At 44.1% G+C, this 144,179-nt stretch overlaps 1 protein-coding gene across 4 annotated transcripts; it reads right to left on the bottom strand.

The window, feature by feature from the left end:
* Positions 1-27,617: 27,617 nt before the first annotated feature.
* On the bottom strand, positions 27,618-133,925 carry KMT2E (lysine methyltransferase 2E (inactive)). Of its 4 annotated transcripts, XM_060244701.1 has the most exons (26): positions 113,331-113,422; positions 112,310-112,351; positions 110,559-110,743; positions 109,454-109,568; positions 100,702-100,931; positions 99,723-99,803; positions 88,877-88,935; positions 85,352-85,524; positions 83,286-83,324; positions 75,271-75,483; positions 70,122-70,252; positions 68,235-68,352; positions 65,777-65,886; positions 64,561-64,825; positions 58,219-58,317; positions 50,495-50,659; positions 49,508-49,816; positions 40,730-40,984; positions 39,022-39,166; positions 35,808-36,061; positions 35,263-35,319; positions 34,539-35,108; positions 32,722-33,014; positions 31,530-31,618; positions 30,724-30,815; positions 27,618-29,851 (listed from the first exon to the last, which is right to left on the bottom strand). In XM_060244701.1, the coding sequence occupies exons 3-26, from the start codon at positions 110,627-110,629 to the stop codon at positions 28,358-28,360; spliced, it is 5,427 nt and encodes a 1,808-aa protein (XP_060100684.1). In that variant the 5' UTR covers positions 110,630-110,743; positions 112,310-112,351; positions 113,331-113,422; the 3' UTR covers positions 27,618-28,357. The 4 variants fall into 4 exon arrangements, with proteins under 4 accessions (XP_060100684.1, XP_060100685.1, XP_060100686.1 ...); XM_060244702.1 differs by lacking the exons at positions 112,310-112,351; positions 113,331-113,422 and adding an exon at positions 133,759-133,925; XM_060244703.1 differs by lacking the exons at positions 58,219-58,317; positions 112,310-112,351; positions 113,331-113,422 and adding an exon at positions 133,759-133,925.
* Between the last annotated feature and the right edge of the window lie 10,254 nt (positions 133,926-144,179).

Below are 144,179 nucleotides of genomic sequence, written 5' to 3'. Positions count from 1 at the left end.
CTCCTTGCCAGAGGCATAAACTACAGGCAGTAGGGGGCAGTGCTGCTCAAGCCCCCCAGGATTGTCCTGAGGGGGCAATGACAGGTAGCATTATGAAGCTGCTAAGTCTGTTTGGTTTTCAAGTTCAGTCAGTCAGTTCTGCTTGTCTTTGTAGCAACATAACAAGTTCCTAGGAGGCACAGGGCTGGTTTGGTTGGCAGTGGATAATACTGTCAGTGAAGAAACAGAAGGAGCATGGAAAAGGGAAGATTGAGTAATCTATCTAGCAATCAGGAGGGCTCAGTGATTGGACTGAAAAATACATTTCCAGTAGCCTGTAACAAAATGATGTACATTCAGCTAGATTTGAGTCCAGTAGCATTTTAAGAGTTTTGGGGGTATAAGCTTTTGAGAGTCAAAAGTTTCTTTGTTGGTGTCTGATGAAGGGAGCATTGACTCAAAATTTTATGCCCCCAAAATCTTGTTTGTCTGTAAGGTGCTACGGGACTCAAATCTAGCTTTACATACACCAGTGATACAGAACTAAAATATCGCTTTTCTATTGTAGTCCATCAGTTACCCTCTGAAAAAACAGGTTTCCTACCTGTAACTGATGATCTTCAAGTGGTCATCTGTGCATTCACACTCACGGGATGAAACGCCAGCACCGATCCCCGATAGATAACTCCAAAGTCCAGGATTTTTCACTACCCGACCCTGGTAGGCATGCACGACAGCCCCAGTGCTCATGCCCACCCAGTGGACGCGAATATCCCGCCAGTTCCTTCCTGCCGCCACCTATCAAGAGTACCATGCCCAGCAGCAGAGGGGAAGGAGGGTGGGCAGTGTGAATGCACAGATGACCACTCGAAGATCATCAGTTACAGGTAGGAAACCTGTTTATCTTCTTCATGGTCTCTGTGCTTCACACTCATGGGAGATTAGCAAGCTAGGCTTACCTGGAAGGGGGAGCTGGCGGTTATGCTAAAGTAGCGGCTTGAAGGACCAGGGTACCCAGCTGTGCTCTGCGACGCTTCAGGACATCCAGGGCATAATGTCACATGAAGACATGAGGAGATGCCCAGGTTGCAGCCAAGCAGATGTCCGCCGAGGAAGTACCCTTCAGAAACGCTGTGGACGTAGCCATAGCCCTAGTGCCATAGCCCATAACGCATGGAGTGGCCCTGGCAAGGGATGCTTCGCCAACAGGTAACAAAGTTTAATGGCTTCCGTGATCCACTTAGAAAGTCTCTGTGAAGAGATCTTGAGACCCAACCTAGGTGCCGCATAGGCGACAAATAGATTGGGATCCTTTCTGAACGGCTTGGTGCGATGCAGAAAAAACAACAACGCCCTCTTAACATCCAAGGCGCGCAGATGTCTCTCTTCCACTGAAGAAGGAGAAGGGTAAAAAGTAGCCAAAAAGACTTCCAAATTAAGGTGGAAACTAGACACCACCTTAGGGAGGAACGAGATGTCCGGGGCCAAGGACAATCCATCGTCCTGAAAAGAAATGTATGGAGCATCACATTGCAGAGCCACGAGCTCACCTGCCCTCCTGGCCGTAGTGACGGCCACTAAGAAGGCAGTCTTCCAGGCTAGAAGATGCAACAGGCAGGTACCCAAGGGTTCAAAAGGCTGCCTCGAGAGCCGGTCCAGGACAAGCGTCAGATCCCAAGCAGGAGGAGGAACCTTAGACGCGGGTGAAGCTGCAGAAGACCCTACAAAAAACGCTTTGTATGCTGGTGGGTAAAAACTGAAGCACCATCCACAGGGTCGTGATGAGCCGAGATGGCAGCGAGATATACTTGAACCGAAGAATGATTAAGTCCAGCATCAACAAGAGAAAGAAAAACTCAAACACAAGCTCAAGACCAGCAGAATGTACATTGATACCCTTGTTCTGCAGAAATGACAAGAACTTAGACCACTTTCCCGCATAGGAGCGGCAAGTTGACAACTTTCTACTGTTCAACATGACATGTTGCACTCTGTCAGAAAATTCTAGAAGCTGACCCTCCAAGTCATCAATTTGAGGTGAGGGATGTCGTGGTGAAACAGGTGGCCGCCTTGAGCCAAAAGGAGACCCGGTTCCGACGGAAACTTGCGGTGACACCCCCCTGCCATGGCTAGAAGGACAGGAAACCAAGTCTGTTGAGGCCACCAAGGAGCAACTAGGATACACTCCGGACTCTCTTGGACCAGTTTGTGAAGCACTCTGGTGAGAAGAGGCAAGGGTGGAAACAGGTAGAGGAACTTGTCCACCCACGGAAGCAGAAGACCGTCCCCTAGGGATCTTGGGTCTGTCCCTCCCCTGGAGCAGAACTGTTCGTACTTCTGATTGTTTGCTATGGCAAACACATCTATTCTGGGATGACCCCACTTCCAGAACAGAGGTTCGAGGTATCTCCAGTTCAACTCCCATTCGTGATGGGAGACCTCTCCCCTGCTCAGGGAGTCCGCTTGAACATTGAGCTCCCCAGGTAGGTGGGTGGCTACAATGAAAGTCTGAGAAGCTATGCAGATTTCCCAAAGCTGCATTGCCAACACACACAGCCTTCTGGACACAGTCCCCCCTTGATGATTTATATAACCGACAGCTGTTGTGTTGTCTGACACAGCTATGGTCTGACCGCTGATTAGGGATAGAAACGACCTCAAGATGAACTGCCATGAGCTCTAAAAAATTGATATGATGGTGGGCCATCAACGGGGACCATAGGCCGCCTATGCAGAGATCTCCGAGGTGTGCTCCCCATCCCCACAGCGAGGCATCCATTGTTACTGTGAGCGAGGGGAGAGAGAGAGATGAAATGGAGCTCCTCCGCAATGATTGGACTTCATTCTTCACCAATCCAGAGATTGAATGACCAGCGAAGGAACTTGTAGAATCTTGGACGGGAGAACTCTCACCGATTGTAATTCCTGATGAACCAGAGCTAGAGGACTCGCATCCTCAGCCTCACAAAGCGCAGAACATTGGTAGTAGCTGCCATGAGGCCCAAGAGACGTTGGATCTGCAGAACAAAAGCGCATCTCACCGCCTGAAGGAGTTGAACCAGGGAGATATATCCAATGCCCGGAAATCTGGAAGAAACGCCAGGTGCTGGGTGGTGTCCAAAATCGCTCCGATAAACTGAACTCTTTGTGCTGGGACCAGGTGAGATTTCTTCTCGATCACCAGAAGTCCTAGTCCACTCAAGAGGCTGAGAACCACCTGTAGATGCGCTCTGAGAGAAGCTTCGGACACAGCAACCACCAACATATCGTCTATGTAGGGAAAAAGAATGATACCCTGGAGCCAAAGGTAAGCCACCACAATAACCATGGTCTTTGTGAAGACCCTGGGGGCCGTAGAGAGCCCAAAAGGGAGCACCTGATATTGAAAATGGTGTGTCCCAATGGCAAACCAAAGAAACCTCCTGTGACTGGGAGGATGCTGATGTGGAAGTAGGCATCCTTCAAGTCTAGGGTAGCCATCCAATCTCGCTTGTTGATGAGTGGAAGGATGCTTTGTAGAGTCAGCATTCTGAACTTTTGATAAGCGATGAATTCGTTCAGGCCCCTCAGATCCATGATCGGACAAAGTCCACTGTCCCGCTTGGGAACAGTGAAGTACCTGGAGTAGAACCCCTGGCCCTTGAGATGATCGGTAATGGGTTCTATTGCTCGCTTGCTGAGCAGATTTTGAACTTCCTCCAGCAAAACCACTGTAGGGTGTGTGATCACCAATCTGGGATACAAAGGGGGCTGAACAAATTCTATCGCATAAGCCTCCTGTATGATGGACAAGACCCACTTATCAGTGGTAATCTGCTGCCACGCTTGCAAGAAACTGTGGGGGCGGGTGGGCCCAGAGGAAGGGGGGGTAAAGAAGGGGGATGCCAAAGTCAAAGTCCCTGCTTGGGATTCCTGCCAGCCTTAGACTTTCCCATAAGAGAGGAAAAAGAAGAAAACTTGGTTTTCCCTCTTGCAGTGAAGGAACTCTTAGCTTCATGCTGTCCCGTACGCAGCTTCCACGAACCCTCAGGGGATTTGGCATGGTAGGGCTTCTTAGGCCATTGTTTGGACCATGGGCGAGACTTGCCAGGGCGAGAGGAAGATGAAGGTACTCCCAAGTTACGAGACGTCTTGATACTCTTGTCCATTTCCTGTAGGACGCATCCATAGTGGAGCTGAATAGACCTTCACCTTCAAAAGGAAGATCCTCGATCCAGGATCTTGTATCTAACTGAAGAGCGGTGGACCGAAGCCAAGAGTGACAATGCAACATAATGGCCGAGGTAAGAGTTTTAGCTGCAGTGTCCACCATATGTTCGGAAGCATGCAGCTGTTGTTTTGCCAAGAGCATTCCCTCCACCTGAGCCTTTTTGGCCAAAGTGCGCTTATCCTCAGGCAGAGAAGCCAGGAGCGGTGAAAGCTGCTCCCATTGGGAATACTGGTATCTTGCTATGCAGGCAGAATAATTAGAAATTTTAATACCCAGAGTGCCCACAGAATAGAAGCGCCTGCCAAACATATAAATCCTCTTCCCCTCTTTATCTGGAGGTGAGGCGTGGGTCGTCTTAGCCTTAGAGGAGGATGACACTACTACAGAGTTGGGGCGTGGATGGTTGAAGAGGAACTCTGCGCCCTGTTCCTGGATCCTATACATGTGATCTATACACTTGGACGAGATAGGGGTTGTGGCAGGCTTGGACCAAGGATCTTTGATGGCTTGCAGGATGACCTTAGTAATGGGAAGGGCTACCGCTGTCAAAGTGTCCTTCTGCATGATGTCAAAGACTGTGTCGTCAATGACCGGTTGAGGATGGACCACAGGCAAAGACAAGGAATTCGCCATCCTTTTAATGAGTTCCCCATAGGACTTAAAATCTTCAGAAGGAGAGATTGGAAGGTCCTTGGCTATTATGGATTCTGGGGACGATCCCTCCTGCTGATGGCCCAAATGCTCTTCCCCATCGTCATCGGAGGTCGATGGTGAAGAAGATAACGCTCTCAGCCGATGGTAAACCTGGGGCCTCAATGACAATCCTAGCCAAGGAGGTTTTCTTGACGTTGGGACCACTGGAGTGTGCTGGCTTCCTGACCAACCTCGGGGTCGAAGTCGGCATCGATGACTCTTGGCAACCTGGTGGAGAGTGTGCCGAGACTCTGGAGTGGTGCGAAGCCTCCGAGTGCTAATCCCAATCGGGGTTCTGAGGAGGGTACCAAAGGTATGGAGAATAATAGATAGCCCCCAAATGGGTAAGCCCACGGTAGCGGATCCCGGTTGGGCAGAGGAGGAGGACGTCTAAAAGAGTCCAAAGGCTCCCCGAATCTCTTGGGCTGGATCAAGGGCATCTTCGGTGTCGAGCGGTCCCTCGGCTGTGAAACCTCTAAGTCTGGTGCCGAGCTAGGATCGCCGCCCTCCTTCAAGTCTGCTGACCGTTCTATAGGGTCGACCTCCTGGTCAGAGCCAGAGAGAGAAGTCTGCGGAACATCCGTCGGACCCGAAGAGGTCTTCGGTCAAATCGGTGAAGCGAGGATTTTCTCCGTAGGCTCCCCAGAAACGATCGCCGGGTCCTTCAGTGGCGGAGAAGGGGTCTGCCTGTCTTGGCGCCTCTTTTTCTCCTTTTGTTTCCTGAGCTCAGCAGAGTGTGAGTCCTGGGCCCATTTGGCCTTCTTGGCCGGGGTTGATGGTTCCTAATGGGATGTCGAGCCCGCACGCTTGTGGGGGCGGTCGGCTCCCTGGAATGGCTGGGTCGGTTGACTCAACAACGAGGCCAGAACCGATATCAATGCCAGGGTGGCCATCGAAGTGCTTGTCGACGCTGATGTCAACATCTGTGGCGCGAGAGCCGATTTTACCAGCGCTGTCGAAAGTCTCGTTGCTCGGTTTTTCCTAGTCTGCTTATAAATTTTGAGCAGTGATGGCAGGATTCCACCCGATGACCTTCCCCAAGGCACAGCAAAGAGAATGTCCATCCGGAGGAGGGATCTTGCTCCCACACTTAAGGCATCGCTTTAAAAAACCCCAACGCTTTTCCATAGACAGGGATGGCGGGAGAAGGGCGGGGGGAAAACCCCCGAAGGGGTGAAACAACTAACTAATAGTGTCTAATTATATATATAACAGGAACGATGAAAAAAACAAACAAGAGAAACCCGGAGAAGGAAAAAGGTAAATAACTACCAACCAGAGTGACAAAAAAACAAGTCTATCCGACGCAGCGGTAAAGAAGGAGCTTGTGGGATATTCGTGCCCACCTGGTGGGCATGTGCACTGGGGCTGTTGGACTCAAATCTAGCTTTACATACACCAGTACTACTGAACTCAAATCTAGCTGTTCTATTGTCGTCCATCAGTTACCCTCTGAAACTATCCGATGTAGGTGATGTGTCAAGAGAATTATGGCTCCCCTTCCCAGATGGGATACTAATACTTCCATTATTACTGTATCCTGGTAGGTCCTACTTTATAGAAAGAAATAGCCCCATTGCCATTTCATCTTTATCTATGGGTATAGGGGAGTGTTACCAAGATGCCCCTTCCTACCTAGCCGTGTGTTGTCTGCCCTGATTCCATTTTGACTAAATTCACCTTGGCAGCAATATTAGGAGCTAGCAATGCCTTGCTTTGCAGAAGATGAGGTCAAGGCTCTCCTCAGGCCTAAACCTTGGGCAGAAGGCTGATTCCCTGATGGGATATCTGCATGCCTACCCATGGCCATAGAGGCTTGCAAAGCCAGGCACCATTTCATCACCAAATACAAGTCTTCCTGAGTGTGAAATCTAATTACTATCAAGCAGCCAGGTGATGTGACTACCTTTTGCTGACCATCCCTGAATGTCTCCTAGGCAATCAGCCACTTCAGAGGCATGGAAGAAGCCTTCATCCTGCCTGGATACAATCTCCTTTGTCACCTTTCTTTTTGTTGTGGCATGAAAACATGGGGGAAGCTTCCCTCCTGCCAGCCCTTTTGTCTACCCTGCCTGGTTGCCATCTATTTTTGCCTTCTGTCTGGGAAGCCCCTCCTCCCCTTAACTTAGCGAGGGCCAGGAAATCCAGATTCTTATCCTAGACTCGCCCTGAATTCCTGGACGTTATTTATTTAGAATTCTTTTATGCTGTTCGCCAGCCGAAACTATGCAGTCTCATCCTTTCCACTTGCACAGACACAGTCAACTTTGCATTTCTTTCTCTGGGACTTTGGGACATTTACTCGCCACACAGGAGCACTCCTCTACTGTCCTACCATGTTTTCTTTGGAAGCTCTTCCTAAAAACTCTACTCTCAACCTGTGCAACACTGAAACAGACAGGAAGCTATCTCCTAGGACTTGCAATATTAGATTCTGCTGTCCTGAATCCTCCTTCAGCCAAACAAATGCGCCCATGTTTTCAGGGCAGGGTAGCTGAGAAGCCAGTATTTTTGATGCTGAGATGCATTTGGAGATTTACATTGAATATCCAATATGTCAGTTATGTAACTGTAAAGAGTATTGGTCTACTATATATATACTACACCCTGGGGTAGTCTTGAAGTAGCTTACCTCTTTTCTTTAAGGTTGGGGACAGAGAGTAGCACTGGGAGAGAGAACGTTAACTAGCTATCCCCTGGTTATGTGGGGTTCCACAGGGAGAAATCCTCTCTCCAATGTTGTTTAACATCTACTTGTGCTCTCTTGCCCAACTGGTGTGGAATTTTGGGCTGGGGTGTCACCAGTACGCCGACACCCAGCTTTATCTGTTGATGTGCAGCTGGCCGGGCACTGCCCAAACAAACTTGACTGAGTGTCAAGTCCTTGCCATGTGTTATGCTCTGCGAAATGCATTGCTCTGAGAAATGTATTGTGTATCAACCACTTGCTAGCCCCTTCCCGCATCTCGCTTTGCTACATTACTATCTGTGTAACTTGTTACTGAAGCGAGGCCAACCGAGACAGTCAAGGTCAGTTGCTGAATTAGTGAATTAGATAAAGACACCTGCATTTCCAAGAAGGGGGAGAAAGGAGTTAGGGCGCCAGTCGCCCACCAAAATCTCCCACCCTTAATTCCCGCTTCTGCTTGAATGTTATAACGGTTATGATAACATATATAAGGGGGCTGTGGGATGTGTGAATCAGTTTCTGCAAAACCCTGTTTTGCCTCCGCATGTATTGGTGAATAAACTCTGCCATTGTAAATGGACTGTGTGACTCACTGAACTCAAGGGGGTCTTGACACCGAGGGGCTGAAGGCTGCAGTGGGATAGGTGAGACAAAACCAGCTGAGACTGAAACCTGCTGAGGATAAATATAACCAATATAACAAATAACCAGTGCTTGCAAAGAGACAGTTAGAAAAGCTAAAGCTCAGTATAAGCTTAGGCTAGCAAGAGATGCTAAAAACAACAAAAAAGGGTTCTTTTCTTATGTTCAAAGTAAAAAAAAAAAAGGAGCAAGGACATGATAGGCCCATTGCAGGGACAGGAAAGTGAAATTGTAACAGGTAATGAAGAGAGCGCAGAACTGCTAAATTATTATTTTTCCTCAGTCTTCTTTTGTGAGGGAAACTGCTCCACATGGCAAAAACAGAACACATGATGAGGGGAGTTTTTAGCATAGGATTGGCATAGGGATAGTACATAAAACACCTAATTTATTTAAAGGAAACTAAGTCCTCAGGGCCAGACGAATTGCATCCAAGAGTACTAAATGAACTTGCAGATGTAATTTCTGAGCCTTTGTCCATTATTTTTGAGAGTTCTTGGAAAACAGGTGAGGTGCCATAGGGTTGGAGGCAAGGAAATGTTCTCCCCATCTTCAAGAAGGGGGGGGGGAAGGAGGATCCAGGTAATTACCAACCTGTCAGCTTGACATCCATACCTGGAAAAGTTTTAGAACAAATAGTCAGTCCTCAAGCATTTTGAAAGAATGGCTGTGATCACTAAGAGCATGGGCTTCTCAAGAACAAGTCATGTCAAACTTTTTTTTTTTTACAAAGTTACTACCTGGTGGATCAGGGGAATGCTGTAGACATAGTTTACCTTGATTTCGGTGAGGCTTTTTGATAAGGTTCCACATAACATTCTTGTTGACAAGTAGGTAAAATGTGATTTGGATCCAATTACTGTTAGATGGATCTAGGCCTCAGATTCAGTGGGAGCTCACAGGAGCACAGCTCCTGAACCTTTCTGAGAGTTCCACCTCCTCCTGAGAGTTCCACCTCCTTGTCCATTGAATAGTATGTGCAGCTGCATAACAATCCCTGGATGAGCTCCACCACCTCTTTTTCTACAAAACAACCCCTAGATGGATCTATAACTGGTTGACAAATCGCATCCAAAGAGTGCTTGTTGATAGTTCCTCATCTTCATGGAGAAGAGTGACAGGGGATCTGTCCTGGGGCCTGTTTTGTTCAACAACTTTATAAATGATGTGGATGAAGGAATAGTGGGAATGCTTATAAGATGATACTAAATTGGGAGGGTAGAATTCCGAGTCAGGATACAGGATGATCTTGACAAACTGGAAAACTGGGCCAAAACAAATACAATTAACAGGAATAAATGTAAAGTTCTGGGGGAGATTTGTCTCAACAGTAATATGTGTGAAAATGGTCTTTGGCCACTTACCATGAAGGGCCCTTCTCCTCTGAGGACAGGAGGACATTTTGCTTGGGTGTTTCCCACTATCCATTCAGGAAGGAAGGACAGATCTTCTAATGTCCTGTCTCCTGTGTGGGAACCACCTTTTTCCTCCAGTTCAGATATTCCGACAGCAGTAACTACTTTAACTGTATAAATCATGGATGGCCAACGATAGCTCTCCAGAAGTTTTTTGCCTACAACTCCCATCAGCCCCAGCCTTTGGCCATGCTGGCTGGGGCTGATGGGAGTTGTAGGCAAAAAACATCTGGAGAGCTACCGTTGGCCACCCCGGTATAAATATTGCTCAGAACAGAGTGAAGAATGACAGGAAGGAGAAACACTGAACAACATCTCCAGGAAACCTAATCTAACAGGCTATTCTGATGACTCAGGATGACCATCCCCGTGTCTTCAGAGAAGAGTCCTTCACAGTAAGTGGTCCTCTGAGGTGGAGGACATCTTGTGACCTCCCAGAGCAGTGTCCCTAAATTTTGGGTGTGGAGTCGTCAGTATTCAGAACATATTGCATTACCTGCCTGCCAAAAGAAGCCTCAGCAGAAGTAAACACATTCAGCATGTAATGCTTAATAAAAGTGGAAATGTGGCTGCCTTGCACACCTCTTTTGAGGCATGATGGGAAAGGACTGCATTATTGGCTGCACTTCTTCTCTAGTGGGCAGTGATGCCAGTAGGCACCAACAGATTAGAAGATCTATATGCTTCAGTTATGCAAGACCTAATGACTCTGCTTTTGGACAACTGCCTTATCCAAACTGGGTGAGGAAAAGTTAATGAAGAGAGCCTCTGGTTTCCTAAGGCCCTCAGTCCTAATCAGGTAAGCTTTGAGAGCTCACCTAACACTTAAGGTATGCCAAACTTTTTATTTCAGGTGCACTGGGTTGGGGCAAAACAAAGGTAAGACTAACTCTTGGAACTTACGGAACCGAGAGGCAACTTTAGGAGTGAATGCTAGATAAGTCCTTAGAATAACCCAATCCCTATGAAAAACGCATAAGCCTGACTGAATGGACAAGGCTCCTAATTCTGAGATCCTTCTAGCTGAGGTGATGGCTGTGAGAAAAAACAGGTTTCCTACCTGTAACTGATGATCTTCGAGTGGTCATCTGTGCAGTCACACTGATGGGATATAGGCGCCCGTGCCGATCTCGATCGGTATTCTTGAAAGCTGCGGATTTCCGCGCCCCAGGCCCAGTGCGCATGCGCAGAAGCCCCACCGCGCATGCTCACAGGGACCGGAGCGGACATCCCGCCAGTTCCTTCTGACCGCTGCGTAAGCCCTTATAGATGGACCGGCAGCGGAGGGGAAGGAGGGCGGGTAGTGTGACTGCACAGATGACCACTCGAAGATCATCAGTTACAGGTAGGAAACCTGTTTATCTTCTTCGTGGTCTCTGTGCATCACACTGATGGGAGATTAGCAAGCCAAAGTCCTACCTGGAGGAGGGTGCAACGGTCCATCAGCGAGAAACCTCTTGAAGCACCGCACGGCCCACTGATGAGCGTCTACGCCAGTTCAGGTCCAGCGCATAATGGTTGATAAACGTATGCGAGGAGGACCAAGTGGCAGCATCACAAATGTCTTTCAGTGGTATTCCTCTCATAAAGGCTGCCGAAGTAGCTAGGGCTCTCGTGGAATGAGCTCTAATCTGTCTTGGCAGAGGTTGCTTGTTCAACAGGTAGCACAGTTTTATAGTCTCGGTTAACCACTTAGAGATTCGCTGCGACGAAACTCTTACACCTTGCGATGTTGTGGAGTACGAGACAAAGAGTCTAGGGTCCCTTCGTCCAGGTCTCACTCTAAGCAAGTAGAATGAGAGAGCCCTTTTTACATCCAGTGTATGGAGTCTCCTTTCTGAGTCTGTACTTGGATTAGGAAAGTATGTGGGTAGGCATATTTCTGCATTCAGGTGAAAAGCAGACGTTACTTTCGGAAGAAATGTTACATCAGGACGTAAGCACACTCCTTCCGTACTGAATTTTAAATATGGGTCATCGCAGCGCAGCGCTGCCAGTTCACCAACCCTGCGAGCAGAGGTAACGGCCACTAAGAAGGCTGTTTTCCAGGACAGTAATTGCAAGGAACATGTCGCCATGGGTTCGAAGGGTTTTCCCGTTAATGCCCGTAGTACCGCTGGGAGGTCCCAAGCAGGGGCTGGGACTCGCACCGCAGGGTACAACTTGGCCAAGCCCTTTAAGAACCGTTTGGTATCAGGGTGTGAGAACACAGAGTGGCCTTCAAGTTGTTCATGGTTAGCCGATATGGCTGCTAAGTACACTCTCACAGATGACACCGTTAGTCCCCTGTCAAGGAGTGAGAGCAGAAAGTCCAGGACTAGTGGGAGGCCTGCTGTCTTGGGTTCCCTGTTAGTTTTGTTCACAAATTGGATAAACCTTGACCATTTATAATCATATGATTTTCTCGTGGATGATTTTCTACTATTCAACATAACGTCCCGGGCTCTATCGGACAATGTCGTCACACCAGCCTCCATGCCGTGAGTTTCAAGTGAGGCACGTCGTGGTGAATCACTCGTCCCTCGTGTGACAGTAGAAGGTCTGGGCTCATCGGAAATTGGTGGAACATTCCGCGAGACAGCCTCAGTATCGGAGAGAACCACTGCTGTCTGGGCCACCACGGTGTGATGAGAATCCCCTTGGGGTGTTCGAGTTGAATCTTGTGAATCACCCTCGTAATCAGTGGGATTGGTGGAAAGAGGTACACATGCAAGCGAGTCCATGGGATCAGTAACCCATCTCCCAACGACAGAGGGTCTGCACCCCCTCTGCAGCAAAAATTGTCGCATTTTGCGGTGTTGCGTGTGGCGAAGACATCCACTTCCGGTGTGCCCCACTTCTGGAACACCGGTAGGAGGAACTCCCAGTTGAGTTCCCACTCGTGGAGTGAGGCCCCTCCCCGACTGAGGTAATCCGCACAGGCATTCAGATTGCCCGGTAGGTGAGTGGCTACTAGGGTAACGTTCGACTCTCTGCAGATTTCCCAAATCTGTAGCGCTAGAAGGCATAACTTCCTTGAGACTGTGCCGCCTTGTCTGTTTACATAAGATAGGGCTGTGGTGTTGTCTGTCAAGATCGCTACCGTTCTCCCCACAATCTGGTGTCTGAATGAGAGAATGGCATGATGTATGGCCAGCAGCTCTAGGAAATTGATGTGGCAGTGCAGAAGGCCCTGAGGCCATCTGCCCCCCACACACATATCGTTCGCATGTGCTCCCCAGCCCCATAAGGATGCATCCGTCGTTATGGTGAATGTGGGAGTCTGCCTGTGAAATGGGGCTCCTTGGAGGAGGTTCTGCGTTTCCTGCCACCAGTATAGAGTCCAGATTACTGACGTTGGGACCGTCAGTTGGCGTGAGGGGAGGTCTGTCTGACAGTTGAACACGCGCAGAAACCATAACTGTAGCATTCGCATGTGGAATCTGGCGAATTTCAGTACTGCCGTGGTCGCTGCCATTAAGCCCAGGAGGCGTTGGACTTGGAACGCTGTGACTGTAGGGTTGACTAAGAACACATGTATTAGGGATTGGATATCCTCCGCTCTTTGTGCCGGGAGGAATGCCCTGCAAACTTGTGAGTCCAGAATGGCCCCTATGAATTGCACCCTCTGAGCGGGTTGCAGTGCCGATTTCTTTAGGTTGACCTGTAGGCCTAAGGTTTGCAGAAGGGTTAAGGTGACTTCTATGTGCTGTAGTAGTAGGGGTTTCGAACTCGCCACCAGCAGTCAATCGTCTATGTAAGGAAAGATGGTGATCCCTTGTAGACGTAGATGAGCTGCCACCACCACCATGGTCTTTGTAAAAACTCTCGGTGCCGTGGAGAGGCCAAAAGGCAAGGCTTTGTATTGGTAGTGGGAGTCTCCAACTGCAAACCTGAGGAACTTCCTGTAGTCGTGGTGTATAGTTACATGAAAGTAGGCATCTTGCAGGTCCAGTGTGGCCATCCAATCCCCTTGGTTCAGTAGGGGTAGGATGTTTTGTAGGGAGACCATTCTGAATTTCTGGTTTGGTATGAAATGGTTCAGGCCTCGTAGGTCCATAATGGGTCGAAGGCCTCCATCTTTTTTGGGGATGGTGAAATATCGGGAGTAAAAACCTTGTCCAATCTGGTTGACTGGCACCCGTTCTATTGCATCTTTCTCGAGCAAGGATTGAACCTCTGTCTGTAGTGTGAGGGACACCCTGGTGTGGATGATGGTGGGAACTGTAGGGTTTTCTCTGAATTCTATTTGATAACCCATCCGGATTATCGACAAGACCCATTTGTCCGTAGTGATTGTGGACCATGCCTGGAAATAAGGGAAAAGTCTGGTATGGTCCGGGTCCGAAGGGGAAGGGATAAAACAGGGGGAAGGGCAGTCAAAGACCCTGTTTGGACGGTCTACTCCCCTTTTGTCTGGATGACTGTGATGAAGTAGGTGAGTACTTCGTTTTGGGGTTGTACGGGGGTTTGGAGTAAGGTGTGGAGCCCTTGGGTCTCCATTGTTGTTCTGTAGGCTGTTTGGGGAACTGCTTCTTGTTCCACGGCTTGTTCCAGGAGCGTCTCCCTTGGGGCCTAGATGAGATGGGGACCCCCAAATTGCGTGACGTTTTAATACTTTTATCCATCTCCTGCAGTATGGTATCGGTATTGGAGCTGAATAATCCGCTTCCATCGAATGGGAGATCTTCGATGCAGGATTGTGTATCCTGCTGGAGCGCCGTGGATCGCAACCAAGAGTGACGTCTTAGGGTGATCGCTGAGGTAAGTGTCTTTGCTGCAATGTCACCTGCGTGTTTGGCAGAATTGATTTGCTGTTTTGCTAATGCAATGCCTTCCTTTTGGATTTTCTTCATTGCCTGTTTGGTTTGTTCTGACAGGTCTGGTAGAGCCGACAATTGGTCCCATAGGGCATATTGATAACGGCCCATACACGCTCCATAGTTTGCAACTTTGACTCCTAACGAACCTGCTGTGTAGAACTTTCTGCCTAGGTTGTCTAGTTTCTTCCCTTCTTTGTCTGGGGGAGAAGCATTTGTCTTTCTGGCCTTTGAGGACGATGCCACTACTACAGAGTTTGGTTTCGGGTGGGTAAATAAAAACTCTGCTGTGGATTCCTGGACTCGATACATATGGTCCAGCCTGCGGGAGCTTATTGGTGTTGAAGCTGGTTTGTCCCAGGACGATTTTGTGGTGTGGAGCATGACCGTTGTAAGCGGTAAGGCGATGGCCGTCGAGGTGTCTAGCTGGACGACATCGAACACGTTGTCGGTGACTACCGGCTCTGGTTGGACCGTCGGTAGCGACAGGGTGTGTGCCATCCGTCTAATTAGATCCCCATACGATTTCAAGTCCTCGGATGGGGATATGGGGAGCTCCTCGCCGACTTTACTTGATGGAGCCGGTTCCTCTGGGGAGGAGATGTCTTGGTCTTCCCGGGGAGAACCTTCCTCAGATCTGGGGGAGCCTTCTACAGAGCCCGAGTGCTCCGAGGAATGTTTGGGCGTCTCTGGAGCCTTTGGTGACTCAGGGGTCTTTCGACTCTCCGAACTTCGCCGTCGTGGGGAAGTCTTTTGTGTCCTTGGCGGTGTCGTGTCAGGTGGTTTTGACACCGACGCCGACGGAGTGTGCCTCGGCTTGTACGACGTCCGGGATCGTACCGATGCTTCAGACTGCTGGTCCCAATCCAGAGGTCTGGGTGTGAACCAGGGGAACATGGAGGGCATAGGGCACGACCCGTATAGGTATTGCCACTGCCGCTGATCCCATGACATTGGGGGCGGTGGTTTCCGAGGAGATCGATCACTGACGCGGGATCTCTCCTCTGAATCTCGGGATCGATGTCGACCCCGGGGACTACGCCAAGGGCTGGTTGAGTAGTCGCGCCCGCTGTCTTCTCTAGGTGTAGTGGGTCGATCCTTTTTGGGGCTTCGGTTCCGCCGATGATCGGGGCTGACCGATGGGTCTCGGGCCGGTGTTCGGGATTGAACAGTGTCCTCCACAATATGTATATCTGGTGGACTACCTTCTGCTCCCGATCGTTGCGATAGATCAAAGTCGCGGTCCGAGTCGGAAGATATGGCGATTTGCGTCGACATCGATGCCAATACCGGGGGGCTTGAACGGCGGCGAGGGGAAGCGAATAGCTTCAACGGTGGAACTCTCGCTGCCGATTCCGATGGCGATGTCGGGAGCGAAGTCGCGGACGACCGATGCTTATCCGACTTTTTCTTCTTCGCTTCCGGCTGAGGTCCCTTCTCCTCCCTTGGCCGTTTTGCAGGAGTGGAGGAGGCGGACCTTGATGCCGAGCCCGGCTTCGTGGGGCGATCGGCGTCGGGGGCGCTCTTGTCGGTGCCGAGCGACTCCGACGTTGACGGCTTGTGCTGCGCCGTCGACATCTTCTTAGGCGACAGAGCTTTTTCCATCAGTGCCGCCGCTAAACGTCCCGCGCGGTTTTTCTTCGTTTGGCGGGAAAACTTCGCGCAGTGAGCACACGCGTCAGGGATGTGTGTCTCTCCCAGGCAAAAAAGACAAAGAGCGTGCCCGTCTGGGGGAGCGATTTTGCTACCGCAGTTCCTGCACCTTTTGAAAAAGCCCCACCGCTTTTCCATGCGGGGGGGAGGGGGGGGGGAAAGGGCGGGAAGAGAGAACTGAGGAGAAAGTCCCGAAACAAAAATGTTTCTTTCCGCCCCTTAGTCTTTAAAAAGACTGTTGTGTGGACTAAGCCAAATAAAATATCTGATAAATCCAACAATAGCAACTTCCAAGAAAGGATTTCTACCGACCGTAGCGAGAGATCGACTGATCCAAGCGGCGGTCAGAAGAGAACTGGCGGGATGTCCGCTCCGGTCCCTGTGAGCATGCGCGGTGGGGCTTCTGCGCATGCGCACTGGGCCTGGGGCGCGGAAATCCGCAGCTTTCAAGAATACCGATCGAGATCGGCGCGGGCGCCTATATCCCATCAGTGTGATGCACAGAGACCACGAAGAAGATCAAGTGCTTTCATCCTTAGCTATTTGAGAGGAACCTCTGCAACTGGTTCAAAAGGAGGCTTGGGAAGGGCAGATAGCACTGTATTAAGCCTCCAAGTTGGAAACCTATGATTAGTGGGAGGATCCCTAACAGCAGTTCCACGAGAAACTAACATGGGGGATGCTGAGAGACAGGTTTACCTTTGTATCTAGGTAAGACAGTAGAGAGAGCCCCAGTTGGTGTCACAAGGTGGAGACCTTTAGACCATTAGATGAACCATCTTTTGGTAATTAACTTTTTATTTTTCAATATAATAAGAAACAATAATGCAATTAATAGTGCAATAAAACAAACAAGAGATAAACTTCGCGAAAAACATAATGGCTGAACTATGTGTGAAGGATTAAATAATGAACGAACAGCATTAATCAAGCAATATGAATTTCGAACTATACAGTAAGTGACAATTGTATATTTATAGAAATTAAAGAACAGCATTAATAGCAGAAGAAGGGATTTGCGCAGGGTCAGATATGATCCTGATGAAAAGTGCAGACCATGACCAGCACCAACAAAGAGGGAAATAAGATATATCAAGTAAAGAAAGTTTAACGATAGAGTAATTAGAGATATTTTGAGTTATATGGCTGGAGTTCGTGAGTTGCAACATGTTCCACAAATGGGAACCATTTTTCAATGAAGTGCAAACCATCTTGAAGAAAGTCCAGGATTGATGAAAGATGAAGATGTAGATGATTCACTTCTTTCCTCCTATACCAGCAAACAAAGATCTTCCATGTAGTGTTACAGATTCTGGTAGAACTCCTTCAAGATGCAAGGGTGGTGTTGGTGATGACAGACAAATAGCCCAATTTTGGGAGATTAGCTCTCTCAATGTCCATGCAGTCAAGTGTAGACGTTCTGGTTGAGGATGACAAATTAGACACTGAAGAAGCTTGTCCAGGGAGACAGGAAGTGGAAAGGGAAGGGTGATGGACAAGTCCTTGAGATCCAAGAACCAAGCATGGCAAGTCCAATGTGGCACCACCAGAATGAAATCTGCTTTGAGGATTCTGATCCTCCTGAGAAGCTTGGGGATAATCAGAAAGGGAAGGAAGACATATATCAGACTGGGGGGCTATTGGTGCTCTCCACTGATGGAAGAACCTTGAGAAAAATCTATTTACCTGTTTGTTGCAAGGGGAGGCAAAGAGTTCTACTGATGGAGTACCAAAACAATTCATGATTTCCTGGGAAATGATTGGGTTCAGGGACCATTCGCTCTCCTGTATCATCTGATGACTGAGTAAAGTCAATCTGAACATTCAGCTTCTCCTTGATGTGTTCCACGCCTCCAAAATTGCATGGTTTTCTGCCTAGGACAGGATGCAGGATGCCTCTCTGTGAAGTCTCAATGATGATAAACCCCCGTTTGTGCAAGTAAGACTTTGCTGTCGTGTTGTCCATCCTGATGAGCATGTAGTGATTTTGTAGCGCTGGACGAAAACATAACAGGGCTAAGGGAATGGCTCTCAACTCGAGGAGGTTGATAGGGAGCTGAGTTTCTAACAATGACCACTTCCCTTGTGTTAGTTGTTCCCCCAAAGTGGCCTCCCAACCAGACACTCACCATCTGTTTGCTTCTCTTCCACGACCCAGAATTTCTTTCCCTGGGATAGGTTGGAGCACTTTGGTCCACCAAAGCAGACCTTTCTGGATCTTGTAAGGAATCTATACAGAAATGTCCATGCATTGAGAGATCCACATCTGGTAGGGCCTGAGAAGTTGTTGAAGATCCCTGGAGTGAAACTTGCCCAGTGCACAGAGTCTATGGTTGAGATGAGAAAACCCATCAGTTTGGCAAGATGCATGAGCAAACACAGTCGGTTCCGAATTACTGGGAGAGCCAATTGCTGAATCCTGAATGTTTTGGCTGATGGGAGAAAGAGAGACTGCAACTTGGTGTAAATGATGACTCCCAGGCGTTTGATATGCTGAGATGGAATCAAGGAGCTCTTTGCTTTGTTCACCAGAAACCCAAAGTCCTCCGGACATTTGATGGTGAAGGCTGTGTTCTGAATTGCTTGAGATTTGGACTTGGCTCTGATTAGAAGATTGTCCAGATATGAACAAATACTCCCTGGGTTCTGAGCTCCATCACTACATTCACCAGGATCTTGGTAAAAACCCTGGGGGTTGAAGAAAGCCAGAAAAGGGCTTGAAACTGGTAGCGATGATCATCTATGCAGAATCTTAGTAAGTGTTCGTGACTTTGGCAGATTGGAACATGAAGGTAAGCCTCCATCAAATCTATCAATGTGAGAAACTCTTGAGGTCTGAGAGACTCCACAATGGATCTCAGTTTCCATCAAGAAACAATGACTCTTTATAAATTTGTTGACATATTTGAGATTCAGAATAGCTTGTTTTTCTTTGGGACAGTGAAGAATAGAGAATATACTCCATCTGTCTCTGGAACTTTCTCTATGAGCTGAATGCCCAATAAATGAGGAGTTTCCAAAGTCCTTTCTTGCTTCTTCAGATTTGTGAGAGAAGGAGAGGAAATGAAGCAATTGGATGGAACTCTGAAGAATTCTATGTAGTATCCAGTGGAGATGACAAATTTTGACCATGCATCTGCTGCTGACATAATCCATCTGTCTTGGAAGAGCAGCAGATGATTGCCCACTGGAATGGGCAGTGAGTCATCCCCTGGAAGATTTGTCATCTCTATCCCCTTTGTCCACTCTTCCCTGGCCCTGTTTCCAAATCTGGACTGGAAGAAGCCATGCTTGAAGGAGGATCTATTGTTTCCCCATGAGCTTTTGTAGCCCTTGAAACGAAATCCGGTAACAGAGTGCTGTGAACGAAAGGAACTAGATGCAAATAAGCCTTCGTCATTTCTCTTAAATGACGTTGGCATTGCTTTTTTCTTATCTCTAGTTTCTATTAGGATTTTATCTAAGGAATCCCCAAAGAAGCAACGACCCTGAAAGGTAGGTGGTGACAGTGGACTTAGATTGGTTATCTGCAGGCTAGGTGCTAAGCCACAGTGTGCGTCTTGCAGTCATACTGGAGATGGCCCTAGATGAGAATATTAAGGCATCCAGGATGGCCTCTGCAGAAAAGAAGGTTATTGTCTACTGGAAGCAACTGAATTACCTTTCTAGCCAAGACTATAGAGGCTCTAGAAACTAGGGAAATGGCAGCAATTGGCCCTAAACTACATGGCAATAGTCTTATGGGCCTTCTTGAGAGCAAACTCTGCTTTTTTACCTATGTTGTCTCTTATACTGCCATGACCCATCTTCAGACAGTAGCCTTGTCAACTGTAGAGCTGAAAGGGGGGCATCTTCTAATGGGACTTGAAGAAATTCATTAGTATAAAATAGAAGGGCATAGAGTTTCTTGAAAAAGCCCAGGAACTGTTGGTTAGCTAAGGGTTTTCCCCATTCAGCCCTAAGTTGGTTTTCAAAAAATTCAGGAAAGAGAAAGGCTTTTCCCATCTTTGAAGTTCTAGGGGGAAATTCCTTGCTTCCCTTGGGACATTTTTGACCTGGGGAGGGGACCTGAGGTTGCTCCTCTTCCAAGTGGGTCTCATGGAATTCCAGAGCTGACATTGTCTTACTTATGTGATACTGCAGGTCATCTGTTTTGAAAAACCTGGTCTCTTGTTGAGGCAATGCAAAAATCAATTCCTCATCTGATATAAACTCCCCTTTCTCCTTGCCATTTAAATCTGAAGCAGAAGAGGAGTCCACTTGGACATCATCTGACTTTCTAGGTTCTTTTTAGTTTTCAGGGGAGCTTTGTGTGCCACCTTGGTTAGCTAGTGAGAGGGCATTTTACTCATATGTTTGGGATCTGGTAAGTTAGGAGGAGAGGGGGATGATGCCTAACCTTAGATCTACTGTAGGCAAGCATGTAGCTATTAGGGGGTCTGGGGGGGGGCAGGCCGCTCTATTTAAACCTCCCCTTCCCTCTGTAGGACCCCTTTATTCTAATTTGGCAGCAGGACCCAAAGGGTTCTTTTCTTATGTTCAGAGTAAGAAAAAGAGCAAGCACACGGCAGTCCCATTGCGAAGGCAAGAAAGTGAAATTGTAACAGGTAATGAAGAGAGGGCGGAACTGCTCAATTCCTACTTTTCCTCAGTCTTCTCCTATGAGGGGAACGGTGCTCAACATGGGAAAAACAGAACATATAAGGAGGTTATGAAGTTCCAACCAGGATCAGCGTAGGTGTAGTACATAAACATCTAGTTTCTTTAAATGAAATGAAGTCCTCAGGGCCAGATGAATTGCATCCAAGAGTTCTAAAAGAGCTTGCAGATGAAATTTCTGAGCCTCTGCTATTATTTTTGAAATTTCTTGGAGAACAGGAGAGGTGCTGGAAGATTGGAGGCAGGCGAATGTTGTCCCCATCTTCAAGAAGGGGAAAAAAGAGGATCCGGGTAACTACCGACCTGTCAGCTTGACGTCTATACCTGGAAAAATTTTAGAACAAATCATCAAACAGTTGGTCCTGGAACATTTAGAAAGAATGGATGTGATTACTAAGAGCCAATATGGTTTTCTCAAGGACAAGTCATGTCAGACTAACCTGATCTCTTTTTTTGAGAAAGTGACTACCTTGCTGGATTGGGGGAATGCTGTAGACATCGTTTATCTTGATTTTAGTAAGGCTTTTGATAAGGTTCCACATACTATTCTTGTTGACAAGTGGGTAAAATATGGTTTGGATCCTGTTACCGTTAGGTGGATCTGTAACTGATTGACAGATCGCACTCAAAGAATGCTTGTGAATGGTTCCTCATCCTCTTGGAGAGGAGTGACAAGTAGAGTGCCTCAGGAATCTGTCCTGGGACCTGTTTTGTTCAACATCTTTATCAATTATTTGGATGAAGGAATTGAGGAAATGCTTATTAAATTTGCAGATGATACTAAATTGGGAGGGGTTGCAAACACAGAAGAAGACAGAAACAGGATACAGGATGACCTTGACAGGCCGGAAAACTGGGCTAAAACCAATAAAATGAATTTTAACGGGGATAAATGTAAAGCTCTGCATTTAGGTAGGGAAAATCCAATGCATGGTTATAGAATGGGGGAGACTTGTCTTAGCAGTAGTATGTGCGAAAAGGATCTAGGGGTCTTAGTGGATCATACCCTGAACATGAGTCAATAGTGTGATGCGGTGGCTAAAAAGGCAAATGCAATTTTGGGCTGTATCAACAGAAGTATAGTGTCCAGATCATGTGATGTGATGGTATCGCTTTACTCTGCTCTGGTAAGACCTCATCTGGAGTATTGTGTTCAGTTTTGGGCACCACATTTTAAGAAGGATATAGACAAGCTGGAACGGGTCCAGAGGAGGGGGACGAAGATGGTGAGGGGTCTGGAGACCAAGTCCTATGAAGAAAGGTTGAAGGAGCTGGGGATGTTTAGCCTGGAGAGGAGATGGCTGAGAGGTGATATGATCACTATCTTCAAGTACTTGAAGGGCTGTCATCTAGAGGATGGTGTGGAATTGTTTTCTGTGGCCCTGGAAGGTAGGACCAGAACGAATGGGTTGAAATTAAATCAAAGGGATTCCGGCTCAACATTAGGAAGAACTTTCTGACCGTTAAAGTGATTCCTCAGTGGAACAGGCTTTCTCGGGAGGTGGTGGGCTCTCCTTCCTTGGAGGTTTTTAAACAGAGGCTGGATGGCCATCTGACAGCAATGAAGATCTTGTGAATTTAGGGGGAAGTGTTTGTGAGTTTCCTGAATTGTGCAGGGGGTTGGACTAGATGACCCTAGAGGTCCCTTCCAACTCTGTGATTCTATGAAAAGGGAGGGAGAGTTCAAGAGAGAGCAACAAAAGCAAGGTAGCAGGAGAGAGCGACAGTGAGAGAAGGGGAGAATGAGAGAAAGACGTAACAGCAAGGGGTTGAGCAAGAGAGTGATAGCGAGAGAGAATGACAGCAAGAGAGAGAGAATGACAGTGACAGCGAGAAAGCGACAGCATGGGGGGAGAGAGTGATAGCAAGGGGCGAGCGAGAGAGAGTGACAGTGAACGGGAAAGAGAGAGCAACAGTGAGAGAGTGACGAGCGGGAGACTGAGAGAGCAAGAGTGAGAAACAGCAAGAGCAACAGCGAGGGGGAGAGCAAGAGAGTGACAGCGAGGGGGAGCGTGAGAGACTGAGAAAGAGCAACAGCAAGGAGGAGCAAGAGAATGACAGAGAAAGCAAGAAAAAGAGTGAGAGCACAGCAGCGAGAAAGAGAGTGGGAGAGAGCTCTGGGGCCCAGTGAGTTGACTACTGGAGGAAAGAAGGAGCCAAGCCCCATGGCCCCCCAAGCAAATTTTTTATCTCCTGGGCCTCTCCACCCAAATTTTTCTTGCTACGGGTTAGGTCTCCCTGAGAGCCTAAGGCAATGATCTCCCTTAAACAAAATCCTTAACAGCCTCCACCAAACCAGGAATTAGTTGAACTAACTCGGACCCAGTTGAACTAACTCCAGAGGCATTGGAAGCCTCAGAGGCTGAATCTAGATGGCACCTGACCTGCTCTGACGACAGATGAGTAGCCACTGAGGAAGAAGCATTAAAAGAGCTTGAAGCAGCCTCTATCAGTAACAGGGAGGCCTTGGGCTGCATGAGGGCTGGCACACTGTCTTGTCTGCCCTCTGCTGCTGCAGCTTTAGTTTCACTGTGGTTTTTAGGTTCACAATGCCATAGGTTGGAAGTGGCTACCTGAACAAGCCTTTCTACAGTTGTTGGCTCCCTGTGCTCCAGAGAATGGAGTTGAGATCCGAAGGGACACAGGTTCCCCTTCTGTAAGAAATCCGTCCAATTCCCCTGAAGTAATACATTGGTGAGAAGGGACTTTGCCTTAGCAAAGAAAATGGCCACCTCAAGAGCAGCGACCCTCCCCCCAACTGACTGAAAGTAAAGTGAAAGGAGAATTCAGCTAAGCTAAAACTAAGATAGATTAAGAAATAAGATAGGTTAGGAAAGAAAAAAAAATTAAAGAGTAAGAGGCAGGAAAAAAAGTGAAGAGGTGATTCCCACACAGGAGTCAGAAAGTGAGATTTGTCCTGCCTCCCTGAATGGATAGTGGGAGACACCCAAGCTAGATGTCCTCTGTCTCAGAGGGAGAAGGATCAGCAGTGTAATGTGGTCGCTAAAAAGGCAAATGTGATTTTGCGGTGTATCAGCAGAAGTCTAGTGTTCAGACCACGTGAAGTGATGTCGTTTTACTCTGCTCTGGTTAGACCTCACCTATTGTGATCGTTTCTGGGCACAATAAAAAGAATATAGACAAGCTGGAATACATCCAGAAGAGAGCAACAAAGATAGTGAGATGTCTGGAGACCAAGTTCTACAAGGAAAAGTTGAAGAAGCTGGGTATGTTTAGCCTGGAGAGGCAACGACTGAGAGGTACGATGATCACCGTCTTTAAAAACTTGAAGGGCTGCATATAGAGGATGGTGTGGAGTTGTTTGTTGTTGTCCCAGAAGGTCAGACTAGAATCAATGGGTTGAAATTTTCAGCTAAACATTAGGAAGAATTTCCTGACAGTTCTGGATTTAACCTTTAATGGCCTTAGTGGCCAGGGACTGATATACCTTTGGTACCACTTCTCTCAGTATGCTCCAGAAGAGCATTACGCTGTTGTAACAAGAACGTTCTAGTGGTTGCCAACTCAAGATAAATCCAGCTGTTCTCAACTAGGACTAGGGCCTTCTTGGCCTTGGCTCTCTCCTGGTGGAACTCTCTGCCTGAGAAAATCAGCGCCCTATGAGATCTGATACCTTTCTGTAGGGCTTGCAAAGCAGAGATGTTCCTCCAGGGATTTGATTGAGGACAGCAATGCTCCGGCCCTCTGATAACCCACCCCCCTCCTCTTTCTTTTATATCCTTGCCACCAGGGGGCAGATGGGTACAGTTTTTCCAATATCTAGATATTATATTGATCTACTGCTGATGTTTTTATTTTTAATGCTTTAATGTTATTTTAATTTTTATCACTCATTGTATGTGTCCTTGCTGTAAACTGCCAAGCTCTATTCTTAGGGAAGGAGCAGCGACCAGTAGAAATAACTAAGTAAATAAAATAGAGCAGTTCCTCATTGGAACAGGCTTTCTTGGGAGGCTGTGGACTCTCCTTTTTGGGAGGTTTTGAAAAAGAGGCTAAATGGCAGGCCCGTAGCTACGGGGAGGTCCGGGAGGCCAGGCCACTCTATGTAACCCGCCCCCCTGTAGGGCCCCTCCATTCCCAGACTATTTCCCCCCCCCCCCCCGTCCCCACACACGAGAGTACAAGAGAGAGCAAGACCAAGAGACCACGAGAGAGAGAGGAGGCAGCAATAGCAAAAGCGAGAGAGCAGGAGAGTGTGTGACAGCAAGAGTGACAGAGAGCGCATGAGAGAGAGCGACAGCGTCTTGTCCTAGATTCCCACCAGCAGACAAGGCAGCAGAGGTGAGCTTTGGAGGACTATAACCCCCTCCTTGAAGGCTGAAGGCAGTGAACTGTGCCCCAAGGGGAAAAGCTTAAGACAACTTTAAATTTAAATGTAGATAGGAAAGCTAGCTAGTTGTGTGTTTAAAAGGAACGGGAGCCTCCCTCCTTGTTGGTGCAGTAAAACAATGCCCTGATCCATCAGAATGTTTTCTGCCTTCAGCCTTGCAAATGAGACCTTCTGCAGAAGAGCTTCTCAGCAGCTTGCGTCTCTCTCCCCCTACACAGACACACACACACACTGTGGCAGAGGCTAGAGGCCTGTGAACGGCTCCCACCTCTTAATGCTTTTTGTGTACCATAAATGGGCTGAATAAAGTCTGCTTGAGCTACAGAGAGAGAGAGAGAGAAAGCACAAGAGAACGACAGCAAAAGCAAACAAGAGAGTGAGCAGGAGAGAGCGAGAGAGAGCGACAATGAGACCATGCGCGTGAGATCTGGGGCTGGGTGGCTGGCCACTGAAAGAAGCAGCCATGCACCCCATGCCCCCCCCTCCCAAAAAAAATATTTCTGGCTACGGGGCTGCTAGATGGCTATCTGACAGCAATGCTGATTCAGTGAACTTAGGCAGATGAGGAGGAGGAGCAGGAAGGGTTGCATTAGTGCTTAGTCCTCATGGCCCTTTCTTACATGCCCAGGGAAATGCCGATTGCCACTTTGGGGTCAGGCAGCAATTTCCTCCAGGCCACTTTAGCCAGGGATCCTGGAGGGTTTTGGGGTTTTTTGTTTGTTTTGCCATCTTCTATGCATGGAGCAGGGGTCACTGTGGGTGTGTGGGGAGAGGTATTTGTTAATGTTCTGCACTGTGCAGGGGGTTGGACTAGATGACCCTGCGGGTCCCTTCCAACTCTATGATTCTAAGTTCTGTGGCTGGGAAGAGGGGATCCAGGCTTATGATGCCAACACCTAGTTCATGACACTGTGCCCTTAAAACCAGCACTAACTGTCGAGAATTTGGATGTGATTCTGGATGCCTCCCAATCAATGGAGGCTCAGGTCACATTTTTCCAGCTATGCCAGGTCAGGCAACTGGCTCCCTACCTGTCTCACCTTGATCTAGGCACAGCAATCCACACAATGGTCTCCTCCATATTAGACTACTGTAACTTGCTGTACATAGGGCTGTCTTTGAAACCGATCTGGAAACTCCAGCCAGTACAGCTAAGAACTTATTGGTGCTCTGGCTCAAGAGATATCCAGCTGTCCTTGAACAGAGCCAGGGCATTTTCCACCCTGGTGGAACTCTCTGCCAAATATACCCTGCAGGATCTTACGCAGTTCCACAGGGCCTGTAAGATGCACCAACAACTCTCTACTCTGCCAGGCATTTGGTTAGGGATAGTGACAGTTCCATCTGTCTGGAACTCACGCCCCTTGCATCCCTCCTGTGGGGCAGTGGCACAAATATAAGTTCTGAGCGTTATCGATTTAGGCTTAGTCTTGCATTTTTACTGTATTTTTATTGATTTAATTATATATTTATTATATTCTACGGTTGTTCATTGCCTTTACAGGTACGCTGTGCAAACACTAGGTTGTTACCAACCCATGGGGTGACGTCACATCAGGATGTTTTCATGGCAGACTTTTACGGGGTGGTTTGCCATTGCCTTCCCCAGTCGTCTACACTTTACCCCCAGCAAGCTGGGGACTCGTTTTGCTGACCTCAGATCATGAGAAATTGGACTGCAGTACTGCAGCTTACCACTCTGTGCCACAGGCCCTCTCTTTACAGGGGAGGGCGGTTTAAAAATCCAATTTTAATAAATAAACAAGACTGGGGAGACAAGAGTTCAAATTCCTGTGTTGCCACAAAGCGTATTGTCTGACCTTGGGCCAGTGTCACAGTTTCAGCTTAGGGAAAGGGAGAGGGCAAGGAGTTATTTCCTTTCAACTGAAGGAATTCATTACATTTCTTCTCTTTAGAGTCCTCTTTCTCTGAGATCCAGATTATTACGAGTTTCAAACCACATGATTAATCATTGATGCTATTTTTTAAAAAAATATATAATTTCACATAATTTAATATAGATTACTAAATGTGGGCCTGGACCAGGTTCAGCCCCATGCCCACCTGGGAAACTGGGATGCCCATGGTCCTAGCATTTTGTGAAGAACCTTTCAGTGTCTTGAGTTTTTGGCACACCTTGCCTGTTCTCAAAATTCCTCAAATGCCCACAACTTCAGCAAGGTTGAGGTGCTCCTGAACTGGGACCATATTAAGTGAAATATCGCACATACAGCAGATCTACTCTCTACTTCAGTTTATCTCACACAGGGCAGGTGCCCTTCTCCCAGCATACTAGGTTCTGTTGCATCAGCGGATGAACAACCACCCTTGCAAAAGCAAGTATTTGTGGAATTTACTTCTTTAGGCCTTAGCTTTTCCTAATGCTGCAAGTCCAGGGGACCAAAATCACTTTAATTTCCAGTACATCATCTGTATCAATGAGGCAGAGGTTGAGAGCAGGGGTTTTAAGCACAGTATTATACTCATTTCAATTCCAGTTTTTTTAAATAGCAACTTCTCAAGACAGTTTGTTAAAACTGACATAATTGTGATTTATTAACATGAATTAAAATGCCCAACCAGTGCTGCAATGTGACAGTATATTAAAAAAATTAAAGTTCATATACTGTACTACTTCCACAAAGATCACACATTTTTGCAAAAGACTTGTATGTACAATACTATATCAAATGAGGAGCAGCGTTAAGCAGTTTTACACGCAAAAAGAAACAGTATTTACAGCACTTGTAGGAGACATTAGAAACAATCTATACATTAAATTACAATGTCTGCAAATAACTTGAAATAAGAGCCATGTCCACACCAAACTAGAAAAATCTGTATTGCATTTTCTATCTATATGCACACAAAAAACTGTTGACAGAAGATGAAAAAAACCTGTTAGTGCCATCACTAAGCTGTGTACTTATTATAATTACATATGTATAAAAAGTAAATATAGAAAACATTCACTAAATGAATTTAACGGCAACAATAAAAGTTAACGTTTCTGCAGCATCAAATCTGCTGCCAGAACAAACAGCTGGAATGTTCACGTACAAAGTAAAAATGCCTCATACTGGCTCAATGGGCACAGTGTCAGGAATTTTTCAAAGCAAAAATGGAAAAAATACGAGAGAGCGCGCACGCACTGGTGTTTGCTTTTATACAAAGTCATGTACAAGCTTTAAAAAGTACCTGGAACAGGTACATATGAAATATACAGTTTTTACATAACATTTTTAAAATGTTTAGAAGGGGTCCATTTTAATGCCACCCTGAACCATGATAATTATTCTGAAAAGTTGGTGGCACCTGCGCTCTGTGAATAGGTATTTGTCCAGGCACCGGAGATGCCTGCTGAGGTCCTTGCACCCCGTGAGGAAGGGAAACAGAGCCAGGATGAGGACAGAACCCTGACGCTGTTGGTGTTGGAATACTGTTTGGTCCTTGAGGCTGGAGGTGAGGACTCTGCCCTGGGAGTGGACCGTGGGGGCCTGTTCCAGCAGGCTGATGCTGAGGTCCAGGTCCCAATGGAGTATGGTGTGAAGGCTGTGATGGGTAGGAGGAGACCGTCGAGTGAGCACTGGAAGGAAAAAGTGTGGGACCCTGATGAGTTGGATGGTGCAATCCTTGTGCTGATGCCACGTGATGCCCAGAACCTAAAACACTGGAAGGTGGTGGAGGTGGTGGTGGAGGAGCTGAATTGACTACATGCTGGTGTTGTGCTTGCAAACCTTGGTGACCTGTTGTAGGGTGAGTAGGATGATGGTGAGGAAGGGGACCAGGAGGAGGAGGAGGGGGTGGCAGATGATGCCCAGCAGCTGGAGAATGGAGGTGTGACCCAGGAGCCACTGCTACAGCATGTACTGACCCTACAACGTGTGCTGCTGAATGCTGCTGATGAGAGCTTTGCTGCTGCACGAGATGTGGTCCAGGCACAGGAGGTGGTGGCGGTGGTGGAGGAGCAGCAACGGCTGGAGTCTGATGGTGAATACTAGGAGTCTGCGATGGCAAAAAATGCCCACTCGTTACATGGTGCCCTGAAACTGGCTGTTGACATGCTGTACCGGCAAGGGCTTGATTTGGTCCAGAGGGAAACACAGTTTGTTGGGGTGGTATGCTATTTTTTAACTGACTGTAGTTTTGAAAGTTTCCTGAGGGGGGCTGCTGGTTTTGATAATAAGTAGAGGAAGGAGGTGGGGGCGGGGGTGGGGGCGGAGCACTGGTGTTGAGATTTTGTTGGTGGAACTGATTGTAAGAGACAGAAGAGGTCTGGGAAAAGAGCGTCCCGCTGGGCGTCTGCTGCTGTGTGTTAGGCTGAAGGGTTGGCGTTGTTGGGTAAAAACTTCTGTGACAGTCTCTTTGAGATGTTCCAACTTGAGGTGATGGAGGATGATGAGACCGATATGGCGATCCTAATTGTTGTGAATGAGGCTTTGGTGAAAGGTAGCCATGCTGAACAGGTGTGTGAGGAGTACTGGCCTTGGGAGGGTTTTCTACATGAGCTGAAGGGGAACAATGCAGCTTCAATGGTGCAGAAGGCAGCTTTTGGGAGTGAGAGAGAGGCTCCGCTGTGCTACGCGAGTGGGCCTGGGCTGGGTGGTTTTTTGAAAGTGCTTCGATGGTGCTTGTCAGCTGTTTGGGGTGAGTTGAGCCCTCAGCCTCTGGAGTAGCTGCTGCAGCATCCCACTGGGCATCCTGCTTTGTAGGTGTTCTCCCCAGAGACTGGGCAGGAGCCACAGGACTTGGTGAGGAAGGCTACCACAAAGAAAAAAGAACTTTCAATAATGATCCACCTGGGTTTAAACCACATCCACATTTATTGCCCAGTTTAATAAACAGATTCTCTGGTTAAACTAGATTACATTCTGTAAACCACGTCTCCTTTCTGGAAAAAAGTTTTACTTTTTATGAAGCTATTCAAATTTTTGGCACTATTTCACAATTGCAAGCTTGGATTCTGCTTCTCCTCTTTAAGGTTTCCAGGGTAAAATGTCTCTTACTGCTTTTTTATTTGAGATGCACAGTTGATTATTAATTTAATTGTTTTAATAATGTCACAAATATTGTTCAATTTGTTTTTCAGAGAGCACAACAGTGCAGGTTGGTTTGTCTCATGTGGGACACTATGTCATTGTTTATAGGGCTCCAAAACCACATCTGAACAGAAAAATAGTTACTGTACTAGAATTGACTTCCCATCAGGCTTAGAAGCTTTTGTTTCTCCTACAAATGTGTTTGATTTAGATGCCACTCAAAAGCTTTTCTGGGTGACTTTCAACTGAAAAGCTTCAGTAGTGAAAATAGAAATTTTAAAGCACAAACTTATAAAAATGCACACTCATTAAGCCAAGCGTGCACCAGCACTGAGAACAGCACGGTCGCCCTTAAGGCTCTGACAAGGGACTACTTTCCAGAACGATGTTCTCAAAAGTGGCTGGACAGTCTCAGGGCTCAAAACTTCCCATTTGTCCTCAGCCACTGACTGGAAAGCACAGCTATACTGCTTCTATATGCAGATGAAATAAAGCTACATTCTGAGCATCACCTTCAAGTTACAGTAACCAGGAGAGGAGTAATAGTATTTAAGACATGTATGTGCACATTTAAGAACTGAGATGTTTTGTTACCTTGTTCATTTTTAAAGGACTCTTGCAAGTCTTCAGAGAAGTATCTGGGGATGGACATTCACTTGTGGGCTCAGGGTTTTCAGGATCAGGATCTGCAATAAGGGTAAGAAAATGCATCAATAAAACTGTACAATAGTTAAAGAAGACTTTTCTTGTAGGTTGGATCAAACTACTGAAGTTCTAAAAAATCTAAAACTGGACAATTTTTCTGGATTGAAAAAATATTGACTCTGATTTCTCACCTACTCCCATCCAACTTCAGCCTGAAATGTTAACAGGTTTAACCTCCCTCGTGTTGAAGCAGACTAAAAGCACTACAACCAGGCCTCATTTTGGGCAGGAACTCCCAGGAGCGGAGCTCCAGAACCTCAAAATTTTATTGTGCTCTTTCTTACCCGCTGCACTGCCTCCTCCAAAATACTTGCTTCTGGGCTTTATTGTTCAAACACCCTGTGAAAATTTTGCTGAACTCTTAAGATTTCACAAACTTTCTAATATTTTCGTCCCACAAAAAAATGGGGAAAGAACCAAAACATATAAAGCAGACTACAGAGAGAAATTTCCATCATGCCACTGAGAAAGTAACTGAAAAAGTATGATGGGAGTAAGGTTTTATTATGACAATTATAATTCAAGAAGCATTTTAAGGTAGATGCTGAGCTGATACAATTTAGTGCCCCTTCCTGTGATGTCAGGGGTGTGTGGCATATGCAAATGAGTTGTACTAATAAGCTCCAGCACCTCTTTTTCTACGAAATGAACCCTGACTACAACACTGCTAGAAGTCGAAGGAGACAGTTCCTTACCACAGTCCTTGTCCTTCCGGTGGTCACTCAAAAGCAATGCTCGCTGATAACTTCGTTCCCTCACTTGCTCCACTGAAGTTGAAGCAGTCCTTTAAAACAACAACAACAACCAAGTTTAATTCTTCAATATTATAAATACTTGTATGTACGACTGTATGTACAATAAATCTCACTTAGGATTCAGGTGCTCTGGAGGTAATCAAAAATATTTCAAGCTTTGCTAAACAAGCAGAACTCGTAACAAGGTTACAAAGAGGACCTTACATTCCATTTGTATGAAGAAGTCCAATTGTAAAGATGCCCAAGACCAAGTTCTAAGGGAATGAGGATATGATGTTGGATTTTTGGTGAAACAAAAATATACATTTAGATGGTAAAAGTTGTCAAATGTTAGGGTATGAATATCTGGTGGACATGAAGCTGTATATATGAATAATTCAGCCAGATGTACATTGGCAATTCAAAGGAAGTTAAGCTTTCAAAAGGCGCTATACTGCACATTTTTAAATGACCTGGACAATAGGTATATGTGCTTGTTTTTGTCTTAAATAACAACTTCATTATTGGGGGGAAGCTGATGAAGCTGAATCTAAATTCTAATGGTTTGATTTGCACTTGGGGGGAAAATATTATAAGATCTGCATATAGACAGAGAAAGGAGAGGCTAAAACAAACCCAATTCAAGTTCTATTTGTTGAAGGGAACTTTGACTCTTGAAAGCTTCTATCCCCAAATTTTTGTTGGCCTCTATGGTGCTATTGGATTTGACTCCAGCTCTTCTACTGCAGACCAACACAGCTACCCTCCTGAAACAATTTTCCCTGTTGCTGATTAGCACAGCCTTTCCTGCTGCTCTCATGACCACAGCCATATTCCTTAATTTTTAGAGCAGAGAAAGCAATTTTTAAATGCAAGATATGCAGCCACCCACAGGAAGCATTAGCTGCTTACCCAGATGAAGACCTGACATCTTAGAAGCATGGTTTTCCTCGCATGAACATGGGTGTTCATAGAATTACAATTCATTCTGCTAAGCTGCATTCAAGCAAATGCAGCTTGAATGCAGACCTCCTCAGCTGTTGCTTAATGGCTTCTGGAAAGTACCACCTGAGCTTGAGAGTCAGAACATATGTTCAAAAGTCCACTTTGCCACTGTATCAACTTGCCATTAAAAGTTCCAAAAATGTCCTACCATTGAACCTCTGGCTCATTCTTCTCACTTGAAGCTTCTTTTGATGAAGAAGAATTTTCTGTTTCTTCAGAAGTGGCGCTAGAATCAGTGGCTGGCAGGGGCAGAGGGAGACTTTCATTGTGCTCCCGTTCAGCTTGCTCCCCATTTTCACTGCTGTTATACCCATCAGCAGCACTAAGGTTGTTTCCTCCACCACCAGCATGAGGTAACATGCTAACAAGGGAAAAACTGTCAGCCTTCGAGCCGCTTTTTCTGGCTTCTCGCTGTCTTTTACGGTATTCTAGAAGTGATACCTATTTTAAAAGGCAGAAGGGAAAGCTGAGTTTTCATTTCAAGGTGTTAGGCAAATTTATAATGCTGTAAAAACAAAACAAATATCTAGCTGCAAAGTAATACTTGTCATCTTTTCAGATAATAGTGTCTTATGTTGCTTTTTTGGCATAATCTTTATGTTTACCCTGCTTTTCAGGCCCATTACACAACTTTTGGAAAGCTTAATATAAAATTTGAAAGTTAAAAAATGCAGGAATCAAGATAGGAGGGATTTTGGTGTCTCTCTGCTGTCCTTTGCACTAGAACAAGGAGTTAAGCCAGAGCCATCTCAGTATATTTGGAAGACTGAGGTGCAGATTCATTGGCACAGTAGCAGGGCGCAAAATGGAACTTGTTACTGCTCAATTTGATATTGCTGTCTGTGCCTCACAGCCAGCAACCTGCTCATTTGTCTTTCTTAAAAAATCTGATACATCTGTACTAGTTGAGTTTTTTATTTATTCACCTCTGAAGCAGCACTGGATCATTCTATATTCCATATATGCAAATACACACACTGCACACAGCATTTCTTGCATGTGCGGAAAACTTGAAAGGATGCTTTTTGTCTGCAGCAGAAAAGCCGTTTTTAGTTCCCAGAAAGGATCTTTATTTATAAATAGTCTATTCCTATGAATGATGAGAGTGGTCACAAATTTAGTTAAATCAGCGTGACTCCTGGCCACAATGCAAATAAACAAAGGGTTGCTCACTTTGGACTTAGGGCTTTCATCACTGATCCCCAGTAATCTTTCTGATCTCAATAATTTGCCAAGAAAATAAGTTGCCTTAAAGCTATCTATATTCCTCTAATATTGATATGACCTTTACATTCATGCATTAGGAAATAATGCCCAAATAGGCAATAGTCTGCTTTAAAGTGCGCTATTTCACTCAACAAATGGATTTAGCAAGAAATGAAATTAGGCAAACTAAAGAAGTGTACCACCATCCTGCCTGTCATATTTCTTACAAACAGGTCTTGACAGTAGCGGCCCCATAGAACTCAAAGGCAGCTACTGCATGGCTGAGCAAGCCCAACTTCACCCACTTTGTTCCAATTACAGTAGTTGGATCCAAGAATTCCCCCTTCCACTACATGAGGAGTCAGCATGTGGATCCAAACCAGTCTCCAGCTGTTCCTATACTGAAATGACCACTGATTCAAACTTCTTCACTTCATCCCAGTCATTCGTATTCCTCAGAATTTGTACAAAGTTCAACCTGGTTGTGGAAGAAGTTGATATAAAAGTTTTAAAAATAAAACTTCTGAAATTAACTTTACTCACTATTTGTTCACTTATGGCTAACCAATCTGATAAACCTCAATAATGTTGTGTCACATTGCTAAAACCTGGTCTGTAGTCACTGTAATCCACTTCAGAACTTGAAACAAGGCAGAATACAAACAAGTTCCTTACAAAACAAGGCTAACAAGTTCCTTTCAAAATTTCTCTTGCACAACAGGTTATGCAGAATATATGAATTATGGTTAAGGTTGTAACCTTTTTCTTTTGTGGAGGATTCAGAGGTGTGCAATTTCCATCCATCAAGGTGTCACTATGGACAGTCCTCCCAAAGCCAGCTACAAGTCCATCTTCAGAAGAACAAAAAACAGGCGCTTCCATGAACATGCCTCTTGCATCATCTGGAATCAGGCACTTTGACTCGCTTACTCGGAATCCACCTCCTACCTCCAACTGGTGTGAAGGTGTTAAATCTCTCAAATTAGAATTCACAGAGAAATTTACACTTGTCCTATCAGGACTCTTCACCCAGGTGGAGAAAACTGTTCCCCGTCCGCATTGAGCAGTTTCCAGTTGGTTGCTTGACTCAGTCCTATCAAGGTTAGGGGCATCCAATGGTTGATGCAGTGCACTTTGCTCAATGACTTCAAGTCCCAACTGGAGGTCTGCAGCTGTTTCTTTTTCCCCGGAGCACTGCCTGGTGCCATCGGTCCTATTCCTTGGACTAGGATATCCAATAGTCTTTATTTCCTGTAGGCACATATCTGTTAGGTTGGAATTCCGAAATGAGCCAAGTGCTAACATTGCTGCTGATGACCGGTCATATCCCTACACAACAGAAAATCACCCTGGTGTTAAAACTCATTTTTAACATTGCATTGTAATACAATAAAACAATGTCCCCTTTTGCCCAGTTTGCAGGAAAAGGTGAATACAAAAGCCAAACTGAAGTCTTTTCTAAAGATATCCTGAACACACTTACCTCTTGACTATACGTTCGCCTCTTAACTTCAGGGGAACTTTCAGGTGAAGAAATGTTCTGTGCCAAAAGAAAAAGGAAGTTTAAAAAGGAAGTTTTTTCTTTTTAACACATGAAACAGTTTTCAAAAGGACAACAGCTCCATTCCAAGTGCTTGCTTGATTTTTAGTATGTCTAATGGACTAAAACTGTGTTTGTGACAACTGCTGCACAAACTATTTCAAGTTGTTATGTAAGCAGGAGGACACCAGCCCCAAGCCAGCAACAACTTGTATGCACACATGAAGCTCTTGCATGGACAATGGCTTCCTCATTAACTGGAAACAATACCAAGAAGTTTCTCTCTTTATTAAAGATGGGTTTTTGACAGACTGAGCAATTACATTTACTAGGCATTCATCTACATACTGAAATGTGAAGAATTAAAAAGGCACTCCTATTGATTTTTGAACAGGGAAGCTAGCGAATCCCCGCTTGTTATGACATTAATAGCAACATTTTTTAAAAAGACAACACTTCCATCAACTAAATACCTGTGTGAGGCTCACCTCAAAGTGCATTACATTTCCATGAATACAGGGAATTACTGGAGTAACAGGAGAGCAAATGGGCTTATAACCATTCTTACAGGTTTCATCTTCTGCTTTTATTCTAGGTGGAGTTGCAAACAACAATGGATCTGAGGAAGAGATATCAGCATGGGTTGGTGTGGCATATGGAGAAGGAGTAGGTGTAGAGGTTTCTGAATAGGTAGAATCCAACAACTGATACAGTCTCCGCTTCTTTAGTGGCGTGGTGAGGTCTGTGTATTAAAATAGGTACAAAAGTTAGAAAACAAGGCACTAAATAAAGGCATAAAGACAACCTTGAACAGAATTATTAGCAGGCTGGCCAAATATTACATAAACACAAAGTTTAAAATATTTGCACTCCACTTTCTCCCCATTAAAAGTCTTTAAGGCAGATCAACAATCCCCCTTTCAAAGAAGTCGTCCCTTGGGACCAGGAGGTCAGAAATATCTTGTTCTGAAGTGTTCTGAAGGGAATGGGGGCAGTGTTAGATGAGACAGAGAAACCATTTTAATTTAACTACAGGCTGGGACTAAACCTGCCAGATGCCTGGCAGCAAAAGACAAGGAGCTTGTCCATGTTGATTGTCCTGTCTCTCTGGTTTTCAGTACCACTGAGCATGGTATCCAGCTGGAATGGTGTTTGAGTATAGATTAAGACGCCACACTCCAATGTTGTAATTCTTGGCTATCTCAGAGGATGGTGTAGAGAAACTACTGTTCAAACCTATGCAATTTAAGGGGTCAGACAGAGTTCTATTCTGCCCTCATTTGTTTTTAAACATCTGGGTGAGGTCAGCCAGATTCAGCACTGAATATTATGTATGAGGCATAGTTCCCTCTAACCTGCAACGGAGGGGGGGGAGGGTGCCGGTGCACAAAATTTTAATAGCCAGCTCAGAAATTTCTGCTTCTGCTCAAAACCTCTGTTGGAAACAATGGAGGAAGGGGGCACCTCCTTCTGAGACCCACAGACTTGTCAGAACTTGAAGAACTTCAAACGAAACTCATTACTTTGTTGCAAAAGTATAAGAGGTTTATTGAGAACTGTGTTCAGGGAAAGCACAAGTTGACTCTGATAACGGGTTCAGCTATCGATACATTCTTTATGCAGTTGTAACAGAAACAATCAAACCATTTCTCACACTCTGGGAGACAGTTGTCTGTTCCCAGGGTCCCTTATCTCCATGGAGGAGGAAGGAGCCCTGCTGTGATGCTTTGGCGGGCTAGCTTCAAAGGACACCTGCAGATGTTTTCCAGAGGCTATCTGTCACCCTTCAGTGGTTACAGTTTGTTTGAAATGCAAAGCATTTGATTAGTAGGCCTGACTACAAGGACATGGGATTAGTAGGCAGTTACAATATGGAGTCGGTTAGGCTAAGAGCACCAAGCTCAGCATACATAGCAGATACAAGTTCTGACAAGACTTGGATCCCTGGTCCAATCTTTTGAAACTTGGGGAGATTTTTGAGGAGAGGCACCAGCAGCTATGCTGCAAATTTGGTGTCTACCTAAAAACACACCCCTATTATGGTTTCCAGTATGATTTGTAAGCTGCCTTGAAGGGGAAAGTATGATATAAATATTTAAATAAATAAGAAGTTTAGGCAGGTTGATAACATTAAAGCAACTTCTTGTTTTTTAGGTTAGGCAAGGTTCTGACAGTGATTGTTCCTCCTCTGTTATAGTTGATCTGTAATAGTAGCTATCATATTTAAAAACCAACAATGTAGAGTGCTGGTATGTTTTCTAAGGCTCAGCACAGGGCAATAGTCCAAAGCCATATCTACCAATATAGTAGACTGGGGCGGGTAGACCTGTTCTCCAAAGGACTGGTCTTCCAATATAGTAGAAACAGATGGGTGTAATCTGAATTGATTCTGTTTTCTCTTAATATGTTTAAATTATTCTTAAAATATAGTTTAAATTTAATTTAAAAGAATTTCTGAGATTTTTACAAGATTATGGAAGTAATCTTCTAAAAAGCTAATTTACACAATTGTCAAATACAGACTTCCTTACAACTTTACAGGTACTAGCTTTTTTTGCTCATGGAGTAGAATTTCTGCTTACAACACTGCAGAGCTTAGAGGGAGAGGGAGACATCTTTCCACCAGGAAAAAGTGAGGCAGTGGATATATTTTACAGGGAGATTCAGGCAGTAAAAGGCTGAGTTAGGGCTGAAGCTCAGTCACTGTCAATCATAAGGCCAATATGGGAAAAAAGATTTAACATACTCCTGTGATGGGATTACCCCACCCCCACTTAAGGAACCAATTAGCCATTTGGACATGTAATTAGCTCTATTGCTTCCAATGGCAACTCAGGTCTTATCTGTATCACATAGTGCTGTTAACTTGCTTCAGCTGCTTGGCCAGCTGCAGCCCTTCTGGCCACAGCTCTGCTCTGATCATCTGCAGGTTTGATTGCTGTGATGTGCTCTATATGGGGCTGCACCTCTGAAATCAGTCCGGAAACCACACTTGGTTCAAACTGGAGAAACAAATCTGCTAGGCAGTATTGATTCTAGGCAGCATAGTCCACTGGTATACAATGAACTTTAGTGGTTGCCTGTTTGTTACTAGGATCAATTATAAGTGCTGGCTCTTACCTTTGACGCCCTTAATTGTCTATGCCTGGGATTTCCCCTAAGAACCTGTCTGTTTGACCCTTCCATGTGCCTCTATGTGAGCAAGTGATATAGTTAGCCTTTAAAGACAATTGTGACACCTGAATGGAATATCTTCCCTTCCCCTCCCTCCCTCGTAACCAGTCCATTAATTTACCTGTACCAATTTTTCTCATGATGCTCTGCTTTCATCAGGCTTACAGCTCCTTTGCTGTGGTTTTAATGTTTTTAGAAATAGGATTGACATGTTATTGTTGTGACTTGATAGCATTCCTTTTATCAGCTTATTGCCTTTTCCAGGCTGGCTTTACCACATTCTCATATTGTTATAATAATTTCATGTTTTATATTGTTGTGTGCTTGATGTCGTTTAAATACTCAATCTTTTTTTTGTTAAAGAGTGTGGTGTGGTATAAGCATGGTAAATGAATGAATAAAACAATCAACAAGGCAGTGCAAACATAACTGTGGCTGCCTAACAATTTGAACACAATCTCCCTGTCAGTTTTTAAAAGGATTTATGTCAGAAGACTGCTTGTAGCACATGAAAAATAAAAGCTTCACCTGGTAAGGAACAGCTGTCATTCAACAGCAGGGGGCTTTTACTTTCTCCATTGATTGCAGGACTTCTGGGTCTTTCATGAGATGGTGAGTTAAACCCATCTACAACTGTTGAGTTTTCTTCTTCCAATGCTTGTTTCAACCAACGCTGCAATATATAAACCAAATTTTAATATATAGTTCATGTTAGCCACATGCTTTACAGATGCCAATATGTGAGGCAAAGCACCCTCATTTCTTTAGTTGTTGTAGATTTTCCAGGCTATATAGCATCGGTTGTATTTTTCTGGTGGGCCTGAATACTGTTTGTAGGTTGTGTTTCTTCATAAGTTTTCCCATCTGATCAGTGCTACGATCAGCAAAAAGACAGAAGAAACCCCCTCACTTCTGCAGGAGTATACCGCATACCCTGCAGTTATAGACAGGTTTACATCGGGCCACACAACATAGCATCCAGACAAGAATAAAAGAACATGAAAGACACTGCAGACTTGGCCAATCTGAAAAATCAGTAGTGGTTGAATATAGCTGAACTCAAACAGGATACAGGATCTTATTCCAAGACACTATAATGCTGGACAACACACCCAGTTACCATGTTAGATTACACAGAGAAGCCATTGAAATCCATAAACATAAATACAATTTCAACAGGAAGGAAGTTTAAAAATGAATAGGGCATGGCTTCCAGTCCTGAAAAACACAACATGCCCTACAGTTTACAACAGCACTACAGATAAGATTAGAATTCCAATAGCCAATCCATATACAAAAGAACTTCCTCAGAAAAGCTTCTCCATTAGCATGTCATAGCCCAGGAAGCTCCTACAAGGTAATGATTCAGCCCTACCCCACCTTCCTGAGCAGATATAAATTACTATCGTCGTCTTCTCACTTTGACTCAGAGAGAACTCATTTTCTGGGTTACACCTCTCAGAATGCCAGTCACAGTTGCTGGCGAAATGTTAGGTCTCACAATGCCAAGACCACGACCATACAGCCCGGAAAATCTACAACTGCTAAGTAACTCCAGCCGTGAAAGCCTTCATCAACACCCTAATTTCCCTTCCAGGTTAACATGAATGCTAGAAGGCGTAGTCTGACTTTGCAGGCATTCCTAATTTCAAAGTCCCTGCAGCTGCCTTCCTTATTTCAAGGTTGGATTCAAAAATTCAGTAATTATCATAGGAAACTGTGCTCAGTTGTATGACCAAATGGAAGGGGAGGAATTAGGAGCAGTTGCCAGCATCCTCTGGAAAGTTCCACTGAAGAAAAGCCCTGACTGGACCAAAGAGACCTGAAGCCAGAGAGTAAAAAGTTATAATATAAGCCAGAGGAAGTCATGCTAACATTATGCTGGTATGCTTTGCTATGTTATGCTTCATCATAATGGACTGCAATGTATAGAATGCTTTTATGCTACTGCTTGTATTTTATGCTGCAAAATTTGCCATCTAATACTCAGAAAAGTTAGCTTCTTCATTTTCTTACAAACTGTTGAGATTGTACTGCATAGTGAATGCTTTTAACCATTTAATAAATCTTTATTTTTAAAGACCTGGTTTGCTAGCGTGTATCCAGTCTCAAAGATGCACTGGTCTGGGCCTCTGACACAGTGGAAGCTGGTTTGCTCACATCAGACAGCATACTGTTTTAAAATTCTCTATTTTTGTTAACTTCTAAAGAAAGATAAATCAAGATGGCGCATTACCTTCTTACAAGAGCCGGTAATATTCTCCACAGGTTCTTTCCGCCTCCTCTTTTCCGAAAGGAATGGTGATGTAAAACGAATATAGTGCTTAGGAGTAGTATAGACATGTGGGCTGTAAGTGAGACCGGGTAACGAATTTAACTGGGTGGCCAAAACCTCTGGATCTGTCGTTATACGCAGAGGCCTTTCTGAAAGGCTGTCAGTTGGTTTGCCTGGCTTCTCGTTCTTCTCACTTAACCACTCATTCACCAAGTGCTGAACAGAAAGGGAACAGTGTTAACACAGCAGAACACGAAGGTCCAGGCTGCATCTACAGAATATATCCAGCCATGAATGAAAATGCAATACTTTTATTTATTGATTTGATTTATAGCCCATCCTTCCCACAGAAAAATCTGTCTTTCCTACACACAGCACACTAAAAACATCAGCTGGAGCTCTTCCACTCAACCAACTTATAAAACAATTAGATTCTATGTCAAAACCCAGGAAGTGGAGAATTTTGTTACCAGGTGGACCAGCGCAGATGGAGACTGGAAGTTTATTTCACTTAGTATGAATCTCCCTTTTTGGTGGTCTTATGATGGGGCAGTCTGAACCTATGGGAAGTAGCTCCTCCTGAAGCAGGCAGGGTCACTAGCAATTTTGATCCCCTTCGGAGAGGAACTTCTACCCAGTTCCCAGTATGGATCCAAAACGGGCCATCTCAGATACAATACTAACAACAGAGAAAAGACACCAGATTTTTTTTTTTTGAGGTGGGGGGGGGGGAGAGGCAACCACACACAACTAACAACCTGAATGGAAGCAGCACCCTGCAGAGAATGCTGGGAGAGTCTGAACTGAGAAAAAACAGGTTGCTTACCTGTAACTGATAATCTTCGAGTGGTCATCTGTGCAGTCACACACTTGGGTTCTGCCCTCTGCCACGAATCCACCTCGGAGATTCTAAAGCTTTAGTTTACGCTCTTCTTTGGCGCACTTTCCCCTCCCCTGGGGAGTAGGCATACACCGCGTATGCCTAGAGGGAGGGGAGAATGCCTCCCACGCAGTTTCTTCCAGCCGCTCCCGGCAGATCCCAAAGAAGAGAGTTCATTGAGAAGGGCCAGCAGCGGGGAAGACTGGGTATGTGTGTGTGACTGCACAGATGACCACTCGAAGACCATCAGTTACAGGTAAGAAACCTGTTTATCTTCTTCGTGGTCTCTGTGCAGTCCCACACTTGGGTGACTGGCTAGCTTCATTGAAGGATGGAGGGTGCTGGCCTGCAAGAGAGCATACAGGTTACATGGCATATCATACATAAGTGGTGTCTCACCTTAGGTCCGTCAGTGGAACGCCAATCGGAGAACGGCCTGTCCAAAGGAGGCATCCCTTCTGGCACGTACGTCCAGGGCGTAGTGCAAGACGAAGGTGGCAGGGGAGGACCAAGTTGTTGCAGCGCAGATGTCCTCCAGTAGGATGCCATTCAGGAAGGCAGATGAAGTTGACATCGCTCTTGTGGAGTGTGGTTTCAATGTCTGGGGTAGAGGCTGTTCAGCCATCTCATAGCACAGGTAAAATAGCTGCTGCTACCCACTTAGATAGTCTCTGGGTAGATAGTTTGCAGCCCTGTTTTGGTTTGCCATAGGAGACAAAGAAGTTCGGGTCCTTGCAGAATGTGGCTGTCCGCAATAGGTAGAAGAAGAGGGCTCTCCAGACGTCTAGGATGTGCAAGGTACGTTGGCCCTTGTCCCTTGGTTTGGAGAAGAATGTTGGTAGGACAATTGGCTGAGATAGGTGAGCTCTAAAGACTACCTTGGGCAGGAATGAGGGGTCCGGCCAAAGGACTACCTTGTCTCTATAAAATAGGACACTCAGGTTGCTTGCGCGTCTGCCAGATGTTAGAGCCAATAGGAGATCTGTCTTCCAGGACAGCAGCTGCAGGGAGGTCTTTGCCATGGGTTCAAATGGTGAGCGAGTCAGTTGGGTCAGTACGAGAGAGATGCTCCAGGGTGGAACAAAGGAGTGCCTAGGAGGGTGAAGGCATATGAGTCCTTTGAGAAAGGACTTAGTGAGTCGATGGAAGAACACAGTAGATCCCTCGACTGGGGCATGGTGAACTGAGATGGTGGAAAGATGGACCTTGAGTGAAGAAAAGCTCAGTCCTGCATCTTTCAAAGTCAGAATGTAGGTCAAGATGTCAGGTAGTGGTGCCTGCTCTGGACGAGGGCAGCTAAGTTTGATGTAGTTTGAGAAACTCTTCCATTTGGATGAGTATGAACGGTGTGTAGATGGTTTTCTGGCATTTAGCAGTACTTCTTGTACATTTGCAGGGAGGGTTATGCTGTTAAACCTCCACGCTGTTAGCCTGCGCTTGGATGGGTCATGGTGGAGCACTCTCCCATTTTACTGGGCCAGTAGGTTTGGTGCTTTCGGGAGTTTCAGGTAAGTGTTCCTGGACAGCAGAAGGGTTTTGGTGAACCATGGTTGCCTGGGCCACCGTGGTGTTATTAAGATGAAGTCGGTATGGTCTGTTGAGATTTTCTGTAGAGCTTTCGATATCAAGGGGATTGGTGGAAAAATATAGTGTAGGTATCCCGACCAGTGTTGTAGGAAAGCATCTCCCTTCGACTGTATTGTTGGTGGGCCTCTGGTGTAAAAGATGTTGCACTTGGTATTGTCTGCCGTTGCAAATACGTCTATTGCTGGGTATCCAAATGTCTGAAAGATTGGCTGGATGTATTGGTCTGTCACAGACCATTTGTGGATGCTGATGGAGTGACGACTAAGAGTCCGCTATGGAATTCTGTACTCCCAGGAGGGGCACTGCTGTCCACATGATGCCGTGTGAGACACACCAGTCCCAGAGTGCAAGTGCTTGCTTGCGAAGTTTTCTGGACACTGTGCCTCCTTGTTTGTTTGTATAGAACACTGAGGCAATGTTGTCCGTTGTTACTTGTATGTGTTAGTTCTGTAGCAATGGTAGGAAGCTCAGTGCCCTGTGGATGGCCATCAGTTCAAGACAGTTGATGTGGAGCTTGCGTTCCAGAGATGTCCACTGTCCTTGAGTTGCTAGGTCCCCCAAGTGGGCTCCCCAACCCCACTTGGAGGCATCGGTGGTAACAATCATGGCAGGAGGGGGGAGGGTGAAAGGTTTCCCTTCCTGGAGATTGTGTTCTCTCGTCCACCATACGAGTGAGTCTAGGGCGTCTGGTGGGGCCATGAATCGGGTCCCTTGGTTGTGATGCAATGGGTGGAAGGTTCGTGTAAACCACATTGCAGGGGTCTCATGTGGAGGCGTGCAAACTGGATCACTGAGGTTGTGGCTGCCATGAGTTCCAGCATCCTTTGGAAGGTAATCGCCCACTGGGTCGGTGCGGAGATGACTGTACTGGCCAGGGTCCGAATTTGTTAGCTTCTGTCCAAGGGAAGAAGCGCCCGATGGATCCTGGTGCACAGTTTGGTGCCGATGAACTGTAGTTCTTGAGTTGGTTCCAGGTGGGATTTGGTTGGATTGATGCACAGTTCCAGCTTGGTTAGGAAGTCTAGGTGGAGGGGACGTCCTTTTGAAGTTGTGCACGGCTTGATGCCATCAAGAGCCAGTCGTCTGTATATGGGAAGATATTGATGTGGCAGAGCCTGAGGGCGGCTGCTATCACTGCCATGCATTTTGTGGAAGTCCTTGGGGCGGTGGATAGGCTGAACAACAGAACTTGATATTGAAAGTGGGCGTTGCTTATTGTGAAATGCAGGAACTTCCTGTGCTGAGGCCGGATCGTAATGTGGAAGTAGGCATCCTGGAGGTCCAGGGACACCAGCCATGCATCCTTTGGAATCAGTGGGAGGATGGATTGCAGTGTGATCATGCGGAATTTTTTCCATGGAATGTACTCCTTCAGACAGCGTAAGTCCATGATGGGGCGTTTTCCCCTGTCCCTCTTGGGAACTATGAAGTATCTGGAGTAGAATCCCGTGTTGGAGGTGTGAAGGAACCAGTTCGATGGCATTTTTTTGTAGTAGAGTTTGAACCTCCTCCGCCAGGGTGGTGGATACTGGTGTTGAAACGAAGTGGTGGGATCTCGGTGGGGATAGGAATTCTATTGCGTACCTTATGTGAATGATGGTAAGGACCCATGAATCTGATGTTATGTTCTCCCAGGCCGGGAGGTACGGGGATAGTCTGATGTGGGATTCGTGAGGTTGCATAGGGTGCCACTGGGGGAGGTTAAAGGGACTGTTTGAGGGTGGAGTTGTCTTCTTTGACAGTTGTTGTCTGGGTTTGGGTTGGTAAGGTTGCTTGCTATTGGGTCCCTTGCACTTCCAATAATCAGACTGTCTTGGGGACCGGAAGCATTTCTTATATGTTGATTTCTATGGATTAGGTCTTTGTGGTTTCCTCGTTTGAATGGAAGAGACACCCAGACTTTTTGCCCTTTTCCTTCTGTCGTCTATGGACGTAACGATCTCGTCACTAGAAAAGTGGAACAAGCCCTGTCCGTCGAATGGTAGGTCTTCCACCTTGAAGCGTATGTCTGGTTGGAGGGATGTGCTGTGCAGCCAGGCGTGATGGCGGAGAGCTACAGACGTCACTAATGCCTTGGAGGAGCATGAAACTGCATGGCACATGGAGTTTATCTGTTGCCTGCTTACTTTGGATAGTTGGGTCACGAGGTCTGAGGCTTTCTGTCTTGAGGTCTCCAGAAGTTCTGGGAGGAGGCTCGTGGACTGGTTTGCCACGTGGAATGTGTATGCGGAGAAATATGCCAAGTAGTTGTGGATCTTGGCCGTGGTGGTGGAAAGAGAGTACATATTTCTCCCCAATGTGTCCAGTTTCCGCCCCTCCTTGTCAGTTGGGGCTGGATGTCTGGTCTGTCTCGATTTCGAGGCGGAGTGAACAATGACCGAGTTTGGGGCAGGGTGTGAGAAGAAGAATTTGGCTTCTGGTGTGTGGATCTTGTATAGGGATTCCAGCCATTTAGAAGTCAATTGCACTGAGGCTGGCATGTCCCATGCTTCCTTGAGATCTTTGAGGTGCATGGGAAGCATTGGTAATAGGTAGCCTGCAGGTAGAGAGGACTGCACTATGTCATGAATGACATCTGATATCTTGGGTGTCTCGCTGGACAGATTGATGTTCAGGGCTTCAGCAAGGTTGGAGATAAGGTCTAGGTATGCTTTTTTTTTTTTAACTTTAAACATTTTATTAAGGCATAAAAGTAGCTTACAATCCATAGCGCAAGAAGTTTACCGTCAAGATTAACAGAAATAACATCGTAAGCTTAATAGACAGAATACAGAGCAAAAATAACCTTTAAAAACAAAATACAAACTGAAGGTAATAGTAATTATAATTATAACAACACAGTATTTGAAAATAAAATAAGATCAGGGAAAGGAAAAAGGAAGATATAATACACTTTAAATAACTTGAAATTAACTTGTTAAGAGAATTTTATAGCAAAAGGAAATCCTTATACATTTTATTTTTAGAATAAGAGTTAGCATAAAATGGATCGGTGTCAAGCTTTTCTAGAATGGGAAGCCAAGTTGCCAGATATTTAGCGTAGGCTTGGTATGGGTCTTTGTGGTCTATGGCTGCCTGAATTTTATCCATTACAATGTGTTCCCAGACTTTAAGTAGCCAGTTGTCAAGTGTCAAATTCAATGAGTTTTTCCAGGACTGCGCAATCGTGGTTTTAGCAGCTGTCAGGAGTTTAACTATCAAGGATTTTTTAGAAGATGAAAGACGGGTATCGGACCAATGATTGAGAAGTATCCTTGTTGGTTCATCTGGGATCAAGACCCCAGTTAGGGAGGAGAGATGGGCACAAATTGAGGTCCAGAATGGTCTGATTTTGGGGCAGTCCCACCAGCAGTGAAAATAAGAGGCTTTGAGCCCACAGTTTCTTCAGCAGTCTGAAGAGCCTAACTGGGTCATATGGGAGAACTGGTTAGGAGTAAGGTACCAACGTGCTATCAATTTAAAGTTTTGTTGAGATATATTTATAATGGTAGATTGTAGGGCATCACTAGCCCATATAGAGTCCCATTGGTCGGGAGAAAGGATGATGCCACAGTCTTTATGCCATTGGGTGGTGTAAGAGGGTAAGGTTGCTTCGAGTTTAGACAATAAGATTCGATACAGCCGTGAAATGAGACTTTTAGGCGTTCTCTCTTCGTGAAAATGAAGAACCAGATGTTCGTAGTCAGATGAAGGGCGAGAAAATGAAGAGATCACTTTAGGGTCCTGAAGAAAGTGCCTGATTTGAAAGTATTCAAACCAAGGTGCTGGCTTAGTCAAAACTTGGTCTAGATCATTTTTAGGTAGAAGTTGTTTAGAAGATGAAAGAAGATTAAAGAAAAAAACTTTTGAGGAGTCTCTCCAGACCTTGAAAGAAAAGGGTAGTTGGGCAGGAAGGAAATATTTTTGTCCTATAAAAGATGAGATAGTAGAGAGTCCTGGAGCCAGAAAATGACGCTCCGAATCCCATACTGACAAGAGCGCCCTGAGGAATGGGTTCATGAATTGCCACGGTGGGCGTTCATTTTTCTTGAGCCATAATAGTTCGTAGTATTTCAGTGGGGTAAAGTGAGCTTCTTCTATGGGCTTCCACGGCGTCTAGGTATGCTTTTGATCCCTCAGAGGGGGAGAGAGTTGTAGGTTTAGCAATGTCTGCTTCATGTGATGCCGAGTGAGTGTCCTCCGCAAAGGATGAGGAGTCTTCCAAGTCAGATGACAGGGCAGATGAAGATTGTTCCAAAGTTGCTTCGGGTATTGTCTGCTGGAAGTGTAGTGTAGCCATCTGTGGGGGCTTGGGAGTGGTCGCAGTGGCTGCAGTAGAGGTGTCGTCCCCCAATGAGATTGGGGCAAGTTGAATCTGAGCCATAGTGATGGTGGCTGATGGTGATGTCCATCTTCGTAGGGCTGCATCCCTGAATCCTGGTTGGTCATGTTGGGAGATGTAGTCGTAGTACCTTATGTGTCTGTACTGGTGAAGGATGGAGAGCGTAAGCGGTAGTGTTGTCGATACCTGCTGGGAATGTAGTCATGTGGAGAGGGGGACCGAGAGTATGAGGATTCCCTGTAGTAATGGCATCGTGATGGGAGATCGGGAGTGACAAATCCTATGATGATGAACTCTCGGTTTATTCTGGTAACTAGGATCCGTCAGGATTTGGATCTGCCTGTTTTGAGTGTGCATGTCTGTGAAGGAAGTGGGACCCAGAGTGTGCTGTTGTCGAATCCGAGAGTGTTGATCGATGCCTTGTTGTGGGTTGGATTCAAAAAAATCGGATGGTAGATTGCTGTGGACTGACGGTGACCTGGAGGGGATGTTGATTTGGGATGGAATTGTCGGGTTCGAGGTTGACATTGTTGGATCCGAGGGGTGGCAGTCCGGTATGAAATCAGTCGGTGGAAATGGTTTTGGCGGTGCCTGTTGTTTGGGGGCTGTCGAATCCAAGGGCTGTTCTGCACAGCATTTGTGCTTCTTGGCCTTTGGTTCCGAGGTCGAATCCAAGGTGTGTTTCTTGGTCTTGTCGGGCTCAGGCTTTGGTAGGGCAGAGACCATGGAAGCAGCTGACATCACCATGTCTCCCAGTGGGATTTGGGGAGCGGCCGAAGACTGTGATGTGAAGGAGCTCTGCATCTCTGGGCGCAGGGATAGCTCGAGGAGATGGCTCCGGAGCCTGGTGGCCCTGTTCTTCCTTGTCTGCTTGCTGAAGTTGAGGCAGTGGGAGCATGTGTCGATTCGGTGGGATTCCCCCAGACAAAGGAGGCAATGTGAATGCCTGTCCGAGTAAGGGATTTTCGCCCTGCACCTCCGGCACTTTTTAAAAAGGACCTTGGTGTCCCTTCCCTTCCATGTAAGGTTTTGGCCAGTTCAGAGAGAGGTCAGGAAAGACCGGGGGAAAGGGGTGGGGGAGAGGGGGACAGCCACAAAAAACTAAAGTTCTTTTTTTTTAAAGAAGTAGAAGAGGGAAGTAACGATACCAGTTTAATAGTAATAATAATAATACATTTTATTTATATCCCGCCCTCCCCGCCGAGGCAGGCTCAGGGCAGCTAACAGCAAAAAAAGACAATGACAATGCTGGAAAATGGTGGAAAGGAATGGAGCACAGCGAGGTAGGTCTAGCAGGGGCGGCGGTAAAAAAGAAACGGAGTGGGAGGCGCTCTCCCCTTCTCTAGGCATGCACTGTGTATGCCTACTCCCCGGGGGGAGGGGAAAGCACACCAAAGAAGAGAGTAAACTAAAGCTTTAGAATCTCCGAGGTGGATTCATGGCAGAGCGCAGAACCCAAGTGTGGGACTCAACAGAGACCACAAAGAAGATCTAAGTAAAGACCTACAAGAGATCCACTGGCAGGGTCAAGCTGCATACCTCAAACAGGCCATGAACAAATCCAGGAGAACCAGTTCAACCCCTGCGAGGGAAGAGACTGCTCTGCCTTATGGCCACCGAGAAAGGAGTTTCCCAGGAAGTCCTTGTAGAAGACTGGGCATTTTCATCCATCAGATCAGACTGGTTTTCACTGTCAGTGGAACCTGAATGGAAAGGTCCTCCTTGTTCAATATTCTATCCCTTGGAGCAAGAGACTATGTATGCAGGAGATACCTTGCCATCTTTAATAATCTCACTCGATTGCTTGTGGTACTTAGATATTATCCCAGATTTTCCAAAACACACACAGCCTCTCCTCCCTCTCCTCCCAAAATAGAGTGGTGATGGACACTATGCACCTGCTTATATGTATTTTAACAAAAGACCAGGTTAGGTTTAGGAGGACACATACCTTTTTTGTTTTAGGGTATTTAGTAGGGCATTTATTAAGTGCTGGGGCTTCTGGTTCAGTAACTATTTCAGGAACAGTTGCCTCTGTTTCAGGCTCAGCTGAAAGTGCAGTGTTTTCAGGTTCATTGTGCTGTGAGCTAATTTCCACATCAGGAGAGGATGGTTGGATATCTGAACACATGCTAACAGTTCTGTGTCGTCTCCGCTGCTGCCCAATATGAGTTCTGCTACGAGAGAAACTTTTCCTCTGTTTTGTCCTACTGACTTTGGCAGGGGTTGGCTTGGTGGCAGTTTCCTCCTTTGCTGGTTCCTGATACAATAAAAGTAATACAAAAAAATCAGATCAGTGACCACCTACTGTAACAAAAGTGAATCCTCTCTCTCTAGAATTTTTCGCATTACAAATCTGAAAGAGATACTATTAAAATGCATATTATTTCTCAATATTTGTGGGCAGTTTTGATACTCTGGCAGTAGTATAGGCCAACATCTTCTATAGGACAAACTTTGCCTGGAATTATCTACACTACCAAATCAACTGCAACCCACAGTGTCCAATGTACATTATTACATCAAGCAACATGGAATGTTCAGCAATAGATGATATAGAACTGGTGTTAAGAGAGCCTTGTTTTACTGAATATAATTTCAGAGGGTAGCCGTGTTGGCCTGCAGTAGAACAGCCTGATCTGAGTCCTGAGTCCTGCAATACCTTAGAGACCACTAAGATTTTCGCCAGATACCAAGTGCTACTGGATTCAAATCTAGTTGTTTTATTAAATGATATTCATATTGTCCAAATAGGATTTCAGAAGGTTTGCAAAAGCTACTGTACTTATCTCCCTTCTAGGCCAATACAAACCTCGATGAAACAGAATGAGGTAGTCACTCTGAGTTGCCCAGATCATAAAAACTGGCATCAGGTGGCAGTGAAAGCCTTATGCTCTTACCAGCCATCTTAAAACTTAATAAAACTTCATGAAACTACCTGAACAAATTCGGTGTCATTGACGATCTGTGCATCCTTGCATTCAGACTTAACTTCTGTTTTAGCTGTACTGATTCTTTCCAAAGCTTGTTCTCTTCTTTTCTCTCTTTTTTCTAACCTGGCAAAAGCTTGAAGGATTGCTTCCATTTTCCGCTCTTCTCTAGTCTGCAGAATGGAACAAATTATCTATTTGCAAAGAATTCATATGCAAAACAAATTACTTACAATGCAAATATGTGAAATACATCACTGTTCCAAATTTATTTTTATACAAGCCAAGTTCAGGCAAACTGGAACTGGAGTGAGATTTACATAGACCAATGTTTGACATGAACAGCTCCAAAACACAGGTCTAAGCACTAAGGTGCCACTCCGCTGGTGTTGCTGCCGCTCCACCAACAGAATAGCTTTTCTGTCTGCAAAGGAGGGGAGGAGATTTTTGCCAACTGCTCCTTTCTACAGCAGACTCCACTTTGCTCCTCACAATTGGGTTTAGTGACTATTGGGTTTAGAAGTAAAATTGGGGGGGGGGGGGAGGACACAGAAGGCTACAGCGAAACTAAGGAAGTTATTTTCCACTGGTGCAAATTTACTTACAGTGCTTATGATCCAACCACAGAATTACATCTGTATTAGCTGACAATCAGCTGGACTGGAAATGTATTAGTACTCCACACCACATCAATTCATCATTCAATTTAGTAACTCACAAGATATCTGAACTGTCTTCTCTGCATGTCTAGTAAAAATGCTAATGTTTAAAAATACAGTATATCCAGTATTTAATATAGCTATTTTCAGTTTGTAAGCAAAAATATGGAATCGATTATATTGGGGGGGGGGATCATTTACAAATATTTGCAGTTGAAAGATTAGCCACAAGTAGTTTGATCTTAGCTGTCCCTGCTAAGTGGCAAGTAAACTTACACAGGCAAAATATAAATTTTAAGATTTCTCCAGCTGAGATATGGTGTGATGCTACTCATAATTACACTGTTGATTATGTAGGAGGAATGAGTTTGAGGAGAAAAACTTCAATTTATCAGAATCAACAGCAGGCCTTGCGACTGGTTTGCCATTGATCTAAAGCTTGTTCTTGGCACCTAAAACTCTAGTGGTCCTCAGACTGTACATAAGAACATCAGAGAAGTTATATTGGATCAGGCCAATAACCCATCCAGTCCAACACTGTGTCACACTGTGGCCAAAACCCCCAAGTGCCATGAGGAGGTCCACCAGTGGGGCCAGAACACTAGAAGCCCTCCCACTGTGCCCCCCCAAGCACCAAGGATAGAGCATTACTTGCCCCAGTCAGAGTTCCAACAATACGCTGTAGCTAATAGTCACTGATAGAACTCTGCTTCATATGTTTATCCAAACTCTGTTAATAGAGTTTAAACAGAAGAGCATGGAAAGGGGAGTCAGCCGTTAAAAGAAATACCCTGCAAAATTTCTAACACAATTGGTTCCTGGGATACACACACAATGTCACAAACAGAGCTCAATGGCTGCTGCTCTCTCCTGCCTGGGCAGCCGAGGAAAAGCTGAAGGCAGGCAGGTAGCTTGGTAGAGTGGGCAATGGTAAGAGATTCTCCATGGGTGAGAAGGGGAAACAAAGAAAAACATGCATTTGGGAGGATGATCGGGGTCCTTCATTTTGGGGCTGGCTCCCAGCTCCAAAAAAATTGATCAAGGTCTGTTCTACAGAGGCATATGCCTTATACTGAATCAGACCCTCAGTCCATCAAAGTCAGTATTGTCTACTCAGACTCGCAGCTCTTCAGGGTCTCAAGCTGAGGTTTTTCACGCCTACTTGCCTGGACCCTTTTTAGTTGGAGATGCCAAGGATTGAACCTAGGACCTTCTGATTACCAAGCAGATGCTCTGTCACCGTCCCTCTCATATTGTTGACAATGACTGAGTACTAAAGTTTGGACCTTTTGAAGTATAGAAAATGCATTTATATAAATTAGACAACAATTCCTGTTAGTGACAAAACCCCCCAGAGCTGAGTCAAACCCCCAGAGCTGAGTCAAAAATACTATATCTCAATGAGTGGTATCTCTCCTTGGGCTTGACAAGGCTGCTTCAGGCTACAAAGCTTTCCTCCAATTTGTACCTCTGTTAATTGACTCTTCCTCCAATGAAATTAAGTGAGAGGAAGGCTTCAAACTTTGCTTAGTGGAGTGGGTTGGATGCAAGCCACTATCTCTCAAAACTAGAGGAACATGAAGATAAGCAATATATACGGCTGTCGTTTCTCAATTCATAAAACTTGTTCCAAAATACCTCAACTTTATCTTGCCAAATTCTTTCTAATGTAACTCAGTTGTTGGGTCAGATTGATGTAAAAACTCTACTTTAAAGTATAAGCCCAATCATGTTTGTGAGTGACCCTTGCCTTTCTTGGTTTACACCATTAACAAGGAAGAGACTACCTGGCTTGGTCTCTGGAGTAATAAACGATTCATCATATAAGAGAGTTTAGTCTGGCTGCCTTGAAGGAGGCAGCTATGAGGCTCTTCTTTACATCTACAGGATTTAATAAATTCTTAACTATCACTTTTTTGAGCAAGGTGCTTGACTGATTGGTTGGCTACACAACACCAAGCTTTCTTGGAGGGAAGTGACCAATATAAACCATGGAACCCTAACCATACTGAGCCTGTAGATGCTTTTGAAATTTTGAGAAAGAACAGTGGGCACCAGCCATGGCCCATAGCCATGGGAGAAACACAAACATTTGCCATGGGGGAACAATTGCAACAGGTTGGAAGGTTTCAAGCCAAGCTTTACCCTATGACTGGGGCAGCTATTTTTGAACAGACATTTTCTGCAGGCCAAGAGGTCATGTTCCTGCAGTCGTTTAAGTACCTCCACCATGGTAGGAAAGAGAAAGGACAGGCAACTTGCTTGGGGAAAGAACCAAGAGGGCACCAAAAAATACAGTTGTGACCATCGCATTAACAATCTTAAACCCCTTACCAATGGGGTTTCAACCCTGATTTTGCAGTAGTAGTCTTGATTGCTCTGCTTAATCACCTTTGCTGCAAGACAGACAGAAGAGTGTAACTATCTCTTCAACCTCTCGGCAGTTTTTATACCAATGACCACCAGATGTCTCTGAACCAGTTAGCTAAGGCAGTAGGATTGTCACTCTCCAAGGTGGAGCTTGAAGATCATCCAGAATTACAACTATTTCCAGGTGAAAAGGGATCAGTTCCCTGGAGAAAATGACCACTTTGGAAAGTGGTGTCTATGGCATTCTACCCTTGTGAAGTCTCTCCCCTTCCCCCAAACTCCGGCTTCTTGAGGGTCTTCCCCCAAAATCTCCACGTATTTCCCAACCCAGAGCTGGTAATCTGGTTGTTATAAAGCTTCTTGCTGTTGCGAATGAGATATTTGAAGGAGTAACTCATCCTGTATGAGCCTGCCCAGCAATTAAGATGGGATCGAGAGACTTCATTTTGTGTTCCCCTTTCACAGGCTAAGTGAACAGGCACCAGAGATAGTACTGGTGATAGTACTAACAGAGATACATCATCGTCATCATCATCATCGCTAGTTCCCTGAAGCTGTGATCAGGCTAATCCAGATACATTGGTTCTCCAAACAATGACAAAAATGCTTTCTTCACACATTTCTACAGCTCTTCATCGGACTGACAACTCCTTTTCTGCATCATATGCTTAGGAAGAATGGTGATCAGGAAATATTCTCCAAAATGTTCCAACACTCACTCATTTAATATGTTAGATTAAATATATTAACCAAAACAAAGCCAATGAGCATTAAAAAAAATACATTCTCTTTCGAATCAAGATAAATCTACATATAAAACAACTTGCACATCCCAGATTGTAGCTTTACATCACAATACCAGCAATTAAAGATCAAGATGGATGTCTGTCAGCAGAGTTCCACAGCCTTGGCACAATGGGAAAAATCCTCTCTCCTGATCACACCTCAGATGGTAAGAGAATACAAAGAAAGTACTAGAAATGATCTACCTGACCAAATAGATTCATATGGGAGAAGATGATGCTCGAGGCAAACCACTCTAAGTGTTTAGGTGGCTAGCTAAATACAGTAGCACAAGTGATCTCTTGGTTGCTGTGATCATCTATGTATACATGTATATACAGACATGGAGAATGGCTGTTTAAGCAGTATTCACTTAAGTAAGGCAGACTGGCTTTCTCCCCCCGCCCCCATACACACCTACACAAAATTTCATTGCAAGGAAATACAGGGGTATTTGATTATCATATCAGCCCCTCCGCTATTTTATAGGTATATATGCAGACAACTGAGTCATCTTTACTCAGAAAGAAATGTCAGAAGAGTTAGATCTGTCCCCTAAGATACAAAGCATATGATTTTAAGAATGCAAGCCCCTGGAATTCTATAAGCTATGGGCTCCACTTCAGAGTTTTCTGTGACTTAATTTCTCCAGACTATGCAGGAAATAGAAGTAGTGTGGGGCCTATCTTTGTCAAATATTCCTAATGCTTTTGTTCATCTTTTTTATTTTATCAGTCCATCGCTAAGGCATGAGTGAAGACTCCTTGCATGCAGGAATCCAGATATGTGTGTAAAATGCCAACCACCATCACCAGAGCATTCTCCCCCCCCCCCCCACACACTCTGTCCTGACTTATAGCTTTACTCTCATTTTTTAAAAACTCAATTTATCTTGTAAATGCAATGTGTTATTTAATTCTAGATGGTTCAACTGTTTGTACGGATTCCAGGATAAAACACAAAAAATTGGTCAATTTGCACATTTATATTTGTATAAAATTGTTAGCTAATACATATATAACATAAATTATGAGAGTTTTCATATTTATAGATGAGTGTACACAGAAGTGCCCTGACTTGGGTAGTCTAGGCTAACCCGATCTTCTCAGATCTTGGAAGTTAAGTGGGGTCGACACTGTCTAGTATTTGATGGAAACCCTCCAATGAGCACCAAGGTCATGATGCAGAGGCAGGCAACAGCAAACCACCTCTGAACATCTCTTGCCTTGGGAACTCTACGGGATCGCTGTAAGTCACCTGGGACTTGATGGCACTTTCCATCACATTCACAGGAGTGGCTGGATCTCACCCACTCTTTTCTGATGGCGACTCAAGATCTTTGAAGAGTGGGATTAAGAAGATGTTCCATGTGCTTTAAAGCTACCAACAAGTAAGAACAAAATTATGAACAATATTATTTTATATTCATCTTAAAAAACCAAGGCTACATTTATAAAATAGCCCGTCACAGACAGCTGGGAGCCCTGCACCCCTCCTACCCTTTTAGGGAGACCTCTACAAAAGGTCTGTTTACAACCACAAATGCACAATGCACATAGTCTCCCACCTCCCTATCAGTGCAGACCCCATTATTACTTTTAACCATATTTTTCAGGGAATGCCATCTCCAACCAAGCGTCCCTCAAGCCCTGCCCCTTCTGGCTTTCATCAGTTTATAGTAGAATGAAAAGACTGGGATGATGATGAGGCAAAGGAGTGTCAGAAAAAAGTCTGTCTCTCTTGACTGGGTTAACAATACGGGCCTGAAGGAAGGGCCTGAAGAAAAGAAGACACAACCTGACAGAAAGTGTGGTTAAGGCCGTTTCTGGAAAAGGAAATACCATGGCAAAAATGTATAGAAAAAGAGAGGGGTGAGACATTGGAGCAGACAAATATGCCTCGGAGGGCAGACAAACTGTAAACAGAACAAAGCCTAGATAGAAGGAAGAAAGAGATGCATGGAGTAGATGCAAGAGATAGGTAGATGCAGGAGTTTAATGATAAGAAGCTTGACATTAATACAGAAGTCATCTGACACCTGGCACAAAGACTTGAAATTAACCCCAAGATTGCCAGTTTGTGTTATCAGTCCTCCAGAAAGAGATAGCCTTCTCTACCTTATAGAAGAGGAGCAAATTTGGCTAAAAACCAGGAATGAGTGTCCAGAGTCTGCATCTGCTCTCCTGGACTTCCCCAAGAAAGTCTTGCCCCAGGCAGTAGGCATCCACTCTATATTAGGGGCTCCTTCAGGGACTGTGGACTTGTGGGATGAGCAAGGAGTTGACAGCCTTGCCTTCATCCCAAGAGTCTTCTCCCACCCAGCTGGTGAAGGGAGGGAAAAGGGAGGCATAATCACCTCTGAGGAGGCCTTCTGGGTTTCCTTGCCCTGAGAAAGGGGTGGAGATCTCCCAATAAGCAAGGGCAGGGCTCTCCCACCCAGAGAGTTTCCAAGTAGTGTTCCCTCTAAGGTGAGTTAGTGTGAGCTAGCTCACAGATTTTTACCTCCAGCTCACAGATTTTTGACTTAGCTCAGGAAGGATGACCCCAGAGCACACTAATGTATGCAGTATCTTACAACTTTTTTGCCAGTAGCTCACAAAATAGAATTTTTGCTCACAAGACTCTGCAGCTTAGAGGGAACATTGTTTCCAAGGTGATGCTGCTTGCTTTGACGAGTTGGGGGTCAGCTCTGGGCCTACATCATTAAAGGGTGGAGTTCTTAATCACCAGTTCAGACAGCCAATGAGGAGGTGGGTGCCTGGATGGTCTCTGACAGCTAGCAGACACCAGCTAGGAGGAAAATTAAGAACAGGGTAAATGGGGTGACTGAAACTTTTCCTTCAAGTTTACTCTGCCCACACTGCGGCTGCCTCTCCCCAGGGGATGGAATTCTAGAGGACGCTGTAGCAACAGAGAGGGCCCCCAGCTCAATACTTCCTCACAGAGAACATGAAGTGTTCAAACTGAAATGTCAGTAAAACACTCCAGAAGCAATGTTGGCAAGACTGGCGAGGACCCAAGATGGGGAAGATGGAAAGCAGTCAGGTTTAGAAAAAAGCAGCTTTAGCAATGCTCAGCAGGAAGAGCTAATGAAATGTCCCAGAGAAAAAGAATATTGGAGAGGAGGCAGCTCAGAAATGTAAGAGAAAGCAAAAATTACGTTCTCATAAACGTTCAGCACTGTGATTGCTACCTACCTGTCATACTCAATGGAAGTGGGGAGACTAGGTAAGATTTCAGAGCTTCAGCAAGCAGGGAAAACTGAGCAGCTGCTATGGACCAATACATTATATTTAGGAAGGAGACATGCAGTTCTTTGTCTTCTCCCCCAAAACTTTCTCTGCTGTTCAGTTTCTCTTACAACACCTCTTTACCATCAGATTCTCCTTCATTAACTCCCACAAGGTACAGCCACAAACTTAAGGGAAAAATTCAGACAAATGTAGAAATGGGGTGGGGGGAGGTGTCTTGCACTTTTTAAAACATGTATAATAAGTGTTTGAATGTTCGTCCTCTTTGTATGGAGAATTTTGTTGTACATTCTACAGACATTTATCCACTTTAAGTAGCCACTTACAGAAACAACAAACACTTCATTTAAAGGCAGCTAAGCAAAATAATTGCAAGATCAAGTATAGTAAGGGTTTTCTGGGGAGGGGAGTAAACTGTGACAACACTTCAGCAACAACAGAAAACAATTCATAAGCAGACATTCCATTTTCAAAAGGTAACAAGAAAGGTAACAAGAATTACACCCATTCACTCACCAACTTTTGATATTGTTAGCATGTATCAGCAGCAGATTTCAAATATTCTTAAATTCTAAATACCTAAGAAAGGCAGCAATGATCAGCATGGGAAGAGCAGCTGTCACTCAACTTTAGCGACAACTTTAAGCAGCTACTAGCTTCCCAACTTACCATTTTCCTTTTCCTTTCTGCAATTTGCTCCTCTGATTCCATTTCTACTTCATTGCTAATGGGAGTTCTCTCTTCTATATCATCAATAAAATCTGGCTCCTGAAAGATGGAAATGACTGCTTTACAGAAGCTCTACTGCTGCTGCTGCTGCTATGACCTAGGGAACTCTACATAATACTAAGAAGCCTCAAGACTGTGACATCAACCAAACAATTAGCCAGTGCAACATGCAAAAACTACAACTCACACATTCATAGCTATACAAATAACTTGACTAAACTATATCTTCCATTCTAAACCATCACAGGTAGTAAGCAAGTGATTCCAAGTATCTTATCAGAGAATTTTGTCTTTAAATAGTGGTATGAGACCACTTACAGCATACCATTTGAAGAAGATAATGTAGCTTTGGTAGACAACTCAATAATAATCCAGATTTGTTTTATCTGTTCTTGTTTCTGCATCTCATTAAAATATAGTACCTGTATAAAATTGCCTACCAGCAAATTTCTCTAAGACTTTATAATGGAATACAATAAACAAGGTGCCCTATTTTAATGCAGCTATTATTTAGTACTAACACCTTTTCTTTTCATGTAGAATACTTCATATGATAAATTTCTCACTTAACAAATTTTAAGATCCACAGAGCCAATTTTAACTAGTACTAGATTTTAACAAGTGCAAAAAAGGATGTTATTGTGAAAATACCGATTAGAGAAAGGAATACTGCTTGGGGATATATTAGCATCACCCCCCCTCCATGATTACAAATGATCTGTCTTTCTGTACTTTTGAGACTATCACATCATGTTTCCCACACCATGAAAACACATGTATCCTGCACATAAAACCAGCATATCTACCAATGAACATACTGTGCCCCTATGACACAACTTCAGTGGCACTGCTTCCTTGTGGGTCTCAACTTCTCCTTCGCGACCCCTTTCTTCTCATCTCTGTCGACACCACCCATAGCGTTTTAATCAGCAATATCTGAATTTAAAAGGGTGAGAAGGACTGAGGATGTGTTGGAGATGGTGTCCTTACCTGTCTGAATCCCACCCTTTCAGGTGGGGGTGCATGCATATATGCATATCAAAACATTAAAAGTTTATTTATACCTTGCTTTTCAGCCAAAAGTGCCTCTCTAACAATACAAATTTGCCTATCTCAGGTCTGTATTTAACCATTTTTTTAAAAAAAACTGTGAAGGTCAGGTGTCAGTGAACTGAAACCCCAGTATTATTTCTCAACTCCGATGCAAGCTGGTGAGTGGCGGATGTGTTTTGCACAGTAGTCTATGCACAAATCTTCTCATGAATGTTTTAAAATGAGACTGAAAAATAAGAACCCTCCTGGAGTTGGGGTGGGATAGTATGGAATGACTGCACTGAGCGTGAATATGTGTAACTGCCACCATAACAGCACTAGTATATCAGCATGAAAAAGCAGCTTGAATTAACATTGTGTGCAAAGTGCAGACATGTCCACAGTGCAGAACAATAACCCCTAACTATGTTGTTTCTGCAGATCAGCCTCTGTAAGAATCACATGCTGTGCCTTATGAACTCAGTGGGAAAGCAAACAACAGCTTTGACTGTTTAGATTTAATCCCTTAAACACAACTAATGACCTGTACTGGTCTTCTTCAAAACCACATACTCTCCAAGCATCACAATATCTTTATTAATCCTATCTCACTTCCAACTCCTTATGGAGAATTAAAGAGTTGTGACCAGTGTTCCCTCTAAACTGAGCTCGCATTTTTGGCCTCCAGCTCACACATTTTTTTCTTAGCTCAGGAAGGATGACCCCAGAGCGCACTAATTTATGCAGTAGCTCTCAACTTTAATGCCAGGAGCTCACAAAGGAGAATTTTTGCTCACAAGACTCTGCAGCTTAGAGGGAACATTGGTTGCGACTAAGGTTAGCTGAAAAGCAAGATATTTCTCTATTCTGCAATGCATCAAACAAACCTTTTGTAAAACAGTAGTCCCCAAACATTTTAGAAATCTTCAAGGACATTACTGTTTTATTTCAACACTCAGAATCTGGAGAATCTTTACTTAGGACTTATTCCTATAATGTATTTCTGTAATACAAGTGAGGGACTCAAAATGGTTTGCAGGTAGCTTTTCATTTTCCCCTCCTCCACTATGTCCTCTTTACCTTCTCTGAAAATCCCTACAGTCTCTCTGCTTTTCTTGCTTCCTTCTCTCCTTCCCAACCGCCAGCCAATCTGCCTTTATCTGCTCCCCATCTTGGCTTTTCCTACTTCTCTTTCCCTGGCAGCCTGCATCTGGGGAAACCATTGCTCAGCTGTGCAGTGCTAGGTACTGGGCTTAACTGCATGTTGGGGAGTCTGCAAGGATTTGTAGGGGCATCTCACTTAGAAGACTGCAGATTTATACCCCACCCTTCTCTCTGAATCAGAGACTCAGAGCAGCTTACAATCTCCTATATCTTCTCCCACCCACAACAAACACCTGTGAGGGGGTGGGGCTGAGAGGGCTCTCACAGCAGCTGCCCTTTCAAGGACAACTCCTTTGAGAGCTATGGCTAACCCAAGACCATGCCAGCAGCTGTAAGTGGAGGAGTGGGGAATCAAACCCGGTTCTCCCAGATAAGAGTCCGCACACTTGACTACTACACCAAACTGGCTCTTACCCCTGTATGCCTCTCTTTTTACTATTTCTCCTTTTCCTTCTCCTGGCAACTCCCATAGCTTCACATTTCTCTGCCTCCTCCTCCCTCTCCCCACAACCCACCCTTGTATCAGCCTTTTGAGTTATATTTATTATTTACATCATCTATACACCGCCTGCCTTCACGATGGCAATCCAAAGCAGCTTACATTGTTCTCCTCCATTTTATTCTCACAGCCACAATGTAAAGTAAGTTAAGTAGGGAACATGTAACTGGCCTAAGGTCAAGTAATGAGCTTCCACAGCAGAGTGGTGATTCAAACCAGATCCTAGTCTGAAATTCTAACCAGTACACAACACTGCCTTCCTTGGGGTGGCTGCTGTTGAACTGTAGCAAACAGCCAGGGCTGGATGAGGCATGCAAGCTGCACATAATTAAGTTTCTTAGTGGTTGCTGCCAGGCTGGTCCCAAGGAGCAATCCCTCAAAGGCCAAGACGAGGACCCTGTCCCCTCCCCCTTCACTGACAGAAACCACAGCATGAAGGCTGGCAATACTGTGCACTTGCCTAGGTACTGCTGCTATTATTGGGGGTGTGTGTGTGTTTAAATTATCTTTTATTAAGTTTTTTGTTTTCAGGTTTTCTGTACAAACCTGAAGCTTTTCTTAGGTTTGTAGCAAGAGGTCTCCCATCTGTTCATGGTCCCCATCTCTGGATCTAAGTATCCACAAACTTGGCCATGTTGAGAATTAGATACACTGATGATTCCTACATGGCAGTAATGTCAATTATATGACTAACATCCCCTTAAAATTTCGCGATTAAAGGTTAACAAATATATCAACCATTTTAAAATAATTTACACAGTTAGGAGTATCCTGCTCTGCATAAACATAAGATGGAAAGAGGCATTGAGAAGGGTATGCATCCTTTGCCTAAAATACTACTAGTGAGAACTGTGGCATAAGCATAAGTTGACATAAATCCATAAATTCTGTTGTTCTGGCTTCTAGTATTCAAATGTTGATGATCAATCCTAAATCACTAGAGTTGTAAAACTTCTGTCCCGTAGGCCACACCCAGCCCACCTAGGGCTTCAATCAGGCCCATGGCAATTTTCTTTCCCCTCCTCCCCCTCCTGTCGTCACCCTTTGAAGCTCCGAGGCTGCCAAGGATGGTCCCAGCTCCTTCTGTTTTGCCTTTTGCTGGCTTCTGGGCTTGCAAAGCTGCAAGGAAAACGCGGAATGCATTTTCCATTTCTCTGCATCCAGAGACCTTGATGGAAAATCCATTCTGTGTTCTCCTAGTAACTTTGTGCTGCAATGTATTTCAATGGAGTGGAGGTAAGACAGTTCACTTTTTGCAGCGTATATGGCCAGCTGAAGCTGCTTGCAAATAAAGACTTGATGTTTTGAGCCAGTCTAAGCTGAATAGACCTGAGAACTGGTGGCTTGTGAGCACTCCAACCTGGGAACTCCCAGCCATATTGAACATATGAAGCTGGGAGCACTCCAACCTGGGAACTCCCAGCCATATTGAACATATGAAGCTGCCTTATACTGAATCAGACCCTTGGTCCATCAAAGTCAGTATTGTCTTCTCAGCCTGGCAGCGGCTCTCCAGGGTCTCAAGCTGAGGTTTTTCACACCTATTTGCCTGGACCCTTTTTTGGAGATGCCAGGGATTGAACCTGGGACCTTCTGCTTCCCAAGCAGATGCTCTACCACTGAGCCACCGTCCCTCCCCTAAATTACATATTACACTGGAGAGCTATTGTCAATCTGAGTAGACCGGGGGAAGGGGGATAAATTTGCAATGCCCAGTCATTTAATGTTTCCCAGATTCAGAGCATTTTATATTTTTAGTTTCTGCTGTGATCCTTGTGATCCTTCATGTTTTATTGATAAAACTACATTGCCAAATCCCACTATTCCCCCACCTTTTCATTTTAAACACGAGTTTTAAGCATTTTTGTATTTCAAGTTAAAAAAAATATCTTTAATTGTGATTATCTGTATCCTTTATAAAGTTTATATCTCCACTACCCAGGCACAGCCCCTGCACCCAACCCCCCCTTGGACCTTTATGGCCCCTTTGTTCCCTGGCCCTGTTCTCTCCGAGCTTCTTTGGCGGCCCCTACCCCACTCCGCAGGCTCCTCCCCCTCCCTCCCAACTCACCAACGTGGCAAAACAGTGAAGAACACGCTTCAGGGGCTCTTTCAAGGTGCCCCACCCCTGCTGATTATGTGACCGTTGGAGGCAGCATCTTGAAAGAGCCCCTGAAGCCCGCTCTCCACTGTTTCGCCATGTTGGTGAGTTGGGAGGGAGGGAGGGGGAGGTGCCACGTGGAGGGGGCGGGGCAACCAGAGTGATGCGTAGATTGGGGGCCGCCAGAGGGGGGGCCCCTCCATCCAATTTTTTTTCCCATGGGCCCCCCCATCTGGAATTTTCTGGCTACAGGCCTGCCACTACCTGGCATTACATTTCATGACATGCATGGTTCAGCCTCACAAAGTCCCATTTGTGTCAAATCTGGCTCTCGTAACAAATGAGAATGATCCTGGGATCATGAGGCACAGCATGATACTCTAGCAATCTGCAAAAAATATCTGAAGCAAACATTTCAATCCTTTTTGAGATAGCTAATAGGGATGGACATGAAATTGGTAAATGTAGGTTCATAAGGTACCATGAACCATGACAAACCTCTCACCTAGTTTGCAAACTGGAATCTTCCCTCTCTACTTTCTATTGGCAGCGGCTCCCTGAGGCCAGCCCAATGAAAGGGGTGGGGGGAGATCTTGCAAAAGCCTTTTAAAGGGAATGTTCCCTTTAAATGGTGTTTGCAAGCGATTTCAGCAATCCCATTTACTCCCTCCCTCCCCACTTCCAAACCCGGGGGGGGGGGAGTGAGAGAGATTGCTGAAGTGGCTTCCATCCATTCCAGCCTGTTAGGTTTCCAAGTCAGGGGTGGGGAGCAAAAGGGATCACTGAAATTGCTTCCAACTGGGAAGGCACTGAGTTGAGTTGTGCTCCCACGCAGCACAACTCAGTGAGTCAATTGAGAAGGCATTGAAATGCCTTCTCAATTCACTTGTGGGTCGTACCACTTCAATGGCGGCACTAGTGGCACAGCTTGCAAAAACAAGGGATCTCTTTAAATGGCTTTTGCAAGCCATACTACTTGGAGAAGACTTACTCTAAACCCCACTACCTATACCAAGCGCCAGCCACCACCACTGCCAACACAAACCACACGAACCCACCTGCGAGGTTTGTGGGGTTTGAGTGGGCAGGAGACCACGAACTGAGGTTTGTGAGCCACGAACTGAGCCTGTTCATGACAAACTTTGGTTTGTAATTCCGTTTGTGCTCATCCCTAATAGCTAATTATAAAGAATTTATAACTATATAATTATAAAGAAATGAAGCTGGGTTAAAATATCTTTTCATTTTAAAGGTAACTGATTCATACACAATCCCAGTGGCTCATTACAGGATCAGAGGCACCAAATTTATACAGAGCTCCTAAATCCATAATGCTCCTGCACACAGAGCTGGCCCTTCTACTGAGGGCAATGGGGAAGACAATTGACAGCTCTTCTGTACACACATCAGAGTAATGCGTGTCTATGCCTCAGCATCAAAAGGAATTTTTTCTCCATAAGTTGAATTCTAGAACACACAGCAATACCTGATTGTTTGAGATGGAAAGCCTAAGGGGAGAAAGTTTTCTCTGTCTGTTGTCTGAAAACTTCGTTTTGGTGGTTGCTCCTTCACAATCCAAAGTGATGTTCTGATTTTGTGTTTCCTTTTCCTTCGAGGCATCCCTTTCTTTTCTGCCTTTCTTCCTTCTAGTTTCATAACCAGTACCAAGGTTTTCCGTAGGCTCAGAAGCTCGTTTAAGAACCGGGCAATCTGGATTTTCTTTGAGGCAAGCACAGTCCACTTTGTATTTGCTAAAAAGTTAAACATAACAATCCTGTGAATACAACCACTGGATGTTCAAATGCCATTAATGCCATGGTATCTGTCGTTGTGCAGTTTACTCTGAAGTAAATCCTACTGAGTTCACAGGGACTGCAACCTTAGTTAATCTTTACTTACAAAATTAATTTTTTAAATAAAGTACTGGAAGCCAACTCAATTTTTACTTTATCACTGATGGCAACAACTATAAGACAGAATCCAAAAAGACTGTGCTGCTAGTTCCCTCTGATAATGTGTTTCCCAAACAGCAGCTATTTATGCAAAATCAAAAACCATCTTGCAAACTGAGGAAAGTCTCAAAATCAGTTCACAATAATGTATTTATTATTTATTAGTTGGGTTTATATCCTGCTCTTCCTGCAGGAAGGCTCAGGAGGGATAATATCAGAATTAAACAAACATTAAAAACCAGTTAGTACAGCAAGTTCCTAAAAACAAGCAGTTAAAAAGGTGGAGAAGTATGAATAACATTTCAGTATCACCCCATAAAAGCTGGAAAGATGGTAACAAGAATCACACCAAACTTATATCGCTCTAGTACTCTGCAAGGGCAGATGTATAGGGCCACTTTTTGCAAGGAGGCCAACTAGTTTGGGTGCCCACCACCTCAACCAAACCCCCAGCTGAACAGCTCCATTTTACAGACCCTCACTGATGACAACGTGGGTCTGCTGTTCAAAAAGTTCCACAAGGTTTGCTTAACGCAGCTCTTTGATTCTTGTCCAATCTGTGCTGTAGTGTTCACTACCAGTATGAACACCAAAGCTTGACTTTGCACTCTCAAAGGCAATTGTAGCAAAACTCCACCAGATTCCCTGTCAATCCTTGTGAATAGAGCTTTTATCATTACATTTTCATGGCAATCAATTACTGCAGTTTTAACAACAAGGTCCCATTGTATGATGCTCAGTTTCACTTACCAATTTCCATAATCAAAATCAAACGCGATTGTTATTTCTGTTCCCTTTGGAATACTTTGGGTGGAGTAGATATAAAGATGAATGGTTCCATCTTCAATAGCATGTCTAACCTAAACAAGGTAAGCAGCAGATTTAAGCTTATCCCAACGTACTACAAAAAAATTCTTACATTTGTTCCACGGAAGTACCTCATCCTGTAATTGCTTTTTCAGTAAAGGCTATAAAAATGACTAAAGAAGAAAGCATTATATCTATGTATGTAACTTATAAACTAGCCCTCAAAAGATATGACCAATCTATGCATTTCGAGACCAAAAAAACCCTGCAGAATTCTGAAGAGTTCCTTCAAGTCCTACATATGGCATTAGGAAAAATGAGTCTCAAGGATATAGTGCAGAGTCCCCAAGTTTTTTGAGCCTGTGGGCATCTCTGGAATTTTGACATAGGTCAGGGGGCTCAAACACAAAGGATCACCACAGGAGGCAAAGGAAACCACAAAACAGATGCTAAAGGAATCAGAGCTAGGCATACAGAGGAAGTCCAAATACAGAGCAGAAGAAAATACACTGGGAAAGAGGGGTGAGAGAATATTAGACAAATACTGGGGTGGCAGTTGCCACTGAAAAAATACTTTAATCTGCACAGATCAGATCTTCAGTGGCCAATCAGAAGCCCTGCAGGGCAAGAGCCTTACTTCCCCACCCATTTTCTAAAAACACTTGGTGGGTGGACACCAAGAAATGTGTCAGCAGGTGCTACGGTGCCCACAGACATCATATTGGGGACCCCTTATTTATTTACATTATATTTATATCCCGCCCATTCTGTACAGACTCAAGGCGGCTAACAGCATAAAATAGACAGTAAACAAAAACAATATTAAAACAATAAAACAATCAGATAAATGACAATGGTGCTACTTCAGGCAGGTCATGTAATATTTTCTTTCTCATGCGCACAGATCCTAGGCAGTTAGTAATAAAAGTGCTATGGATCCAGATATGGTGGCAGCCCTCTCCCATTAGATGTCATAGGCCATCCGAAACAGTTCAGTCTTGCAGGTCCTGTGTTCCTGATGGGGAAGCCTCATTAGTAGCCTGGCTGCAGCATTCTGCACCAGCTGCAGCTTCCGAATCTGAGTCAAGGGCAGCCCCACGTAGAGAGCGTTACAGTAATCGATTCTTGAGGTGACCGAGGCGTGGATCACCATTGCTAAGTCGCTGCGCTCCAGGTAGGGGACCAACTGCCGTGTTCGCTGAAGGTGAAAAAAGCAGCTCTGGCAGTGGCTGCTACTTCGGCCTCCATAGTTAAGGAGGACTCCAGGAGCACTCCCAAGCTCTTAACCCTCGACGCTGGCATCAATGGGACCCCACTGAAGGCTGGTAGAGGGATCACCCTTCCCGAGTCACTGCGAATTAGATAGAGAACCTCAGTCTTCGTTGGATTCAGCTTTAGCCGGCTCAGCCTGAGCCATGATACCACAGCTTGCAGCGCCAGGTCCAAATTCTCTAGGGCGCAGCCGGACTGGCCACCCACCAACAGATAGAGCTGGGTGTCATCCGCATACTGATGACAACCCAGCCCATACCACCTGACCATCTGGGCAAGGGGGCGCATATAGATATTAAACAACATTGGAGAAAGAACTGCCCCATGGGGCACCCCACAAATAAGTGGGTGTCTCTGGGACAGCATTTCCCCAATTGCCACCCTTTGTCCCCGACCTTGGAGGAAAGAGGAGAGCCACTGTAAGACAGACCCCTGTATCCCCACGTCGGCAAGACGGCTAGACAGCAGCTGGTGGTTGACTGTATCAAGCCGCCCTGATCCAGATGTCTCAGGAGGTCATCCATGAGAGCAACCAGCACCGTCTCCGTCCCATGGCCTGGGCGGAAGCCGGACTGGAATGGGTCCAGTATTAACAACAGTTTTATATAGTGGGATACAACAAAAATCATGTTACTTTAAGGTAATTGCCCTATATTCCTTTTTGCTTGGCCGTAATTTTTTCTCCTTAAGCTCCACTGACTAGGAACTGACCTGGCCAAACTTAGGGTATAGCCAGCTACCAGCTGGAACAGGGACCAATGAAACAACTTAGTGAAAAGGATTTGTACTATCTGCCCTCCCCAATGTAGCCTGCACGCACTCTGAAGGGAGTGAAAGGGAACAAAATCCCACCAGTGAATTCACTTTATTTGCAGCTCTACACCATTCAATCCTACCTGTTTTTAATGTTTCACTAGGACGAACAAAACAGGTGTATTAAGGAGTATTCTGAGGTTAAAAACACTGCTCCCTGCTCTTTTTTCACTAGTAAGAAAGCACAGCATTTAATGTCAATTGTGTTCCCTGAATGTTTAGAATTTCTCTGCTATTGTATTACTGCTATACAAATACAGCAGAGTTGAGTGAACAAAACAAACAAGGAACCATTTCAAAATGTATAAACACATACCTCAGCATTAGGTGTACAAGAACGTCTGATAAACCGAGCTTCATTTCCAAAGGTTCTTGCATCAACACACATTTCTAGCCCATGGAATTTAGAATAGAACAGAACAAAGGGATATGGCCTAAAACAACAACCAAAAGAATACTCTCATAGTTCAAAGAATTTTATGCAGTAAAAATAATTAATTTTACAACAGCTTAGGAAAAAACCGATTTAACATTGTTAATGCTAAACTATAATTGAAGGAAATGCACAGGAGAGACTAGAGTAGGCACTGTGTACAGTACATTAGGAAACAAATATTTCATTACAATGATAATAAATTACTGTTCCAAATATATAAACCACTTTCCAGATTTACTAGCAAAGTATAAGAATTGCTCAAAACAAAAGCTGCCATGATGTAACAATCTCTTTTTTGAACGTGTATAAATTGCTGTTTTTGCTGAGCCAAACACCATTTGCTGTACATATTATGCAGCTGTTCTGGTACAGGCAAAAAGAATCCCACCCGTTCAAAGTCCCAGATTCTGGGATTTCACTGCCATGTTCCAGGATATAATCAGAGCTGGTCAAAGCTGGAGAAGATATTTGGTTGTGTGTGACAGTTTCTGCCAGAACACTAAGGAAATGGTCCCTTTGAGGGTCTTAATAGGGCAGGTTTTTGCTTTTATGTTCGCTGTTCTGTACTTGGGATTCTGAAACAATTCTCCCTTTAGAAAAGCCGGCTGCTGACCTAGGCAGAGAAAGAGCAGTACACTTCATTTCCTTCCGGTCATCTGGATTTATGTTTACTAAATGATTTATTTTCCCTGCAAACACCTTTGCTCTATGGAAACTTGTGGGACAGTATAAACTGTTAGGTTAATATGCGAAGGATGTTTATGTAAAGAGAACCCTTCTTCGTATGTACAGAAAAATACAGGTGGAGGTTCTTCAAAGGAATCTCCTTTGATTTTGAGACTTAGATTTCTGTTAGGATGGTTGCTTTTTAAGCACCTCCCTAAAATTAATTTCAGATTGCAAAAGGTAACTACTACTTCTCATTTGTACAAAATCCTTGTAGTGCCTGGTATTTTTTAGAAAAAGGCATGAAACAAGTCAGCACTAGTCAGGGAAAGGGGAGAAAGATATGAGAGAGGGAATAAAAAAAAAAGATGGACAACAACATAATGCATCAAGGCTGGAGACAAATGTCACTGCATTTACACTTCCAGATAAGCAAGTTTTCAAAATGTCAGTTGTGCAGATATATAATGCCAACTGCCCAGATCAATCCCTGTGCTAGTTGCTGCTACACCACAATATGGCCCCCCAGGGGCTAGATCAGCACAGGTTGTACACAGCACCTACTCTGGTCTCTCCTGTGCCTTTCCTTCAATTGTAGTTTAGCATTAACAATGTTAAATCAGCAAGTCAAGTTGCTGTTTGAACACAGTCTTAGCTCCTTCCAAATACTCCTTTTATACTGAAAGAGGAAGAGAAAATTACAGATAGATGGGATGTCCTGTGAGGAACTGACAGGCAGAAGAGATGTACCGTGAAAAAGAAGATCTGAGTGATGAAGGTAGGCTGGGCTACAATAGCAAAGCACAAGAAAGAATGGAAAAGGCAGGGGGAGGCAACGCAATGAGCAGCCTGACCACAAAGCATCAACGGATATGCAGAGGATACGAGTAGCCAGACTCTCAAATCAAGTGAAGAAATTAAGTTCAGAGTTTTTCAGAAAACTTGAGTGGACTGATGAGATACAGAAAGCTGTTATCTTCATTGTCACAAAGACATAATTTGTTCCAGAAGCTCAGAAAGGTAAGTAACTGTAGCATGTATATACAGAACTGTATATACAGAACTTGTATATAATTAAAGCAATATTTGAAAGAAATGTACCTCTTAAAGAAATATCCATTAGCTTCAAATTGTTCTCTCAGCATGAACTTTCCACGATATTCTATCACCAGTGCATCTGGAGGCAAGTCTTTGGCAGCTTTTAGGATTTTCTTATTTTTTTGAATATAGCTCTAGAAGAAGAAAAGAATTTCAGAGATCTAATTAATTGACTCACCAGATTATATTATCAGATTGTAACACAGCCTATAAAGAACTACCTGTAATTTTAATCTGTTAATGATATTTCTGTTTTTAAAAGTTGATTGACCTTGCTCTGGAAAGGGAAAAACTAACTAGCGACCTGGCAACTGTGATCCATGCAACGGTCACCTCGAGGCTGGACTACTGTAATGCCCTCTACATGGGGCTGCCCTTGTACCGAATGTGGAAACTACAGCTAGTGCAGAATGCAGCAGCCAGGCTGTTAGTGGGACTACCACGGTGGGAACATGTACAGCCTAGGCTGTGGGAGCTGCACTGGCTGCCAATTGTGTACCGAGTTCGTTACAAGGTGCTGGTTATTACCTTTAAAGCCCTATATGGCCGAGGACCTGCCTACCTTAGGGACAGCCTCTCTCCATATGTTCCCCAGAGAGCACTGAGATCTAGTTCCCAAAATCTTCTATGAATCCCTGGACCAAGGGAGGCCAGACTGAAAACAACGAGGGAGCAGGCCTTCTCTACAATGGCTCCCCAATGGTGGAATCAACTACCAGAGGAGGTGCGAGCCCTGCGAGACCTAAATCAGTTTCGCAGCGCTTGCAAAACCATCCTCTGCCAACATGCGTTCAAGATGGAACCCGGGTAATGACACCTAGCCACCCTATACATATATCGAACTGTAGCACTTTAATCTGTAGCCCATAATATTTTAATTGTTTATTTAACTTAATTTGAATGTAATTTAACTATGTTTTAATTGTCCTGTGAGCCGCCCTGAGCCCGCCTCGGCGGGGGAGGGCGGGATATAAGAATAAATTTATTATTATTATTAACTACTGTCGCTTTATAAAGACATAAACAAGTGCAGTAATGCCTCTATAATTAAGTTTATTTTTATGTAAACATCTTGATTTATTTTTTGGAAAGGACATCTTCAGAGCATCAATACATTCTGAGATTTGTAAACCAAGGCAAACCTTTCAATGTAAATTAGGACACTCTTTCCTCAAGGATGCTTAACCCCTTCTGGTGTGGGGTGGGGTGGGGGAGAAGGAATGGGAACACATGAAATACACAGTCTCTTCTTTTAGTTGTAAGCAATAGCAAACTACAGATGCAAGTAAGATGCATTTTAACGAATATGTCAACATTTTGCTTTCTAAGAAAAGGAAATCTCTTTCATGTTTCAATAACCTTAGGTGGGATTATGCCTTTCTAAGCAAAATCTTACTGTACTCTTGACACAACAACTAAGGAACTCACACCTCTTGTAATTGTGTCACTTCTGATCAAAAGAGAATTGGCCTATATTTAGGCGAAGGTCTCTGCAAGCAGGGACATTCCTCCAAGGAGTGCGTCACGTGCGCCATGCTGATGCTAGAGGGAAAGAAGCAAAGATGCTTCTTATTACAAGATCTGAGAAGGTAACTTTCCTTTATGCTTAGTCTCTCTCTATCAACATTAAGTAATCAAATAGCTTGCAGATTCCTTCTATGGCATGACAGGCAGCTAACAGCAGCTATTATAATAAGGCATTCTGATCCCACTTCTAATTTATGACAAGGAATATTTACTTGGACAGTTGGGGAAAATACTGCGTGACATCTTCGAAGGTGGATTAGCCTTCAAAAAGGGAACAGAAGGTAAAAAGCCTTGGTTAAAGATAAGAACTTTCTAACAAGCTCTTAAATGTTGCCACTGGTGAAACAGGACATAATGAATGGAAAAGCCATATGTCAACAGGTGCTAGGACTATCTCTGCATTTACTAATTTTTAAACAATACAAACTGGATCGGAGCCATCACTGCCTTCCACTCAGTGGAAATTTAATGGAAGGGAGTCACTGGGTCGAACCCAAAATACTAGTGTGCCAGTACATGAAAATACTGCAGTCTGGAAAATGATAAAGATAGACATAGGTGCTGAGACTATTAATGTTAATATATGGTGATTGTTTTATTTTTCATGTTGGAAAGAACATTATCATACTACTGTTGTGATTTTTACTGCACAGCTGTTAAATGACGTTATATATTCAATCTTTTTAATCACCACAGCAAATTCCGCTGAGAAAAAAGGCATAAGGATTCAAAAGGACAGAGAGTTACAATAATGCTGCGACAGACTGCTTCAAGCTAGTTGGTATAATTCTAAAAATTAATAGCTGTATTGGGACATCTAAATATACATAATATACGTACAGCACTCGACCCATTCCAGTCTGGCTTCCGCCGTGGCCATGGGAAAGACAGCTCTAGTTGCCCTCACAGATGACCTTCGTGTACAGTTGGACCGAGGCAGGTCAACGCTGCTGTTGTTGCTTGATCTGACAGCAGCATTCAACACGGTTGACTATGATCTTTTGGCCCACCACCCTGTTGATGAAGGGTTGTGTGGGATAGCCCTAAAGTGGCTTGCCTCATTTCTCCAGGGTCAGGGACAGAGGGTGGTGGTAGGAGAGAGGCTGTCAGCTAGGCACCCTTTAATTGTGTGGGTCTCCCCAGAGGGCAATTCTCTTTCTCATCTTATTTAACATCTGCATGTGTCCCCTCGCCCAACTGGTGCAGCGTTTCAGGCTGGGTCATCACCAGTATACTGATGACACCCAACTATATCTGTTGATAGTTGGCCAGCCATTTTCTGCCCCAGCAAATTTGGCTGAGGGTCTGGAGGCTGTGGTGGGATGGTTGAAACAGAGCTGGCTGAGACTGAATCCAACTAAGACAGAGGCTGGGGCTGGGAAGCGGGGGACTCGGGGGTGCCACCTCTTGGGTCTTGACAGTGTGCCCTTAACACCAGCTCCAACTGTAAAGAGCCTGGGTGTGATTCTGGATGTTTCCTTATCAATGGAGGCCCAGACTGCAAAGTTGCCAGGCTGCCATTCTTCCAGCTACTCCAGGTCAGGCAACTGCCCCCCCCACACACCTTGTTCAGACTTAGCCACTGTAATCTATACAGTGGTAACCTCCACATTGGACTCCTGGCACTTGCTCTATGTGGGACTACCTCTGAATCTGATTCAGAAACTCCAGAAGGCAGCAGCGCCAGTCCTCACAAGGAACCTGCAAACCACACACATCCATCCTATGCTTTGTGAGTTGCACTGGCTTCCAGTGGAGTACCAGATCAGGTTCAAGGTTATGGGACTAATCTTTAGGACCCTATACAGTCAAAGACCCATGTATCTTCAGGACTGTCTCTCCTGGTATGCCCCCCGAAGGATGCTATAGTAATAATAACAATAATAATGATAACGATAATTTTTTATTTAAACCCCGCCCTCCCCGCCGAAGCAGGCTCAGGGCGGCTTACATGGCATAAAATGTAGACATTACAATAATAAAATACACTAATTACATAACAGTTATATGCTTTGCTGATAAGGTTCCTGGCCTAAGAGACATCTGGCTGTCCTCAACCAGGTCCAGGGATTTTTCAGCCCTGACCCCAATCTGGTAAAACTCTCTGCTGAGTAACATCCACACTGTGCAGGACTTGATACAGTTTTGCAGAGTTTGCATGGCAGAAATGTTCCACCAGGTGTTTGGTTGAGGACAGCAACAGTTTTCTATCTGACCAGCACTCCTGCATTTCCTGTCTCTTACTCCACAAGGCAGTGACTTACCTGGCAGCTTTAGCGCCACCTGACTGGTGTTATTTTTTGTGATCTTAACCTTTCATCGTATTTTTATGAGTATTTTGACATACACTGACCTGAGACCTGCCCTACAGGGGAGGGTGGTTTAAAAAATAATTACATAAATAAATGTTACATGTCCCTTTTTTGCTTGCATATTCATTTTGTTTTTAAAAATCAAGTGGATTTTTGCTTATTCTATTTACAATCAGATTGGATCTTCCCAAACAGTTTTTTAAAAAAAATCAGAGCACACCAGGTAGTTGAGTTAATAATAATCCAGGACAGAACGATGTCATTACAAAGGACATGAATGTTAGTCAAATGGAATCAGATCAGCTTTCTTATTGTACCACTGAGACTGCTGCTTCATCCGAGATGGAAAAAAAGCACTACCTATGCCAGTAAATGTCTTATATTTACCTGACACACGAACTTTGTACCAACACTTACTGACATATTCTCTAACTGGATATTTATGCACTTTTTAAAGGGACTATGCATTGGTTTTCCACATTTACATTACAATTTGGTGTGCTGACAGTGATGGAGATCACCGTGCATGAGAATGTAAGTATAAAGTTCCACTGAAGGGAACAGTGTAAGAAGGGAGAGGACAAGTTTGGTTTGGAGGCCATGAAGTAATTAATCTCTCTCTCAGGATATCAGAAACGACAGTATATAAAAGTTACTGCCATGTAACAGCAACTCAAAGAAAATCTCTTTTCTTCTATGTACACGCAATGGTCAGTAACGTCAAGGGAAGATGTTCCTGTGTGAAAACAAGCAGCGCAAAAAGATTGTACTCAGTATGGCTGGACTCAGCACCTGAACAGCTTCATCGTGGCAGAGAGAGGTTCCTTCCAGAACCAACAGCACTGGATAGGTCTGTTCTGTAAATAGAGCCATTTTCAAGTACTGGATTTAATACATTTTAGAATCTGTCTATATAGTACAAAACATTAGAGAATGTTTAAACCTATACTCAACACTTAGGAGGCACCTGGTCTCTTAGGGTTACTCAGTGCTTGTTTACATATATCACATTTTAAAACAGTGCTGCAAAGTATACGATACTGATATGATTGTCGTTCCCCACCTCTTTTAATAATATTAATAGTTGATGCTCATGATGGGTAACACATTATTCCTTGTTAACCAAATTCCTTGGGTAACCAAATCAACCAACAAGGAAATACTGTCCTGCACCAAGAGCCTCAAAAACCTTCAGAAGAAAAGAAGGAAGATGATGCTTCCAATGCAACAAACCCAATTTTTCTTAGAGAAACAGAAAACGTTAGTGCTATCTCATGCAAGCCAGAGGCTTATTTCACTTGACTTTCATTTACCTCTACCGGAGGCTTGAAAATTGTGTTGCTGGTGATAACGTCTTTCTTGTCCTCTCCATTTCCTAATCTCAAAGCTATTCTTTGAGCCTCTCTTTGAACACCTTCACTGTACTGGTTGTCGCTTGCCTCTTCATAACGATCCATCCATGCCTTGATTTTAGTTTCCCATCCAAAGCCTGAACTGTCAGAAGGATCAATCTCTGGAGCTGAGCCCTAAAATCACGAATTTACAAATATAAATTAGGAACTTCAAGCCAATTGGCGTATATGGAAACTTAGTATAAAACAAGAATATCTGGAGAATACCAACTGGAGGGTTAGTTCAAACCAGTGTGAAATTCAGCCCTCATAGACTCCTTTATTGTTATTGTGATGATGATGATTATTTTGCCCTCATGGTTTGTCAGGGTCATTCTATCACAGTGATGGTAAAAGTGCAGCCAGAAAAATGTGTCTGTTCTTGATGGTAGACCTAGTAACCCCTGGCTTCTCAACCCTTCCTTGCCTGTTCATTGGCTCAGTCCAAGTTCTGCCTTCTCCACAGCACCTCCATTTCTCATTTTAAACACTGCATGACATTTGGTTTCCTTGGATTCTTGCTTTCCAAGTCACTGCCGAATCTTTAGCTACCCTGTTTGTCCAGTTTTCCAGCACTCTGGTTCTCTGTCCCCACAACAGCATGCAATTTTGCCCTTCTCCTCTCACCACCCACCAACACTCTTCCTCAACTGTTGTTCTCTACTTAACTTCCATCCAGTTCATCTTTCTTGGCCCACTGCCTACTGTGGACCCCACCCTTTAGCCTCCCCTTTTCCATCTCTTAGCTCTCCTACACCCTGAGAGTTTCCCCAACCTTCAGAAAGCTCCTATGTCAAATTTTAATCCTACTCAAACTTAACGTATTTTTTAAAAAAGATGAACAGCAAATTATTTCCTTCCCATGAGCAAATGAACCTTCTGTGCCCGCACAGCAGCTTGGTTAGCTGGTGTTTAGCCATACAGTGTACATTTTATCTATTTATTTAAATTTTTTAGACTGCCCTCTTTTGTAGAAAACAGAGCCCAGGGTGGTGTACAATACAAACATTCAGAAGAAAATGCACAATTAGAATACAATAAAATACAGCAACTGGCCAAGACAAATGATGCTAAACTTCTCACTGCTACTGCCCCATGGGGTGGAGTCCAGAAAAATGGGAGTGCCAGACAGATTGAAACTGTTGCTGCCCTCAACCAGATCTGCCCTACAGGCCCTGCAGAACTGCAGTTAAGTCTTGCAGGGCACAGATGCTATTCGGCAGAGAGTTCCACCAGGTTGGAGCTGGGGCAGAAAATGCCCTGACTCTGGTCAAGGATCTCTCAGGCCAAGGACCACCACTAAGTTCTTATCTACAGAGCGCAATGCTCTTCAGGGGGGATGCCAGGAGAGGCAGTCCCAAAGATATGTAGGTCCCAGATTGTTAAGGGCCTTAAAGGTTAACAGCAGAATGTTGAATCTGATCCAGTATTCCACCAGGAACAAGTGCAGTTTGTGTACCACGGGATGAATATGTGCCACTCACGGAGTCCCCATCAGGACTCGTGCCGCCACATTCTGGACCAGTTGGAGTTTCCAGGTCAGTCACAAGGGTATCCCTACATGGAGCGAGTTACAGTAGTCTAGTCTGGAAGTGACCATTGCATTGATTATTGTGGCTAGCTCAGGGCAGGACAGGCAGGGAGCCAGTTGCCTGACATGGTATAGCTGGAAGAAGGCCGGCCTGGCAACATTTGTGATCTGGGCCTCCATTGACAGGGAGGCATCCAGAACCACGCCCAGGCTCTTGACAGTTGAAGCCAGTACTCAGGGCACACCATCAAAAGCCAGGAATTGGCACCCTAAACCTGAATCCCCCTACCCAGCCACAGAACCACCATCTGTGGATTCTGCTTCAGCTGGCCCTGTTTCAACCATCTCACCACAGGCTCCAGTCCCTCAACCAAAGTTGCTGGGGCAGTATCTGGCCAGCCACCCTTCAACACCCATCAAGATATATATGCAGAGCCCTGCATACATCTAGTTTGTGCCTAAATCTCTTTGGGGAGTGATTATTTTGGACAAAAGGGGGAGGGGGAAATCCGCTATCGGTTTAGATCAGGGGTGTCAAACATGTGGCTCAGGGGCCAAATCAGGCCCCCGAGCAACTGTCATCTGCTTCCTTCTCTCTCTCTCTCTCCCTTCTGCATAACAGCTTGTTTTGCAAGGCTTGCTCAATCGCACAGGCGCTAAAGAGCAAAATCTCTATTTTCTCCATTTGCTGAGGTTCCTCCCTTAGGGAGAAAGGGCGGGGAGCTTGCTTTACCAGTCTCTCTCAATTGCACAGCAGAGCTACTGAGCCAAGCCTCTCTTCCTTTTATTGGCTTGAAGCTCCTCCCCTTCCTGGTCCCCTGTGGAAGGAAGGAAAGAGCCAGCGCTTCCTTTTCCCAGTTCCCAGGATCCCATGGGAGAAATCCAAAGAAAGCACCTTTAAGACCAAGGAGTGCTAATGTTTTAAGCAACTTTTAAGTTAAAAAAAACTTTAATAGTGTTTGTGTCCTTTATAAAGTTTATATCTGCTACCTAATCTTTAAATAGGTACACACATGGTCCGGCCTGACATAGCCTGGCCCAACAAGGTCTCATTTATGTCAGATCCAGCCCTCACAACAAATGAGATTGACACCCCTGGTTTAGATGGTAGGTGAACACCAAAAGATGAGTCTGTCCTCAGTACCAAAGAATCTTTATGAAAGTTACATAATGCACTTTGCACCGATAGTGCCCCCAGTTCTGAAACTATGAAAAAGGCAACTTTCCACAAAAGAAATGTTAATTCTACTGCTTTTAGGAGTTCAAAAGTCATTTTTGTCAAAATTAATCTGAATTCTACAAAGCCTACAGCACCATGGACAGACTCCAGGTAGGAGATCTGTGTTTGACCGGTGGAGATAATTGCATGGTACCTTTTAAAACTCTTTTTATTTTCAAAAATTCAATATTTATTTTCAAAAATATTAACCAGAGCCCTGTATCCCAGAACTGCTGGTGAGTGCAGCTACTTGCCTTTTTCAAGTATTTGGTCTCAGATCCCATTTCCAACTCTCATATTTTAAAAAATCACATCCTTATTGGATGGTTTGAGCAGATCGATCGATCTGTCTATCTATCAATCTATCACTTTAGTTTTCAATCCCACCCTCTCCTAGTAGCCATTTTTTTAAAAAGTAGACCTCTACTAGTAGCTATTTTTTTTAAAAAAAAGTAGACCAGGCATAAATTGTAGTCACTGGTAATCTTGCTTGAACCATGATTTTCACAATTTCTTTAGAAAACCCAGATCTCTCTAAGTCTGCCTGCTGAATCCACTCTGGGTCTGGGAGCACAACTGCACTCTTAGTTAAGAGATCTGTCTTGAGAGACAGTTGCCATGGAATGTCCACTGAAATCTTCACTAGCTCTGAAAACTACAGGCATCATGGCCAGAATGGAGAGATGAAAATCACCTCTGTGCGCTCTCTCTTTATTTTGTTCAGCATCCTCATGATTAGAGAAATTGGAAGGAAGGCATATAGTATGTCGTGCAGGCACTGGTGTAGCAGAGTATTTACAGCCTCTGCTTGGATTTTGAAGTGTCTTGACAGGAATCTGGGTACCTGTCTGTTGTTGGATAATGCAAACAAGTCCATTAACAGCATCCCTTAGCCACATGTGATTTCCGGAGAGGTGTTGCAGTTCAGAGTCCACTCTTGCAGATCTATGTCCTTCCAGCTTAATCAGTCTGCTTTCATGTTCATCCATGCTGAGCCTTCAGGCCCTTAAGGTGCAATTCCACCCAATGGAGAAGGAGCAGTGCCTCCTTGTAGAGGGGAGCTGCCCTGGTGCCCCCTTGACAGTTGATGTGGGCCTTTACCATCATATTGTCAGTCCTCACCAGTACATACTTGCCTTGAATCAGATCATGGAAGGCCAAGAGAGCTAGTTTGATTGCTCTTAACTTCAAGCAATTTGTACTGTTGAATCGCTCTGGAGTGTCCATTTTCCTTGAGCCACATGATCTAGGCAGTGTGCTTCCTATCCCTTTCTGTGGTCACTAGAATATGACTATAGAAAACACATCCCTTCCATCAGGTTTTCCTGAAGGGTCCACCATTTCAATACCCTAATGAGAGCTGACGTTACCGGAATTTTCTTGTGACATCTGCAGATGTCCTTCTGGTAAGGTAACAGAGTCTGCTGCAACAGCTTTTTATGGAAACAGATCAATGGAAAAAGGTTGATGACAGATATCAGAAGACCTAGAGTCCATGACAGTAGTATGAGCTGTTCTGGTATCTCTGATGGCTGACATGGAGTCCTTGGCCCTAAGAGTAAGTATCTAATTTAAGGGTAAGTATGGATCCCTTGTTGTCTCAGGACAGCTATCAGAGTCACCATGACCTCAATGAAAACTCATAGAGAAGAAGAGAGGTCCAAAGGCAATACTTTGTATCAGTTGCATTGATCTAGGAATGAGAAATGAAGGAACTGTCTGGAGTAATCGTGGATGAGTATGTGAAAGTAAGCCTTCTTGAAATCCAGAGACATCAAATAGTCATTCTGTTGTATAATTTGGAGTATAGACTGGAGTGACTCCATGTGAAACTTGCATTTCTTGACTCACAGGTTTAAATTCCTCAAATTGAAAATTTGGTCCTAAGTTTCAAAGCGGACAATTCCCATCCAACAAACAAGACCAGAACACTTCTGACAAAAGACCCTCCACATGTCTACCTGATAGGGGTAGCTCCCTTTGTAGCTATAGGGCATCTGCAAGAGGCAGAGAGGCCAGGGACTTTAGAAGGCCCAGTTGCTTTTGGAGTCCCTGGCCTCTCTGCCTCTCGCTGATGCCCTTTTCCAGTGCTTCAGTCACTAGTTTCTCTGGACCATGACATTTGTGGCTTGAGCTGTTGTACAGAACTGCATGGTGTCCAGCAGATCTTTTGATTTTAAGAAATGATTTCTTAAGGGTAAGAAATGATTTCTTAAGTGTGTCCTCTTGATAATGCTGTCTGTAGAGTCATAGTACATCCAGTGCTGGCCCAAGGGTGCATGGCGCCCCAGGCAGGCTCCCTGTCCGGAGTCCCCCAACCACCTCCCACCCTCCCTCCACAGCGCTGCACTCCGTCGCCCACCCTCCCCCCCGAAGCGCAAGAAGGCTGCACCTTAATGGCTTCAAGGCAGCCGGCATCTGTGCTTCGGGGAGGCCAGTGGAGCATGGCGGAAGGGAAGGGGGGGCTGGCAGCAGCGGCCGTGGTGAGCTTTGGGGGGCGGAGTGTGGTGGAAGAGAAGGGAGGGGGGGTGGCAGTGGCTAGTGGCAGCAGCGGCGAGCTTCAAGGGGGGGTGGGCAGAGCATGGCAGAAGGGAAGGGAGGGGCTGGCAGTGGCTAGCAGCAATGGTGGTGAGCTTCGGGGGGTGGGGGGCAGGCGGAGCACAGCAAAAAGGAAGGGAGCGGGCTGGCAGCAGCTGTGGTGGCAGTGATGGGGGAAGAGAGGCAACTAGGCAATTGTCTTGGGCACCGGGGGAAGCCCAATTTGGTGCCCCACCTTCCCGGCGCCCTGGGCAACTGCCTAGTTTGCCTAGTGGGCGAGCCGGCCCTGAGTACATCCCTGACCATTCCCCTTCCTCCTTGTCAGAATTTGCCACTATGGAGGTATTGAATGAATGTATCTCCTCCACTTCAGAGCCTGGGTCTGATTTGGTTGCTCTGTAATTTTTTTTTATAGTCCTAGTTGCCTGCCTTGCAGATCCCCTTGAAAAAGATGAAGACCTATACTCTTAATCCTCTACCCCCTTCTGCCTTTTATTTTGCGGCTTTTTAAGGCATTTAGGTCTGGACTATAAATTTTCCTCCAAGGAGAATGATCTGAGCAATGATGAAGGAGAACTTCTTTTTTGCCCAGTGTCTTTTGTGTCCCCAGAAGTCAGGCTCCCTCTGTCCACTCCTGGTTCCTTCCCTGGGGCAATCTGTAGCCACTAGCACTCAATTCCCCTGCATGCCTGAGGGTGAAAAACTTGTTTGTGATGGACCCAATCAGGACAAGCTCCATGACTTTGCCACCCAGTTTGCTATGGCTTGACTGAAAAAGGTGGGCAGAAATGGCACCTGCCATATTGTGGTCTCCCAGGCCTGTTGTAAGGATGAAGAAAAAGTTTCCTGAGAAGAGAGGCCAACCAGTCTGGCATACTAATCCACAAAATCACAACGCTGGGCTTATTGGGGGAGAGGGGAGGGAGCCTCACCTGCAATGCTGGTAGGAATGTTCTCTGAGGACCCAGCAACCTCTTAATCAGCACAGGAAAGATTGATCACTGTGGGCTTCTTGTGGCTAGTAAGCATTTGCCTGGGCCTTATCAAAGCTTGCTTCAGCAGTGGTTCAAGGGCAAAAGAGAGACCCAAAGCCTGGGAACATTCTGCTTTGTTTGAAATTGGGGTCGTGGGATTAACACCTTTGTCCTGCCTTTTCCCTGCACCCTAAGCCTTGGGCAGGGAAAGCTTATCCTTGTCACGTTCTCAGGGTGCAGGCAGGAAGGAGTCCAAAGCCAGTCCAAGGTCAAAGTCCAGGAAGTCAAGCAGGAGTTTCTGCTACCAAAAAAAAAGCCTTAGGTGGATCTAAAACATGTTGTCATCCATACTCTCTTTAAGCAAAGAAATCAACTCCAGATCACTAAGTGTGGCAATTTAAGACTCTTGTTAAGTTACTTTAAACCAGGTATATTGGGAAACTGGTATCACTTCATCAGGCCCCTACATTGATTAAGAATTTACTGACCAGTGAAGCAATTACTTAATGCTAAATGACTACCAGACTTTGAAAAGCTGCTATCACTGGATCATCAATTCTGTTAAATGAATCAAACTAAAAAGTTTTAAATGGGTTTTGAAAAACTGTGCAATTAATTGTTGCTGTTTTGAATTGTATTGTTATTATCTTCCTTAGTGGAATAGCAAATCACTATGTTGAATAATACTTTTTTAAAGGATAGGATAGGGGGTACTGGGGATGAGTTTAAATTAAGGGTTGGTGGATCAAAATAGTTTGGGAACAACTGATCTAGAACCAACAAAAAAACCTGCAACATCTACTCATCAGAGGTAACAGTGAAACCAGAGTACAGTAAGCAGCACAAACACTTCCTCTTTCCAACTGCTGCCAGGTTTTTTTTGAAAGAGAAATACTGTCTGCCTCCACAGTAACAGTAAATAAATCTACATATTGCACTTTAGGACAACACTGATATCTTTGTTACTATTAATATGACATATGTGGATAACTGACCACATGTCATTTAAACAATTACAGCAGAGGTGTCAAACATGCAGCTAAGGGGTCAAATTAGGCCCCCGGATGGCTCCTATCAGGCCCCCTGGGCAACTGGCTGTCATCTGCTTCCTTCTCCCTCTCTCTTGCTTCCTTCTGCATAACACCTTGCTTTACAAGGCTTGCTTAATCGTACAGGAGCTACAGAGCAAAACGACTCTTGGCACTTATCGTGAGGGGTGCTTCTCCTCAGAGGAAAGGAGGCCATATTGGGTGTTTCCCACCATCCAATCAGGGAGGCAGGAATTTTTTAAGCTCTTCCTCTTCCTGTGGATTGGGAACACCCCTTGCTCTGTTTCTTTCCTGCCTCAACAAGGAGAGCAGCCTTTTAGGATAGGTCCCTATCCTTCAGCTTACTTTTGCTCCTTTTAAATTTTATTCAAATTTCCTCTTCCTATTTCCTATATTCTTCTCCATTCCTTTCTCTTATCCAACTAACAGAAAAAAACCCAACCCTTGCCTCTTTTTTTTCATCCTCCTCTTCTCTGCTGGAACTTTTTGCTTCCCCTCCTTCCTTTGAGGGGGATTTTTTTCGCCGCAGCGGCTTTAGAGCCTTTGGAAATAGCCGCAGTGAGAAGAGGACATCATGGCCAATTGGAATTGCAAGTATTTAGCATTTCAGCGGCAGTTCTATTTACCTTAACTCTTGAAGATTTCCGAGAACCTTCACGAAAAGCCTGAAATAAACAAATAACTGCCATGTTATTAATAATTAAATTAAATAGACATTACCTAGAGGAAAAGAGTAACACTACATTTCATAAAACTTGCATTTTGTAGAAGAAAACCCAAAGCAAAATTCCTTTAAAAAGTTATTTTTAAAAAGCCTTCATAGCAGCACTATGAAAAAGAATGCACAGAAATTCTGCTTCATGAATGAATTTTCATTTTACTATTAATACAGCAAATTTTACTCTCAGTTTTGTTCAACATTATTGTAGAATCAATGAGACCCCAAAAGTTTGAGGAATCAAAAAAAGCCCGTTTAATTCAAATTTGGAAGTATCAGAGTCTTCTAAATTTGATCAAGGAAGTGTGTTCATTTTGTTATCTTGGAGTTCATTTTACAGCTTACAATACCTGGTCTACTCATCGTAATATACTCATTTTATATTAGTGTTTTTATTTATTTATTATCCATTTTATTCTGCTCTGAATGACTGCAATAAAGGCAGAACTGAACTATTCATCAATCATATTTGGGAAGCAATAAAAGCTCACAGCTGCTATTATGAGGTTATTTTATCAATCTGGGAGCAAATCTACTCCAGTGGTTTCGGAGGTTTATCGAGCAAAAATTCTGCCATTATTATATTATACGGAGCCCATATTTGGATCTTGGCAGCTTTAGCTAGGCCAGAAACAGTTCTGGTTTCATTCTTGCATACTCTTTTGCAAGTTCCTAATTGCATTTCAAATTCTAATTTACTAATGGAAACTAGTTGCAGTCAAATTTCTCTTATGGCTTGTGAAGCTGCAGTAAAAGTAAAACTTTTCTTGTTAGATTATGAGTCCTTATCAGAGCTTTTAAAATGGATTCAGTTGGACTTCCATACATCATCTTGGGATCAGTTAGTGGAGAATAAACTTCTGAGTTTAGGGTTTAATTTGGGTTCCCCACAGGATGTAACGGAACCAAATAAATTTGGGAATTCTAATTATTTCCCAAATCTCAATATCATACCAAAGCTGGGATTCAGGAATGTGGAGAAACGTCATTTTAGGCTATGCTTGTCTGGGAGTGGCTGGAGGAGTCTCTCAAACTGGAAGCAGGCTTTGGCCTAGTCTCTTCCTCCTTCCCCCTCCCTTCCTGTCTGGAATCAGCAATTCTGGAGAGGGGGGAGCCTCCCAGAGAGACAGGAAGTCCATCAGGCCTATCTCCCAGAATGTTGAAGGGTAGACCAATTCCTGGGCGGGAACTGCATTTTATATTGGAGATTTGGGGCGGGAAACTGGGGAGTTGGCAGTCAGTCAGTTCAGTTTTGGAGATCAGACAGACTCAAGAAGGTCTGGTCAGGCTTGCAACAGTCCAAGTAAGGTGTCTGCCCTGCATGTCATCCAGTTAGGGTAAGTATTGGAACAGGAAGAGAAGGAGCATTTTTTCCCTACTTTATTTCTTCTCTTCAGTTTTAAAAAATGCCTGTAAATAATAGTATACTTTAAATAAATGTTGTTTGTTTAAAGTGGAGTCCCTTTGTACCACATCGTTCCCCCAACTGCTTGGAACACTAGGAGTGGGTTGGGGAATCCCTAGGGTGGGGGAGAAGTGGCACAGTGGCTGGTTGCCAGCTTTCCAAGGGAGCCCCAAAGATCCCTAGGAAGCCCCAAGAAGGGTTCTTAGCGAGTCCAGAGGGAGGTTAGGCTGCTGTCCTACCTAACCAGAGCCCAGAGAGGGACAGTGGTGGCAGTGAATACCCTGAGGCAGCAAAGTGGAGTGGCCCTTTCAGGTCAGTATACCGGGAAGGGCTGGGCACGGCCAGGCCAGCTAGTAGACATGGAACCGGTCCACCACAAGGAATATTGGGAAATACCTATATTTTTTGTGTTCAGTGCACCTGAACCCCAAAAATACCAGTTTGGGGTTTTTTGCACACCCCTAACTACAAATTAGACCTTGTACAGAATGGTGATATTTCAATTAGAAATAATGGATTTCTAACAAAACAAAGGTGTTTGAGATGCTGAATATTAAAAATTAGTTTACCTTTTTACATTTTGTGATGTTTTGTTCTTTTTCTCCACTTTTCTTTCGTTTCTTTTCAGTGACCTTGGTAACTCGTGTAGCAGTCAGAGTAATTGTAGTTGGTGTGTGCTGAAAAGCAGTATATAATTCTACAGGGACCTCATCACCACTTTCTGTTGCACTGGTATCTCCATCTTCAAAGACACAAAGGAAGCATGGAAATAACTCATGTAAACTTTGTCCAATACTAAAATATTTCTTGAATCTATCATGCTAATTTTCCAAATTTATGGAACTGGAACAGGAAGTAAAATTTATATCCACAAGATCAGATCTAAAGAGGAACGGTGCAAAAGGATCTATCAAGTTCAGTACTCAGGTAATCAGGTAACTGACATTTTTACTTTTCCAAAAGCATTGGTACAACTTCCTGGGTCATTAGATATAACCTAAATCAAAAGCAAATCCCAAAAAAGAGAAATTCACAACTACAGGTAGTGACAGACTGCTTTAAAAGCTCATAAGTGCTGTAAAAACATGTAACAGACTGTGAAGCCTTTGAGAGCCTCTGAGTTACAGGCTGCTCAAATGGATTCATTGGATAGTGTCAGCTGAGAAGAATTGTGAATTGACTGCTGAAGAGAACCAAGTTTAGCACTTACTGAGAATTGGGAAAGTTGGCAAGGAGGAGTAGGAGGATCACTGGGCCAGAAAAGACATAGGTCTTCTAGTTTAGAGAAGTAATTCCCTGCCCGGTTGAAAAAGGAGATTGCTCTAAAGAGTGATCCCTGGTTTGTTTAGAGAAGAATTTTGGGCACTTGGTAGTGTAAAAACTTACACTGGAGTGTTTAGCAGACACTGAAACCAATGCATCTCATCACAAAGTTACCTCAGAGTTATTATTGATTCACCTCAGACATTTTACCCCTGATTTTACCTGACCTTTCCCCCTCTACATCGAAGAAAATATCCCCAGTACAAGTAAGCCCATTGGCGCTGATCTCAAGAGGGGGGCGGAAGTGGGTGGTGGAACATAAGATGTTGATCTGCATCATGGTTGATAGGTTGCTTTTGAGGTGGTTTTCAGGGGGCATCTGGCTCCAGGGGGGAACCCCCATCACCGTTTCCATGAGAGCCAGACTGCAAGGAAGAAGTCTGCTGAGTTAAGTTGATTTCGGGCTCAGATCTGGAGAGCAGGATGGGTTGATTATCAAATTGTCTTGGTACCAAGGGGCTTCTCCAATGGACCAGGGAGGCTAGGATCTTATGAGGTGGTACAGTCGAGATGCCAGTCGAAGCCGGTACTGAGTCTCTTGAAGACAGAGAGGGGGTGCGACTAGGGCAGTTGTGCTTCCTATGCCTCTCCTTGTCCTTCTTTGACTTATCAGTTTTGGACCCCATCTCCTCTCTGCTTTTCTTAGCAGGTGTGGAGGACTCTGAGTAAGAGACTGAGCCCACACATTTGGGGGGGCAATCGGTGTCTGAAAGCAGCTAGCTCTGGGCACCGGTTTCAGCTTCAGGGGTTGCTGTCAATGCTGATGGAACCATCACTGCTTCTGTCGATGTTGACAAGGTCGAGGACATCTTGACTAGTGTGAGACCCTATTCCCGTAATGCAGTGGAAAGACAGGCAGATTGATTCTTTTTTGTTTGCTTGGAAAATATGGCACAATGGGGACACAAATCGACCCGGTGGCACAGGAAGCAGAGTGAATGGCAATCTGGAGAGGTGATCTTACTGCCACAATGCGCACAGCATGTGAAAAAAACCCAGAATGGAGGGGGACCCCCGAGGGGTCGAAATTAAAGTCACTAACTCTACTCTTTTTTTTAAAGAGAAAAATAACAAGAGAACCAATGAGGAAGGGAGGAAATCTGAAAGGGAAAAAACTGCGGTAAAACAACAAAGGTTAAGTACCGATCAGAGCTGCAGAGGAATGAACTGTTTGGTGCGGTGGTCAGAAGAGAACTGGTGGAATGTCCATGTCCTGCCCAGAAGGCATGTGCAGTGGGGCTCTGCACATGCTGACTGGGCTGGGGCGCAAAAATCCCAGGCTTTTTAGGTACCAATCAGGATTGGCGCACCCATGGGTGTGAAACACAGAGACCACAAAGAAGATCTTGAATGACACTGTGCTCCCCACTCTTGATGGAGTTCAGCAGACCTTTACTGATTCCGTTAAGAGCCTTGGGGTTTTACTAGACCCAATGTTATTACTAGAGAAATGAGTTAACATAATGGCAAAAAAAGGCTTTCTTCCAACTCAGCTAAATCAATAAGATGGCCCTTTACCTTGGTAAGAGCTGACATAGTAACATCAAGACATTGGTCACTCCTCAAAATCAATACAGAAACTCCAACTAGGGCAGAATGCCACAGCTTGGCTATTATGGGGAGCTAGAAGAAGCATGTATATTATTCCCATTCTGCAGCCACTCCACTGGCTGCCCATAAGTTACCAGCCTTAATTTAAGGTACTGGCTATCCCATATAAAACCCTTCACGGATTTGGACCCTCATACTTGTGAGGCTGCCTATCCCCCCATCTTCCATCATGACAGCTTTGTCCAACCTGCAAATGGAAAAAATCAACAAATGTCCATACACGTGCCTTCTTTGCTATGCCCCCATCTTATTGGCCTGCTTTAAGAGGTTAGGAAGTTCCTGCTCTCTTGGCTTTCTGCAAACTATGAAAAACTGAATTATTCAAGAGGGCTTTTCTACACAGACAATAGGATTGCACTGTACAAAATGATTCACAAAATAACTTAGATAAATTATTAAGGATTGAGGTCTAATTGACTATATATAACTTGCTATGTAGGATCCTACTAATTCTTGTATTATTTGCCAGTTTGGTGCGTGGACTCTTATCTGGGAGAACCGGGTTTGATTTCCCACACCTCTACTTGCACCTGCTGGAATGGCCTTGGGTTAGTGGCCTTAGCTTTGGCAGAGGCTGTCCTTGAAAGGGCAGCTGCTGTGAGAGCCCTTTCAGCCCCACCCACCTCACAGGGTGTCTGTTGTGGGGAGAGAAGATAAAGGAGATTGTGAGCTGCTCCGAGTCTCTGATTCAGAGAGAAGGGAGGGCTATAAATCTGCAGTTTTTCTTCTTCTTAATGTGTCATGTTAATACTTAAGTTTTGCTTCAGTTCTGTTTTTAGATTTCTGGTTCATTCTACAATCTAATCCTGTTGCATTGTTGACTGCATGTCGCATCCTGCTGATTGTACTGACTGTGCAATCTGCCTTGAGACTAAGCGAGAAAGGCAGGCTATAAAGAATGAAAATAGATATCCAGTATACTAGGGGAAAGCTACTGAATAAATAACAGGGTTTTCTTGCAGTAGAAAACTTTTGTCAAAATCAACTAAATTCTCATGGCACTCCATGTACATATTATATTTGCTAAATTTAAAAAAAATTAAATTAAATTTCCTGATGAAAAACTAATAACAAGAACAGGATAAGACTTTAAATCACAAGATAGAGAGTATTCTGTGTCAATATAATAGAAGAGTTCAGTAATCAACTTTGATACTTACCTGACATATTTTCCCTTTTTCTACGTTGCAGCAACATCGCCCTTTCTTTATCCAAGCTCCTGTTTTTTAAAGAATAAAAGGAAACAAAAAGCATATGTTGATGCCTTGTTTAAGGAAAAATTTCTAGAGACTACATTTCAAATGGAAGAAATAATCAAAAATATTAAATGTATCAGTGTTCTATGCTAAATCATTTTAACCACTTGCAATTCTATGCAGATACATCAGTTTAAGCCCACTGAAATCAATGGGGTTAGACTAAAATAACTCTGTATAGCATTGCCATCCAAAACACCTAACATGGAGCTGCCTCCTCTAGCATTTTTATACTAGATACAAAGCCCAGAACAAAACAGAGATGTACCAATACCAAAAGACAGCAAAACTAAATAATGCAGACAGATCTACAGTCCCCTGCTTCTTCCGCTGTAGCTGCATACTTAATGAAACAGAATGGATGAACTATTTAGTTTAAACTACTAACGAGATATAGCCACAGTCACACATTATTTAAATTTTAAAACATATAAGTGTGAAAATAAATTTAGAAAAAATACCACTTTGTAATTCAAAGCATTTACAGCATGTAAACAATACTGAAACATATAAAAACACCTCTGAATCATAAACAGCAGCAGCAAAAAAGCCACGGAACAGTTAAGGTCCTATTAACATATATTAAGGTTCAGTAGGGAATAGTTTTCAATCGTTGCTGGAACGAGGTAAGCAAAGGGAACAAGTGAACATCTGGTGAAAGAGTATTTCATAACCAATGAAGAGACCCTCCCCCTAGTGGCCAGTCTTGCATCATTTAATTCTTGTAGCATGGGGGGGGGGCCAGGGAGAGGGAGCTGCATCTCCTATACAAGTTTTTACCTCACAGAAGATAGTCAACAGCATTTGAGGTTAACTGAAACTTCCTGACATTCTTTATAGTTAGCGTCATATAGAACAGATTATAACAGGCTAATTTAGAAACCGCCCAGGCATAAATGATGCAGCAGAATCCTAGTAGCAGGCATGGCTAATAGATAGCTTATATGCATAAAGGTCATTTTTGGTCAGTTATTACACAGGACTCCACAATGAAAGCTGGATCCAAGGAAAACCCCAAACACAAAACGTGGTCTTTCATTTTATATATATAATTATTATATTAAATCCAAACCAACACAAGAGGACACAAGGAACATAGAGAGCATAGGGAACATAGGGAAAACAAATAACAGAAATACAAATCTAACATAGAAGAGTACAATTTAAATCACTGAATGTATACAGCAAACGATTTACCAAAACAATACAAAATATGCTAGGTATTAAGAATAAAGAGGAAGCCTACAATTTATTCTATTAGGCGAAAAAGAAATATTCCTAAAAAATTCCAAAACCGGGGCCGACAGCAAATCATAATCTAAAGCCAAATCGGTATCACTTTCAAAGAAAGGGTTATCCATTGTCTTACCCATTACATACCGGTCCCTTAACTTATCATATCACATTTCAATCATGGGAGTATGTGGGGGTTTCCAATTTTTAGCAATCGTCATACGAGCTATCGCCAACATTGTTGAGATTAAAGATTTCTGATCTTTACTCACCAATTTGTCAGGCCAGATATCAAATAAAAGAAGTTTAAAATCCACTGGAATGGTTAGATTGAATATAAGTTTTATTTGCTCTACCACTTTATTCCAAAAGTTTGATACTGTGGGACATTCCCACCACATATGATATGGGGAGCCTTTAGTTTTACAATTCCTCCAACAATCTGGACTTGAGACCCTAGAGATTTTACTCATTGTGGCAGGGTTTAAATACCTAAGTGAATACATTTTTAAAAATTGGAGACAAATACCAGTGCTTTTAGCCTTAACAGAACAGGAGTTCCAGATCTTCTCCCAATTGTTTTCCTCTAGCCTTTGAGGAAGCATTAAGTTCCAACGTTTAATATAAGAGGGTGGATATGAAACTTGGTCTTTCAGACATCTGGATCAAGGTGGCATGGCAGTATTGCTCCAATTAGGCCACCAGCTGCTGTCTAGCCATCTTGCCAATATGGGGATACAGGGTCTGCTTTACAGTGGCTTTCCTCTTTCCTCCAAGGTCAGGGACCAAGGGTGGCAATTGGGGAAATGTTGTCCCAGAGACACCCACTTATTTGTGGGGTGCCCCAGGGAGTGGTTGTTTCCCCAATGTTTAATATCTATACGCGCCCCCTTGCCCAGATGGTCAGGAAGGTATGGGCTGGGTTGTCATCAGTATGCGGATGACACCCAGCTTTAACTACTGATGGGTGGCCAGTTCGGCTGTACATTGGAGAACTTGGACCTGGCACTGCAAGCTGAGGTATCATGGCTCAGGCTGAACTGGCTAAAGCTGAATCCAACGAAGACGGAGGTTCTCTATCTAGGTCGCAGCAGCCTGGGAAGGGTGATCCCTTTACCAACCTTTAATGGGGCACCACTGACACCAGCGCCGAGGGTTAAGAGCCTGGGAGTGCTCCTGTAGTCCTCCTTAACTATGGAAGCCCAAGTAACAGCCACTGCTAGAGCTGCTTTCTACCATCTTTGGCGAACTCGGCAGGTGCTCCCCTATCTTGAGCGCAGCAACTTAGCAATGGTGATCCATAGCTTGGTCACCTTGAGAATTGATTACTGTAATGATCTCTACATGGGGCTGCCCTTGACTCAGATTCAGAAGCTGCAGTTGATGCAGAATGCTGCGGCCAGGTTACTAATGAGGCTTCCCTGGCAGGAGCACATTCCGCCTGTGCTGAGAGCGCTGCACTGGCTGCCTGTTGCATACTGAATCCGTTTCAAGGTCCTGGTATTAACTTTCAAAGCCCTATATGGTCTAGGACCTACCTATTTGCGAGACTGCCTTGCCCCACATGTTTCCCAGAGAGCACTTCGATCAAGTTCTCAAAATCTTTTGGCTGTCCCTGGGCTAAAAGAAGCTAGGCTTAATTCCACCAGAGCAAGAGCCTTCTCGGTTGCAGCCCCAATATTCTGGAACACTCTCCCAGAAGCCATCAGGGCTCTGTGGAACTTATCACAGTTCCGCAGGAACTGCAAGACTGAACTGTTTTGGATTTAATATAACATCTAACAGGAGAGGGCTGCCACCACATCTGGATCTATCGCACTTCAGTACTAACTGCCTAGGATCTGTACGTGTTGAGAAAGGAAAATATTACATGATCCGCCTGAAGAGATTAAGTAGCACCATTGCAATTTTGATTATTTTATTGTTTTAATATTGTTTATTGTGTATTTTATGTTGTTAGCCGCCTTGAGTCTGCATAGAATGGGCGGGATATAAATATAACGTAAATAAATAAATAAATAGTGTAACCCAAACTAAAAAAAAAACCAGGTTGCTTGCCTGTAACTGATTATCTTTGAGTGGTCATCTGTGCAGTCACACACTTGGGTACTGTACTCAGCAATGAACCCTACCTCAGAGACTCCAAGCTAGCCTCAGGTTTTTTTTGCACACTTTCCCTCTCACTCTGAGGAGCAGGCATCTACTGAGCATGCCTGGAGTGAGGGGAAGGCGCTTTGCCCACTCAGTTTCTTTCAGCCACTACTGACATGTCTCAGTAATAAAAATGATAACATGAGAAGAGCCAGCAGTGGGAAAGGCTGGATGGGTGGGTGTGACTGCACAGACGACCATTCGAAGATCATCAGTTACAGGTAAGCAATTTGTTTAACTTCATTGTGGTCTCTGTACAGTCTCAAACTTGGGTGAATAGTGAGCTGCAGAGTAAGGATGGAGGGTGCTGGCAAGGAAAAATAGCGTGCACCAGAAAAAAATTGATTTACTGTACCTGCAGGCATTTAACTGGACAGTGGTCAATGGAACACTGAACACAGCACAGCCTGGCCAAAGGAAGTGTCTCATCTTGCCCACACGTCCATAGCATGATTTGTGACAAAGGTGGAAGGAAAGGACCATGTTGCAGCAGCATAGATGTCCTCCAAAGGAACACCTTCAAGAAAGGCAGACGAGGCAGAGACTGCTTGGCCAGTTCATAACAAAGGGTGATTGCTTATGTTAGCTACTTTGAAAAATGATGAGTGGAAACCTTGGATCCTTGCTTAGGTTCTCCATAAGTCACAAACAAGTTGGAGTCCTAAGCAACGTGTTCGTGACAAACAGAAGGAAAGAGCCCTCCTGAAATCCAAAGTACAGAGGGCTTGTTGTCCATTGTCTTTTGGGTCAGGAAATACATTGGGAGACAAGTTGTTTGGGACAGGTGGAAACTGGAGACAACTTTAGGTAGAAAGGAATGGTCCAGTTGCAGAACCGCTTTGTCCTTATGAAAAATAGTGTAAGGCGGATCTGAACAGAAAACAAAAATGTCACTTGCCCATTTACCAGAAGTAAGTGCAACTAAGAAGGGCAGTTTTCCATGACAGAAACTGGAGAGACATTGTGGCGAGCGGTTCAAATGGAGGCCATATAAGTTGTGGAAGGACAAGAGAAAGGCTCCAAGCTGGTACAATAGGTTGAACTGGAGAAAACAAAACATAGGAGACCCTTAAGAAATTATTTGGTAATGTAGTGAGAAAAGACAGTTCATCCGTCAACAAGAACATGAAATGCTGAAATAGCAAAAAGGTGAACTTTTAATGAGGAAAATTTCTGAGGGAAAGAAGGTAAGATAAAATGTCAGGAAAAGGAACAGACTCTGGTGGAAATGTGCAATTGGCAAAATAGGCAGAGAACCATTTCCATTTAGGTAAGTATGAACATAAGAACATAAGAGAAGCCATGTTGAATCAGGCCAATGGCCCATCCAGTCCAACACTCTGTATCACACAGTGGCCAATATATATATATATATATATATATATATATATATATATATATATATATATATATATATATATATACATTGTGTGTGTGACCAATGAGTGGAAGGTTTTCTGGCACTCAGGATAACATCTTGTACAGCAGGTGGTAGAATCATGCTGTGACCTGCCAAGCCATTAGTTTGAGCAGAGCCACATTGTGATGTAAGACCTCCCCCATTCTGCTGAGATATGAGGTCTGTTGCAGGAGGAAACTGGAAGTGTTGTGAGACAATTTAAGAAGTCTGGTGAGCCACGGCTGTCTCAGCCACCATGCTGTCACGATGATGCAATTTGTGTGGTCTTGTACAGTCTTCTGGAGGGGTCTGATAATTAATGGAATTGGAGGGAAAACATAATGAAGGGGACCTGAGCAGAGATGGAGAAAGGCACCTTTAAGAGAACAGTTCATCAGAGGACCCTGGCTGTATTAAGTTTCGCATTTGGCATTGTTGTCTGAAGCAAAAACATCCACTAGCAGTTGGCTGAAGGTTTTGAAGACTGGATGAAGGTAATGAATGTTGAGCTAACACCTGTGATCATCTATCTGGGACCAACTGGGTGATGGTAGATAAAACTCTCACTGGAACCGGAACTGGTGTTTTGAGGGATGAAACGTTCTTACAATCCAAAGTTGCAGAGGGTGCTTGTGCAACTTGGCAAACTGCAGGACAAAGGTTGTAGCTGCCATCAACCCCAGCATTCATTGAATGATGAGGGCTGGTTGGGTAGGTGAAGCAATGATGGTGGCAACAAGATTACCGATATGAAGACTCCAGTCAGGAGGCAGAAAGCAAGATGCTGAGCGGTGCATAATCTGATTCAATTAACTGAAGACTCTAAGTAGGTTCTAGTTTGGATTTTGAAAGCTTGACACACAATCCTAGTGATGAAAGGAGTGCTAATACATCAGAGATGTCTAGATGAAGCTGGTCTGGAGAATGAGATACCATGAGCCAGTTGCTGATGTAGGGGAAGATGGAAATTCCCCATTGTCTGAGTGATGCAGCCACCATGGCCATGCATTTGGTGAACACCCAAGGTGCCACTGAGAGGCCAAACAGAAACACATGGTATTGGCAGTGGTGGGAACCTATAATGAATCTCAGAAATCCTCTTTGCTGTGGTCGAATGGTAAGGTGGAAACAAGCCAGAAGTCCTTTGGAATTAACAGAAGAATGGTTTGTAAAGTTAACATCCAGAATTTTTTGTGATGAAATCTGTTGAGACAAGCCAGATCCATGATGGGACACTGGCCCTCATCCCTCTTCAGGACTATGAAGTACCGGGAGTAGAAGCCCATGTGAAGATGTTGTGGAGGAACAGGCTCAACAGCTTCTTTTTGAAGAAGAGACTAGATCTAATCTGTCAGAAGTTGAGATGGAGGTGTAGGTATAAATCAATGGGTTCATGGTGGTGAAAGAAACTCTATGGTGTATCCAATATGAATTATCATCAGAACCCATGAGTCTGAGGTGATGTTCTCCCAGGCTTGGAGAAAAAGAAGTAATCTGGTCCCTACAGAGGGTGTGTTAAGTGTCCGATGAACAGATCTGAAGTTTTGGGAGCAAACTGAAGCAGTCAAAGAGACTAGATCCAAGTGGGCAGCCGTGTTGGTCTGAAGCAGTTGAACAAAGCAGGAGTCAAGTTGCACCTTTAAGACCAACCAAGTCTGAATAAAACTTGGTTGGTCTTAAAGGTGCGACTTGACTCCTGCTTTAGTCAAAGAGACTGTTTTGAAGAAGGTGTGGACTTCTTTGAAGACTGGGTCTTAGCCTTTTGTTAGTATGGCTGCTTAGCTTGGGGAGTTTTACGTTTCCAGTATCCCAACTGTCTAGGGGACCTGGAACGTTTGCTGTAGAAGGACTTCTGATTCTGGGTGTGTGAAACCGCTAAGCTCTTATTCCTCTTTCCACCACCCTCCACATTTGTCAGAATTTCATCAGTGGTAGAGTGGAAAAGTCCTTTACCATCGAAAGATAGGTCTTCCACTTTCAGTTGAATGTCAGGTTGCAAAGCAGTACTACATAGCCATGCATGGCGATGAAGTGTTACAAAAGTGACAAGAGCTCTGGAGGAGCAGGAAACTGCGTGGCAGACAGAATTAATTTGTTGTCCCCAGAGTGAGAGGAAAACCATGCCAAAAAAGCCTGAGGCTAGTTATTGGAGTCTCCATGGTAGGGTTCATGGTTGAGCACAGTACCCAAGTGTTGAACTGCACAGAGATCAATGAAAATCAGGTATTTCTCTTCCAATCCATTGCAATCTCCAGACACCAGTACATAAAAGCAATAGCTTTATCTGGTTCTAACAAAAAGGAACAGAGCTGGTATCTTCAGCACACTGATGACCCCACGCTATACATCTCGAGATAAATTCCCCCAGCAGCCTCACATATGTGTTTTAAACAATATGGGAGACAGGACAGAACTCTGAGGTTCTCCATTGAACAGGTCCCATGGGGAAGAATAGTAACCCCTTCCTACTACATTTTACAAGCTGGAGATACTGGAGCCACTGCAGAATAGCATACCCCTCCCCCAACCTAACCCCCCAAAATACTCAAGTGACACAGGTTAAATAATATTGAAAGACCTGAGAAATCCCAAAGATTTTTTACACAGCCCTGTCCCTATCTTTGGCAAAGGTCATCCATCAACTGAAGTGATCAAAACAACTTTACTTCTAATCAATGTCAATGCATCGCCATAAGTAACTGAGATTGACCCACCATTACGCTCCTCAGTACCTTCTTTGACTATAACTTTACAAGCATTTGAAGCCACCTTATAAAGAGCCAGGCTGCTGATCTACCAAGGTCAGTCTTTTCTATTCTGACTGGTAGCAGAACTCCAAAATCTCAGGTACAGGTAGGTCTTTCACATGACCTGACGTCTCATCTTTTTTTTTTTACTGGAGATGCTGGGGATTAAATTTGAGGTTTTCTGCATTCAATGCAGATGCTCTACCACTCAGCCACAGCCAGGTTAGGCCACCTAGTTTGGTTGGGTCCAGTGACTTTAAAGGCACCGCTACCACTTTCTTTCACAGCTAGTGGAACATGCTTCCTCAGACATCTGACTGGCGACATCTACCAAGTTCTCACAGCTTTTTGCTGACAGACATGACAAGCATTAGGAAGGCAAATCAGTCCAAATACTTTGACAGAATCCCGATTCCAACAGAAACTCATGCCAGAAACTGTAACTAGACAAGTTGTTTCTGGTTCAGAACTTCTGAACAATGTGGTGTCGAGGTGGAACACCCAAGAGAGGTTTTATCTGCAACATGCTTCTCAAATAAGCCATAGCAGGATGACGACTTTACTGAATCAAGAGATATACGAATGGCTTCTTTCAAGCTGAAAAAAGCAACCAGTACATGGCATTTTACAGATGCAGTGCTGGCAGAGATGTAATATTTCTCTGCCACCAGAAACACCAGTTGGCTCCAAGCCATAACAGGCTAGATTCGTTCTAGGTTTTCTGCCATTTACATTCTCATCATTATCCATCACTTTCATTTCTAGTAATTTCCCAGAACAAGAAAGAGCCACTTTATTACTATGCTGAGAAAGAGGGTTTAGAATCAACTATGTAAAACCAAGGGTGGCCAAACTTGCTTAACATAAGAGCCACAAAGAAGACTGGGGCTATAACACATCCACCACCTAATACAGTTAGGGATTCTCATAAATTCAAACCTCACTAAGTGACAAGCTGTCCATGAGAACAGAGCTAGAGCAGCTCTCACAAATTGCTTTATACCGCCAAACCATTGAACTACTAAGGTCAGTGCTGTCTACTCTGACAAGTAGTGGATCTCCAGGACCTTTTACATCATCTGTTTAACTGGGGATTGAACTTGGGACCTTCTGTATAAAAAACAGATGCTCTGCTACTAAGTGTTATAGTTAATTATAGAAACATATAATGTTTTTCATTTATAAGGTTTGGGACCAATGGATTACAATTAAGATAGGCAATGTTAAGAATTAAGTATAATAATACTATAAATGGATTATTAATTAAGGTAGATAATAATAGTAGTATGTAATTGTGCTCTTATTTGTATCTTATTATAGTTATAAGTTCTTTTTTAAAAATAGGTTTTTAAAAAGGTTAATATTACCTTTTATTCTTTCTATATTTTAAGTAGAATGCACCGGGGAAGTCACAGAAAGGGGGGAGGGAGATGGGAAATGTGATGCAATATTCTGATGTTTATTTTTAGATAGTAATTGATTAATGTTGCTGAATAATAAAATTGTTTTACTTAAAAAACAGATGCTCTATCACTGAACCTCACACCCAATATAGTTCCCAAAATGAACTACAAAGTCAAGCGTATGACCTACAGAATACATTGGGCCACACAAGACATACATTTGAATAGCTCTGCAGTTGTCAGGATAGCTATGAAAACCTGACCTGTGTCTGACATGGTGACCTTGGCATGGATGTTGAAATCCCTCAGCACTAAACCTCACAAAGTCTCCAACACTAATTTCAATACTACAGCTGTGAACTCATCTAGGGAATCTACTATACCAGTAATATCTTCACTCTGTCCTTTGTATTGAACACCAAGGACATGCAATCAAGAAGAGGCAACTGGTTTGAGAAGACATCTAGTAAGTTTAGACGGACACCTGACGGACTACAACCAAATCCATCTCTGAATATTCTCCCTATGAAAACTCTGGACTAACAAATCAACTGGACGTAGATGCACTAACAATGGATCTGTTCAACCAGTTTCCTAATCCAGGATCATCCTCCTAAATTAAAAAGGTAAAGGTAGTCCACTGTGCAAGCACCAGTCGTTTCTGACTCTGGGGTGACATGGCTTTCATGTTTTCATGACAGACTTTTTACGGGGTGGTTTGCCATTGCCTTCCCCAGTCATCTACACTTGTCCCCCCAGCACTATTTTGCTGTCCTTTCCACATCACCAATATGATTTCCACTCATATTTATTATTTGCATTGACTTTAATCCAGAAGAACCTTCAAGGTAGTCTGCATAAAATAAACTAGACTGCACTGTTTCCACCATCTTCAATGATAGCACTGCCTTACCCAAACTTCCAATTAGCATTAGGACATTGAGAGTATTATGCTTTGAGGCTCCATAAAAACACATTTTAAAAATAACAGTGGTTATTTCCATTCCTTTCAAGTCGTTCTCATGCTTACTCACACAGAGCCAGTAGCTAGAAAGGCAGATGCCTGGCTGCACAAACTTCTTACTCCCTTTCCCTATAGGATGGAAGATCTTTCGACTCTTTCAGAACACAGAGATAGATGCTGAGTGATGGCAGTAGATTCCCAACTGTCTTATTCTTTTCTAGTTGTACCTGAGCACTCAACTGGAGCTTTGAGCATTTCTGGTGGGACCTAAAATGATCCATGGGCAAAGGAAATATTTTACATCTTGATGAGTTGCCCATGATGGACCACAAGGAAACTCGACACCACTTACTCCATTGATGAACATCACAGTGTATGATCAGTTCTATGTATGTCTTCGTTAAATTAATGCAGTGTTCAGTTTGAATTATACTACTGAGGAAGGCCCAGTGCTAAAATATGTTTGATATCGATTCTTGCATATGGAAACAATATCTACTTTTAAACCCCTATTTTATGTAAATGGACATTTGCCTTTATATTGGGATTAGGTACTAAGGTGCATAGGGAGTTAGTGCACAACCTGGCACATTTTTGCCCATAAGGGGGAGCTGATCTACATGTTAAAACCTGTTCCCGGCCCTTCAGATTGGTATCAGTGCATTTTCATTTGTTCACAGAGATCTTAAAAATGTACTAGGGACAGGATACCACATTTTCAATCCATGACTAATCTGCAATACACTCTAATAGTATCACAGGAGATTTATTACAAAATAACGTGACGATATACTGACCATTCTAGTTATGTACTCTGACAGCAATAATTTCTGATTAACCATATATTACTCACCTAGGTTGACAACGTTCACACAGGTATATGTCAGGAATATGCTGCCTATCGATCCCCATGCAATCAATGTGCTGCCAAACACTTAAATAAAAAATATATATATAAATATTACTTGCAAAAAGTATTCAAATATACTGAAGACTTACAAAATACTTTGAAGTCTCCCATGTAATGGGTAAAATACTGTAGCACTGGTCTTCTCCATGACACATTGTTTATTTTATATATTATTCCCCCAGCATCCACCATCAATTTCCTTCCCTTGAGAACAAAACTCTGCTTTCAATTTCAAAAGAAAATTCAAAAGCATGAGACAATTCAAACCATGTCTGTCATCCAAAGGAGCATGCAAAAATGTCCCAAAGGGTCCTGAATTTTATTCTCTTGCTGAGTTTCCCTTTCAGAAACTACTCATATACAAACTGGCCTTTGGAGATCGTTCAAAAATAGGTTGACAATTCAGAACAAAAACAGAATCAAGATAATCTGCTACCTGTACACTTACTATTTTGCCCCAAGGTTTCACTTTAGACAGCACAAACATATTGACAAAAGGCCATGCATCCCCTCCAATGGACAGTCACATGGTCCCTTCTTCATCCTAACAGGGCCATTAATGATGTAGCCCTGGGTACCAGATCACCTCTATACCAGTGTGGGTTTACTTCCCCACTGCTCAGTGCTTCCCCTTCTATAGGTTCACAATAAGACCTACATTGTAAGTCTTTTCAGTATAACCCCCACTTGACTGTACTGGCTTGGCTGGCCTGTCAATTCCCCTGCTCACACAGGCAAGCAAAACAGCAGCCATCACAAAGACAAAAAGGCAATGACTTCAGTTTCTTCCATTTTTTCATGCTGCCTGTAATAAGCCTAAGTGGTTTGCTGTGAAGGGGAATGGCCCTCCAATGATAAGAAACATCTTTGTGGTACACAGTAAAAATGCTTAAATATTTGTGTAGATGCAAGACTACTTTACCTGCATTTGTCACAACAGATCATATATCCATCATCATGTGTAAATCCACAAATGCACCTGGTAATGTCCGTTCCATAGCTTCCATCTTCAGATGTGCTGATAGTAGTAGCACTGGAGGTCTCATCGAAATTGGGAGCAGTATATATGCCTACTTCATTCTTGCTTATAAGAACTGATGGAGGAGGAGAAGCTGGAGGTGTTGGAGGAGGGCGAGCGCCATAGTTATGATCCTGGAAAAAATCATTTATAAAAAAAATCATTCATTTCTGCTTTTCATTTTTGCTTATTTTAATTTTTAAAGAAGCAGTTTCAATAGTTCCCTCACTCTAGTCTCCTCACATACAAATCTAGCTTTATGATTTCCTTCAGAGTACCTCTTCCTCTACAGGTGAGGTGGTTGCTGACAAGAGATAAAGTCCTTTCACTAATGGTGCTGGGTCTCTGGAACATCCTCCCATGAGAGGTCTAACTGGCACCTTCATTGTTAGGCAGGGACCTTTTAATTTCATTCTGATTTCTCTTGCACTGTGGGATAGGGCGTTTTAGATTTATAATAGTCTCATGTGCTCTAAGTCATCTGATGCTGCTTTACAAATCCTTTTGTTGGCTCAAACACTTGAAAGGACATTATTTTTGTCATTTCCTTTTATTGTCTTGATGTCGGGCACTCTGAACAATCTGACAAAGCGGAGCATAAACTCTTAATGAAGTAAGTTCCTGAAACTTTTGTGTAGCCGAACTTTCAACTTAAACTGTGCAACCCTAAGGGGAAGCGAAAGTGCCCAGGGAGCTGACATTTGTGATGGCTTATCTCTGAGATATGCCAGCGTAAGGGCTAGCTACAACAGCGCAGGCCCCAACACCACTTCGTGGTTCTCAGGGGCTGCAGTAGACCCATGGCAACTACTTGTCAGGGCAACCAAATCATAAGTCCTTATGCTGGCATGGCTGTGGGCAGTTTGGTGGGCGTGGCCAGAGTTAATTGGGTCCCTGAGCTCTTTCAGAATGAAAATGCCCTGTCAGAGGTGGAAAACGCAGCACAGCCCACAAGGGTCAATTAAACTGAAAAATCAAGTGCTCCCCCTACTGTGGCCATGCCCATTAGACCCAGAGAATTTCAGGACACTTAGTACAGGTTCATCCAATCTCATCCCTCCCCAGGGCCAAACAAGCCTTCTCCCAGCACCCAGTCACAGCCTCCCCCCACCCACAAAAATCTGTCAAGACATCTACAACTCTGCAGTTAGGATGTATGGCACAGGACTCCCTACCATGAGGACTTAGAGCAAGTAGCAAGGCAATTCAGTGGTTGGAAAAGCACAGAGAGGGCACTCAGCACTACAGGGCAAGCGCTCAGTGCTAACACCTATGGAGGGGAGCAAAGTCCATATTTTATGGCTGGCCTCTCCCATTTCAGAACACTAAGAGGTACCCCATCTTTGGAGGCTTGACCCAAGGGGGCAAACATACACTGCAAGGCAAGCAAGGGCAAAGAACACAAACCTGCCTCCCACTCCCCTCGCTTGAGAGCCAGTTTGGTGTAGTGGTTAAGTGTGCGGACTCTTATCTGGGAGAACCGGGTTTGATTCCCCACTCCTCCACTTGCACCTGCTGGCATGGCCTTGGGTCAGCCATAGCTCTGGCAGAAGTTGTCCTTGAAAGGGCAGCTGCTGTGAGAGCCCTCTCCAGCCCCACCCACCTCACAGGGTGTCTGTTGTGGGGGAGGAAGGTAAAGGAGATTGTGAGCCGCTCTGAGACTCTTCGGAGTGGAGGGCGGGATATAAATCCAATATCTTCATCTTCAAGGTGCTACAAAGTCACTTCCCACACTCGCCCAGAATTGGGTTCATATGGGGGTGGTACAAGCAACAGCATTCCAGCATCATGGCCCAACATGCAATGGGAAAAAATTCATGCTGCTGGGGACATATTGTCAGTCCTCTATTTGTTCCCCACCCCCTCAGCGGAGGACAGCTCATCAGTGGTTCATGGGGTCTGCCAGCTGCTCCGCTCTATACGTGGCAGACTGGCTTGCCAGGTGAGCCTTTGACTCATTTCCTTGCAGGACCAGAGCCTTGAGTAGCAGTTGCAAGTGCAGCTGTGGATGGAACATAAGCAATCCCTGAGCATTTCAACAGGCGAGTGCAATTTGGATGGCACTGTCATGTGCGTCAAGGAGGCAACTCATGGTAAAGCCACCCTCCCTCCCCCGGGCTGCATTTGCAGACCCTGTCAGGGCAACACATCCACGGCTGAGCCCAGCATGGCACTTGTGCCAGGCTGTCATGGCTGCACATATCTGTTCTGCTTTCCTACAGGTAAAGACTCAACAGGGAAACTTCTAGATGCACTTCCCCCCACCGGACACACTCTGTTCAGTCTGCTGTCCCAGCATGCTTTGCAGGGCTGTTGTGTAGCTGATGGCTGAACTAATTCCCCAGCCATCAGCAACATTGCTGTTCTTTTGTTTACTTGGGTATCCAAGTAAACAGTGATCTCTGGCTAATCACAGAGCAGTGCTATTTTTTGAAACTGCTCTGTGTAGGGCCAGAGAACCTTTTTAAGGAGTCTGCCTGGCTGGACTCCATTCCATTGCTGCTGTGTTGGTGTGAGAGAGAGATTGTGCTGCGCTGGCCGTTGGCCTTAGCTGCTGCTGCTCTCTCTCAGCCTTGCCTGACTTGCCTGGAGTAGAGAAGACGTCTAAGGTAAGACGGTCTTGGGGTTCTTGTTTTTATTTTAGTTAATTAAAAAAACAAACCTGGGTGAGAGACCTAGAACCAGCATGCTTGTTGTGCTTGGCCAGCTCTCCCCGCGTTGTTTGGGGCAGGGCTGGAGAGCTGGCATCTGGGTTTGCTGCAGCCAGGTCTGCAGAGCAGACCTTGAGCAGATTGTGTTTTGTGTGGCAGTGACGTTGGCATTGGCAACTGGGTTTATATTGGTTCCAGGCCAGCAGGGTTCATAGAGTAGATAGATGGATGTAGTGCATTTGGGTCCTATAGAGATTCTCTGGTGTGCAGTTAGGTTTGGCTTTGGGTGCCCCAGGAATTGGACCCCCTGGCCCAATCTTTTTGGGACTTGGGGGTTTTGTAGGGGAGAGTCCCCTGCAGTTTTGGGGGCTCTCTCTCAACCCCCCTGCCCCCCAGTAGCCTCTAATTATGCCCTATTTTGCCATTGATTTCAATGGCCATAGGGTATAATGGGGCCATATATTTGGAAATAGCCACGCATCTACCGTATATGCGGCTATTCCAAGTACCCATATACGGAAATATAAGGTATTCCGAATTTTTTGGCCCCGTATATTTCCGAATCTGATTAATTCTGAATTTTTTTTTTTTGCACACCCATATCTCTAAGCCCCCACTGCCCTGTCAGTCGACTTGGAGAATGCATTTAAAGTTGCTTTCTTTCCACATCTCTCTCCCCATCTATGTGCCTTCCTTCCTGTATGTGGGGCTCTCAAAATCTGACGTTCATGTCTTGCAGCTTCTCAAACATCTGACATTTGTTCTATGTGGCTCTTATGTTAAGCAAGTTGGGCCATCCCTAATTTATAATAAAGTGCAGTTAGTCCATCTGGTCCTGGTGTCTTGCCCTTTTTTAGATTCTTGATAGCTTGCGCAACCTCTTAAATTGAAATGCTTTGGTTCCAAATTTCTCTGTCTTCATTTGCAAATTTAAAAGTTGAGGCTTCTTTAATATAATAATCCATTCCATTCACTGATAAAAGTTCTTTTATGTAAAGTTTTTTGGGAAGGAGTTCAGATTGTTCTTGAATTTCTTTGCATAGGGCAGAGGGCCATATACAGCACTTGGTGTGGCCCTCGGGGATTGCTGGGCTGAACCGAGCCATGTGGCAGCCTCCCTGGGGCCTGGCTGGCCAGCCAGAATTGCTGCGGGGCCTGGAAAAGTTACTGTCACAGTTCAGTTTGCACTTGATTATCCCAGATGGTACAGCCCAGGGCTTTTTTTGAGCAGGAACACCCAGGAATGCAGTTCCGGCTGGCTTGGCTAGGGTTCCGGCTGGCTTGGCCAGGGTCCAAAGGGTGTGATGACTATCCAAGCTAGTTGTCACATTTGCATTCCTGCTTGGCTTGAGGGCAATGGCATGGCACAGTGTCTGTCCCAAAGGGCCATCAAACACTATGCTTTGATGATAAGAAATTCAAACGCTTCAACGCATGAGGGAGAGGGGAAATTTATAAAAATCCTTGTTTCTAGGGCTTTTTCTGAGCAGGAACGCACAGGAACATAGTTTCAGCTGTCTTGGTGTGAGGGGTGTGTAGCCTTACATGCAAATGAGTTCCTGCTGGGCCTTTTCTACAAAAAAAAGCCCTGGTGTGGCCTAATATGCTAATGAGTGTGTGACCAAATATGCTAATATTAGGGGATGTGGTCTAATATGCTACTGAGTTCCTGCTGGTCTTTTTCTACAAAAAAGCCCTGGACCTATGCATTTGCCTAGGGCGGTGGGCCGGGTGGTGTGTGTGCCAGATTAGGCTCTCCCCACTTGACTTCAAATAGAAAAACATTTATTTGCATTAATTTTGCTGGCCAGAATCATTCTTCCTTGGCGGAGCACTGTTTTTTAAGTTGATAATTTTTATGGCCCGCGAATGATGTTATAAATATCCATTTGGGTCTTGGCAGAAAAAAGGATCCCCACCCCTGGCATAGGGAATACCATCTTTTTTCTGTACATCATTTTTTTCTCTCCTTTCATTTTCTTTATATAAGCATAATATGCAAGGTATCTTCCTGGTTTATTTGCATGTTCAAAATGTTTTTGTTTTAAAAAGCTCAACCTTTTCTGCATTTCTTCAGTTTGAGTAAATCCAACTGATTTCTTAGTTGTTTAATTTCTGCTAGAACTGTTTTCTTTAAAGATTTTTTATGCTGATCTTCTAAGGTTAAAATTCTGTCAGTTATTTTCTTAATTTGTTCCAATCTTTTCCTCTTTTTCATAGAAGCAAGGGCAATTCCCTCTCATATACACTTTGCTTGCTTCCCATAGATTTTAAACTAAGGAGTTATGCTGACCACATGGTCCTTACAATTTCAAACCCCCAATTATCTTTCCAACATGTAAGAGAGAAAGTAGAAAAGTTTGGACTCTTTTCAGGTTACAAAATCAACGGGGGGAAAAAATTTATTTTAAAATTCTCATCTAAACAAGACAACGAAGAGATTAAGAAAATTTCAGGATGTGACATAACAAGCAATCCAGTCAAACATTTAGGAATACATCTCACAGGACAGAATGATACATTTAAAGGTAATTATATGACAACCTGGTCTAAAATACAAAAAGATTGCGAAAGATGGTCCGTATTTGCAAATGAAAGGGAAGATAGAAGACTGTCCTACAAAAGAGACCTAGAAAAGGAAAGCTACCTGAATATGCAACAATGGCAAAACTAACTAATTATACAGACCACTGAAAGAATTTAAGCAGAAATGGCAAACATACTAATCATGCTATGGAAATAGCTAAATATTTTGATTCCTGAAACTATTTGTGTACTATACCAGAGGCGATGACGATACTGATCATAGTTGCAACTTTTTGGACGTGACAATTATGAGTAAGATCTGCTGTATCCACCACTATTAAAGTACAGATACCACTGTATTGTTTTATTGTTACTAACTAGTGTTTTTCATATACTCTTTCACCAATTGGCCTTGTAAGCCACCCTAAGCCTACTTCGGCGGGGAGGGCGGGGTATAAACTAAATAAATAAATAACTGATCAGCCCTGTCCGCTGAGACTGGCAACGACTCACCAGGGTCCCCGGCAGAGGCTCCTCCACATCCCCCATTGCCAGATCCTCTAACTGGAAATGCCAGGGACTGAACCTGCAACCCTCTGTACACCAAGCAGATGCTCTGCCACAGGAACATAGCTCCACCTTACTATCTACTCAGAGCAGCAGCAGCTTTCCAGGGTCCCAGGGTCTTTCACATCACTTGGAAATGCCAGGGATTGAACCTGGGACCCTCTGCAAACCAGACAAAAAGTCATGTTTTTTTCCTTGCAAAGTATCTGGTGTACGCCTCCTGAAAGAAGGAGCGTGCCTTCACAGAGGTAACCATAGGCTATCCCTCTGGCTGCTCTCCATCCTCTTTAGGGGGTGAGGAATAAAACTCCTCATAGTTGCCATCCTGATAACTGAATAGGGGCAAGTCTCCCTGCTACACTGGGTTAAACTGCCTGTCAGGTGAGAGACCCTGGAGGAATTCTCTCTCTTGGTAAGACCGACTATTGGCCTCCTTTATTCCCCCCTCCCCAATCCAGACTGGAAAACTGGCTTGGACATTTTAAAAAAACCAAAGGGACCCGGGCTTCAGATGGGAACCTGAGAATGTGTTGGAGCTCAGAGAATTAGGAGTTCTTGTGACCTCCTGAAGTCTCTGAGACCATGATTTCTAGGTACTGCAATTCAGAAAAGTTGGTCTAAGATCTAAGAGGGCATAAGATCCAAAAAACCTCAAACTGGTTTCAGCGTTAACAGTGGGGTGCAGAAGAGTTGGAGAGAGTCATGGCTGAAAGCTGGTCAGGCTCTTCTCAAAGCCAGCCAGCCCGCCCTCCTGCAACAACTCCAAGTGCTGTGCAGAAGGCCAATGTTTCTCTGCTGTGTGGCTGCTTTCCACCCTTCAAGCCCCTTAGAGGCAAGGGGAAGGTGGGGGGGGGGGGGGAGAAACCACAGGATGCTGGAGACTCTGCAGAATTGCCAGATGGGGAGATGCTGCTGATATGCAGACGGGGGGACATTGTCCTCAGCCCCCAGTTTCTCACTTTCATCATGTGGTAGGGTCTTCACCGCCCTTTACTGCCTTGCAGAACTCTTCCCGCAGAGTCAAAACTGAAAGGAAAATGGCTCTTTTGTGCCACAAGGCCCCACCTTGCAATGAATGGGTAAGGTCTCAAAGAGGGTCAGGGGAGTCCAGAAGGCCCCATAGCAGTCTCCAAGCTGCAGACACTCTGCTTTGGAGCCAGTGCCTAGGCCTGACCTCTTGGGAAATGTGCGGAAGGCTGGGGCACCCCAGAGCATTGGTAGCTGGTTCCACACACCCCCATATGATGAGAAGGAGGGCTCCCAGGCCAATGATTTCTGGGCCTGCAAGACAAACTGGTTGGCTTTGACCAACCCAGTCTTACCAGAGTTATCAAAGGTGTGCTTTCCCCATCAGACACCCCCCCCCCCTTCTAACAGGCCGTCTTACGACGGTTTGGGCATGGTCACTGGGGCTCTCGCTGCTCCTCTGTCACTCTGATTTAGAGGCTTCTCAATTAATTATGTTGGAATTATGGGCAGGCTATCCTGATTTGGAAAGGCATCGTAAACATTAGTCCTGTTAAACCATGTGATTTAAGAACTGCATTATAATGTTCAAATTTCAAATCACAGGGTATTGGTGTATAGCTGCATCTGTGGACTACTGCAGACAGGGAGGATATTATAGACTACAGTTGAATCTGCACAGCAATAATTAGAACAAGTAGGTTTTATTGCTTTTCTATTATTTTTGACAGCATTTCTTTCCCCAAATTACTAATGTTTGATTTTTGATATTTATCTCTGATCCATGTTGAACAATAAACTTGACTGTTATTAAGGTCCAGGAAAACTGTCAGATATTATCAGTTTTAAGACTTCTGAAGTTTCAATGTGCACATTTGAAGCTAAAACTTAATCAAAAAATATACCAGACCTTAACTCTAAAAAAAAGCAGACACACAGTCCAGTTTCTTAGCAGCAATACAGATTTGTTTCTGAGGCTCCTGTACCTACCTCTGCCAGAATTCTTAAATACTGACAAGAGCATTCAGCAAAGACAATGACTGCTTTCCCTAAAGGTGTTGTCTGTTTTATACATGGCTTAGCAACTTGCACCTGATTAATTACCATCACTAGTTCCTAACTAGAACTATATGTGGGGGGAGGGGGGATCTAGAGAGAGAAAAATGGATACAACTTAACTGATACAGTTATTGTTGTATAGACCCCAATAATATGATACTCTTCTCTACTTCAGGAGACTGCCTGGTCCTCTTCACTTCAAGCGTCATCCAATGCAATCAATGCACAAAAAGCCAAGAAAACATTCTTTATGTCTTTGTGGCTTTCTTACCATTGTATTCAAGTAACATGAGGAATCACAATTATGTAGACATACTAGCTCAAACACCTGTTTCAATAGGCTTCCTCAGAGCAGAATACATGTAGACGCCACAAAATCTTGTCTTACTCAGTTCCTTGGCTGCACGTTCTCTCATAGGCATGAATAGCAAGACTAAGACTGTTATTGGGCTGCACTTGTTAAATACTGTTGAACGATATTTATGTCCATGTGAATTCACAGAACTGTATTAATATTTATAAAACACTTGAAGGAACTGAATTGGTTTTTTGTAAATATATCAGTTATTATTGTTTAATTTTTATTTGCCATTTCTAGTAAGGCAGAATTCAAGTTAAGTGGTATACAGCATTCTAAGAATAATTTCAAGTCTATGCTATTCAAGTCATGGGGGTGGGGATCTGCTTTATTTAAAAAGGGCAAAAGTGAGAATTTGAGACTTGGTATTGGAATCATGACAAATGAGCCTCTTCTCTAATGTACAGATTTGGCCATATCAGTGGAACGCTTTTATAACAAGTTATACAAACAGAAATGACTGAGGAACACCTAAGTTGTAATTAAAGAACAACTTGAAGAAGTAGTTTTGTTTAAACAAAAAACTTACCGCATAAGGCAAACCAATATAACTGTGGGAATGGTGAGAGCTGTTGTTATATAGCTGGTGTGGATAACTGTTTGACTTCTCAACGACCACAGGGCTAGCTTCTACAGATTCAGGTCTGGGGGGGTGGGAAAGTTAAGATTTCACATGTAAAAGTTCTTGTATTTTCATTTTGTGTTTTTTTCTTGTTTGTCAGTACTTAGAAATAAGTATTAAGAGATCACTAAAACGTAAAAAACCCCCACTTATGTTGAGCAGTTCAGAAGGAAAAATTCTAGTATAACATTAGCTATAGGACTCATTCAAAATTGTTGTAGTGGTATGGGTATGTGCTATCAAGCAAACAGAGCTTCCACGTGAACAATGGAGACCATAGGGTTGTGCAACATAAAATACAGCTGCACAAAAATGACTCCAAGGCAGGAGTACATTAGCTTCAATAATAGCTATTGTTTCTATGAATACATAAGAAGCGTAGGAGTCTGCCCATATGCTGTTAGCAGTATCTGAAACCAGTAAGTTTTATCAACGACATCTAGTGGTAGTATAAGCTACTGCAGGTTTCCTGGGTATTCAGAGCCACTTTCTACAATTTTGAGGGGTTTGTGGAATAAAAGCAGTACCCACCAAAGGAAAGGAAAAAAATAAAGGAGCTCCTGATGAATATTCTTCTATTTTAAGCACTACTTATGTAACAGTATTCTCAGTCTCTATTTTCTCCAGCTCCTCATGAAATAAATTAAATAGGTGAAAGCAAAGAGGGGAACGGGCAGTAGAGCCTCACTATGAATGCTAAAATGCTACATAAAACAACTAAAAATTCTATTTGAACTTTAACATTTCAACATAGTTTTTTAAAGCAGTAACTTTTACTAGAATGGTAACAAAATCTATTCTAATAGATTTATTCTCAAAGCTGATTTCCAGGAAGAAAACTCATGCTTAAAAAAATACATAACTTGCTTTAGGTAAAGCTGAACAAACCTCGATCCTCTCATTTACTCTCAGAAATGGGTTAACTGAAATTTGGCAACAAATGGTTTAGAGATGACTAAAAACACAACACACAATCAAGTCTGCACACTTGCAATTATGGTACAATACTCACTCTGAGCCTGCAGCCATTTCCAAAAATGAGGTTTCTGCTGTGTCAGCCCCCAGTGGGACCACTATGCTCATGACGTTCGTTTCTGATAAATTCGATTACTATGGAGTTGTATGCATTGGTGTCCAAAACACTGGGGCATGCCAGCCACAGTGCTCATTGCAAACATCTAAGTGCATCCACAAACTCTGTTAACAACATCAAGAAAACATATCACTTATTTCAAAACTGCAACACAGATTAAAAGTTTATCTTTTTATCTTCTAATAAAAAACAAAATTTCAAGCAAAATTTATGTTATTAAAGGCTGAAAACCACATTCCGTATATATGGCCAAAACATGCTTCAACCATTTTTCCCCACACACATTTGCTAATTTTATCCAAATCTGCTCAAAGTAATTTGATTAGCTAATACCTCTGCACAAAAGTATGCCTACACAGAGAACAAACTACTTACACACTCTCTCTCTCTCATTTCTATGTTAATGGCAGAACTAATGGTTATATAACATAAAAAATGGACAATTCTTTATCAAATAAGTACAGTACAAATGGAAAACACAATTATAATAATTTATGTGAAGGTTCTCTGCACGGATAGCCAACTGGCAGGACACGGACCACACAGCATTCACTGTAATTTTTCCCAGTTGTCCTCATTCAACTCAGCACCATCAGTGGAAGGAATTGAGCACAATTTTCTCTCTCTCTGTGGCTGCAACAATGATAGACATTTCAATCTGGGGCCCAATCTCCCCAGCCACTATGAAACCGCAGAGACTGGGTGATGATATTTTGGGGGTGGAAGGAGTAATATCCAGTTCTGGAACCACAGGATAGAAAAGTTGTCCATCCCCAGTTTAATCTGTCAATGAGATGCTGTGAGTCACGCAACCTCAGTAGAGGACCAATACAGAGATTATTCAACAAGAAAGCCACCTAAACAGGTCCTAGAGAAATTAATAATCTCATTTCCTTTATTTATCCAGTTTCTCTGGTCCCTTTTGGCTAACAGGCTATCTTTGAAGGGTCCTGGCTACCCATTTAATACTACCATGCAATAGAAAGTCCATCAAATGTTATATCAAACACTGACTTACGGAAAAGGGGGAAGTGTTTCTAAAACAAATCTGACAAACCTAAATTGCATTTCCAGAAATACTTCCAACATCATTTGTAGTACCATGAGTTTGTTGTATGTATGCATGCTTCACTACTTTTACTACAAGATTTGAGTGGTTGTTCTTAATATAATTGTATGCTTTTTCATAATGTTTTATATTCATTCATGCCACAGGCAGTCTCCTGTGTGAAATAAACCAGTCATTTTAAGAAAGAGTCTGAAAACCAGCCTGCGCCCATCTTCCTGCTCCAAACAAGACTTGAACCTCAAAACATCAGAGTTTCTTTTCCGAAGCCTTTGCCAATGGAGGCAAGGAGCTAACTGCTTTCCCTTTTTAAAATTTGCCACAAAATGAACAAACACTTCTTTAATATGTTGACTACAGCTGTAGCACTGTCAGTGGTAAACCTTGGAAGCTCAGCAAGATAGTAATAAATGCACTATTTCATTAGGTCCCAAAGCAAGCTGTTGCTCAATGATAACATAAAATTATCTGCAGAATTAAGCACCTGGATTAATTCTATCCATTCTCCAAATTTATGGATTATTCCCTACAGTTGTAAAATATGTATGGAATAAGACAGATAAGCATATCTCTTCTAATGTGTCTGAACTGTTTCATTGCTTACCATCTGCTCTGACTGCCCTCAGCAGGAATGAAACTGACACATCTGTCAGAAAAACACAGAATTAAAACGGTTGGTTTTCTAAACAGAGGAAATCTTGATCTGAAGAACAGACACTTGTTATTGCATGTAATACAAATATTTCTTAGGGCTGCGAAGTTAATGGTTTTTAAATGGCTTTTTGCTTTGTTAAATTAATCTCTCTTAGGGGCTGTCATGATTTTTTAAAAATTGCTATATTTTCAAATGTGAACATGAAATATAAGGAAAACTGACAATGCTGTGGATATGATATTGCTTGGCTCTGAACCAACAAACAAGAAGAGCACTGTTTGGGCCATACAGAAGCCAGAAAAATGTTCAGAGATTCCTCCTTCCCTATTGTAGACCCCATGTTGTCTCCAGGATCTGCCAATCCCCAGGAGCATAGTTTTGGAGCATACACAGGTTGTGCTACGAAGTGGGAAATTACTTTACATGAGTGCCATTGAGTTCATGCATCTCAGAATGTTTTCCAGTTGATGACAATACCTGCGTAGCCTGAACAGTTTTCTAACAGATACCTGACACAAGATTTCTTCCTCTTCACTGGCAAAGGACTAAGTCCAAAGTAATGTCATGTGTTTAAAAAGCAATATTAATAGGAATATTCACCTTCTTAATGCATTCATCAAAATACCTCGCATAATTCAATTAAAACAACATTTGGCCCTGTTAGTTAGCTGGCTGTGTTCTCCTGACATCTAAGGACAAAGAATGAAAGTCTGACTTTTCTATCCCAAGGTTTTCAGGAGTCACAACAGGTAAACCCAGAAACATGAGAAATACACAACCATATTATTTCCCATATAAATGTGGCCTAAAATGATACTGGCTATTTACTCAATTTATTGTGACTATTTTGGCTCTCTCTAAACTCTTTCCAACCCCTTTGACAAGAATCTAGTTCACCCTTCACCCAAATGGTCAATGAAGATAACCTGCACTGCTTTCAAACTGACTCCTGTGGAATCCCACTTAATACCTCTTTCCGGTTTGATGATGATCCATTCATTACTACTTTCTGGGTGAAGCTGTTCAACCAACTGCAGTAACTCATCTTTACTACCTGAAAACAACATGCATCTTATAACCAAAGTGTTCATGCAAAACTTCTCTAAAAGTTTTAAACTAACACATACAAGTACATTAACAATAGGAATTTCAATCTGGCCATACCCTTAGAATAATCTAACAAGTTTCAAAAAAGAGAATACATTACACCAGTTTCCCACAAAGCATCCTAAAAGGCTGCATATCTTGAACTAAGTTTGCTGATGAACCAGTACTGAAGAAGCAATAAGACAAATTCGCAGTTCTTCATATGAGAACACAGGAATGGGGGGGAAAGGAATAGAGAGGCAATCAAGAGAGACAAATATATGCAATCTGGAAGCAAGGAGAGCAGAGCCATTGCTAGGCACTTTCCCTCCTTCCTCTCCCCTGTCTATGTCAGAAATGGATTCTAGAATAAGGTCTTATGTTCACACCTGCTTTCCAATACCGGGAGCAGTTAAAACAGATAAAGAGCAGGGCAAAAGGGAGAGTGAAAGGCAGATTTGTGACAGCCAAGTACATGGCAAGAGACAATCTTCCACAGATAACATCTGGGTCATTGCCTGCTGATGGCTAAATTAAAACAATAATCTTTCATCTTCTCCAAATCAATGCCCAAACAGTTTCAGATAATATTATAATAATAATAACAATAACATTTAATTTATATCCCGCCCTCCCCGCCAAAGCAGGCTCAGGGCGGCTTACAACATAATATAAAATACAAAGATTACATAATAAAACAACAATCTACAGCATTGTACAGTTTCCTTAAAATTTCCTTAAAACCATCTAATTAAAACCAACAATTTCCTGCGATCGTACTCGGTGCTACATTTTCAAAAATTCCGATCTTTACAGATTTTTGTAACGACGGTACAGCAGAATCCACATCAAGAAAAGGCCAGCTGAAAGAGGGTAGTCTTGCAGGCCCTGCGGAACTGAGCAAGACTCCGCAGGGCCTGCACCTCCTCTGGTAATTGATTCCACCAGTGGGGAGCCCTGATTGAGAAGGCCTTTTCTCTTGTCGTTTTCAGTTTGGCCTCCTTCGGCCCGGGGATTATCAGTATATTTTGTGAACCTGATCTCAGCACCCTTTGGGGTATATATGGAGAGAGACGGTTCCTAAGGTAGACAGGTCCTCGGTCATAGGGGGTTTTAAAGGTAATGACCAGCACCTTGTAACGGATCCGGTACACAATTGGCAGCCAGTACAGCTCCCGTAGCCTCGGCTGTATGTGCTCCCACTTAGGGAGCCCTAATAAAAGCCTGGCTGCCACGTTCTGCACCAACTGTAGTTTCCGGGTTCAGCACAAGGGCAGCCTCATGTAGAGGGCATTACAGTAGTCCAACCTCGAGGTGACCGCTGCATGGATCACTGTTGCCAGATCGTCACACTTCAGGAAGGAAGCCAACTGTCTTGCCCGTCTAAGATGATCTGGCAGTGGCTGCTATCTGGGCCTCCACTGACAAAGAAGGCTCCAGTAGCACCCCCAAGCGCTTGACCTTGTGCATCATTACCAATGGCACCCTGTCAAAAATTGGTAGGGGGATTTCTCCTCCCAGACCGCCACAACTCAGGCAAAGGACCTGTCTTCGCTGGATTCAACTTCAGCCTACTCAGCCTGAGCCATCTTGCCGCAGCCTGTAATGCCAGGTCCAGATTTTCTGGGACACAGCCAGGCCGGCCATCCATTAGTAGATAGAGCTGGGTGTCATCGGTATATTGATGACAACCCAGCGCATACCTCTGGGCAAGGGGGTGCATGTAGATGTTAAACAACATAGAGGAGAGGACTGCTCCCTGTGGCACCCCATAATTAAGTGGATGCCTCTGGGACAGTTCTCCCCCAATCGCCACCCTTTGTCCCTGACTGTCAAGGAAAGGGGAAAGCCATTGCAAAGGCAACCCATGAATCCCCGTGTCGGCAAGGCGGCGGGGTCAGTAACTGATGGTCGACTGTATCAAACGCTGCCGATAGGTCTAACAACATCAGCACCGCCACGCTGCCTCGAGCCAGATGTCGCTGGAGGTCATCCACCAGGGCGACCAGCACTGTCTCTGTCCCATGGCCTGGACGAAAACCAGACTGGTGGGGATCTAGCACGGAAGCGTCATCCAGAAAACTCTGCAATTGTAACGCTACTGCCCTCTTAATAATTTTGCCCAAAAAGGGCAAATTTGAGACCGGCTGATAATGAGCCAATTTGGCTGGATCCAATGTTACCTTTTTCAATAGAGGGCGGACCACAGCCTCTTTGAGAGGCATTGGAAAATGCCCCACTGAGAGGGATCTATTTATGATGTCCCATCTAGGACACCTAAGCTCCCCCCGGCAAGCTTTAATTAGCCAGGAGGGACATGAGTCCAGATCACAGGTTGTTGGGCGTACAGAATTAGACTTTAATTCTATCCCATATACATGTAACACTTCAAGAAATTTATTTTGCTTTGCAAGTTAACGTATGACAGAGAAATGCAGTCCTCAAGACAGACCACTTAAATTAATAGTTATGGAGCAGACAGGCCTCATAATAACTTTTCAGAACAACTCATACCAAAATCTTATGCATTTTATTAGCTTCACCATGAAAAGCACTAACAAATCAATGGCTATGGAAAAACTGAGACATGGGAAAGGACTGAAATGAAAGGATGGTTTACCTCAAACTTCCTCAAATTAGGTATCATTATCCAGTTTGGCTTCCACTTGCTATTGATTTACTTAGTGCATCAACTAAAAAGTAACCCATACTGTTAATGTAAGAACTATCACATTTTCTTCTGTCAGCTTTTTAAGGGACCACCAATAAACCAATCTCTCCCAGCCTCAGTACAATCCTATGCAGAACTACTCCAGTCTAAAGTCACTGAAACCAATGGTCTTCGACTGAAATAACTTTTCACAAGGTTGTAGCAGAAGCCTTTACCTGCATATAAGGGATGGTAATAACAGCCTCTCTTACAGGGCTGTTGTGATGGCTACAAAGATAGTGTTACTGAAGCATTCTGAAAACTTAAAATACATTACATAAAAGCATAATAATAATTAGAACTCAGCCCCAAAGGTCATATTTTGGGCCAACCTGGATTGTAGTGGGCACAGCTCTACAAGATGCTGCATGATAGCAACAGAAAACCAACCATTGGCCACTATGCAACCAACCACTGGCTACTATGCCACAGCAGGTATCATTATTTTGCTGGCTGCCACTGTTCATCTTTATTTTTCTTTTCAGGAAAATCGCATGCAGCACCAACACAGAACCTTTCATACACCAACCGACTTTCATTATGAAGCTTGTTTAATGGACCATTTATCATGAAATAAATTACTGACTGACATGAAAAAGATGCAGTTACTAATGAGAGATATTTACTCATCCTAAATAGTCTAAAGAATAGGTCTAGTACATCTAGAGCTTTCAGTAACTGGCTGGTGTTTCCTGAAAGGGCAGGATATTAGCTAAGGTGTTTCATAAGCAATATTTTGCAAAATTAGAACACTTACCCGTATTATTTAGATTAGACAGTTTTAATAATCACCTATTAAAAGTCAGTAGTTGAACTTCTGTGTATGTTTATAGGACAATGAGAAAATGTAGAAAATTTGACTCAAGGAAACTTATCCACACTGTAAGAAAATTATTTGCAAGAGCACAGCTGTGGATGAACCGTTGCATCATTTGGCTGGGAAAGAGACATCTTTTAATAAAAATCTCTAATACATACCAAACACATTTGGGAAACAAGGAAGGCTTACTAAAATGTTGATAAAGTTGGATCCTATCACCAGTGGAAGGAACCCAGATCTTTGCCACATTCTCTGTTCAGCAGTCCCTTCCAACTCCCAAAAACTAAATTCTGGGACACAAAAGAACTATGTAGATTATCGAGGAGCTACAGTGAGGTCTTCTCTCCAATGCATCCCTCCATCTATTTTCCAGGGTTCAAGAAGAACCACTAGATGGAAGAAGAACATGAGAAGTATTTGTATTCCTTCTGCTGATGGTAGTTAGAACCAACCCACAGGCAGTCCCCCTTTTTCTCAGCTGTTTTCCTTTAGGTCCCAATAAAAATTGCACTGACATTCTGAGTAACTCCCAGGTGTAAATGGGAGCCTGTTTTTCTGCTCTAAAAAGGTAAAGGTAGTCCTCTGTGCAAGCACTAGTAGTTCCCGATTCTGAGGTGACGATGCTTTCACAACGTTTTCATGGCAGACCTTTTTTTATGGGGTGGTTTGCCATTGCCTTCCCCAGTCATCTACACTGCACCCCCCCAGCAAGCTGGGTACTCATTTTACTGACCTCGGAAGGATGGAAGGCTGAATCAACCTGGAGCCTGCTACCTGAAACCCAACTTCTGCCGGGATCGAACTCAGGTCATAAGCAGAGGGTTCCGATTGCAGTACTGCAGCTTTACCACTCTGCGCCACGGGGATCTTTTCTGCTCTAACCAACCACTATTTCCCCCTCTTTCCCTTTCTTATCACTATAAGTCTTCAGGAAGGGGGCTGCCATTTGTTTCTATTTACTATAATTTTTTTTTTTTAAGTTTTAACTGTTGTACAAATAAATCAATTTTCTGATCTATGCAAGATTGACCCATGGCTATATGCTACAAGGACTAGAATAATTAAAGGGTTGAAACACTTTCCCTATGAAGAAAGGTTAAAATGCTTGGGGCTCTTTAGCTTGGAGAAACGTTTACTGAGGGGTGACATGATAGAGGTTTATAAGATTATGCATGGGATAGAGAAGGTAAAGAAAGAAGTACTTGTCTCCCTTTCTCACAATACAAGAACTTGTGGGCACTCAATGAAACTGCTGAGCAGTTGGGTTAGAACAAATAAAAGGAAGTACTTCTTCACCCTAAGGGTGATTAACACATGGAATTCACTGCCACAGGAAGTGGTGGTGGCTGCAAACATAGCCAGCTTCAAGGGGGATTGGATAAACATATGGAGCAGAGGTCCATCAGTAGCTATTAGCCACAGCTTATTGTTGGAACTCTCTGTCTGGGGCAGTGATGCTCTGTATTCTTGGTGCTTGGAGGGGGGCAACTGTGAGGGCTTCTAGTGTCCTGACCCCACTGATGGACCTCCTCATGTCACCTGGGTTTTTTGGCCACTGTGTGACACAGAGTGTTGGACTGGATGGGCCATTGGCCTGATCCAACATGGCTTCTCTTATGTTCTTATGACTCTTAGCTACCATGGTCTTTCCCGATGCACCAGCCCTGCCCATTTCCCTTCTTCTTGCCAACTAGCTCATGGACTCAGGTTCACAACAATGCACTACAAGAACATGCAGGGGGCACAGAAGAGATCACAGTAGGTCTGATGGCAAAGAATTTGTGGCATGCAGCTCACATGTTTTAGGCCTTTAGTAAAGGCACAGCTGGCAAGCATTTTTAAAAGTTTAAAGGAGAGCATTTCAAAACTGCTTAATGTCAAGAAAAAAATCTGTCTCATTCTTTGCATAAGCCAAGATGTTTCCAACTATCCTGGTAAAACTAACCATTACAAGTCATTTTTCATCACGGAGGCACACCCAATTACAGACCTCCTTCCTTCAGAAGCTGAAAGGGAAGCAAGGTGGGTACTCAGCTGGTTGAGTATAACACACTTAAAAATATAACCAAGTATTTATTACACTATAACAATTAAAAACAAGATACATAGAAATGCTAAAATCCAACTATAGAAACTGCACATCAACAACGGAACATGAATCACATAACACAATATCTCATAAAAATTCACTAGACCAGACACATTTCAGCTCTGAGAGCCTTCTTCAGTGGCCTAAAACCAAATAGCACACACTTAAAACAAGCTGTAAAAATTAAGGGCCAGGCAGAAATAATGAAAAGTAAATTATTATTGCATTATCATTAATTAAAAAAAAACAACAGAAAAGGCTTAAAGGGAGTAACAGCAACTTACAACAAAGAGGGTGCACTCCACATGAAAGTCAGACCTGTATATAATCTTGAGTCAACCCACAAAGAGGCCTACAAAAGCCAAGAGTGACTGCTCATGTGAAAGCAACAAGCCACCACCTTCAAGTCATCACCTGGTGAACTCTGCAAACACAGCTCCTGACTCTGCTCCGCTCCAGTGACCCTCAGACCAGCTTTGGATTTGGATTCTGGACCTGATTGCTTTTGTGTACAACTCTGGACTCTGTCTTGCCTGACTTCTGAAATCCTGACTTTGGACTAAATAACCCCACCTTGCCTAATTCCTAGGACCCTGACTTTGGACAGAATGAATCCCACCTGCCACTTGCCTGACTTCTGGAACCCTGACTTTGGACCGACATTGATGCCGACTCTGACTGTACCTAGCTCTCAACAAAGGAGGATTCTGATTTCATAAATGCAAATCTGTTATCTGGAACAAAACCAAGAAAGTCTTCTGTCTGTAGCTGAATTTATTAAAAGTCTAAAACATAAACATCAGATTGCCACAATCCATTACATGCAGTCCTTCAGAAAATATTCACCTGAAAACTCTATTCATGCAAAGTGGAAGATTTTCCAGCACTAGACATTCCCAGAATCTGTTTCATGACTACATTCCCCAACCATAATTCTGATATATTCAGGAACTTACAATGTGAGGGTGGGCTCCGCATGAAAGTCAGGCCCTCTTTGTGGGTGTTCACTTCCTGTGACTAAACATCACAAAAAGATCAGGGATGACAGATCTGGTTCTAATTTTCAGGAAAACTTGTCCTTCACTACTGATCTTCTCATTGAAAAATGCTCTATCAGCTTCCAAGAAGTTCATTTATTTATTTTTTTTACCTTAAATTTCTATCCCGCCCTCTCCGCAAGTGGACTCAGGGCGGCTAACAATCAATTTAAATATTTACATTTACAAGTTCAGGGTTCCTCAATGCAAAAACTACTGATCTATGTAATATTCTATAGACCCTGAATGATGCTGTTCCAAGAGGCAGAACAAAATATTACAAACCAGAACAACAATGTCCCATTGTTAGTTACTGCAATTGTGTCATTCATTTCATCTACGAATTGTGCTGAGAAAGAAATCTGAAACCCATACAGAGTTGGTAATTCTACTAACTCCAACACCATAAACGCACTTATGATTGGCATCAGTAACGGAAAACAGCTTCATATAAAGAGTAACTGTTTATTTATAGAATCATAGAGTTGGAAGGGACCTCTAGGGCCATGTAGTCCAACCCCCTGCACAATGCAGGAAACTCATAAATACCTACCCCAAAGTCACAGGATCTTCATCACTGTCAGATGGCCATCTAGCCTCTGTTTAAAAATCTCCAAGGAAGGAGAGCCCACCACCTCCCAAGGAGGCTGTTCCACTGAGGAATCGCTCAGGAAGTTCTTCCTAAGGTTGAGCCGGAAAATCTTTTGATTTAATTTCAACCCATTCGTTCTGGTCCAGCTCCTTCAACCTTTCCTCATAGGACTTGGTCTCCAGACCCCTCACCATCTTCATCCCCCTCCTCTGGACCCGTTCCAGCTTGTCTATGTCCTTCTTAAAATGTGGTGCCAAAACCTGAACACAATATTCCAGGTGAGGTCTTACCAGAGCAGAGTAAAGCGATACCATCACATCACGTGATCTGGACACTATACTTCTGTTTATACAGCCCAAAATTGCATTTGCCTTTTTAGCCACACTGTTGACTCATTTTAAGCGTATGAGCCACTAAGACCCCTAGATCCTTTTCGCACATACTACTGCTAAGACAAGTCTCTCCCATCCTATAACTATGCATGGAATTTTTCCTTCCGAATTACAGAACTTTACATTGATCCCTGTTAAAGTTCATTTTATTGGTTTTAGCCCAGTTATCCAGCCAGTCAAGGTCATCCTGTATCCTGTTTCTATCTTCTTCTGTGTTTGCAACCCCTTCCAATTTAGTATCATCTGCAAATTTAATAAGCATTCCCTCTATTCCTTTATCCAAATCATTTATAAAGATGTTGAACAAAACAGGTCCCAGGACAGATCTTTGAGGCACTCCACTTGTCACTCCTCTCCAAGACAATGAGGAACCATTCACAAGCACTCTTTGGGTGCGATCTGTCAACCAGTTACAGATCCACCTAACGGTAACAGGATCCAAACCATATTTTACCAACTTGTCAACAAAGATAGTATGTGGAACCTTATCAAAAGCCTTGCTGAAATCAAGATAAACGACATCTACAGCATTCCCCTGATCCAGCAAGGTAGTCACTTTCTCAAAAAAAGAGATCAGGTTAGTTTGACATGACTTGTTCTTGAGAAAGCCATGCTGGCTCTTAGTAATGACATCCATTCTTTCTAAATGTTCCAGGACTGGCTGTTTGATTATTTGTTCTAAAACTTTTCCAGGTATAGACGTCAAGCTGACGGGTTGGTAGTTACCCGGATCCTCTTTATTCCCCTTCTTGAAGATGGGGACAACATTCGCCCGCCTCCAATCTTCTGGCACCTCTCCTGTTCTCCAAGAATTCTCAAAAATAATAGCCAGAGGCTCAGAAATCACTTCCGCAAGCTCTTTCAGAACCCTTGGATGCAGTTCATCTGGCCCATAGGGCTTAAGTTTCATTTAAAGAAGCTAGGTGTTTATGTACTTATTTACATGACCTTCCATGCTCAACCGAATCACCACTCACTGAAAATCCTTTTTTTTCTATTTTATTTTTTAAATATTTTTGGAAACACAGTTTTATCTTTCTTCCTGATGTAGCTGATTTTTTTAGATGACCTAGAATAATAAAACTGTCAAACATACGAATGAAAGAAAATAGCTAGCACAGTAGCCTTTACTCTAAACTGCTACACGCAGTAGAAAAATGCTTTCTGCTAGTTATTCATTTGCTAGCAAGACTCCATTTTTGATACTCACAAATTACACATCAAAAGCAATAGTTTGAGAGCATACAATTTCTTTTCAACTGTTCGCCTCAGAAAAATATTAAACTGGATTAAGACTACCCAGTTTATTCCCTGCCTTCTCTTTCCAGTATGGTTATTGCGAAAGTCTTGTCGGTCCGTCGTGACCTCCCAGCCACATTTGATACTATAAGGGAACTGAAAGCCCCTTGCCCATCTTCAAGTCCTATTCTGCATCATTTTAGCCTGCTCTGTCAAGATGAAGTTGACAAGACACCAGCAGCTGTAAAATCTACCACATGCCTCCTTGATCCTTGCCTGTCATGGCTGGTTAAAGCCTGCAGTGATGAGGCATAGATTCCCACTAAGGAGATTATCAACATCTACAGGGACCTTCCCAGGAGTTTTGAAGGAAGCAGTGATCCATCCTCTCCTGAAAAAAACCATCTCTGGGTCCTATGGCCTTACAAACTACTGCCCAGTTTCAAATTTGCCATTTCAGGGTAATGGAATGGAATGGGTGGTGGCCACACAGCTCCAGGCCTTCTTGGAGAATGCTAACATCCTAGACCCCTTCCAGTCTGGCTTCTCCCCTGCTCATGGGATAGAAATGGTGCTGGTTGCCTTAGTGGATTCTCTTCCCAAAGCTATTTAACATCTATATGCACCCCCTCACCCAGATTATCTGGAGGTTTGGGCTGGGTTGTCATCAATATGTGGACAATACCCAGCTCTATCTACTAATGGATGGCTGCCTAGGCTCAGCCCCAGAGGAGCTGGGTGGAGTCATGGCTGGATGGCTGCAACAGAGCTGGCTGAAACTGAATCCATCAAAGACAGAAGTCCTATGTCTGGAGCTGAGGGAGGCCAAGATCAGAGATCAGGCTCCCATTCTTTGACAGGGCTTCCTTGGTGTCAACACTGGGGGCGAAGACATTGGGGGTATTCCTAGATGCCTCTCTGACTATGGAAGCCCAGGTTGCTCCCACTACCAGGCCTGTGTGTGTGTGGGGGGGGGGGTCATCCAAAGCAGGTCAGGCAGTTGGTCCCGTATCTCACACCTTGTGACGTGGCTGCAGTGACCCATGCAACGGTCATTTCCAGGCTGGGTTATTGTAACTCTCTCTACATGGGGCTGCCCTTGTCTCTGATCTGGAAACTCCAGCTGGTGCAGAACACAGCTGCATGGATGTTGACCTCGTCGCTTATGCGGGCACAGATCCATCCTGTGCTCTGTGAATTGCATTGGCTGTTTATTGAGTACTGGGTCTGTTTCAAGGTGCTGGTGCTTACCTTCAAACCCTATACAGCCAGGGGCCAGCATACCTTCAGGATTGCCTCTCCCCATATATGACCCCTGTAGGTCCTTAAGATCAGTGACTCAGTATCTCCTGGTGATCCCCGGCCCTAGAGATGTCTGGCTAGCCTCGACTAGGGCCAGGGCCTGGTGGAATGAACTACCTTTGGAGATAGTGCTCTGTGGAACCGGCTGCAGTTCTGCAGGGCCTGCAAAACAAAGCTCTTCCACCATGCAATTGAGGCAGTGGACATAATCTTCTACCTGGCTCCCACCCACCCCACTTTGGCGATTGGGATCTGATGTGACTGCTGAGGCAGAGTTTTAGATTGGTATTTTAGCTGTTTATACTGTAGTCTAAATGTTGCTTTAATTGTAATTTTGTTTTAAATCTTTGATGTAACCTGCCTTGAGTCTGCTTTTGGGAAGGGCGAGATATAAATCAAATGAAAATATTACTCAGATGTCCTATAGTGCTTTCATGGCACTGGAGGACAGCAGTTGGGTCAACTTTTTTTTTTTTGCTTTTTGATATTTAAATTCTCTTGACCTAATACCTGAATTTTGCGGGGGATGGGTCTATTGTATTACTTTGGTATTTCTGTGTAACACAAGTGCACACTACAATTTTTACAGCTGAAGAACCCATAGGATATATAACACTTTATCTGTCACTAACACTGACAGAAGACTATCAATCAAGACATCTTTTTTTGTTTCTACTCTGTCCTTCCTCAATTTTACTCTATATGCTTAGTGCCTTCCTTTACACTTTTATCTCTTCTGCTGCCCAAAAGGATATAAATGACCAGAGAATCTAGTAAGTTGTTCTGCAGAGAATCCACCTGTGAGATGCAAGTTGCTTAGACTTGGGATCCAGGCAAGAAACAGGAATTTTATAATGCCAGATGGGACCCAACCAACCTCTCATATCACCTGACCCTCTTCTTTCTACAAGATGCAATAACACTACCAGCCATGTATAATGATGGGATTGTAGCACAGCTGAGATCAGGTCAGGAGATCCCATAGCTTGAGAGCTGTTACTGCAGATGAGGGTAACCATTTTCTGAGGCCAAATTTCTTGGAGACTTGTATAAGATTGTATGGGTACATTCTGCCATCATAGATGTGACCTGGTGCTAAGTTGTTCTGTAGCTGCATTCACTATTCCCAAGTTACTGACTTGTTTGTTATTGCATCTTGTCTTACATATCTAAAACCCTAATGTCCTGGCATTTTCCAGCTCTTCCATTGGCTGTGGTGCATACCACATCAGCTACTGGTTCGTGAACCACCCATCAAGACAACTTGTGTGTCACTGGCTGGGTTCGCTTCTCTTCCCCACCTACTGCTGGCTGCAGGACAATGAGGATTGGGCCACTGGGAAAAATGCTAGGCAACCCAAGTTTGCTTCTGTCAGTAAAACATGACTAACTTTAGTTATCTCACTAAAAGGCGGGAAAAGAGGCCCTTTCTAGGCCTCTTATGGCTTCTGAGGGAGAACTCATTAGGCCCAGTTCTCACTAGGGTTGCCAGTCCCAGGAAGGTGGGAAAATCCTGGAGATTTTGTGGTGGAGTCTGAGGAGGGCAGGGTTTGGGGAAGGAAGAGGCCTCAGTTGAATATAATGCCATAGAGTCCACCCCTGAAAGCAGTTATTTTTCTCCAGGATGGGGAGAGAGATCTGTTGTCTGGAGTTCAGATGTGATATCAGGAGATCTTCAGGCTCCACCTGGAGGCTGACTGCCCTACATCTTACTGCTTGCTTCTGCTGCTAGAAAAGAGATAGGGTTGCCAACTCCAGGTTGGGAAATTCCTGGAGATCTGAAGGGTGGAACTTGGAGAGGGTGGGGTTTGAGGACTGGTGGGACCTCAGACAGGTACAATGCCATAGACTCCATGCTCCAAATCAGCCATTTCCTCCTGGGCAACCACTGTTGTCTATCTCCAGGTGAGGGCTGTAGAACACTCAGAATTACAACTGCTCACCAGATGACAGAGATCAACTCCCCTGGAGAAAACAGCTGCCTTGCCTCTGTGTCATTATACCCTGCTGAGGTCGCTTCCCTCCTGCTTTGGTCCACGCTGTGATTTCAGACCACTCACAGACTTTCAGCCTAACCTACCTCACAGGATTGTTCTGCAGATCAAAAGGAGAGAATGATGTAACCTGCTTTGGTCCACACTGTGGAGAAAGACTGTACTTTTCTTAGGTAGAGGCTGCAGGGAGGAGGAATGAGATGGAAAGCTGAAGTCAGATCAAGTCCCATTCAGAAAACAGTCATCTTGGGTGGGTGGGGAATGCAAATGCTATCACTTGCGTGAATGGATAGAAAGTGAGGGGGGAGGACACTTGCCCACAGCCTCTTTCTAGACCCCACTGTATTTTCCATTACAACTGGTCTTATTCCTAGCTATGGAGAAAGCTGTTAATACTATTTAGACCCCCATGCATTGCTGCTTGCTCATCTTTGTTTATAAATGTAGATGAGAGGTTAAAATGAACCCCTGCTCCGACTGAGGATAGTTTAGGTGGCCCACATACATTGCTTACATGTGAATTTTTAAATACAGTATATGCAAAATGAAAAACCAAACCAAATCTGATGCATCTCAAGAATTCACACATTAGGATGAAAAATAACTGTGTACACAAACCCCACCCAACCCAATCACACAAACTTAACTTCAAAGATATCTGGGTAGTTTCTCAGTTTAAAAAAAAAACCCTCAAGCACCCCATAACATCAATAAAATTTTGAATAAATACCTCCCAGAAGCTGCTACTTAAATCTGTCAATATATAAATGCTTCACAGTGTGAATCTGAAATCAGAAGAAAAAGCAGAGAGGACAAAGAGTTCTTTCAAAGACTCTAGCGATGATTCTCCACAACATGGAAGAACATCTTTAATAACTGTGGATTAATACAGTTCATACAGTCATGTGAGAAATGTGGAGAAGGCTTACCACTTGGTAAATAATCCAGCTTTTAACACACATAAAGATAAGTGGCAAAAATTCACAAAGTTTAGCAATATAGATGACAAATTAATTAAATGATACAGAATTCTATGCGGGTAAACTGATCATCTGTTAGCTCCTTTCAGGTGCCCTCCCCCAATCCTGCATTGATCTATATCTTTACTTAGCTCACAGTGAAACTACTCAAATCCCCTCCTACTCTTTGTGAATAAACAATTTTTATTAGTAACATATGGTAGCAAAACTACATCTACAACTTATAAAAACTTAAAGAAAAAGAAAAAAAATTTCTACCCCATATCTTACTTTTCCCCTCCCCTCCCCCCGTTACTTGACCCCCGCCAGTGTTATTTACTTAAAGGAAACAAATATTAAAGGTACCCTTAATTATTAAAAAACCCAAAAGTTATATTCTTATTTTAAAAAACTTAATCATTATCAAAGATTGTCCAACGTCCTTTTATTTTCCACTCTTTTTCTACGTATCTTCTGAACTTCTTCCACTCCAACTTAAAAAGTTCCAAATCATAGTCTCTTAATTTTCTTGCTAGTTTGTCCATTTCACTCCATGACATAACTTTTATAGTCCATTCCCATTTCTCTGGTATTTTTTCTTGCTTCCACAGCTGCGCATACAATATCCTAGCAGCTGAGAGCAAGTACCATATTAAAGTTCTGTCTTCTTTTGGAAATTTTTCCATTTGTAATCCCAGCAGAAAAGTCTCTGCCACTTTATTAAATTCATATCCCAAAATCTTAGAAATCTCTTGCTGAATCATTTGCCAAAAAATCCCCTCCTACTCTTGAATGGGTCCAGCACTGATGCGCTGATAGCCTGATGTGAACAGAATGTTGACTACGGCCTTTCTACACTTTCCTCTCTCCTTTAAGAAACTAATGAGTGGGTCGAATGGGGAAGAAACAAGCATACACTTCAACATTTTTATAATATAAATGACCATAAAACTGGCCCTGCAAACTTCAGGAATCTAGCAAATCCAATTATAAGTTTCTAGCCCTGTACTAAGTCTTGCTTAGTTTTCTACTTTGGGCTATGTAAAGTTTACAATACATTTTTCAGATAATCAACATAAATATTATCCCTGGTCTTAAGTGTTTGGGTATTACTGTTTGGGTAGACTAAAGTTCCCACCAACCAGTAAAATTATCTATAGCAGCTTGCTACAATAAACTGGAGAAAGAGCTGTCAAAGTTTAGAAATAATCCTATCCAGTTTTCAAAGCAGCCAAGACTGAGAGTGCGTCAGAACAGAACAGGGTAGCATCTTCCTTGAAAATGTGGGAATTCTCACAATAACAGGTTGTACAACTTTCATTCTGGCCAAAACGAAAAAGAAAAACTGCTGTCAAGTCACAGCTGACTTAAGACAACTCTCTGGGTTTTCAAGGCACAAGACTCTGCATGGTTACCCAGGCATTCCTTGGTGGTCTCCATCCAAATACTGACCAAGGCTGACGCTGCTTAGCTTCCAAAATCTGATAAGATGGAACTAGCCAGGGCTGTCCAGGGCAGCAAAAAAATACAAAAATAAATGTCTAGTCACTAGCTGCAGTGAATGTGTTTTAGTATCTGAAATTTCAGAATCCAGAAGCAGTCTATATAGAGCCACCAGTGGTCTGAAGGTTCTCTAGATAATGACATCTCTCCAACAGAGCTACTATTTTCTACCTCATCTCCTTTAGCACATTAAATGCAAGACAAGCATAATTTGTTCCAGTGTTCTTCCTGGGAATTCACCAAACTCTAGATATTACTAATATCTTTAGACGTGTAGGAGCGAAAGCCAAACAGTTCCTAAGAATTATAAAAAGTAAACCCCAAGGACGAAAGGTGTCCAAGGTCTGGGCTTTCCTTCTACAAAACAAAGCTCTAACACAGAAATAACATTTCTTCCTCTTTGTTCATACCATGAGAACCCTCCCCCTATCCTAATGTCCTCATCTCCTACTGAAACTAAGTCCAAGTACTTCCTTACCCTCATGTCCATATTCTTCTACTACTGTCTGAGTCAAATTTTAACTTTTAAACTCCACAGAGCAAGGACACAAACACTCATAGTATAACAGCAGAAACTGGCATTTATACATGCCTCCTGATTTGGGGAGAAAAAGTATAAGTATAAGGCAGCTTCATATGTTCATACGTTCAACTGCATCTAAATTGTAGAAGTGGTCAAAGATGTAGTTTAATCCCCTAAATTCTTTTAGGGGAGGGATGGTGGCTGAGTGGTAGAGCATCTGCTTGGGAAGCAGAAGGTCCCAGATTCAATCCCTGGCATCTCCAAAAAAAAAATGGGCCCAGGCAAATAGGTGTGAAAAACCTCAGCTTGAGACCCTGGAGAGCCGCTGCCAGTCTGAGAAGACAAGAGTGACTTTGATGGACCAAGGGTCTGATTCAGTATAAGGCAGCTTCATATGTTCATCTGTATATCCAGTGGTGTTTTCTCCAGAACCACACAAAATTGCAGAATCTTTTTTTCTCAGTCACAAAATGTGGGCTGTCAAGGTCTGAGTCCCTTTAAGGAAGGGTGCTGCCTTCCCTTTTAAAAGTTGACATAGAGCATCACACTGAAAAGAAGACTGGCGCTGCAACACTGCAGTGTTGGCCACTCTTGGATAGTCTATTTAGGTGACTATACCTAGGAGAGAAAATACTAAGGCCTTTTTTTCTGTCAGTGAATAACTGTACCCCAATAAGAGAAAGGGCAACCCATCAGATATTTTAATGTTCCAAAAGCTGTACTCTGGTAGACCCATGTCAATGCCAGTGTGGGGGCTGACTTCGATCTCTGCAACAAATGTTCAGGAATATGGTACCTAGCTCACTAGTCAGGCAAACATATATCAAATTGTCTCAAGTTCTGGATAGGTGTCTTATAGCTGAATGCTGATGAAAAGCTGTACTTCAGTGTTGGAATGTAAGATGCTTTACAACACAGATCAATGCTGTTTCTCTCAGTCAGAAGTATGTCAGCAAAAATTCTCCAAAGTTTACCTCAGCTTTTACTCATATTAATGTTTGAAAAATACAAAAATAGACATTTTCCCTGGATTTTAAAAATTACAGAAATCAAACAAAACCAACCACCACCAATGTACAGAAACCAGAATATTTTTAAAAAGAGTCTCAAGATCAGAAATTGCAGATCAAGAAGTTGGTCTTTTTCTTTTTGCATATTATGGTCTGAAGAGAATAAACAGACTCCAAATGTACATTTTTGCAGCAAATTAGTTTCTTAAACCTGTGTATCAAATGAAAAGGACAGTATATATTTTTATATATTACAAAATATTGAAAAAACAGTAACTGCAAGCTGTAAATGCTTATAATTTTGAATAGGTAATTATTTCACAAGGAACCTGCATCACAGACTAATTAAAATTTAGTATTTGGATTACAGACAAGAGATAATATTCCAACAGCTTAAGGGGTAGCTGTATACTCCAAAAGAAATAATAACATAATGAGGAAGAAACAATAAATATAAACAATAAATTATAAATAGCTTTTAGCATTATATTGCTTTATTGATTTAATATGTAATTCTTGATTGTTGTTAGGCGTCCTGAGTCTGTTCACAGAGAGGGCGGGATATAAATTTAAGGTAAATAAATAAATAATTTATAGTGGTTCAACTACACTATAAATTACTCAAAAATTCTTTGTGGGTTGCCTTTCTCGTAAGGGAACCAATGGAATACAGTGGTCTTCTTAACCATGATTTCTGTTAGTTAACAACCAATAAATTGTATATTATTATATTATACAATTTATTGGTTGTTAACTACTCTTCTACACCTCCTCTTTGGATGACTTGTAAAGAAAATTTAGTTAATTTAGAGTTAATTTTGTTTGCTGCATCTTATAGTACTCTGTATTTCAGCATTTATTAAATATCAGTTTGCTTCTGGAAGCATATTCCAAAATTAAACCAATGCTTCTGTACTGACCAAAGCCTTCCTCACATGGCTCAAAGTTCCAAACTGTTTTTTCAAGACAAGCTTAAATTAAACAATTTCTGCACCTCCATATTAGAAATACAAAAATACCCAGAATATCATTATTTAACAAAGAAATAAGACATTTTTATTTTCTGACATGTATGTCATTTTTTCCCATTTCTTCATTCTTCAGATTGAAAAGAAAAAGAAAATGTTATGTATAAGAGGTCAAAGGAGAGGTATTGATTTATTTTCACATAGGGAAATGACATAGGCCATAGAATAGTTTACTGAAGCCTACTACTGTGGCCCTAACATGTTATAATGTACAGAACTGGCTCACTGCATTCAAGACATTTCAAAGTAACCAACACTAACTTCAGACTATCTTAAGAGGTCAAATGGTTCTTTCTTCCACATAGTCTCTCATTCTATGCCTTCATGCATATTTTTACTGAGACTGCTGCTGCTTCCTTTCACTTGAAGGAAATCTGCAGTTTTTTTGTTTTGCAGGAATAGTGACAAATAAATTCCACAGTCTGAACTCAGCAGAGCCTATTTTTGATTTGCAAGGGCTGAACCTTTGTAATAACCTTATTTAGGCTAAAACCAAATGAAAATTTACTTGAAAGTAAACTCAGATGAACACACTCCTAAGTAAAGATACATGAAACCAGGTCATTAGACCACTAATTCCAAAACAAGAGATCACAACCCATTACTCTGAGATAGGATGTTGACCACAAGGAGTGTTAGAGACAATGCAGAACAAAGACCTTAAGGTGGCTCTAATTCTGTATAAAGTGGTTAGATTGACAGGTGTTCTGAACAATCATGCTGATAGTTTCATTCTGTAAATAATTCAGAAACCACAGATTTCAATGTGCAATAAAGCACAAACAGACATACAAAGATGCCAATATTAATGCAGTTCTCATGAAACCCCAGTTGGGTTAAATGAAATGTCAGCAAAAGTCAAAGTAGGAAAATATATACCTCATTGTAGGCATACAATATAATGATTACAAAAGTATTTTCTAGATAAGTTCCTAAACAAAAACCTCTATAAGCACCACTGAAGCTTATTACAGATCACTTTGCTATTCAAAATTTACAAGAATATTGCAAGTTATGAAAATTCAAAAGGATTTGAAAATACTGTGTTAAAATGCAGACAACTTTAAGAGAGATTTTAACTTCTGGACACTCAATATATTACATCATACCCAAACTATCATACATTGTACCTTACAACATACCAAAGCATGCATGAACAACTTTGTAATGCATACTTTTTTCTCTCTCTTAGATGCTTAAGAAACAAGTTATCAATTATGCAAAACTGGAAAAAGTTATCATACAAAAATTAGTAGTCGCTATTTGTGTGGGAAGAGGGGGCATGCTATAAGAATAATATTGTTCTTTGGATCTGTAAAATCCATAAGGTTCCAAGAGTATACTGAAGTTGAAACTTGGAAATCAAAGTAGTTAGAAATTGAATTGCAAGAACTGAAGTTTTATAGAATACTTTAATAGAAACATGTTGTTCCCCATTGTATTCAACATATCAGGAATACATCCTTTATTTTTAATTTTGTGGCATACAATATGCCAGTGGTAACTTAAAATCTCATATTCACTTGTCAGGAAAAGAGCACTTTGGCCTCTGAGTTAAAGGTGGGTGGTGAGATAGAAGCCCTGCAAAATACCCAGCCAGTAGCAAAAGACTATTAATAGGGAATAAATTATATTGTTTAACAGCTACAGCAATCTTGAGTGAAATGTCAAATAGCAGTGCTTTAATATTCTTTTATTTTAATAGTTTTATGCCTCACCAGCTCTAATATAAGCTGAGAGACAAGAACTTGTCCACCATTTTAAAAAAACCAAAACTATAAAAACGAATATGGCATATGTATGAACTTATTTCAAACCCACGAACACAAACCAAAGCAACTACACAAGCCTCTCAATCTCATCCCTCCCCTAGAGAGAGTGGTCTGGTTGATTTACCTTTCACTTGAATAACCAATAAAATTAATCAGTCGGAACACAGCATTTTTACTCTCAACTAAGGTTGAGAAAATGTTTGTTCCTGGTTTGAAGACAACCGCTTTCCCCCCCCCCTTTAAGCATATTAAGACTGTAATGTGCCGCAGACAAATACACTGCATGGGGTGTGGAAGACCCGAGCTGATTAGATTACCACAACATCAGCCTGGGGCCGCCATTTTTAGAATCTCTAAAGGACAAAAGAGGGAAATTACAGTTTTTTTTAGTCCACTTTAACCGAAAGTAACTTTAAAAGTACAACGTTTGCCTCCAAACACCCTTGGCAGGTCGGCTATGTTTGTAGACGTTCTTAGTTTCCCTTGGACACGCTTTTAAAAGAAAACGAACCTTTAGCGAGTAATCCCCTTTAAAGGCATCCAAACAAAACTGAGGCGAAAACCGTGCAAGAAATTGCAAGACAGACAGACAGACAGACAGACAGACAGACAGGCGATAGATAGATAGATAGATAGATAGATAGATAGATAGATAGATAGATAGATAGATAGATAGATAGATAGATAGATAGATAGATAGATAGATCCGTACTGAAGTGAGACCCTCGCTGCACTGCAGGGAAGCGCCGGACTTCCTAATGGGACCACATTGTGTTTCTTCTCCCCTATTTAGCGCTGCACAGTGGGCCGTTTGTTCCTCCTCCCGTGTCTGCAGTGACAGGGTCTGTTCCAACAACTCCTTTCCGAAAAGGAGGTTTTATTCCAGCAGAGCAAGCAGGGCTCGGGAGAAGGCGGGGTGTGAGGAGAGAGAGAGGAACTACCGACACTAAAGAGGTTATAAAAGAGAGCCGCAGCCGCCCCTTTTCCAGACGGAGACCCGGGACCCCCCCCGCCCCCCTTTTGCATGGCCACAGGAAGTCTTGGCCGCCCCTCCTGGCGCGGAAAATGGCAGGGGGGGGGGATGTGTGGCAGGGCCCACAAAGAGCCGTGTTCGCAGCACAAGCCAGACCCCGCAGGGCGAGGGGGGCAGGACGGGCCCCACCCCCACCCCTCTCCTCGCTCCTTCCACTTAAACCCCGAATGAGCAGCAGCCCTCCCAATAACGCGCGCGCCATGTTCCCGAGAGGCGGCGGCCCCCTCCTTCCCGGCCAGCCCCGCCCGAGCAGGGGCCTCCATCCCGGACAGCCCTGCCTCGGGGGGCGGGCAGCGGCGCCGGACTCACCTGCGACGCTCACAGGCCAGGCAGCGGCACCCCCCGGCCCCACTGCGGCTGTCCCTGCGGGCGGAGAGCGGCACCCCCGAGGCTGCTCCTTGGCACCCCTCCGCCCGCCCGCCCGCCCCAACCGCTGCTCCCGGGGCTCCCTCCTCGCAGCCGCCTACGCTGCCTCCGCCGTCACTCTCCGTCTCGGGGAAAATGGCGCCGCTCGCTCCCCCTCCCTTCCTCTCTCCGCACGGGGTTCACCCGGGCAGCCTGGCAGGGGCAGGGTTACCAGGGCGAAGCCAAACAGCCGCCATTTTGCTTGTGGGCTGCGCCGCCGCCGGGGAAGCTCCTCCGGGCCCGTTCTGCAAAACAAAGAGGAAGGCGGTGGGCAAAAGCGAGGCGGCCAAGAAGCGGAGGGAGGGAGGGGCTCGGGAGGCAGACGGGGCCAACGTTGTTGGGGGGCGGCTGCGGGTCTGTTTCCAGCTTCCAGGCGGGGGAATCCCGGAGGAAAGGAAAGGAAAGGAAGCCAGGTGCCTGACAGCAGCGGACGGCTCGGAGACGGGATGAACTTGGATGGGCGGCTCGTGCTGGAGGAAGCGTCGCTCGCGCCTACGGCGGCCACCGGGCTCTGCTTTATTGAGCAGCTACGGACTGAGACTCCTGGGGGTTGCCTCTCGCCCCTGCTTTTGCTAACAAGCCCTGTGGCGCAAGGGGGGGGGGGGGAGGCTGTGCAGTTGCAAAAGCTGCTTTGCAATGTTAGATCCCCAACAACAACACACCACCGTATGATTTTATTTCCGCGAGCTCAAAAGGAGCTGCCAGTCCCCGTTGCTAAGAAGCTCGTGGGAGCAAAGCCCCAGCGAGCTCGGCGGCGTCTCATCTGGAGTCTTGGGGGGGGGGCAGGCTTCCTGGCGGGCGGGCTCCAGCAGCTGCACGACGAGCTGAAGGGGACGAAGCCGGCCTTTTCCACGTCAGATTTCTTCTATTTGTGCCAACCTTCCCCCCCCCCTTGAGACAGCAGAAGGGGAGGGACGAGAAGTGCTCTGGATGCAAGCGGCAAAGCGCAGCTGTATGCGAGCGTCCCCTCTGCACACGCGGGACATTTGCTCCGAGAAGGCGAGGCAGAGCTAACCCAGCTGCAGACGGCTGCGAAACGCCTCCCTCCCCCCTCGCCGCCTTCTCCCCCGGCCTCTCTCCTTTGCACGACTCTCGGGCTTCCCGACGGGGAGGGGCTGCAAACGACGCCCAGCAGGGGCTGCGGGAGCCTCCAGTGCGCAGACTCGGGGCATCCCATAAAAGCCGGGCTGGCAGCGCTCGGCTGGCTTCGATGGAGCCGGGGCAGTGGCGTGGAGGAAGGGAGTCCAGGCGCCGTCGAGGCCGAGCCCTCGGGCGGTCTCACCACGAGCCTGGAAGGAGGAGGAAGAAGCCCGAGGTGGAAAGGGGGCCTGGCTGGATCCTCGAAGAGGCGCCTGCAAATGGGGCACGGAGGGGGTGAGAGCGGGAGGGCGATTAAATGTCTTGTGGCCACGGTGTTACTTTGCTCCCTCCTTCGTTGCCTAATGTCCTTCCCGTGTGTGTGTGTATGCGTGCGCACGTGTCTCTTGCGTTTTACGGTGTTTGGTGGCGGGGGGGGGGGCTGCTGTTTGCGGGAGCAACGCAATGCAATGGCGGGCGCCGTCCCGGTGCGGCTGTCGGGGCTGCCTCGGCCGCTTTCTCCGCAGTGAACCGCAGAGGACGCTCCGAAGCAGGAGGAAGGGGATAGGAGACTCAGGGGGACCGCGGCACCAATCAGCGCTCGGAGGAGCCGCGGAGGCGCGTCCTGATTGGCTGCCGCTGACATCATCTTGCAGCAGGGGCAGACGCAGCTGTTGGAGGGAGCGCGAGAGAGAGGAAGGCTGGCTGGCTGGCTGTCGGGGGCGGCCGGCGCAAAGGGAGGAAACGGGCACCATGATCGCAGCCGCTGGGCGAGGCGAGGCGGGGTCGAAGGCCGACTCGGCAGAGACGGTCGAAAGAAAGACGGCATAAAAAGAGGCAGGAGAGGAAGGGGCCCGAGGCAGCTGCGGGCGGAGGAAGGCTCGGCGACCTTGTCGTTTTGTCCCATCAACTGCGTCAGTCCAAGATGGCGCGAGGTCTCCCTGGAGAAGGAAGCCCGCTGCACGTCCGCCGGAGGTCATGTGACCGCGTTGCATTCTTCTGGCGTGGGGCTTGGCCGCCTACCAAGCTGGCCCAGGAAGGGTCGGGAGCCCCTCTTCTGCGTTGGCCCCTCGCCGAGTCCTCCTCCCTCGCTGGCCGTTGCAGGGAGTCTTCAGCAGGCGCCCCCCGCAGCTCCCCTCCGTTGCAGGCTTCCCGCCCAGCTGCATAAAAGGGAGAGGAGCTGCTCGCTTTTCCCTCTGGCCAGCGTGAGGGGCGGGGAGAGCCTCGTGACACTTGTGTGGGCCTGAGGGGTGATGGGCACGAAGGAGTCGGTTGGGCTGCTGTAGTGGGCGCGCTTTGTGGGATGAAGGCTACGACCCTTTGGCCCTCGACAGGAGAGTATGCGGGGGGCCCAGCCTTTTCCCCTCGCTCAAACATACTCTTGTTTAAAGACCCTGAGAGTTTTGCTACAATTACTATTTTTTTTCCTTTGCTATACTCATACTTGAAAGTTTTTTTTAACCTCTTTTTGTCCTCATTTGCTGGCTAGTCATAGAGAATCTTTAGGTGGACGATGCTACACAACGTTTCCTAGATAATGCAGGGTAATGCAATATTGTATTTGTCGTTGAACGAAATGTTTTGAAGGGGAAACGTAGCACGCTTTATGGTTTTTGTGTTCGGACACGCAAGGAGAGAGAGAGTTGGCCATTGACACCTTGGCTGCTTTCTTGATATTGCAGATTTTCCATTGCATAGTCTGCTTGGTTTGAAGGCATTGCCTGTCAGTAAAATAAAGGCAACTTGAGCCTGTTGAAACACAAGAGAATGGGCTGGTGCCTTCTATTCAGCTTCAGTTTATGTTTTATGTTTGTCCAATACACAGTTTTCATAGCGTAATTTAGAGCATCAAAACTGTGACATTGTTGAACTTTTATTTAGTTTAATTTCCAACCTGCCCAGGGCAGGTTACAAAACATAAAAAACAATTCATTTAGACAACATAAGTTACCCAATAAATAATGCTATAAAGGTGAAAGATAATGTAATAAAGGTAAAAGATAATACAGTATGTATTTAGATTGCAAGGAATAGGGTGATTTAGCTACCTACATGCAAATCAATGCCTGAAAATGAGGTGGCTAGAGCAAACACTTCCAGCACACAACCTAACCCACTGAACTATAATGACTTCACACATATTAAATAATGCAGTTTCAGTCCACTTGAGCGGCAGTTTGAAAGTGGATTTTACATGTGTTATTTAGTGTGTGTGAAAGCACCAGACTATGATATTTGAAATTAAAGGGGTGGAATAATTGTAGCTTCCAAAATTGGTTATTGGTCTTGTTTGATGCACCTGCTATAGCTGAATATTTTAAGCATCTTCTGTAAGATGCTTATTTAACATGTTGTTTCAGTGGCTGTTACAGAGCTTAAAATATATCTTAACCATTCAGGTATTGGGTCAATCCTGTTTCTTGGTGGGTCAGACATATTAATATGCAAATCAGTTTTTTCATTCTTTTGCTAGGGTTCACTGTTCATGATAGCTTGTTTGGGTTTCAGAATATACTCTGATTAAGCTGTAAAGGATTTCAGTAGGTCTATGTGAGGACATTTCATTTAAAATGTGCTGCTTATTTTTTTCTGTAGGTGCATACACAGGAAGTACGCATGTAATTAGAGTGCCTCTTGTATACACAACCCTTAGCTGCAACTTGATAAATATGGCTGATAATGAAATACAAAACTTGGTATCTAGAAAGACATCATCAATGTTAGCTGTGATACATCTTTCTGAAGTGTATTAAATGGAAGGTTAGAAAGTAGGAACTTTTAGAATAATTTGGAAGTTAAAATTGCTGTAGCTCTTTGGGATTTTAATATAGTTCTCTTCAAAAAAAATTTCTAAATATACTGGATAAACAGCAACATTCCCAGCTAGTTAGTTACTTATTGAGGTTGCCCTTGGCAAGCAGTTTGATTACAAGGCCTTGGATACACACAAATATTTACTCTGGTCAGAAAGGCTTGCTGTATCTCAAGTGATATAACTCCATTTTGTATGTGGACTTTTAAACTACAGTCGCAGTCAGCTTGAAGTTTGACTGCCCCTGAAAAATGCCAGTATATCTCCTACAGATTTTGTTCCTCTGGATATGGACTAACAATTTTGGACCATCACTTGTATGTAATACCTACCAGATAAGTAGACCCAGCACAAGTAGGAGCTTGTGGGTGATGAGGAATTGTCTCTCCCCCCCCCCCCCCGCTTCCTCCTGCCTGCCCCACCCTACAGATCCCTACCTTTTCCCTTGTGCGTGTGGGATTTTTTGGGCAGCACGTTACAAGAAAGTTTTGATAGGCTTTAACCCATTCTTTTCTGCGAACTTGTAAGTGCTTCACCAACCAGCATGAATCCTCTTGAGCCTGTAGCGGCCATGATTTCCACTCTGTAGTAACTTGTACCATGTGTTTTGACAGTGATGCTTCACTGTATTCTTTTGTAGAGGGCTGACCACATACATGGTTGACTTGCATAGGAGTCTTAACAAAATAATCTGCCTGCTTAATGCTGTCAGTGGCTCCTTATGGAGGCATACCAATCATTTTGGCAACAACCATGATCAGTGTTATTGCATTTCTAGTGCATTGTGGGAGATGGAATATGAGGACACACAGCTTTGGTTATTGTAACATATGTTGGGTGTATATTGGGATGTGGGAGTTTTGTAGCCTGCAGTCTGGCCAGAGGTGCAGTATTGGAGAACTCTACCTAAAGGAAGGGCCCCCAACATGGTGCCTACCAACACTTTTTCTGGCACCCACCAGATATTTTTAGGAAGTGGGTGAGGTCTGGTAGGGGGTTTGCCAAGCAAGGCTTCTGATTAACGATGGGACATTTGATTGGTTGGGCAGATTTTTTTTAACTGTTGCTTTGGTAGTGGCTGCCAACCACAGCACAAGAATCTACATTGTGTTACTGAAGTTAAGCTGTGGCAATCGTTTTGTGGCTGGGTCTGCTGCTGGCAACAACCGCTTTATTGGTGCACCCACTGGGCTGTGTCAGAATTCCAAATGTGCCTGCAGGCTCAGAAAGTTGGGGGACCCCTGTCTAAAGCTTTAAAAGGCAGTGTTGTTTCTTTTACATTGATTTTTGTGAGTGTCTTTTTGCAGAGTTTCAGGGCCTGCCTAGCAATGTACAGTAAGACTGGAGAGCCTGTTGCTGGGATATCGAGGCTCAAGGGAATGGCTTTTACACATTCTGCACTCACACTACTAAAACAGTCCTCACCACAGCTCTGAATCATTAAGTTTAGACCTAATACACCCTAACTGGCAAAGAGCTGGAAACCGTATGTAAGATAAATCTGAAAACAGCGGGACAGATACACATACTACACATGTCTCGAACCTGTGGACAGATCTGGCTTGAATTACACGTGGGGTAATCTGGCAACCTAAGAGCAAGAGTCCAGTAGCACCTTAAATATTTACAAAGTTTGTGGCAGGGGATGAGTTTTTGTGAGTTTGCTTCTTCAGTGACTCACGGAAGCTCATAACCAGCCACAATAATAATAATCTTTTATTTCTATCCCGCCCTCCCCGCCGGAGCAGGCTCAGGGCGGCTCACAACATAACATACACAATACATCAGTTATACTTACAAAAACATGGTTAAAACAAATTATAGATTATTAAAATTAACATTAACAATATGGCGTTATAAACATTAGATCTTCAATGGGATTCAGTAAATAAAAAGCATTTTCAGCAGTATTCCTAGCTTTATCACTAGTTGAAGGCCATCTTGAAGAGGTGAGTCTTACAGGCCCTACGGAATTGATCTAAGCATCGTAGGGCCCTCACCTCCTCAGGGAGTTGATTCCACAGTAGTGGAGCTGCGACAGAGAAGGCCCGATCCCGGGTGGCCTTCAATCTGGCCTCCCTTGGCCCAGGGACATTCAGCAGGTTTTTCCCAGATGACCTCAGTGCTCTCTGGGGCTCATATGGAGAGAGACGGTCCCTCAGGTAGGTAGGTCCTCGGCCATATAGGGCTTTAAAGGTAATAACCAGCACTTTGTAGCGAACTCGGTATGCCACTGGCAGCCAGTGCAGCTTGCGCAGGCCCGGCTGTATGTGCTCCCACCTTGGGAGCCCCAGCAACAGCCTAGCCGCCGCATTCTGCACCAGCTGCAGCCGCCGAGTTCGGCACAAGGGCAGCCCCATGTAGAGGGCGTTGCAGTAGTCCAGTCTCGAGGTGACCGTAGCATGGATCACCATTGCTAGGTCATGGCGCTCCAGGAAGGGGGCCAACTGCTTCGCCCGTCGAAGATGAAAGAATGCGGACTTGGCAGCGGCCGCTATCTGTGCCTCCATTGATAATGAAGGCTCCAGAAGACCCCCCAAGCTCTTGACCTTATGTGCCGCTTTCAGCTGCACACCGTCAAGGACCGGCAAGGGGATTTCCCTTCCCAGGGCACCGCGACCCAAGCAAAGGACCTCTGTCTTCGTTGGCCTTTTGGCTGTTCCATGTCGGCCTTTTGGCTGTTCCATCAATTGAACTGCAGAGCTACAAGACAAAGGGTCACATTAGCTTAATACCTTTGGTATAGCTCTTGGCAGCCGCCCAACCATTTGTATTTCAAATTCTGGGCGTGTAACGCAAAAGAAATCCAGAAGAAAGCATGTGTTCTATGCTGTGTTATAACAAAATGCAGATTCCGCATTGTTTTAAAAGGCATGTTCGCATCAGCAGTAGGCTATACTTGCTTCAGCATTTTTTTTTAAAAGTCATGCAGGTGGATTATGTCCAAGATCCAGCATGTCTTTATTCTGAGGTATACAGGACAACTACTGGTGGTCTTTCTCCTCACCCATGTATCTCCCTCTATTGTCAGTGACTCAGAGCGTTACCCAGGAATACTTTGACTCCATTGCAAAGCAGGGGCAAACAGCTGGTCACAGAATGGTGCCTGTAGTCTTTGCAGCTGATGGCCCTACTGGTGGACCTCCTGATGATGCCTGGGCTTTGGCTACTATGTGATACAGAGTGTTGGACTGGATGGACCATTGGCCTGATCCAGCACAGCTACTTTTATGCTCTGAAATGCTGAGAGGCAGAGTAGTATTCTAATAATCCCTGTCTTTTGTCTACAGGCCACTGTGTTCCTGTATTGCATCTGCTTTATCTGAACTGCCCAGCATGAATCATAAGTCTGTAGGTGCTTCCTTTGTTAGTGGGGCTCTTTGTGATCTGCAGTTTCTTGAAAGTGCTGATACAGTGGAAAAAAGCATGAGCAAGTCCTCCAAAACAACTGCAGTACGTAGTAGTAGCATTGGTGAGCAGGAGAGGGGAGCACATAGCACATTGCTGGTGACAATAACTATATTTTAGGTGAGTGAGGTACAGAGCCTACTGTCTTGTTTCTTACGTTAGTCTGCAACTTGAGACCTCTTATTTTCTAAATCAGCGGTCCCCAACCTTTTTGGCACCAGGGACCGGTTTTGTGGAAGACAATTTTCCCATGGACCGTGGGGGGGGGGGGGGGGCAATGGTTTTGGGATGATAAAATAGTTCACTTTATTTTGATGTGGTGGTTAAGTGCGCGGACTCTTACCTGGGAGAACCAGGTTTGATTTCCCACTCCTCCACTTGCAGCTGCTGGATGGCCTTGGGTCAGCCATAGCTCTGGCAGAGTTGTCCTTGAAAGGGCAGCTTCTGGGGAGAGCTTTCTCAGCCCCACCCACCTCACAGGGTGCCTGTTGTGGGGGAGGAAGACAAAAGAGATTGTGAGCCACTCTTGAGATTTTCAGTGGAGGACAGGATAGAAATCCAATGTCGTTGGCTTTTTCTTTATTATTATTACTACATTGTAATATATAATGAAATAATTACACAACTCACAGCACAGTTACTAACAGGCCACGGACCGGGGGTTGGGGACCCCTGTCCTAAATGGTGAAAGTTGGTAAGTAGTCATGAACAGTGTACACCTCTGCAAACAGCTCTGCAGCTAGTGGCTGGCTTAAGTTTCAGTGGGTCCCACTAGTCGTGGAGCAGGATTAAAATTGGGTCACAATTCAAGGTGTGGAGACTGGGAATTACATCTCCTTGCGTCAGACATTGTGATTCATAAGAAGCAGCTAGCTCCAATTTAATGTTATTCTGAATGCCCCCTTCCCTTCCTCCCCCCCCCCCATGTCAGTGAATGACTTCTTTTCTTATGGGAGTAAACACAACACTGGAGGACCTTATAACAGTGCCAGCACCTTCTGGCCCCATCAACAGATTCCTGTCCTGACTTATTTATAAGGTGATACCCCAGGCCTTGACCATTTTTCTTTGGACAAAAGGTAAAGGTAGCCCCCTGTGCAAGCACAGAGTCCTTACCAATCCATGGGGGATGTCACATCATGACATTTTCTTGGCAAACACAGAAATGTAGGCGCCATAACAAATACAGTATTTTTATTATCTCAAGCAGGACTGTCTTCAGGTACTTGTGGGCCCTGGGTGACAGTAGAGTCTCCCCCCTTCCCCTTTGGTACTGCCCCTTGTTTAGCTTTTCCTTGCTGGCTGTACCCTTTCTTCTCTGCTAAGGATGGGGGGAAACAGTAGGATCTTGTATGCCAAGCATATTCCTATCCCTCAGACATGCAGACATTTAGGGACATTTTGCATGTCTCATTGGGGAGTCATTGGAAATAATTCTGACTGGTATAAAAACTTTTTACAAGGAGAAAATGTTCCTTTGTGTTGCATTTTCATGCTAACATTACTACTTAAGATGACTACTGCTAGAGCGTGTCTAGATACGCTTTAAGCATTCCGACCACTGGCCAAGGTACAAGACTTTTAACACTTGCAAACTGACTACATGCAGCATGGGGAAATTTTCAGTAGCTTCTGGGTAAAGCAACAGCATTTATCTATCCTGTCATAAAAGCAAAAGAGCAAATAGCCTTCTCCCTCAGAGGCAAAGGACATCTGAGTGTGGATTATTCCCATAGTTCGTTAGGGAGGATGGAAATTCTTTTTTCTTCCCTTTGGCGCCTTCGGAATAACCCCACCTCTCAGTTTTGTTCCTGCCTCTGTAGGGAGCAGCAGCATTGCAGATAGGCTTAGGAACGTTCCTATCTATTTTTGTATTTTCCTGCTAATCTTCTGCTCTTCCCTTGCTATTACCTTTAATTTTTTCTCTGATCCCTCCTGATTCTCCCTTTTTGAGAACCATCAGCGGGGGACATTACAAACTAGTGCCATGGAAGTCATGGCACATCGACGACTTTCTGTCCGATGAGGAACCAGAGGCGCGCGCCACAATTGCGGCAGTCAGCAGAGCCGACCAACCTTCACGGGTGGATCGCGCCAACCCGACTGAGGCTCTGGGACATGCAGCTACCAAGAATAAGAAGCACCGCTTACAGTAGGAATCCAAGCCTTTGAGTGCAGCGGCAGCATATGGTGGCGGCCATTTTCTTAATCAACCGCTTGATCTGTGACGATTCCCACCCTTTTCCTGCCACACCCCGGGGCAAGACAGAGGCTTGTCTAATCCCGAAAACATGTCTTGTGGCTGCAAATTGACCTTGGAACCTCGGATAGGTAACATACCTCCAAATTCGAGTGCGATTAGCCCAGAAACTATGTTGATTTTTAGACAAGCTATGCAGGAGGAAATGGCCAAATTTTGTTCTAATCTGGGCCTTGGTTCCTCCGGATGTAGAAATAAGGGCAATTTACAATCATCCTCCTGGCCCACTAAGGCAACCCGCAAAGCCAACCTCAGAGATAGTTCCACCCAGGTCCAATGTTCTGATTCCGGGGCTTCAGGGTCTGAACCTGATGAGGGGGAGGAAGGGGAATTCCTCTCTGAGGATGAGGAGGATAAAATCAAGGTCCCTGAACAGGCCAGCTGATTTTTTAAGGCTGAAGATTATTGCTGTCTATTAACTAAAACCATGGCGGCTTTAGAAATCTGTGATTTGCCTTCTGATGAAAAATCTGAGGAGGCAAACTCTAAAAGGTTCAGATCAAAACCTAGTGGCAATACAGAATTCTTACCAAGAAATGAGATGCCTGAGAAAGTATTTCCCTTTCCCCAATATTTTGAGTATCAGCTCAGGGCAGAATGGGAAAAGCCTACCTCTAACAGGCAATTCCCACATTCAGTTAAAAAACTGTATGCTTTACCTAACTACAGGTGCCGACTGTAGACGGTCCAGTGGCAGCATTGCAGACGTCAGGTCTTCTGTCTGAGGATGGCCAGGGCAACGTGAAGGATGCCCTAGACAAGAAGGTG

The sequence above is a fragment of the Heteronotia binoei genome, chromosome 8, assembly GCF_032191835.1.
Source record: "Heteronotia binoei isolate CCM8104 ecotype False Entrance Well chromosome 8, APGP_CSIRO_Hbin_v1, whole genome shotgun sequence".
Taxonomy (NCBI): domain Eukaryota; kingdom Metazoa; phylum Chordata; class Lepidosauria; order Squamata; family Gekkonidae; genus Heteronotia; species Heteronotia binoei.
This window is presented reverse-complemented; position numbering and strand designations above follow the sequence as displayed.

Coding starts and splice junctions, on each gene's coding strand:
- KMT2E (XM_060244702.1), bottom strand. CDS start 110,629: ATGAGCATAGTGGTCCCACTGGGGGCTGACACAGCAGAAACCTCATTT. Junction 70,253..75,270: donor TTTTCAAGCCTCCGGTAGAG/GTAAATGAAAGT, acceptor TTCTTCTTCTAG/AGCTATATTCAAAAAAATAA. Junction 39,167..40,729: donor TTACCGGCTCTTGTAAGAAG/GTAATGCGCCAT, acceptor TATATATTGCAG/CGTTGGTTGAAACAAGCATT.